General features: G+C 44.9%; 7 protein-coding genes across 14 annotated transcripts in view; 4 read left to right on the forward strand and 3 right to left on the reverse strand.

The window, feature by feature from the left end:
• Positions 1-19,153: 19,153 nt before the first annotated feature.
• Positions 19,154-74,029, forward strand: flna (filamin A, alpha (actin binding protein 280)). 3 transcript variants are annotated; one of them, XM_038290441.1, is made up of 49 exons: positions 19,155-19,344; positions 27,279-27,737; positions 39,429-39,680; positions 40,477-40,574; positions 41,295-41,442; positions 42,125-42,243; positions 42,322-42,399; positions 44,342-44,504; positions 44,582-44,782; positions 46,359-46,496; positions 47,207-47,333; positions 47,405-47,541; positions 47,620-47,816; positions 47,900-48,013; positions 48,086-48,229; positions 48,316-48,439; positions 54,856-55,016; positions 55,089-55,179; positions 55,783-55,952; positions 56,059-56,176; positions 56,635-56,747; positions 56,831-56,980; positions 57,059-57,377; positions 57,634-57,807; positions 57,882-58,044; positions 58,125-58,285; positions 58,603-58,770; positions 58,851-58,974; positions 60,115-60,271; positions 63,298-63,487; positions 63,939-63,962; positions 64,962-65,209; positions 65,499-65,570; positions 65,987-66,086; positions 66,160-66,300; positions 66,373-66,501; positions 66,674-66,847; positions 68,466-68,627; positions 68,727-68,930; positions 69,005-69,157; positions 69,243-69,365; positions 69,462-69,728; positions 69,800-69,937; positions 70,385-70,500; positions 71,109-71,241; positions 71,319-71,495; positions 72,101-72,319; positions 72,391-72,588; positions 72,974-74,029. In XM_038290441.1, the coding sequence occupies exons 2-49, from the start codon at positions 27,368-27,370 to the stop codon at positions 73,156-73,158; spliced, it is 7,632 nt and encodes a 2,543-aa protein (XP_038146369.1). In that variant the 5' UTR covers positions 19,155-19,344; positions 27,279-27,367; the 3' UTR covers positions 73,159-74,029. The 3 variants fall into 3 exon arrangements, with proteins under 3 accessions (XP_038146377.1, XP_038146369.1, XP_038146384.1); XM_038290449.1 differs by lacking the exon at positions 63,939-63,962 and having other exon boundaries at positions 19,154-19,344; XM_038290456.1 differs by lacking the exon at positions 65,499-65,570.
• haus7 (HAUS augmin-like complex, subunit 7) lies at positions 70,881-97,038 on the reverse strand. Of its 2 annotated transcripts, XM_038290476.1 has the most exons (10): positions 96,933-97,038; positions 93,960-94,075; positions 93,794-93,864; positions 93,646-93,707; positions 93,383-93,573; positions 92,911-93,010; positions 91,485-91,694; positions 91,242-91,353; positions 91,053-91,158; positions 70,881-70,887 (listed from the first exon to the last, which is right to left on the reverse strand). In XM_038290476.1, the coding sequence occupies exons 1-9, from the start codon at positions 96,996-96,998 to the stop codon at positions 91,094-91,096; spliced, it is 993 nt and encodes a 330-aa protein (XP_038146404.1). In that variant the 5' UTR covers positions 96,999-97,038; the 3' UTR covers positions 70,881-70,887; positions 91,053-91,093. The 2 variants fall into 2 exon arrangements, with proteins under 2 accessions (XP_038146404.1, XP_038146396.1); XM_038290468.1 differs by lacking the exon at positions 70,881-70,887 and having other exon boundaries at positions 90,701-91,158.
• On the reverse strand, positions 82,708-87,824 carry si:dkey-93l1.9 (uncharacterized protein LOC562339 homolog). Of its 4 annotated transcripts, none has more exons than XM_038290500.1 (5): positions 87,762-87,824; positions 87,612-87,679; positions 86,629-86,854; positions 82,987-83,125; positions 82,708-82,908 (listed from the first exon to the last, which is right to left on the reverse strand). In XM_038290500.1, exons 1-5 carry the CDS (start codon positions 87,772-87,774, stop codon positions 82,833-82,835), a joined length of 522 nt encoding a protein of 173 aa, XP_038146428.1. In that variant the 5' UTR covers positions 87,775-87,824; the 3' UTR covers positions 82,708-82,832. The 4 variants fall into 4 exon arrangements, with proteins under 4 accessions (XP_038146428.1, XP_038146438.1, XP_038146444.1 ...); XM_038290510.1 differs by having other exon boundaries at positions 82,987-83,122; positions 87,762-87,813; XM_038290516.1 differs by having other exon boundaries at positions 87,612-87,676; positions 87,762-87,810.
• Positions 89,629-90,411, forward strand: mrpl49 (mitochondrial ribosomal protein L49). The gene has a single exon (XM_038290488.1). It carries the CDS (start codon positions 89,664-89,666, stop codon positions 90,228-90,230), a length of 567 nt encoding a protein of 188 aa, XP_038146416.1. The 5' UTR covers positions 89,629-89,663; the 3' UTR covers positions 90,231-90,411.
• A 2,735-nt stretch (positions 97,039-99,773) lies between the features above and the next one.
• Positions 99,774-101,957, forward strand: las1l (LAS1 like ribosome biogenesis factor). The gene has a single exon (XM_038290537.1). It carries the CDS (start codon positions 99,930-99,932, stop codon positions 101,607-101,609), a length of 1,680 nt encoding a protein of 559 aa, XP_038146465.1. The 5' UTR covers positions 99,774-99,929; the 3' UTR covers positions 101,610-101,957.
• A 5,129-nt stretch (positions 101,958-107,086) lies between these two features.
• Positions 107,087-109,670, forward strand: crebzf (CREB/ATF bZIP transcription factor). 2 transcript variants are annotated; one of them, XM_038290550.1, is made up of 4 exons: positions 107,087-107,200; positions 108,027-108,843; positions 108,981-109,055; positions 109,361-109,670. In XM_038290550.1, exons 2-3 carry the CDS (start codon positions 108,086-108,088, stop codon positions 108,988-108,990), a joined length of 768 nt encoding a protein of 255 aa, XP_038146478.1. In that variant the 5' UTR covers positions 107,087-107,200; positions 108,027-108,085; the 3' UTR covers positions 108,991-109,055; positions 109,361-109,670. The 2 variants fall into 2 exon arrangements, with proteins under 2 accessions (XP_038146478.1, XP_038146488.1); XM_038290560.1 differs by lacking the exons at positions 108,981-109,055; positions 109,361-109,670 and having other exon boundaries at positions 108,027-108,582; positions 108,683-108,824.
• Positions 109,671-126,783: 17,113 nt separating this feature from the next.
• Positions 126,784-142,265, reverse strand: part of LOC119786869 (plasma membrane calcium-transporting ATPase 3-like) — a 20,448-nt gene continuing 4,966 nt past the window's right edge. Inside the window, exons 3-4 of the mRNA XM_038290430.1 lie at positions 128,592-129,127; positions 126,784-128,558 (exon numbers count right to left, since the gene is read on the reverse strand). Of these exons, the coding sequence (XP_038146358.1) occupies positions 128,666-129,127 (462 nt within the window). The 3' untranslated portion in view covers positions 126,784-128,558; positions 128,592-128,665. The remainder of the gene's footprint in view (positions 128,559-128,591; positions 129,128-142,265) is intronic.

A 142,265-nucleotide genomic window follows, 5' to 3' on the forward strand; every position in this document is an offset into this window, starting at 1 on the left:
TTATCACTCAAATTCATATCATTCTAATTGAATATATAACATACAAGGAATATCTGCTGTATATTTTTATATATATATTTATATTTTATTCTGACTGAAGGAAAAGAAGCAACTTTAATCTTATCATCTGTGATCAAATCCTAAGAAAACAATATTTTATGAAACATTTGGGATTTGAAGAAAAAGGAAATTTAGATGAAAATATGAGCCTTTGAATAAATTTTGAATCATTTCTGTTAAGGATTAAACCTTTGGGTTTATAGTTTACATATAAAGGGCTATGAGAACATTTCTACAGATATAAAATATATGTTTTTAAACCGGTCTAATTTACGTAGTTGGTGCTGCTTTTCTGGTAGTTTTTATGTCACATTAAACATTTCTTTCCAGTTTAGCTGTAAATTCCTTTAACCTCGACAAGAAAGCTGCTGTTTCAACATAAAAATGTTATACAGAAATGTATCAGGGATGAATATTAATAAATAAAACACAAAATGTGTTTGGATAAAACAGAGAGGTATGCTGTCGGATTGGGAAGGATGATTCAGAGGGAAATACATGGATACACATCCTATTATTTATTTACTGCAGTCTGTAGCAACAATACAGGAAATCACCCATCAGTTAAACTAGTGATAAAGATTAATCTGTTATGAAATGTTGGAAGTTTTCTGAAGCTATTTTTCTAACCAAGAAGAAAGACATTAGTTTTCTTTCGTGCCCATTTCATGCAGGATCGCTGTGATTAGGCTCCATCGAACAACATCCAATCCTCTGACAGCAAAAACAAACAATAAAACACCCAAAACAAAACATGTTTTCCTAACTTAGACATTACTCTAAAAATAAAACAGCTGTTGTCAGCGTGCACATTAGCTTCTAAAAGTGCCTCACATGACGGCTGGCTTATTGCAGGAAGTAGGATGTTATTTACTGAGCAGACGCAGCGCAGTCCGGCCAGGCGCTTCCTGGAGGCGACGCTGATGGCCAATGGCTTTCCAGCGCAGAATAGAACTCGTCTGGAATGCTAAGATGTGCATGAATCAGGTCAATCGATAGTGGAGAGGAAGAGGAAGAAACCTCCAGCAGAACCAGGCTCAGTGTGAGCGACCATCCTCTGACATGGGAGCTCGTCTGCCTGGCTGTGTGTTTCCTGGACGGGGCCGCCTGTGGAGCTGGTTGACAGTTGCCTTTTGTATCTATGCTTCTTTTTCTATGTCTGCTTCTGTCTCCTTGAACCCCAGTCGGCCTCAGCAGATGGCCGCTCACACTGAGCCTGGTTGTGGTTCCTCTCCACTATTGCTGCGGCATGCTCGGTGTGAGGGATTGCTGCTCAATGACACAATCTAAGTCAATATCTACTGTCTGTGCTTTGCTCATCTAGGAGGAACAGATCCTGAAGAGGCAATGGCTGGATCCACTCAGCTGGTTTTCCTTAGACAGGAAACTTTGAAGCTTTAATCTAACTGGATGAACTGATGTCAGTGTCTCTGTAAGGAGATGATGCGTGTTGTGAATTGGTGGCATATAGATAAACTGAATTAAATTAAATTAGTCTTAAAACATGTTTTTTTTTTTTTTTTGAACTTTTTATTTTCAATAACAATTTTTATATCAACACATACATATGTCCATCCATGTCACATCTCACAATTCACATCTTAATATCTTCTTAGATCATTTTAGACCTTTCATTTACATCAGACATACAGGCTGTCTATTCCAGCTCCGTTAACAGTTATCCAGGTGCTATTGAAGGAGAAAATAACAAAAAGAACCTCCAAGAACGACAAATAAAGGTGCATTTCTTTCAAATAAACACTAGCCCAATTAAGAGAAACCCATATTCATTAATAACATTCATGGATGTATAAGTCACTATGATTAAGGTGAAATGTACAACAGTAGGCACACTGGGAAAACAGATTAAAGTAATAAAAGCACACAATACAAGATAAAGTCAAAACACAATCACAAAAAAAAAAATAAAAAAATAAAAAAACCAAAGAGGTGTCAAGGTCCCAATATGAATTTAGCTATAGGTTTCCACTTAGTTTCAAAGGTCTCCAGCTTAAATTGTAGTCTTGATGTTGTTTTTTCCATGATGTAAACTTTTCTGATTCTATCTCTCCATTCTGTGATACTAGGAGGTTGTGGCCTTAACCATGCAGATGTTATACACTTCTTCGCAATCAGGAGCATGACCCCGATCAAGTATTTATTGTCTTTATTGGTCAAGTCCATGGGAATTATTCTTAAAATATATACAGATATATCCAGATCTAAATAAATGCCTAAAATATTTTTTATATCTGTTTGCACATTTTTCCAAAACTTAACCACCTTTGGACAGTCCCAAAATATATGAGTTAAAACATGTTTAAAACAGAACATTTCAGCGTTGCTTTGCAGTATCCTGAGGTCCTTTGTTATTTTCCACAAACCAAAGGTGAACAGGCTAACTTTAGCAGCAGGTATTCCTAATGACTAACTATCTCCCCAGGTGGTAAGTGATTTTCTTTCCCACAGCATGATTCTGCCACTTTCATGCTTCATAGTGAATGTTAATGGCAACCCCAGCTCTACAGCTTTGTTTTCCTTTTGGGGCAAAATGTTTACTTTTATTCATATCTCTTTATGTGGATCACTTGCAGATATTTTCAACACTGTCAGGTAAACTATGACTAATCACAATGCAGAACCTTCATTCCTACTATAATTAGGTTGTTTTTCTCAATTTCCAACTAGGATTCTGTTCATTGTTATTTTAAAATATATATTTTTACAAATTTTATATAAGTTCTGCATAAAAGAGGATCCCCTCGAATGTTTTCTTTTAAATCCAGCTACTCTCATCCTTCCTTTTCTTTTTTCATGTTTAGTACCTGTTTATTTGCAGCCTTATCATCGCCTCCTAACTCTGTTTAAGTTTTAAAACCAGGAGGATTTGTTCACATCTGTGGTCTGTGACAAAAACAAGGTCATATTCCTGCATTACCTCGGATCGGATGCATCCAGCCTCTGCTACAGGCTGGTTTACAGGAGATGGACATAGCTGCCTGTCTGGCTGACTTACCCAGATTGCAGGTTTTGAATCTTTGCACAAACATTAACAGTCATCCCCATATGGGTTTCAGGCCAGGCTGCTCTTGGTTGAACTGCATGACATCATATGATCTCATTACTGAAACATTTGAGTCTGACACACAGACCTGCAGAGACGAGCAGAGACAGAGCCATGCAGAGCAGCGCAGCTCTCTGACTAAATACATGAGAAAATAAAACAACACAGATCCTTTGGAATCGTTAAAGCAAACAGATGAAACCAACAAGATTTGAAAAAGAAGTTTGGATTTTAAATTAGATCATTTTTTTAATGGTTTTATTGGGTGAAAAGCTTTGTGGGACAGACAGAGCTGGTTGTCTGTAGTTCAAAGACAGAAATGGCTGATTTGCAGCACAGGCTCCACAGTTCACCTGGAAATATTGCTAAATATGCAAGAATAAAGCAAGACAGTCCTTTCCTATTGACTCTGGATGTTTTCTCCTCATGCTGTGCTGACTTGTGAGGTCGAAGCTCTGAAGCAATGAGCAGGAATGTCAACATAGCCAGGGATAAATGATAAGAGCGATGGCAAGAAGGGATGAGTCAGATTCTGCTGTTGTGTTTTTCTTTAGCTCGGTCTCCGTGGCAACTTTTCGATTTCCCTCCCAAGACAATTGTTTGGACACAGAAGACCTAAGTCAGCAAACCAATGTTACACAATCTGATGAAGCTACTAAAGAGAGAGTTTGATGCAATCATGCAGCTTCCAGGAAACGTGTTCCTTACCTGGACTAAATCCCACTACTCTTCTTCTGGATTCACATCAAACCGCGAATGTTTGGGCTTATTTCTCTCTGCCTCTGAAAGCTGAACATGGCCTCATTTCCTGTGGCAAAAATCCTGTAGTTTCTAATGTTTGTTGCTCAGGCTGAGGTAAAACCGACAGGCTGATGCACATTTAGTGTTTGAACATTTGAACAGTAAGCTTTTATCTGAGCTGCATAACATAAAGACCCCAAAATTAGGGGTATTAGGGGTAAATATCTGCGTACGTTATGATGAAAACGGCAACCTAACGGTACCTGTCCCTCTGGGGCCGGCACAAAGTTCCACGGGGCCCAAAGCAAAGTCTGGCTCAGGGGCCCTCTATATCTGCCAATCATTGATGCTGTAGTTAACAGTTGGAGGAACAGATGATTGTCACACCGACAATAAACTCCTCGCAGTTCTGACTGAGCTTTTCACCGTTTTTCTTTACCAATACATCATCCAATGTCCCTAAAGTAATAAAATCCAGTTCACTTTATTTCTATTATATATCATCAGAGTGTTAGCGGATTGGAACTATAGAAATAAACTGAATAGAATTCAAACAGATTATTCTGATGACATGATTCTGTTTATCTCAAACCTTTTAAATTAGCCTCCTTTGATCTCCAGACCTCCTTAAAGCCTGTGGGGCCGTTTCTGGAAATAAGGTGGATTTGAAAGATAAATGCAATGTTAGTTTGAACAACAACAGGGAAACCTTTGTTGGCGTTAGCCTCTTTCAAACTTCGCTATAATCAGTTCAAATGTTTGGGGATTTTGGTTAAACAGAACTTAAAGGGGATTTTTAAAACAAACTAATGAGTAACTTTAGCTTAGCTTTTATTTAGATTTTCCACAGTCCTGTGTGACAAAAAAAACTAACAAAGTAAGACAAAGCAGAATCCACAGCGTGCAGGAGGCTTAGCCCTCCCACACTTTGCTACTGGGTGAACTGTTCATGACAACGGATGGGTTATATTGGAAAGATGTCAGCTTGATTTGGGCCAGATTAACAAACATGACCAGTTTGTTCTTGTTGTTTATTCTCTAACTCTGGTATAAGCAAAGAGGCGTTTTAAGCTGAACTTATTGCTTAACATCATAGACCATGTATGTTTTTATGGGTTAGACAAAGCTTTAGCACATGCTAAAAGGTCAGATAACATCACTAAATGCAGCTTCATACAGCTTTCCTTCACCTTCTCCATCCCCATCTCTCCTGGAGGATCCCCTGCAGCATGAGCTGGAAGTTAAACTGGTCATTTATGAGCTGGCCATGATGCAAGCAGACAAATGTGCAAAGTAGATCTGGGCATTAAGTTTGCACATTAGACTCGGCATAAAAATAACGGACAGAAGGTTTCAATCCATCTGCCTTTAGAGGCTGCATCCTTTCAAGGATGCATTTGTAGGTCGTCTCCAGATTAGGTTCTTATCCAAAGATTTGAAGGATGTCCTTCATGGACTCTTTCACAATTTTCATTGCTATTTCAAGCAGACAAGTCAAATGTTTACAAAAGATAGTTGCAAAAATTGTTGTTAAAATATATATAAAAAAACAACTTCTAGTATTGGAATTGAGTATTGGGGATTTTAAACAATGCGTTTGGCTTACATCTAAAACCTGCTCCTTTAATGGCTATTTTTGGGGTTGACTCTGCAATTTCTAGAAAGTAAATTTTATTGCTTTTGCAACTCTGATTGCTCGAAGGAGAATACTTCTGGAACGGAAATCCCAATTTCCACCTAAGAGAGCAATGTGGCTCTCGGATATGATGATGTTACTAAAAATCGAGAAGTGAAATATTTTTCGAAAGGATAAACCAAAAAATTTTACAAAGTATGGGACCCTCTATTGGGTTATTTTGACAAACTGACAAACCTCCCTTCTCGCTAGTAAACAAGTCTCAATGTAAAGTTTTTATTTTTATTTTGGGATAACAATCTTCTTTTTTTTTTTTTTTTTTATATTTAGTTATTTTTATTTTCCTGCTGCACAGGGGTTTCTGGGGTTGAATGGGGTTTAATAAAATATAAAAATGTTGAAATGCTGTTTGATTCTTGTTATGCTGTACATGGTCAAAACAATTGTAACAACTGCAAAACACTACAATTTGAATTGCATTGTACATCTGTTTTAACAACAATAAAAATATGATTAAAAAAAAACTTAATTATTTAGGGAGTAAAATCATATAGAACAGAGAGGGAGATGCAGACGACACAGCTATCTTGGCTTATGGAAAATCCACAGAGGAAGTTTGCCGCAAAACTAACTGAGGCCATGTCACTGATCTCAACCTGGCTTGAGCAATCCTGTCTGCAACTGAACATATCTAAAACAGTTACCATGTTTTTTTTAAAAAAAACAACCTCATAAATATAGAACCGGAAATTTTAATATCTGGAGAAAGATTACAGGTTGTCACTGAATATAAATATTTAGGTTTACATATAGATTCGCATCTCAATTTCAAAACTCATTTCCAAAAAGTTCGTAATAGGATTAAATTTAGTTTAGCAAACTTCAGATTCATTAGAGATTTTCTTTCAACTGAAGCTGCTAAATCATATTTTTTTCCATGATTTTATCCCACATAACATATTGTCTAATAAGTTGGTCCAATACTCACTCTACTGCAATTAAACCATTAGAAACATTATATAAACAAGCATTAATAATACTGGATAAAAAACCATACCACTACCACCATTGTAGTATTCTGAGGAAATATCAGTTACTTACCTGGAACAATCTTATCAAGTTCAAAAACATCTGTTTAATTTATAAAATCAGACATGGTTTAGCACCACCTCCACTATGTGACTTTGTACAGTTCAGATCCAGTGAGGTCAGGGTAACCAGAGGGCAGTGAGGGAAGACGGCATCGTCCCCCGAAGAAAAACAGCCTTTGGTCAGGCTGCCTTCTCCGTAAGAGCATCTCAGCAATGGAACACAGTGCCAGAAACCATCAGAGACTCTTTGTCATTCTCTTCATTCAAAAAGAATGCAAAAAAAAATGGCTTGTAGAGATCCAAATTTGTGGGCATTAAGGTTTTTTGTGTGTATTTAAATAATTTTACAATTAATTTTTAATCATTTTGCATGAATTTTAGTTCTTAACCACAATGTTTTTTATGTAAATGGTATTGTAATTTTATCTTGTGATTTTATACTTGTATTTATTTTTAAGGTTGCCTTTTTAATATCTGGCTGGGGGACTTCCGATGAAAAGTGGCACTCCTTAGCTAACTCGGGTATATTTACATTGGTTTAATGTTGATTAATGTACACTGTCCCCTTTCAAATAAACAATAAATGAAAAATGAAAGATGGAAAGTGAGCTTAGAGAGAAAGAGGGGATGAGAACTAAAGGGAGAGAGACATAGACAGGAAAGAGTGCATGAAAAGATAGAAAATAAAACAAAACAGCAGAAATAGAAACAGAAGATCTAGAGTAACTCCTGGAAGTCTGCTTCCACTCCTGGATCAGAAAACAGAGAACAGCAAAAAGAAGACAACAGAGAACCAAAGTGAAGATCTAAAAAGCTTCCAGAGCAGCAGGCATCCCTCAGATATCCAGGATATCATTCAGACCTGTTCTCCATCCTCCACCAGGGGCAGACCCCCCCCATCCACCCTCACATCCCAACCCCATCTCCAACACCCAAAAGAAAGGGGAGCCGCTCCTCGGATGAAAGAGAGGCCGGGGACGGAGCGTAGAGACCATAGAGCAAAGCTGCCCAAACACTGGAACGGCCAGTTCATCGTCTCCTGCAGGAGTTCTCAGCATGGGAGCCACCAGCTGGAAGTTTAACACATATGATTCAGTCGACCCTATTAAACAGCTAATGTTTGGCTGATTTAAGTATCTTATTGTAACTGTGCTAAATTTAGATCTAATTAAACTTTAGCATTAAAAAGGATATTTTTATTCAACTTTGATTTCTTACTGGAGAGAATATTCAGAGCTGAATAATCTGCTAATCTTTAACACATGTCTGAGTTCATGATGCAAGAGCTCATTAAATGAAAAAAAAAATGGAACCAGACAACAATTTGTCCTGACTGGTTTGAGATCAGCCTCATCAATATTAAATGCAAATATAGTTCTTCCCCTAAATACAGTCAGAGTAGGAGGGGTGAGAAACAAGCAGAACACCCTGCTGCTCTCTGAAACCTGAAATGTTTCAAACGTAGCGGGAATGCGTGGTTTTTAAATTCTCCCAGCCGATGATGTCATTATTTGTTTCTTCAAACATCTGCTTTCACTGAATGAAGTCGAGACGGAGTAGAACAGGACGGCTGTCGTCATGAGACAGGCCCGAACAGCCAGAGGAAAAGCAGCACAGGTGTGACTGTATGAACTCACAGTCAGCCGGGTGAGAAACAGCCGTAAACCTCTGACTGAACGGTGACGAGGCTGTGAGTCAGTGCTGCCTTTCTCTGTCTCCCTGTGTGGGTCCAACTTATCAGAGCTTTGGCTTAATGAGATGAAGAGACACCAGCAGAAAAAAATCCAGAAAATTTGGCAGAAGGGGAAAAAAAGGCAGAAAGTTTGGAGGGAGAGATGAAGAGCAACAGATTCCTCCCTCCTTATATGGTCGTGGCTATCAGAGCACATCTTAACACAGAAACACAGTTCAGCAAACAGAGACGCTTACACCTCTTATCAGAATTTAGGGATTGCTTAAATTGTTCCATAAGACGTGATTGAAGTAATGATTATATCCCAGTCTGCACTAACCAGAGTCCATTTGAGGGTCTGTTTGCTCTCCTCGCTTTTATTGGCAGCTCATCACTCTGTTCTAAAATCCTCTCTGCTTAGATGAGGGGAAAACAGACGAGCTGTGGTCAGCTGAGGAGGGTACGGGAGGGTGAGGGGCTGGGGGTTCAGTCTGAAATATAGAAACAAAGTCAGAGAGAGAAAAGAAAGAGAAGGAAGGGAGGCAGAGGATGGGAGAGCTTACCTTAAAAGGCTGTGTTTGGAGATAGAGCAGGGCGTGAGAGGCTTTAAATGCTCCTGTGTGTGTGTGAGGGTGTGTGTGTGTGGGTGTGTGTGTGTGTGAGGGGGGGTGCGGGGCAGGATAAATTCTTGATCCCATACGAGGAAACTGCTGCATGGTTTTATGAAGAGTGTGAGTGGGGTGACATGTTTGTTTTCCTGAATCTCTGCCAAAACGGCCAGCAGGAAGTAAAGGATTCTCTAAATCATCAGGATCAGCCAGGTCTGGTTAACAAGGTGTGATGATGCAGCACGCCAATCTAAGATCTCTCTGGAGGATAGAAAACAAGCATTTAGCAGAGAAACTGGCAAAATGGACGTCTTATTGTAACTCAGCTGCAAAGATGAGCATAGAGACACACGGCCTCCTGTTGTCATTATCGGACGGGAAGTGAAGAACCGGGAAGAGGTCCAGGTTTCCCTAAATCTATCTGTGAGCTCTGCTCTGCTTCAGCCTGAGGGACTTTCTTAATATGGCCAGACTAAAGCATGAGGACACAGGCAGCTCTTCATGTTGGAGTAAAATGTCCCTGGCTTCTTCTGGCCTCTCTCCCCACCTCTCTGGCCAAAAAAATCAGACATTCGCTCTTTGTTTAAAATAAGAAGCTTATATAAGGAGGTTTTGGATGCAGATAAAAGTCTGAAAGGATCAGTCAATTAAAGGTTTATTTGAGCTTCTAAACCTGAAACCATTGCAGGTTTTATTCATGTGACAGAAGCTGCTTGAATCACGGCAGAATAGCAAGCTTTGAAGCTAAAAGTGGACCCTAGTCAACCATCCTGGGGCACCTTTAATAGCAATGGCCCCAGTGAACCATCCTGGGGCAGCTTCAATAGCAATGGCCCCAGTGAACCATCCTGGGGCAGCTTCAATAGCAATGGCCCCAGTGAACCATCCTGGGGCAGCTTCAATAGCAATGGCCCCAGTGAACTATTTTTGGGCACCTTGGATAGCAATAGCACTAGTAAACCATCCTGGGGCACCTTTGATAGCAATGGCCCCAGGGAACCATCCTGGGGCAGCTTCAATAGCAATGGCCCCAGTGAACCATCCTGGGGCACCTTTGATAGCAATGGCCCCAGTGAACCATCCTGGGGAACCTTTGATAGCAATGGCCCCAGTGAACCATCTTGGGGCAGCTTCAATAGCGATGGCCCCAGTGAACTATTTTTGGGGTCCTTGGATAGCAATAGCACTAGTGAACCATCCTGGGGCAGCTTCAATAGCAATGGCCCCAGTGAACCATCCTGGGGCAGCTTCAATAGCAATGGCCCCAGTGAACCATCCTGGGGCAACTTCAATAGCAATGGCCCCAGTGAACCATCCTGGGGCAACTTCAATAGCAATGGCCCCAGTGAACCATCCTCGGGCATCTTCAATAGCTATGGCCCCAGTGAACCATCCTGGGGCAGCTTCAATAGCAATGGCCCCAGTGAACCATCCTGGAGTAGCTTCAATAGCAATGGCCCCAGTGAACCATCCTGGGGCAACTTCAATAGCAATGCTCCCACTGAACCATCCTCGGGCACCTTCAATAGCAATGGCCCCAGTGAACCATCCTGGGGCAACTTCAATAGCAATGGCCCCAGTGAACCATCCTCGGGCACCTTCAATAGCAATGGCCCCAGTGAACCATCCTGGGGCACCTTCAATAGCAATGGCCCCAGTGAACCATCCTGGGGCACCTTCAATAGCAATGGCCCCAGTGAACCATCCTCGGGCACCTTCAATAGCAATGGCCCCAGTGAACCATCCTCGGGCACCTTCAATAGCAATGGCCCCAATGAACCATCCTGGGGCACCTTCAATAGCAATGGCCCCAGTGAACCATCCTGGGGCAACTTCAATAGCAATGGCCCCAGTGAACCATCCTCGGGCACCTTCAATAGCAATGGCCCCAGTGAACCATCCTCGGGCAACTTCAATAGCAATGGCCCCAATGAACCATCCTGGGGCACCTTCAATAGCAATGGCCCCAGTGAACCATCCTGGGGCACCTTCAATAGCAATGGCCCCAGTGAACCATCCTGGGGCACCTTCAATAGCAATGGCCCCAGTGAACCATCCTCGGGCAACTTCAATAGCAATGGCCCCAATGAACCATCCTGGGGCACCTTCAATAGCAATGGCCCCAATGAACCATCCTGGGGCACCTTCAATAGCAATGGCCCCAGTGAACCATCCTCGGGCACCTTCAATAGCAATGGCCCCAGTGAACCATCCTGGGGCAGCTTCAATAGCAATGGCCCCAGTGAACCATCCTGGGGCAGCTTCAATAGCAATGGCCCCAGTGAACCATCCTGGGGCAACTTCAATAGCAATGCTCCCACTGAACCATCCTCGGGCACCTTCAATAGCAATGGCCCCAGTGAACCATCCTCGGGCACCTTCAATAGCAATGGCCCCAGTGAACCATCCTCGGGCACCTTCAATAGCAATGGCCCCAGTGAACCATCCTCAGGCACCTTCAATAGCAATGGTCCCACTGAACCATCCTCAGGCACCTTCAATAGCAATGGCCCCAGTGAACCATCCTGGGGCACCTTCAATAGCAATGGCCCCAGTTAACCATCCTCGGGCACCTTCAATAGCAATGGCCCCAGTGAACCATCCTCAGGCACCTTCAATAGCAATGGCCCCAGTGAACCATCCTGGGGCAACTTCAATAGCAATGGTCCCACTGAACCATCCTGGGGCAACTTCAATAGCAATGATCCCAGTGAACCATCTTGGGGCACCTTCAATAGCAATAGCCCCAGTGAACCATCCTGGGGCAACTTCAATAGGAACGGTCCCACTGAACCATCCTGGGGCAACTTCAATAGCAATGGCCCCAATGAACCATCCTGGGGCAGCTTCAATAGCAATGGCCCCAGTGAACCATCCTGGGGCAGCTTCAATAGCAATGGCCCCAGTGAACCATCCTGGGGCAACTTCAATAGCAATGCTCCCACTGAACCATCCTCGGGCACCTTCAATAGCAATGGCCCCAGTGAACCATCCTCGGGCACCTTCAATAGCAATGGCCCCAGTGAACCATCCTCGGGCACCTTCAATAGCAATGGCCCCAGTGAACCATCCTCAGGCACCTTCAATAGCAATGGCCCCAGTGAACCATCCTGGGGCAGCTTCAATAGCAATGGCCCCAGTGAACCATCCTGGGGCAGCTTCAATAGCAATGGCCCCAGTGAACTATTTTTGGGCACCTTGGATAGCAATAGCACTAGTAAACTATCCTGGGGCACCTTTGATAGCAATGGCCCCAGTGAACCATCCTGGGGCAGCTTCAATAGCAATGGCCCCAGTGAACCATCCTGGGGCACCTTTGATAGCAATGGCCCCAGTGAACCATCCTGGGGCAGCTTCAATAGCGATGGCCCCAGTGAACTATTTTTGGGGTCCTTGGATAGCAATAGCACTAGTGAACCATCCTGGGGCAGCTTCAATAGCAATGGCCCCAGTGAACCATCCTGGGGCAGCTTCAATAGCAATGGCCCCAGTGAACCATCCTGGGGCACCTTCAATAGCAATGGCCCCAGTGAACCATCCTGGGGCACCTTCAATAGCAGTGGCCCCAGTGAACCATCCTCTGGCACCTTCAATAGCAATGGCCCCAGTGAACCATCCTGGGGCAGCTTCAATAGCAATGGCCCCAGTGAACCATCCTTGGGCACCTTCAATAGCAATGGCCCCAGTGAACCATCCTGGGGCAACTCCAATAGCAATGGTCCCACTGAACCATCCTGGGGCAACTTCAATAGCAATGGCCCCAGTGAACCATCCTGGGGCAGCTTCAATAGCAATGGCCCCAGTGAACCATCCTGGGGCAACTTCAATAGCAATGGCCCCAGTGAACCATCCTGGGGCAACTTCAATAGCAATGGCCCCAGTGAACCATCCTCGGGCACCTTCAATAGCAATGGCCCCAGTGAACCATCCTGGGGCAGCTTCAATAGCAATGGCCCCAGTGAACCATCCTGGAGCAGCTTCAATAGCAATGGCCCCAGTGAACCATCCTGGGGCAACTTCAATAGCAATGCTCCCACTGAACCATCCTCGGGCACCTTCAATAGCAATGGCCCCAGTGAACCATCCTGGGGCAACTTCAATAGCAATGGCCCCAGTGAACCATCCTCGGGCACCTTCAATAGCAATGGCCCCAGTGAACCATCCTGGGGCACCTTCAATAGCAATGGCCCCAGTGAACCATCCTGGGGCACCTTCAATAGCAATGGCCCCAGTGAACCATCCTGGGGCACCTTCAATAGCAATGGCCCCAGTGAACCATCCTCGGGCACCTTCAATAGCAATGGCCCCAATGAACCATCCTGGGGCACCTTCAATAGCAATGGCCCCAGTGAACCATCCTGGGGCAACTTCAATAGCAATGGCCCCAGTGAACCATCCTCGGGCACCTTCAATAGCAATGGCCCCAGTGAACCATCCTCGGGCAACTTCAATAGCAATGGCCCCAATGAACCATCCTGGGGCACCTTCAATAGCAATGGCCCCAGTGAACCATCCTGGGGCACCTTCAATAGCAATGGCCCCAGTGAACCATCCTGGGGCACCTTCAATAGCAATGGCCCCAGTGAACCATCCTCGGGCAACTTCAATAGCAATGGCCCCAATGAACCATCCTGGGGCACCTTCAATAGCAATGGCCCCAATGAACCATCCTGGGGCACCTTCAATAGCAATGGCCCCAGTGAACCATCCTCGGGCACCTTCAATAGCAATGGCCCCAGTGAACCATCCTGGGGCAGCTTCAATAGCAATGGCCCCAGTGAACCATCCTGGGGCAGCTTCAATAGCAATGGCCCCAGTGAACCATCCTGGGGCAACTTCAATAGCAATGCTCCCACTGAACCATCCTCGGGCACATTCAATAGCAATGGCCCCAGTGAACCATCCTCGGGCACCTTCAATAGCAATGGCCCCAGTGAACCATCCTCAGGCACCTTCAATAGCAATGGTCCCACTGAACCATCCTCAGGCACCTTCAATAGCAATGGCCCCAGTGAACCATCCTGGGGCACCTTCAATAGCAATGGCCCCAGTTAACCATCCTCGGGCACCTTCAATAGCAATGGCCCCAGTGAACCATCCTCAGGCACCTTCAATAGCAATGGCCCCAGTGAACCATCCTGGGGCAACTTCAATAGCAATGGTCCCACTGAACCATCCTGGGGCAACTTCAATAGCAATGATCCCAGTGAACCATCTTGGGGCACCTTCAATAGCAATAGCCCCAGTGAACCATCCTGGGGCAACTTCAATAGGAACGGTCCCACTGAACCATCCTGGGGCAACTTCAATAGCAATGGCCCCAATGAACCATCCTGGGGCAGCTTCAATAGCAATAGCCCCAGTGAACCATCCTGGGGCAACTTCAATAGCAATGGTCCCACTGAACCATCCTGGGGCAACTTCAATAGCAATGGTCCCACTGAACCATCCTGGGGCAACTTCAATAGCAATAGCCCCAGTGAACCATCCTCGGGCACCTTCAATAGCAATGGCCCCAGTGAACCATCCTGGGGCAGCTTCAATAGCAATGGCCCCAGTGAACCATCCTTGGGCACCTTCAATAGCAATGGCCCCAGTGAACCATCCTGGGGCAACTCCAATAGCAATGGTCCCACTGAACCATCCTGGGGCAACTTCAATAGCAATGGCCCCAGTGAACCATCCTGGGGCAGCTTCAATAGCAATGGCCCCAGTGAACCATCCTGGGGCAACTTCAATAGCAATGGCCCCAGTGAACCATCCTGGGGCAACTTCAATAGCAATGGCCCCAGTGAACCATCCTCGGGCACCTTCAATAGCAATGGCCCCAGTGAACCATCCTGGGGCAGCTTCAATAGCAATGGCCCCAGTGAACCATCCTGGAGCAGCTTCAATAGCAATGGCCCCAGTGAACCATCCTGGGGCAACTTCAATAGCAATGCTCCCACACAACCATCCTCGGGCACCTTCAATAGCAATGGCCCCAGTGAACCATCCTGGGGCAACTTCAATAGCAATGGCCCCAGTGAACCATCCTCGGGCACCTTCAATAGCAATGGCCCCAGTGAACCATCCTGGGGCACCTTCAATAGCAATGGCCCCAGTGAACCATCCTGGGGCACCTTCAATAGCAATGGCCCCAATGAACCATCCTGGGGCACCTTCAATAGCAATGGCCCCAGTGAACCATCCTGGGGCAACTTCAATAGCAATGGCCCCAGTGAACCATCCTCGGGCACCTTCAATAGCAATGGCCCCAGTGAACCATCCTCGGGCAACTTCAATAGCAATGGCCCCAATGAACCATCCTGGGGCACCTTCAATAGCAATGGCCCCAGTGAACCATCCTGGGGCACCTTCAATAGCAATGGCCCCAGTGAACCATCCTGGGGCACCTTCAATAGCAATGGCCCCAGTGAACCATCCTCGGGCAACTTCAATAGCAATGGCCCCAATGAACCATCCTGGGGCACCTTCAATAGCAATGGCCCCAATGAACCATCCTGGGGCACCTTCAATAGCAATGGCCCCAGTGAACCATCCTCGGGCACCTTCAATAGCAATGGCCCCAGTGAACCATCCTGGGGCAGCTTCAATAGCAATGGCCCCAGTGAACCATCCTGGGGCAGCTTCAATAGCAATGGCCCCAGTGAACCATCCTGGGGCACCTTCAATAGCAATGGTCCCACTGAACCATCCTCAGGCACCTTCAATAGCAATGGCCCCAGTGAACCATCCTGGGGCACCTTCAATAGCAATGGCCCCAGTTAACCATCCTCGGGCACCTTCAATAGCAATGGCCCCAGTGAACCATCCTCAGGCACCTTCAATAGCAATGGCCCCAGTGAACCATCCTGGGGCAACTTCAATAGCAATGGTCCCACTGAACCATCCTGGGGCAACTTCAATAGCAATAGCCCCAGTGAACCATCCTCGGGCACCTTCAATAGCAATGGCCCCAGTGAACCATCCTGGGGCAGCTTCAATAGCAATGGCCCCAGTGAACCATCCTTGGGCACCTTCAATAGCAATGGCCCCAGTGAACCATCCTGGGGCAACTCCAATAGCAATGGTCCCACTGAACCATCCTGGGGCAACTTCAATAGCAATGGCCCCAGTGAACCATCCTGGGGCAGCTTCAATAGCAATGGCCCCAGTGAACCATCCTGGGGCAACTTCAATAGCAATGGCCCCAGTGAACCATCCTGGGGCAACTTCAATAGCAATGGCCCCAGTGAACCATCCTCGGGCACCTTCAATAGCAATGGCCCCAGTGAACCATCCTGGGGCAGCTTCAATAGCAATGGCCCCAGTGAACCATCCTGGAGCAGCTTCAATACCAATGGCCCCAGTGAACCATCCTGGGGCAACTTCAATAGCAATGCTCCCACACAACCATCCTCGGGCACCTTCAATAGCAATGGCCCCAGTGAACCATCCTGGGGCAACTTCAATAGCAATGGCCCCAGTGAACCATCCTCGGGCACCTTCAATAGCAATGGCCCCAGTGAACCATCCTGGGGCACCTTCAATAGCAATGGCCCCAGTGAACCATCCTGGGGCACCTTCAATAGCAATGGCCCCAATGAACCATCCTGGGGCACCTTCAATAGCAATGGCCCCAGTGAACCATCCTGGGGCAACTTCAATAGCAATGGCCCCAGTGAACCATCCTCGGGCACCTTCAATAGCAATGGCCCCAGTGAACCATCCTCGGGCAACTTCAATAGCAATGGCCCCAATGAACCATCCTGGGGCACCTTCAATAGCAATGGCCCCAGTGAACCATCCTGGGGCACCTTCAATAGCAATGGCCCCAGTGAACCATCCTGGGGCACCTTCAATAGCAATGGCCCCAGTGAACCATCCTCGGGCAACTTCAATAGCAATGGCCCCAATGAACCATCCTGGGGCACCTTCAATAGCAATGGCCCCAATGAACCATCCTGGGGCACCTTCAATAGCAATGGCCCCAGTGAACCATCCTCGGGCACCTTCAATAGCAATGGCCCCAGTGAACCATCCTGGGGCAGCTTCAATAGCAATGGCCCCAGTGAACCATCCTGGGGCAGCTTCAATAGCAATGGCCCCAGTGAACCATCCTGGGGCACCTTCAATAGCAATGGTCCCACTGAACCATCCTCAGGCACCTTCAATAGCAATGGCCCCAGTGAACCATCCTGGGGCACCTTCAATAGCAATGGCCCCAGTTAACCATCCTCGGGCACCTTCAATAGCAATGGCCCCAGTGAACCATCCTCAGGCACCTTCAATAGCAATGGCCCCAGTGAACCATCCTGGGGCAACTTCAATAGCAATGGTCCCACTGAACCATCCTGGGGCAACTTCAATAGCAATGATCCCAGTGAACCATCTTGGGGCACCTTCAATAGCAATTGCCCCAGTGAACCATCCTGGGGCAACTTCAATAGGAACGGTCCCACTGAACCATCCTGGGGCAACTTCAATAGCAATGGCCCCAATGAACCATCCTTGGGCAGCTTCAATAGCAATAGCCCCAGTGAACCATCCTGGGGCAACTTCAATAGCAATGGTCCCACTGAACCATCCTGGGGCAACTTCAATAGCAATGGTCCCCCTGAACCATCCTGGGGCAACTTCAATAGCAATGGTCCCACTGAACCATCCTGGGGCAACTTCAATAGCAATGGTCCCACTGAACCATCCTGGGGCAACTTCAATAGCAATGGTCCCACTGAACCATCCTGGGGCAACTTCAATAGCAATGGCCCCAATGAACCATCCTGGGGCACCTTCAATAGCAATGGCCTCAATGAACCATACTGGGGCACCTTCAATAGCAATAGCCCCAATGAACCATCCTGGGGCACCTTCAATAGCAATAGCCCCAATGAACCATACTGGGGCAGCTTTATTATCAATGGCCCCAGTGAACCATCCTGGGGCAACTTCAATAGCAATGGTCTCACTGAACCATCCTGGGGCAACTTCAATAGCAATAGCCCCAATGAACCATCCTGGGGCACCTTGGATAGCAATGACCCCAGTAAACCACCCTGGTGCGCCTTCGATAGCAATGGCCCCAGTGAACCATCCTGGGACAGCTTTGATAGCAATGGCCCCAGTGAACCATCCTAGGGCACCTGAGGCTGACCAGGTGGTTGGAGGTGAAGATGAGTCTGGACGGCACAGAGCGTTCTGTCTGAGGTGGAGCACCAAGTGAATCGGTCAAAGGAGTAGAGATGCTAACAGGTTAAGATGTTGGAGCTAGGACACCGGAGGGGAACTAACTGAGGAGAAAGGAGGAGTAGTTTGCTAAGGGCCTCTGGCTTAGGAATGTCTGGCTTCCTTCTATGTTCAGCTCAGCTACGTCCATACTTTTGGCTGGTTCCTTCTTTCACGGTGGAGTGGAGGATTTTGAGGACCAAAATGCAGGAGGCAGGAGTGAGTCTTGAAGATTTAATAAGTAAACTGAAGCAAAAATCCTAAGTACAAAAATACAAGGAACCAAAAAAACAGAAAACTTCAGGGGAAAACTGACATGGGGAGCCAGAGATGATGAAACAGCAAAAGCAGCAACAAGGAACCAGCACTGAGGAGCTGCACAGGGCGGGTATACATGGGAGACAGATCAAAAGACTGGACTAATGAGCTGATTGGGAGCAGGTGTGGATGGAAGGGACTAGAAGGAAGCCAAGGGGGAAGGAAACAAACACAAGGGGGCAACAGAGAGTAACTCAAGAAATACAAAAGAACTAAAAAATATAACCAAAAACACTAGAATAACACAAAAAGAAAATGAACCCAATAAAATAGAAACACAGAAAGACAAGAATAAAAAATTTAACTGAAAACTCAAAAAGAAACCTAAAACAGAACCAACAGCAGCTCCCTACTCTCTGCCCTGAGTTCTCTCTGCAGACTGACCACCTGTGGAAGGAGGTCACCTCAGAGGCTGGAGATGCTGCTTCCCTGATCCAAGGCTGCCTTCTGCAGCATCCAGAGGAACTGACCAATCAGGGTGGGATTAGAGAACAAGGTGATGTTGCTGGGAAATGGGGGGGTCTGCTGTCTCACCCAGAGGGGGAAATCAAAGATGGAGTTCATGGAAGATGACATCACAGCTTTAAAATCCCGGAGGCGCGGCCATTACATCGCCTTTACAAAAAAAAAAAAAACAGAGAGAGAGGAGAGAAAAAGTTAGAGAAGGGGGAGTAACCCCCCCCCCTGATCTTTCACCCGTTTACCAATTAAGGACCTGACGGTGGAACAGAGAGAGAAAGAGAGAGAGGGGGGAGGCGGAGATAGGCAGGAGCGCAGAGGAGCGCTCTATCTCTTTCTTTTCCGTTACACCAGAAGCTCAAACCATTTCAACAACCGGGACTGCGCGTGGGTAGGAGGACCGGGACCCCACGCACCGAGGAGCACCTTCTGTGATCACAGTGACCGCAGCGCAGAGACTGAGCGGAACCCCGCAGGTCAGCAGGCAGGTGAGTCTGGATCTCCTCTGAGGAGGTGTGCGTGTTTGGGGAGGGGGGGTGAAGTCCTGCTCACCCCACTGAGCAGCTGCAGGAGGTCAGTGAGGAGCATCAGGAGACTAGAGTTAGAGCTCCTCTTCAGACAGGAGGGTTAGGAGGTCTGGTTAGGAGGAGCAGAAGCTGCATGGTAGCTGTGATCCTTCAACATCTTCTCTGTTTCCTAAGATCCTTTTTAATCCTCCAGTAGCCTAAAGTGTCTGATCTTATCCAGCAGCTTTTTATTATTATTTAATTTGTATTTAAGGTTTATTTTTGATCACTGCTCTGCTGTTTCAGAGGTTAGAGATGAAAGTTGTTCTGATCAGAGATGATGAGCAGACTCTCTAATCCTTCTCCTTTTTAGGGCTCTGCTTCACACTGGGAGCAGGAGGGCCCCCTGCTGTTTGATCAGACCCAATGAATCAACTATTCCTTCATCGGTGTTTTTACAGCGCAGGGTGGGGTCTGCTGTCACCTCACTGTAGAAAGATAGATCTAGAAATAACAGAAATCAGCAGTGGTGGACCAAGTACTCAATAGTAGTACTTGAGTAAAAGTATCATCTCACTGAACTAAAAGTAAAAGTTACTCAGTCAAACATCTACTCAAGTACTCACTTTTTAAAATTCCTTAAATTACAAATAAAATGTTCTATAATTTTCAGAGTCATTTTAAAGAAACTGTAACTTTCAGAATCCACCTGAATAATCGATATGTAGAACCACCTGCTATAGATTCTACACCACCTGGAAAGAACATAGAAATGCCACAGATAAGGAAAGCTGTTATTATTATTATTTCTCATTTAAAGACTAACCAAAGGGAAAACAGGAGAGTCTTGATTCTCCTCAGATCTTCACTATAGAATAGAGGTTTAAGATGGAATCTAAGAAACTACAGCTATGATACTGAACAACTTGACCACATGGCAACAACTAAGACCGTAATAAAATGATAAACTACTAATAATATCTGCTCTCAGTTTTTCTAATTAGTGGAACGTCATTAAATCTGTAGATCAGTGGCGTCTAGATTTAGTCCTAAGGGCTGCTATCCGCCATGATGGATGAAAAACAACAAAAAGCTACGCTGAAGGGAACAAGGAACAGCTTCCTGGAAATGGAGGGAAAGTTAGAAGAACCCCCCCCCCCCCAAAAAAAATGATTCAAGTAAAGATAGTCAGAAAATTTCACCGCCTGCTGCTCCTGCAGCATTACAGTCACAGATAGGAAAACCTGTTCCTCCTGGTGTCCCTCTAGCATCCTCAGAATACGTGAAGGTCTTCCCCCCTTCGAGCCCTAGGAGCTTGAGGGTTCTGCCAGTATCTTAGCTGTTCCTAGAGCTACACTCTTCTGGACCAAGGTGTCTGATGTATTTCCAGGGATCTGCTGTAACTCCTCTAGTTTGGGGGTCGCTGCCCCCCAATGACCACGGGTTCCACCGATGCCTTGACCTTCCGGGTTTTCTCCAGCTCGTCTCTGAGCGTCTGGTATTTCTGGGGTGGATGAGTTCTTGGTCCAAAGTTCAGGTCCTCTGTTTCGGAGAGGGAGTCTAAGGTTGTCTCTGATGTTGGAGCATCTTCTCCAGTGGGGGGTTCCTGCCCCCCAGTTGCCTTCACCTTCCAGCTCTCTCTAGTTATTTCCGGAGTCCCTGGTATCCTCCATGTTTGTTTTCAGGAAAACATCTGGACAGATGTTTCCGCCGTTGATCCAGCCTTATTGATCACTACGGCAGCGTCGTGATTCCAGCCCCTTGGTCACGGCGTTCCATGTATTCCCTTCCTGCCAGGATCTTCCTCCCTGCTGTGAGATGCTGGATCGATCTGGGCACCTGTTGCTCCAGGCCTCCATGATCGGAGCTTCTGTGGCGTCCTTTAGCACGGCCGTCTCTAACCATTAGCATCATTTGGTCATATCAGCCACGTCAGCAGTCTGCTGGTGGAACATCTCTTGATGTTCCATTTCTTCCTGATGTTTTCGGGGAGTCACAGGATGTTAGATGCTCAGCAGTGACTCTGCTGCTCAGTAGGACCTCTCCATCTCAGACGATCAGTCCTGCACCATGCAGGAGACCAGGCCCCATGGTGAAATATAAGGAGTCTATTGACACCTGAACCAGGAACCATCACTGGATGATGTCCTGCTAGGAGGCAGCATCAGGGGGTGTTTGGCTGTTGGAGGCTCCATAATCCGCGACCCCCTCTAACTTTATCACTTTATCACGGCTTGATTAAAGTTTTTCTTATTGTGGATTATTTATTTATTTTTTGCAGTTTTAAATGGCAGACACTAACTAACTTTATATTTGACCAAACTGATTAAATTGATCCATCAAACTGCTTGTAAAAGACAGACCAATGAAAAGGAGTGATTGAAGAACCCATGAAAAGAAAAGAGATGTATCACCAACATAAAGGAAGGGGTTAGTGGTGCAGGATGTGAAGCTGTAAACAGGGTGCATGCAGGCGATGCCGCCGCCTCGTCTGCAGAAAGCAAAGGAAGAGCAAACATCAGAAAGCTGTAATCTGTGCATCTGACTTATTGCCATGTGGTTAGCGGTGATGTCGCGTGCTGCTGGCTGCGCCGCTGCCTGGCACGGCACACTATCACTGTATAAAATTACTTTTTTAATATTTACATATTAAGATAGATTTTCTATGAGCAGTTAAAAGTTAAATGAATTCTAAAATGGGAAACACTCACTGTGATTAAACAACCCTTTCCTTTGTCTTTTCTAAAGGATAATAACCATGAATGAATCCCTTCTCTCTGCTTCTCCTCCTGCATCCCTGACCTGAACATCTGAGTCAAAATCAGTTTCATCTCTTCCCTTCTGTCTCCTAGTTTAACAGTATTACAGATAATAAGTCAACTTTCTTCTCAATGATTCAAGCCTTCAAAGATCTGTTCATATTTCCAACATACTAACATTAGCCCCTCTTATACTGAAGGGTCCAGGATATAATCAGCCGCCTTTACTCTGAAAGGACTCATTTAGATCAGCCTGATGATTTTCCTCCACAGGCAGCATGTTTATGATCATGCAGGCATGTCTGACATTAAAAACAAGGTGAATTATCCGTGCAACAGTCTGATAAATTAGCTGGCTGATCTAAAAACACATTTTTGTGGATTTCTGCTAATAAATCAGATTGTTTTTGTTCAGAGAGTCATTTTAACTTCTGATTATTTCTGTCTGACCTTGCAGAGGTCTCTGCTATCATTGCTGATCCTTTTAAAGTATCTGCTTGAAATGATTAGAGGTTTAACATCTCGCCTAAATGACTTGGTTTGCAGCAGACAGACGTGTCCAAGTTAATCAGATGGTCCTTCGTTCTGATGCTGACTCAGCAGACAGCTTTTCCTTCATGCCGTCATCAAGGCCTGAAAACAAACTCTTAACAAAAAGTTGTTCAACATAGAGCACATGGAATAATCAGGAAAATGATTTAGGTCATAGGTTAAAGTTCATGCACATGTGGGGAAACATCAAAATGAGACTTTTTGGAAAACTCTAAACTCTAGATGCAAAGTAAAAAAGGCTTCACCTAATTTAAACAGCTCACCTGTACTCAGGTAAATACTTCAGTTCTAATATTAACCCAATTATTTCATTAAAACTATATTTTTGCTTTATTTATGTTATTAAATCATTCATTTCAGAACATGTGCAGCGTTTAAACCCAGCGCTGTGTTTATCCGGGGACCACTGGCTGGTTTTCCCAATGCTTGTTTTTCCTTTATTCTGTTTTCTAAAGGGAAACTTCCATGTTTCACAGAAAAACTTGGAGATCTGCTCTCAAACAAAAACCTCTGCTTCAAAATGAGGTTTCTTGTTTTTTATCATAACCCGGTAAACTTTTAATCTATGTAGGATTTCTACATTTGGTTTATCTATAGAAATGTTCTTTCCTGGATTCCTGCTGGGGTCTGGAAGCAAACAGACCTCCTTTCGCTTCTGGCTGCTGTTGGTCGTGTAAAGAATCAAGATTTAATCTGAATAAACATCAGTTCACATATTTCCAGACATGTTCATTAAACATTTTACTACAGGAAGGTCATCATAGTGATAAATTAGATACAGAATAACGTTTAAAAGTCTTTTTTTTCCAATAATTATGTGGATGTTTGCTTACAGTGATGAAAACATGATTATTGAGATAATAAAAAGAATAATAACTAGTATTACAGTAGAGTGAGTGGGCTCCCACCAAAGATTTTCACTGAATCTATTATTTTAACTTCTGGGATCATTGGAGAACAATTAATACCTGCAGCACCAGGATTGACCACTAGATGGAGCCATACTCTAATTCATGAACTTGTATTGAACTTGTCCTGCTCAGATCTTCTAGTTTTCTGCTGTTGATCTTCTCAGACAGCAGAGCTGCTTCCTGACCTCTCATTTTCTGCCAAGGATAGAAAGCATGGAGTCCTCCCTGTTTCCCTGCAGTCTAATGAAGCGTCTGCCTGTTGCTTCACCACTCTGCATTTTAATAAGGCCTTGGCAGGGTGATTAGTGGTGAACATGAGGAAGGGGAGCAGATTACAGCCCAGCTGAAGCACTACTGGCTTGGTTCTATTGTTTTAAATGGAGCAGAATGCTGGTGCCAAGCTGAGGAACAATAACAGGACTATTTTATGGGCATTTAGTTTGGGCTGTGGGCTCCAGGGTTGTTATGGGCCTGAGGAGCATTCCTCAGATTCTCTTTCACCAAACAATCCCCCCCCCCCACCCACTGCTCACACATACGGACTAAACATTTTTCATAGCTTGGGGCCACGCTGTGGCTCCTGGCACAGATCTCCTTATTTAGTCAAAATGGCTGCGGTTACATTTCTCCTTCCTCTACAGTTCAGCTGAGGAAAGCGTCTTCCAGTCGGATGCATTCAGGATCTAATATTTCACCGTCGATCAATAGTTTCCTGTACTGCAGGATTTTCACTGTTTTTATCAGCGCAACATTATCTATACTCATAAGATATTTCACATCTCCACCCGCTCTCAGGATGTGGTGCACAATCATGTGACACACACACCCTAATCAAATGAATAATAGATTATAATAATCTACTTTCTAGATCTTATGTGAGGACGCAGGCAGCAGCATCTGGATCAGCAATCTGATCTACTTTCTATAGCTCTAGTGAGGATACAGGCAGCATCTGGATCAGCAGTCTGATCTACTTTCTATAGCTCTAGAGAGGACGCAGGCAGCATCTGGATCAGCAGTCTGATCTACTTTCTATAGCTCTAGTGAGGATACAGGCAGCATCTGGATCAGCAGTCTGATCTACATTCTTAGTTCTACTTAGTTCCACTTCGGAATTTTAAATCAAATTTTTTTTATTTAATTTTTCTGCTTTTTTCCTGCCCATTTCTGTCTGTTTCTGACTGTTATTTCAATGTTTCTGATTGTTTCTTCCATTTTTCCATCTGTTTCTTCCTTCTTTCTGACTTTTTCTGCTCTGTTGCTGATTGTTTCTTCCCTGTTTCTTCCCGTTTGTCTGTTTCTGACTGTTTCTTTCCGGTTTCTGACTGTTTCTTCCCTGTTTCTGATGGTTTTTGTCTGTTTCTGCCCGTCCTCCCCTGTTACTGACTGTTTCAGCCTGTTTCTGACTGTGTCTGAGCTTTATTGATCTCACAGCGGAGACATTCACCGGTCACATATTGGCATAGTAATTAAAGAAGAAGGTGCAAACAAGGAGGAAAAAGGTGCATTAAGAATAAACAATATTTATACAGTTTCTAACTGTTTCTTTCCTGTTTCTGACTTTTTCTTTAGGTTTCTGACAGTTTCTGTCTGTTTCTGCCCATTTCTTCCCTGTTTCTGTCTGTTTGTGACGGTTTCTGTCTGTTTCTTTCTCTTTCTGTCTGTTTTTCTCTGTTTTTCTCTGTTTCTGTTTTTTTCTCATTGTTTCTTACGGTTTCTGTCTGTTTCTACCCGTTTCTTCCCTGTTACTGACTGTTTCCGTCTGTTTCTTCCCTGTTTCTGTCTGTTTCCGCCTGTTTCTTCCCTGTTTCTGACAGTTTATGCATTTTTCTGCCCATTTCTTCCATTTCTGTCTGTTTCTGCCTGTGTCATTCCTGTTTCTCACTGTTTCTGAATATGTTTTCTTCTGACTGTTTCTGATGTTTTCTTCCCTGTTTCTGTCTGTTCAGTGGTGTTCTAGACCAAATGTACCAGGGGGCCAGTAGGGGACCAGCTTTGTTTTCATGGGGCACAAAAAACATGAAATAAAAAAACAGGGCAAGAGATTCCAATATATTAATATAGCTGCATGAAGTGAAATTTCTATTCAATTAGGTTTAATTAAAATTATATGTCTTATTAGGTCAATAAACATTCAGAAATTAGGAACTTTAAATATTTTTGACTTAATTTAAGTTCAGATGATCATTTTCTATTGAATCTGAATTAGAACTAAAAAAACTGTTAAATTAAGCTGTAAAAAAGTTTTTTTTTAATTTGTTTTGAGAAAAAAACATTTAACAGAAGAAAACTGGGATCCTATCTCAATACAATTATCACCTTATTGATTTTATTTAAGATTTTAAATAATTATTAAAACAGATTTTGTAAAGAAAAAGAATGAAATGGATCCAAAAGATCTATCAGTAACCATGTCTGTTCCAGTGCAGATCATCATCTTGAGTATTATGTCTTCAGTACAGGGGCCAGGACATGAGGGCGCTGGGCCCCATTGGCCCCTGCCTAGAACCGCCAATGTCTCTTTCTGTCCGTTTATTTACTGTTTCTTCCCGTTTTTGCCTCTTTCTGCCTGTTTCTTCAAATATTCTGCCTGTTTCTTCCCTTTTTAGCACTGTTTCTCCCCTGTTTCTTCCCGTTTCTGTCTCTTTCTGCCCTTTTATTCCCATTTTCTGCCTGTTTATTCAAACGTTGTGCCTGTTTCATCCCTGTTTCCGTCTGTTTCTGTCTCTTTCTACCTGTTTATTCCCATATTCTGCCTGTTTCTTCAAATGTTCTGCCTGTTTCTGTGTTCTTCCCTGTTTATGTCTGTTTCTCCCCATTCTCTACCAGTTTCTTCCCATTTTCTGGTTGTTTCTTCAAATGTTCTGCCTGTTTCTCCCCATTCTCTACCTGTTTCTTCCCATTTTCTGCCTGCTTCTTCAAATGTTCTGCCCGTTTCTGACTGTTTCTCCTCAGTCTCTGTCTGTTTCTTCCCGTTTTCTGCCCGTTTCTGACTGTTTCTTCACATGTTCTGCCTGTTTCTGTGTTCTTCCCTGTTTCTGTCTGTTTCTCCCCATTACCTGTTTCTTCCCATATTCTGGCTGTTTCTTCAAATGTTCTGCCTGTTTCTCCCCATTCTCTACCTGTTTCTTCCCATTTTCTGGCTGTTTCTTCAAATGTTCTGCCTGTTTCTCCCCATTCTCTACCTGTTTCTTCCCATTTTCTGCCTGCTTCTTCAAATGTTCTGCCCGTTTCTGACTGTTTCTCCTCAGTCTCTGTCTGTTTCTTCCCGTTTTCTGCCCGTTTCTGACTGTTTCTTCACATGTTCTGCCTGTTTCTGTGTTCTTCCCTGTTTCTGTCTGTTTCTCCCCATTACCTGTTTCTTCCCATATTCTGGCTGTTTCTTCAAATGTTCTGCCTGTTTCTCCCCATTCTCTACCTGTTTCTTCCCATTTTCTGGCTGTTTCTTCAAATGTTCTGCCTGTTTCTACCCATTCTCTACCTGTTTCTTCCCATTTTCTGGCTGTTTCTACCCATTCTCTACCTGTTTCTTCCCATTTTCTGGCTGTTTCTTCAAATGTTCTGCCCGTTTCTGACTGTTTCTCCTCAGTCTCTGTCTGTTTCTTCCCGTCTTCTGCCCGTTTCTGACTGTTTCTTCCCTCTTTCTGCCTGTTTCTGTCTGCGGTGCTCACGTCTCTCCTCTTGTCTCTCACAGAGGAGCAGCCAGAGAAAGTGAAGGAGGAGCAGCTGAGGAGTCTCCACCCACATCCAGCCAGCGAACCAAGGCGCAGCGCAGAGCTTAAAATGAGCAGCTCCAACCCCCGCCTCCACCAGAGCGCCGCGCCCGCTCCCAGCCCTGCATCGTCGGATAAGGACGCAGAAATGCCCGCAACAGAGAAGGACCTGGCCGAGGATGCCCCCTGGAAGAAGATCCAGCAGAACACCTTCACCCGCTGGTGTAACGAGCACCTGAAATGCGTCAACAAACGGATCGGCAACCTGCAGACCGACCTGAGCGACGGGCTGCGGCTCATCGGACTCCTGGAGGTTCTGTCCCAGAAGAAAATGTTCCGAAAGTACAACCAGAGGCCCACCTTCCGCCAGATGCAGCTGGAGAACGTCTCTGTGGCGCTGGAGTTCCTGGACAAGGAGAACATCAAGCTGGTGTCCATAGGTGGGTGTGATCAGATTTAGGAGGCTAGAAAGTTTTCATCCTACAAAACTTTAGAAAGACTGGCTCCTAGAAGACTTTAGAAAGACTGGCTCCTAGAAGACTTTAGAAAGACTGGCTCCTAGAAGACTTTAGAAAGACTGGCTCCTAGAAGACTTTAGAAAGACTGGCTCCTAGAAGACTTTAGAAGGACTGGCTCCTAGAAGACTTTAGAAGGACTGGCTCCTAGAAGACTTTAGAAAGACTGGCTCCTAGAAGACTTTAGAAGGACTGGCTCCTAGAAGACTTTAGAAGGACTGGCTCCTAGAAGACTTTAGAAAGACTGGCTCCTAGAAGACTTTAGAAGGACTGGCTCCTAGAAGACTTTAGAAAGACTGGCTCCTAGAAGACTTTAGAAGGACTGGCTCCTAGAAGACTTTAGAAAGACTGGCTCCTAGAAGACTTTAGAAGGACTGGCTCCTAGAAGACTTTAGAAAGACTGGCTCCTAGAAGACTTTAGAAGGACTGGCTCCTAGAAGACTTTAGAAAGACTGGCTCCTAGAAGACTTTAGAAGGACTGGCTCCTAGAAGACTTTAGAAGGACTGGCTCCTAGAAGACTTTAGAAGGACTGGCTCCTAGAAGACTTTAGAAAGACTGGCTCCTAGAAGACTTTAGAAGGACTGGCTCCTAGAAGACTTTAGAAAGACTGGCTCCTAGAAGACTTTAGAAAGACTGGCTCCTAGAAGACTTTAGAAGGACTGGCTCCTAGAAGACTTTAGAAGGACTGGCTCCTAGAAGAATTTAGAAAGACTGGCTCAGAGAAGACTTTAGAAGGACTGGCTCCTAGAAGACTTTAGAAAGACTGGCTCCTAGAAGACTTTAGAAGGACTGGCTCAGAGAAGACTTTAGAAGGACTGGCTCCTAGAAGACTTTAGAAAGACTGGCTCAGAGAAGACTTTAGAAAGACTGGCTCCTAGAAGACTTTAGAAAGACTGGCTCCTAGAAGACTTTAGAAGGACTGGCTCAGAGAAGACTTTAGAAGGACTGGCTCCTAGAAGACTTTAGAAAGACTGGCTCAGAGAAGACTTTAGAAGGACTGGCTCCTAGAAGACTTTAGAAAGACTGGCTCCTAGAAGACTTTAGAAGGACTGGCTCCTAGAAGACTTTAGAAGGACTGGCTCCTAGAAGACTTTAGAAAGACTGGCTCCTAGAAGACTTTAGAAGGACTGGCTCATAGAAGACTTTAGAAAGACTGGCTCCTAGAAGACTTTAGAAAGACTGGCTCCTACGAGACTTTAGAAAGACTGGCTCCTACGAGACTTTAGAAAGACTGGCTCCTACGAGACTTTAGAAAGACTGGCTCCTAGACTTCAGCTCCAGAATGAGAGGAAACTGATGAGGAGCAGAAGAATGGGAGCAGGAGGCGGTGAAGCAGCTCTACCTTCAGGCAGCTCAGCTGTTTCATCCTCTCTCTGCCCACTTTTCCAGCTTTTGTGGTTTTTGTCCAGTAAGATGTGCAGAGCTGTGAGGTCAGCGCTGTAAACCTCTTTGGTTTGGAGGCTGATGCCACTGGGAGCACTGGTTGATCTGGTGCTGTAGGCCACCAGGCTCCAGTGATCCTCCCCTGCTGCTGACTCACCCTGCTGTCCAGCTGCCTTCTTTGACTCCTTCATCTGAAGATGAGCAAGCGGCCCCCTCCCTACTTTACTTCCTCTTTTGGTAGCGGAGAGATGACCACACCCAGGCAGCAACACTCACCACAGATTACTTAAGCTGCCATCTCTGCCTGCTGCTTTTATTTCCTAATGTTTCTGCCACTGCTGCTGAATCCTTCAGTCGGTTCACTTCTTCACATTCCTCAATGTTTGAAATGTTGCTGCAAACTGAGAGGATTGGAAAAGTAACAAGGGTTACTGAGGAGCAACCGGTAATCTGCTCCACCCAGAGGAAAACCGTTATCAATCTGTGCAGCTGTGAAAGATGGTGTCAAACTGAGGTTTGCATCGTCATGCATGTCCGGCTACACCTGGATGCTCATGTTGCCCCACCCTGACAGAGATACTGTGGAGAGGAGGAGGTCTGCAGCCTGCAGGCTTTAGCCTTCAGTGCTGCTTTTACCGAAGATTTCCAAAAGTTAAACAAGAAATTATTAAGATGCATGAAATGAATATAATTTCAAATCATGAATATTAAGACGTGTTAAAGGAAACATTCTGTGCACATAAATGATGTTGGAAGCAGTGAGAATAATGAGCTTCAGAGTCGCGTTGGCTCAGCCTGCAGCTGCTCATCATAGTTTTGCATTAAGGCTGATCAGATTCAACAGAAAACTGCAATTTTTTTCCTCTTTTCCACAAAAAATGCAATTCTAACACGATTTCCCTTTAATCACAGGAAGCTAATCTGCTCTTTAGATCTCCATGTTTGCAGAGATGCTCTGATTAAACCAAAAATCCTAACATTTTCTTTTTAAATCCAGTCCTTGTTGAACATAAAGTGCAGAGTTTGGTGAACAAACAGGGCTTCATTGTTCTCATGGCTTTAGATGCTCTCCTGAATCTTTAAAAGCGCCGCCTGCATGGATTAACGCACGGCTCGGACTCTTTTACGCCTTTGCTTTGGCTGCAGCCTCATGGGCTGGAGGGAGAAATGATGCGTCGTCATCCAAAGGACCAAACATTCTCTGCCTTTGTGATTTGGAAATGGCCAATTTTTTTTTAAATGCAATTCTCTTCAAGTCTGTTTTGCATCCAATAAAGAAGAGAAGTTCTGCCACCATCTTGCTGCCAGTTTGAAGCGTGAATTTTAGCTTCCTGGGACGTTCTTGCACTTCCACCCATAAAACAGTTTCATGTACTCAAAGAATCAGACACATTCTGACCAGTTTGGTCCACAACTGGTCTGTAAATTGACCATTGGTAGAATCTGGATCTAGAAGGATTGGATCTTCGTTCTTGGCCATAAATGCATCATTTCTGTGGCTCCATGGCTTCTTGGGGCCCAACACATTCAGGGCCGTTCCCTAACCAACAGATTTAAACATGCATCCTGCTGTTGGCTGCACTCTTTGAGTGACACTCAATCTTTTCTGGATGTTTCCAAGGTTGCTCCACTGTCTTTTGGGGGGGGGGGGGGGGGGGGGGGTTGCTATGGAAACCTGCTGGGCGGCGTACCTTTCTGTACAGCATGGAGCTCCGTTCCTTTCCTCCAGCGTAGTCCTTTCAAAGGTTGGAGCTGTTTGAGCCCAGGTCCCATTCTTGTGTTTAGCGTGGTTGCCATAGCAGCAGAGTCCTGATTTGGAAGCCCTTGGGGAACCCATTTCAACCTGTGCTTGCCTGTCTGCACTTCATAGAAACTTCAGCAGGTTAAGACTTCCATGAATGCTGCATACGCAGAGATCCCATCGATGGAGTAACTCCGTTCCTGGAGGAGCAGGTTGGAACACGATCCCATGTTCTCCTCTAACCCCATTACTGAACATGAGCAGAAAGTAACGGAGAACAGAATGCACTGATCTGTGGCCCATTTCAGGACAAACAGGATTAAAGCTCCTGTGGTTTGAACTCCTGCCGGTGGACGAGGAGCAGCGGGAGGAGGAGCTGTGGCTCCTCTGAGCCTCCTCTTAAAGCTTGGTACCTGCAGGAGCTGCTGCTCTGAGGAACCCAGGAGGAGCTCAGAGATATTTAATCTCTGAAAATCAGCTGCAGATGATGCTCTAAACTATTTATTTCTGTTTGAGCTCCACCTAAACTGAGGTTTTATTGCTCCAGTTTTTCAATAAAGCAAAATATAAATAATGGAAGATCTGCTTGAACTGCAGGCCGGCAGAATCAACCCCTTTTCATTGTTAAACCTTTGGAATATTGATCCTATCTTACTGGTTTTGATCCTAGTTTGGCTGCAGGGATCATTTCAGAGACGGAGGCTGATGATAGTCAGTGATCAGTCGGACTAAACCAGCCGCACTGAAACCCTCAACAATCATCAGGATCCTGTTCTCTGCTTTTTAGCGTCCAAATCAAAAACATCAAATTCAGTTTTCCTGAACATGGAGCTGTCAAACATTCCTAAACGTTGAGAATGTTGAAGCATCTCGTCTCTACGGCGTTTCATTTAAATGCTTTACAGAAAAAGGAAAAATGATGAGTCTGCTCTGCGTGAAATATCTGCAGATTGTGAAAATGCATCTGCAGGTCATTCTGCTCCAGATGAAAGGCTTTAACAGTTTGGTTTCCAAACTCCGTTTTCCTCAGAAGGTGAGACAGAGGCAGCCTTTCGGTGGCTAAACATGGCCGCCCCGTCTCTGCATCTGTCTGCATCAAGGCACGGAGCTGGAGGGGATCTCTGGGACATTTGATCCGGACTGGGAAACCTGGCCTCTCCTCTGATCTCTGACCAAGAACACACTGATCATGGAGCAGCAAAGATTTGTACCTCGGCTGCAAAAGTAGTGACACTATAGAATCCATAACCAAGATGAAGAATAATTAATTGAATTTAATTTGAATGCTGATAACTTTTATTGTCGGTTTTTTTCCTCTCACATGATGTAGAAACAAATGATTGCCTTAGATCCACGCCTTAGATCCAGCTGATGGTGTTGATGCAGTGGTCCTACAGCAGAGGCAACATTAGAGGCCAGAGCTTCAGCAGAACAAAGCTGGTCCACTTTTCCACACGGATCCGTCTGGTTGCTCATTCTGGAACAGCTTTTCTGCACGTCTTGCTGTAGAATTACTACTTGCTGGTTGAGCTTCAACTCAAGCTGTCTTTAATATTTAATTTAGCAAAGGATAGTGAAAGCGGTGCATGGTAGGCTTGGAAGGCCAACAAGGTTCCTCTACGTTGATCAGATGAACTTCTTCAGTGGTCCTTTGGTTCTTACTCGGCTTTCTGGAGGAAGAAATCTGATTGAACCTAATAACTGACGGTTGTCCTTCCATATATCCTGTAGAACGGATCTTCTGTTGCAGTCTACCAGGTTCAACAGTCTGAGGAAGAGGATGCTCACTGTTGTCTATCATCATCTTTATCTCTAGGGGTTCTAGAGGAGTTTCTAGAACAGAGCTGGCCGCCTTTATCAGATTATTGAGCTTCTTTCAGTCCTTAGCTCTGATGATGATGATGCTTGAGGCAGAGATCAGACTCTCCACAGCAGACTGACAGAAGATCTGCAGCATCTGAAGGACCTAAGCTTCCTCTAGAAGTCCAGTCTGCTTTGTCCCTTCTTGGAGACGATTCCCAGTTGTGTCTCCAGTTTGTTGTCCAGGTGAACACCAAGTGATTTCTGCTCCTCCACCTCCACTTCTTCTCCCAGGATGTTAACAGGATTCGACCTGTTCCTGTTTCTTCTGAAACCTCCAATCATCTCCTTGTTTTGTTGACCTTCAGGATCAGATGATTGTTTCCACACCATGCCACAAAGCGCCTTACCAGCTCTGTCCTCAGCTTCTGCTCCATCTTTCATGCTCCCAATGACTGCAGAGTCGTCCCAGTTTTTCTGCAGATGGCAGGACTTTGGTCCTGGAAGTTAGAGGTGAACAGAGGAAAAGGAATGGAGAGAGTACCGTCCCCTGTGGCGCTCCTGCGCTGCTGGATCACACAGCTGAGCTTTCAGTCTAACAACCTGTTTGTCAGCCGTCTGTTGAAAGAGGAATTGTTCTTCTGCGTTTATATTCTATATTCTGGGATCTGTATGTTAATTAGCAGTTGGATTTGGTGTGCGTACGCCATCTAATGGCTGCCATCTTTCATGCTCCTCAGTAATGTCTTATTGGGATGTTTGGTGTTACCTTCAGTGTGAGCTTTGAAACTGGGCCTATAGTTCAGCAGCAGTTCCTTTCTGCACAGGCAGGACTGCTCCAGTGAACGCTGCAGATTAGCGGTTTGTGCATTCCTGTCGAGCTCGCTAGTCTTCCAGCTATGATGTTACATCATTTCTGGAAAGCTGCCCGACACACGATGGCGAATGTTCAGACTGGACCGTGGAGAATGGGCTCTTTATCATCGGAAGGGCAGAATGGGATTGTGTGGAAAAGTTCTACAAAGCAGAAGGCGGCTTTTTAAAGTTCGCCTGTGCAAAGCTACTGCTGCTGAATGACATTTCCTCCTGTAGATTCAGCTGGAAGACGGTTCTCAGTTGGTAAAGCTCATGCCGTCTTCCTCTTTTCACCAGCTGATGGACAAATCACCATTTTCAGTTGGAGATATTGTGAGGCGTAGTTAGAATCCGCATCTAGCAGCACTTCCCTTTTTGCCTTCAGCCCCCACCCCTCTGCCTCTTTCCCTCCTCCATGTCCTCCCCGCCCTCCTCCCTTCCAGTCTGAAACCAGAGCCCGAGGAATGGGAGGGCTGCCAGGATCCAGTTTGCTTTTGCCCTTTTATGGCAAAAAACAGGGGGAACTTTTTTTCAAGCAGAGGCAGTGAAGAAAAAGGAGGGAGGGAAAAGGAGGGATGTAAGGAAGGAGCAGGAAGTGAGCGGAGTTCTCACTTCATGTCACCTAAAGGAGTCGAGAACATTAAATAAACTCATTAAATAAACAGTTTATTGTTTTGATTACATCACAGGCTAATCTGACAGGTCATCATCCTGATGTCTGTTTGAGGTCAGAGAGGAATCCAAACTATCCCCCCCACCCCCCTGAAAGCTGTGGGAGGCTGATGCATCAATTTCAGTCCATTTAAGCTGAAATTTGAAGTCGATCGATGTGCCAAATGTCAGGATCTGTTATATTAAACATGTTTATTCCACATTTATTTAATCCACGGATTCCTTCTGGAAAAGCAGATCCTGATATCAGGACCATGTTCTGATCCAGGTCTCTTCATCCTGGGGAGTTTCTAAACTTATCGACCAACTGATGGGGAAGAGAAGCTAAACTAGCTTTCTGGAACTGAAAGCAGCCATGTTCAAATTCCTCTGCTTGGAAAACACCAGAAATCTGCTGATGGAGTCGCAGACAATCCGTCTGACAAGCAGCGAGTTCCTGTCGGAGCTGAAATCTCTCCCAGTCAGACTCGCTGAGGGTACGATGCCTCCCAGAGAGGCGTCCGGTAGGCATAAACCAGCATCCTGACCGTGAGGATGAGGATGGTTTAAATGGAGGTCTGTCTTTAAAGACATTTAACATTTCTAAATATCGTCTGAAAGAGGAGGAGAGCTGGAGGTTAAAGGACGGATGATTGTAGCTGCTCTCATTTCATCCAAAGGCTTAGGAGAAACGACCAGCTTGTTGGTCTGACTTCAGGATGCAAACTGTCTCTGTAACCATGGTAACTGCATAGTCCTTTATTAATAGTAGACCATAAAAGCAAAGGAGTTTGTTTCTTGGATTTTCCTCCATCGTTTCTCAGACCAAAGCTTTTCTCCTGCCTGATGTTTGGCTCCCTGTGGAGAAGCCAGCGTTGCAGAGCAGAGACGGTGATGATGCTTCTGCCATGTCATGCATTTGTTGGCTAGAGCTCCTCTAGCAGAAAAGCGTGCCTAATGGATGAGTCATGGGAATTTTGGGGACAAGGGGAAGATGGGATGCATGAAAGAGGACTGGGGGTGGCTGTGAGTCAGCAGAGCTGGAATCTGTGGCAGTCTTTGTCTATATATGGACTCCAGCAGGATAGCGGGAATGTTCACTGCTTCTTTGCATGTTTGTTGCCTTTCCAGGAGAATCAGAGTGGATGTATGCTAACAGGAAGTGTTAGCTGGTGTATCGACACATCTGAAACGGACTGCTAGGCTTCAGACTCTACAGAGACGCCCTAAAGGGAGTCAATCACCTTTTTTAGGTCATGTTTTGGACTTGTTTAAGCTGGAGGTCTGACAGCAGCTGTGCAACACGCCCTGCTGTAGCTGATCCACATTCCTCCTGCAAGCATCAACCTGTGATGCACACCTAACTCCAACCCAGCCATTGGACTCTCTGGTGATTTTATCTCTGTCCTTAGGCCACCTTTTCCGTCTCTCCTTTGTCTGGGCTGGTTCCTCCGTCCCTGAGTGGACCACCTTCTCCTTTCCTACCCATGGAATTGCTCACAGTCGCCTGACCAGCAGCATCCCTGGGTGTGACTCCAGGGATGGTCATTTTCCTCCTGGGTGTCATGGAAATGTTTTACAGCACTGGGAAGATTGATATATTAGACTTGCTGGAACGCAACGCAGTCAAACTAGACAGTTAACTGGAATAGTACAAATATCCCAGTAGATCTGAGCCTTTTTCTATTTTCTGCATTTACTTCCATCGCCCTCATGTGGTTTTCCAGTTCTCCGTCCAGTCAGACTCCATCTCCAAACTTACTGTAACACCAGGCCCCACATAATCTAATGCTCCTAAATTAAGCCTCATTTCTCTAAAGATCACTTCAGACCAAATGGTTGTGACTTTAACAGTGAAGGTTTGAAACAGGGGAGACATATTGCTTAAATTCTCAGGCTTGGTTTTCATCTTCTTACCAACCATTAAAGCTCTGAGCAGCTTTTTTAGACGCTGTTCCTGTCAGTGAGAGGACGCGTTGCTCCACCGTTTCCTTCAGGCTGGATCTCTGCAATCATCCTCTTAATAACGACGTCTTATGCAACATCGCTGCTGGATTTCATGGTTCTGGGGGCATCGTGCGAGTCGTGCCTAGACAAGCTTCAAGCTGAATCTCTTCCTCTTCTATCAGCTGCTTAAGTTGTTCAAACCTGAAAGAAAACAAGCACCTATTTACCTGTACAGGTGCTGGTCATAAAATTAGAATATCATGAAAAAGTAGATTGATTTCAGTAATTCCATTTAAAAAGTGAAACTTGTATATTATATTCATACATTACATACAAACTCATATATTTCAGATGTTTATTTTGTTTAATTTTGATGATTACAAATGACAACAAATGAAAATCTCAAATTCATCATATCAGAAAATTAGAATATTACTGAAGACCAATAAAAACAAAGGATTTATAGAAATGTTGGCCAACTGAAAAGTATGAACATGAAAAGTATGAGCATGTACAGCACTCAGTATTTAGTTGGGCCTCCTTTGGCCTGTATTACTGCAGCAATGCGGCGTGGCATGGAGTCGATCAGTCTGTGGCACTGCTCAGGTGTTATGATAGCCCAGGTTGCTCTAATAGTGGCTTTTAGCTCTTCTGAATTGTTGGGTCTGGTGTATTGCATCTTCTTCTTCACAATACCCCATAGATTTTCTATGGGGTTAAGGTCAGGAGAGTTTGCTGGCCAATTAAGAACAGGGATACCATGGTCCTTCAACCAGGTACTGGTAGCTTTGGCACTGTGTGCAGGTGCCAAGTCCTGTTGGAAAATGAAATCTGCATCTCCAAAAAGTTGGTCAGCTGCAGGAAGCATGAAGTGCTCTAAAACTTCCTGGTATGTGGCTGCGTTGACCCTGGACCTCAGAAAACACAATGGACCAACACCAGCAGATGACATGGCACCCCAAACCATCACTGACTGTGGAAACTTTACACTGGACTTCAAGCAACGTGGATGAAGTGCCTCTCTTCTTTTCCTCCAGACTCTGGGACCTTGATTTCCAAAGGAAATGCAAAATTTACTTTCATCAGAGAACATGACTTTGGACCACTCACCAGCAGTCCAGTCCTGTTTCTCTTTAGACGCTTCTGACGCTGTCTGTGGTTCAAGAGTGGCTTGACACAAGGAATGCGACAGCAGAAACCCATGTCTTTCATACGTCTGTGTGTGGTGGTTCTTGAAGCACTCACTCCAGCTGCAGTCCACTCTTTGTGAATCTCCCCCACATTTTTGAATGGGTTTTGTTTCACAATCCTCTCCAGGGTGCGGTTATCTCTCTTGCTTGTACACTTTTTTCGACCACATCTTTTCCTTCCCTTCGCCTCTCTATTAATGTGCTTGGACACTGAGCTCTGTGAACAGCCAGCCTCTTTAGCGATGACCTTTTGTGTCTTGCCCTCCTTGTGCAAGGTGTCGATGGTCGTCTTTTGGACAACTGTCAAGTCAGCAGTCTTCCCCATGATTGTGTAGCCTATAGAACTAGACTGAAAGACAATTTAAAGGCTTTTGCAGGTGGTTTGAGTTAATTAGCTGATTAGAGTGTGGCACCAGGGGCCATCAATTTTGAACCTTTTCACAATATTCTAATTTTCTGATATGATGAATTTGAGATTTTCATTTGTTGTCATTTGTAATCATCAAAATTAAACAAAATAAACATCTGAAATATATGAGTTTGTATGTAATGTATGAATATAATATACAAGTTTCACTTTTTAAATGGAATTACTGAAATCAATCTACTTTTTCATGATATTCTAATTTTATGACCAGCACCTGTATGTGCTGTTTTATGTGGTTGGACGTGAAATGATCAGATTCGATACTAAAATACGGTGAAATGAACCAAAAGTCTTAGTCTTCCAGTTTGACCTGTTTGATAAACTCTCCAGGGTCTTAGCATTGTGTAGCAGAGCTACGTTGCTCATGGTCAGGGGTTAGCCACTGATGCTAAACGCTCAGGTTTGCTCTTTGACCTCCAACAGTGTGCACTGCTCTGTTCCAGGCTACCATCCATTAAAGGCCTGAAGCCATAAACCAAACAGACGAGTTTCTATATCAGTCTGGGCTGAAGGCTGTCTGGACTTCAATCTTCTGATGCCAGATACAAATACTGAAGGCTGCAGACACAACAGACTTTGACAGGAAGTTTACTGGCCGGTCCACTAGTGCTGCAGTCCTGCCCAGACTGTGGCCCTCAAGGCCCGCCGGCCTGCAGGGAGGGTGGCCGGCCTGCAGGGAGGGCGGCCGGCCTGCAGGGAGGGCGACCGGCCTGCAGGGAGGGCGACCGGCCTGCAGGGAGGGCCGCCGTCCTGCAGGTTTCAGAGGTTTTAAAGCTTCAGTTCAGCAAAAGCCTGGAAATGCGGTGTTTAGGACCGACTCTGGCAAGGCCTGGTCAGGAGCCACCTCGAGTTTAAACCCTGGAAGACTATGGTCATGAGGTTGCACTTAGAAAAAGGCTCTAAAGTCTGTTTGGAGTTAGAAATAGTCGCAGAATATTATGGGCTAGGTGGTTGCATCAGAGTTATACAGGGGCTGATATTAGAACTCATGAGGGAGAGTTGTGATGTGAGCAGGAAATGACTTTTACTTTTATAAGTTAAAATGAAGACAATTCCAAACATCCCATCCCGTTCTGGAGAATCCATGAGTAGTCTCTGTGGGAGTGAGGTCTGGATGATTGTATTCACTGTAGAACTGCTAATTTTGTGACTCCGTTATTTTAATTTCATGGAGAGATTTAGCAGCTTAGACTCCAGGAGGCTGAAGCTCTGTGAGAATTAGGGCTGCAGCTAACGAGTAATCGGATTACTTTATCAATAAATGAAAAATGGCGCCTCCTTGTTTCTTGGCCCATCTGAAGAAGTGAAACGAGACGGATGTGAAGGAATTCCTCTCTGTTCCTGGTTTCATTCAGCTGGAGATGTTCAGCTTCACTGGTCCGTTTTGATCGGATGAACATCTAAACTCCTCAGATGGAGGAGCAAAGCATGGTGGCTGCTGTGATGATGTCTGTTCTTGTTTGTTTTTAAAGATCCCATCTCTCTATAGCATCAGGTTGGATTTAGTCTGAGAAAGGTTTAATTATCCTTTTATTTATTTTAAGATTTCTTCTGTGTTTTTCTGTCATGTCTTCCATATTTGGGACACTTGGCCTCATACTTTGTGGTCTCTGCTCCTCAGACTCCAAAGCTATCGTGGATGGGAACCTGAAGCTGATCTTGGGTCTGATCTGGACTCTGATCCTGCACTACTCCATCTCTATGCCCATGTGGGATGAAGAGGAAGAGGCTGACGACGGCAAGACCAAGACTCCCAAGCAGAGACTGCTGGGATGGATCCAGAACAAACTTCCTGAGCTTCCCATTACCAACTTCAACAGGGACTGGCAGACTGGCCGGGCCCTTGGAGCGCTGGTGGACAGCTGCGCTCCAGGTGAGAGGAAATGGGGAGGTTCTGGACCCAACTGGGGAGCAGACTGGGGCTGGGTATTTTCACCAAAGTCCGGAATCGATTCAATTTGGATTCATAAAGTTCTAAATCGATTAATTTAGATTCGATCTGTTTTTACAATAATGAAAGTGGTTCAACTGTGTTTTAAAATACTCATGTATTTTATTTTTCCTGTCACATTAAACACAAAGTGCAAACTTGTAAATCAGACGGTTTAAACATGAGATGTGACCAAAATTGTCTCATTAGTGCAAACTTGTTTGTGAAAAGTGAAAAAGCGAAGCTTTACACGATCAAGCAGACGTGACACAGCAGACATTTATGAGCTGCATTATCTTCACTACACAAACCAAATACAGGGTGTTTTCTGGTCAACCCCCATTTGTTAATGTCTTCAGTCAACCTATTGGCTATATTTGCAGCTGTCTGGCTTGAAGTCATCTTGAGAGCATCTTTGCTGCTCATTTGAATGTTAACATCATGTGCATCACTATAAAACTAATCGATCTCATTTCCTTGACATCAATTTTGCAAAAATGTAAAGGAATTGATTCAAAATCGATTTTTTTACCCAGCCCTAGAGCAGACATGTTTGTTTTGGATGTTCCGGGCTTCAATGTTTTATTAACATAGAGCTAGGAGAGACAGAGATTAACTTTGCACTAAAATAAAATAGATTTAATTCTTTTAATGGAAAGCTAAACTGCATGAAGAGAGCAAAGTTCAAGTCTCCCTGAAAGCAGCAGAGATGTTCCTGAGCTGGTTTTCTGTCCTGCAGGTCTGTGTCCTGACTGGGACCAGTGGGATCAGACTAAACCAGTGGATAACGCCCGTGAGGCCATGCAGCAGGCGGACGACTGGTTGGGTATTCCTCAGGTAGGATCACACACACGTTTCAGCCTCAAAGCCTCTGTAGATTCAACACGTCTAGAAGCTTTAAATCAGCTTCTCCCTCTGCTGTGAGGAAGGAGCCTGAACATCAAGCGAAGCTTCGCTGCCTTCAGACGTATTTTTATCGGTTCGTCCCTAAAATGTTTCCGTCGCTCAAATGATCGTTTATTCATCACCAGGTTTGTAGGAGGCTCATATTGAGCTGTTGATCAGGAGATACAATCATCCATCATTAAAACATTGCAGCCTATTTGAAGCGGTGTGGTCGTATTGGAGGAGGGACTTCCTGCTGTCTGGTTCGTGCCGCGGCAGCGCGTCTGGCGTAGCTTAGCGTGCCAACAGTTGGCTCTGTGGTCACTGCTGTTTCCGCCTGGGTTTCTGTTTCTGCTAAGAAGCTGGCTTCATGTCTTCCCCCTGCCATCTCTGTGGGTGGCAGAACCAGACAGTGAGAGTCGTTATGAGTAGCGGCTGCAGGTTTGCATGCGAGTCTGGATCAGGTAGTTTCTCAGCTGAAGCACGTGGCTTTCATCACTGAATCCAACCTGATTTAACCTCTGAGGGCAACATGGCGCCAAATCAAGACCTGCAGCTGCAGAGCACCTGCAGGTCTTGATTGGGCACACACAAACACACACACCACATTTGGTGAAGTCACATAAACATCCGAGGCCTTATCATAGAATGTTTTCTTCCGTCTGTTTCCAGGTGATTACCCCTGAAGAGATCGTGGATCCCAACGTGGACGAACACTCAGTCATGACCTACCTGTCCCAGTTCCCCAAAGCAAAGCTGAAGCCTGGGGCTCCTCTCAGGCCTAAGCTCAACCCCAAGAAGGCCCGCGCCTACGGCCCAGGTACGCGCTGAGCTGATGCTGACGCCTTTCTGCAAACTGCTGCAGATTCGCTTCTTCCTAAAACATCAGAAGTTAAACGTCAGCAACTGGAAGAAAGATCATAAAAAAAATAAAAGTCAAATACAGAAGCGGTGTGAGGAGGAATAAATGCAGACATACAAACAGACATTTTTATCCCGTTCAAACTGATTCTCTGTGACCTCAGAGACCAGGGCGGCACCATCCGTCCATCTCAGAGGAGTTATGGCTCCTTTTCGGTCTTTTTAAGGTTTTACTAAACCTGCCTCTGAATTAAAAACGATCAAATGGAGACAGATCCTAGATATCATTACATAGAATGCACAGCAATGCGTTTGCTGTAAGGCTGAGGAGGTGGACATGACTAACAAACACCTTGCAGCCATTGACCTTTGCCTCCTCTGAGCAAAACCATCTGTCCAGCAGATTAAGCTTTGCCCATAATTAACCCAAACAGAACCGCTCCTCTGCCAGAGAACGGAGACGAGTCGCTGGTCTCCAGCTTCTTAGCACTGTTCCCAGATTCGGATCATTTAGTTGAGGTAATATTCGGTACGGCGTCTGTAGCCGATTATCCTCTGAAGCATCCGGCTGTAAACAGAGCGAGCATCTTGTTTTCACCATGTCTGCATCTGCAGCAGATCAACATGTCTTTCTTCTGAAGGGATCGAGCCCGTGGGAAACGTTGTGATGAAGAAGGCCACGTTTACTGTGGAGACCATCAGCGCCGGGATGGGAGAGGTGTTGGTTTACGTGGAGGATCCTGCAGGACACAGAGAGGAGGTTCGTCATCGTTCAGGAATGATAAATGTTTAAAATAATCCCACTCTGGATGTTTCTCTAAACCTTTTTTTCCTCCAGGCCAAAGTGACGGCAAACAACGACAAGAACCGCACCTACTCTGTGGTCTACACCCCGAAAGTTATGGGCATGCACAAGGTAGGCGGAGCTCTGGGTTTCTAAGCTAAAATCTGATTTACTATATTTTATTATGATTTCATTATTATCTTATTTTCTAAGAGTTGATGGGGGGGGGCTTTAAGGGGACGTCAGCTCCTGAATCCTGTCTGCGCCTCGAGGACTCAATGATTGCATTTAGTTCTAGTTAGCCTTAAAGATGGCCGACGCTGAGGTCAGCAATTATCTCTGAGGTCCAATCAGTGATCAGCAGATCGTTTCCCGATTTATTCCAAAAGGAAAAATCTGCCACCATTTAAATGCAGCGAGTATCAGAAGGATGTTTTTGTTGCTTTTTAGGGAAATAAATTTTACAGCATCAGCACTGAAAACCTGATCAAACCTTCATTCCTGTTTGGCTCAGAGCTGCTTCCTCTATCTCACCTCTGCAGAAAGACCAGAGGTTTCTCTTCAAATCACCGCCTTGTTGCTCTGGATGTTCAAGAGCATCGAGGCTCTAACCCTGAACCCTAGGGTTACGGGTCAGTGGTCAGTGTCAGGGGTCAGTGTCAGGATTACGGGTCAGGTGAAGGTGCTTCTTATTTAGATGCACAAAGGAGTTTAGTTTGACTGTAGAAGTGGCTGGTTAAACTGGTTAATTTGGTTATTAGTTAGAAAAAAACATCTGCAATTTTATGGCCCATTTCTATCAGACCATCATTAACAAATGTTAAGAAACTGTTAGAAAATCCAGCAGAAGGGTTGGAGGTCAGAGGTCAGGGTTGGAGGTCAGAGGTCAGGGTTGGAGGTCAGGGTTTAGGGTTAATTCAATTTCAATTCCTTTTTTCTATGTAGCGCCAATTCACATCATTTCATCTTAGGTCACTGTTCACCAGATCATCCAGTCTGATTGATTCAAAGTTTTCTATCTAAAGAAAACCAGTTGATTTTATCGACTCAATGACTCTTCAGCAATCCCTCACACTAAGCATGCTTGTAGCGACAGTGGAGAGGAAAAACTCCCTTTGAACAGGAAGAAACCTCCAGCAGAACCAGGCTCAGTGTGAGCGGCCATCTGCTGAGGCCGACTGGGGTTCAAGGAGACAGAAGCAGACATAGAAAAAGAAGCATAGATACAAAAGGCAACTGTCAACCAGCTCCACAGGCGGCCCCATCCAGGAAACACACAGCCAGGCAGACGAGCTCCGAGCCAGCTCCCATGTCAGAGGATGAAGAGAGCACATCCAGTTAGTCACAGTCAGAGAAACAGGACTACACTGGAAAACAGGCCAAGCTCCAACATCTAGAAACAAAGGTGTTGATGGCAGCAGCACAGCTGATATTTCTCTCCAGGATGGAGTCACAGCCAAACAGGAACAGACCAGATGAAGCTACTATGAGAAAAAGCAGAGAGAGCAGAACGTTAGAGATTGAACTAACAGATTCTGCAGAGTGGGAGAATAGAGATAGAATGAAGCAGAATGATGAAAAAGGGGTCCCTATGTCCTCCAGCAGTCTAAGCCTATAGCAGCAGAACTATAGAGATAGCTCAGGATAACCTGAGCCACTCTAACTAGAAGCTTTATCAAAAAGGAAAGTTTTAAGCCTAGCCTTTAAAGTAGGGTATGGGTTAGGGGTAAGGAGTTGGGGTTTAGACTTAGGCATCCAACATCAGATTAGGACAGAAGTTCTTAAATACATGATCAGCTTCCCTGTGAACAACAGATGGTCGTTTGCACCAATAGAAATTCTGAATAACAGAATTCAGTAGAAACACATCATTTTTTTTTTCAGAAATGAACTTAAAACTGCAACAATCTTCAACAATCTTTCAGCAAAACGTCAAACAAAAACAACCTGAATTCCAGCCTAGATTAATCTTTTTCCAAAGGTTTGGCTGCATGTCTGTAGAACCTGAGAGTGATGGACGGTAAAAAGGATTGAAAGAAAAATCCTAAAATGTCCTTTTTTGGTTGTTGTTTAGGTGACAGTTTTGTTTGCTGGACTGCATATTTCCAAGAGTCCCTTTGAGGTGGACATCGGCATGGCTCAGGGAGACTCCAGCAAGGCTACGGCTCAGGGTCCCGGCCTGGAGCCAGCAGGCAACATCGCCAACAAATCCACCTACTTTGAAGTCTACACAGCAGGTATCGCTAAGGCAACTGATCTGTTTGCTGTGAATCTGCTAAAAGAGTGGAGCTGAAATGCTTTTTATCCCTGAAAGGCGCTGGTGTTGGAGAAGTGGAGGTTGTGATCATGGATCCTGCAGGGAAGAAGAACACTGTGCCCTGCACCATTGAGGACAAGGGCAACAGCAGCTACCGCTGCACCTACAAACCCACGCAGGAGGGCCAGCACACCATCTTCATCACCTATGCTGGCGGTCAGATCAGCAAGAGTCCCTTCACCGTCGACGTGGGAGAAGGTGAGGCTCCCTTAGGAGGCGTCACTAGATATTATTCATTATTTAAAGTGTTTGTTTCCTTCCAAGCTGGTTTCTAATTGCTTCCTGTCTCCTTCTGCTGTGCTGGATGTCAGACCTTCTGTCCGTTTCTCCTCCCAGTCTCTTTGATTGAGGCCCGCTGGCATCTGTCCCCTCCTGAGAACGGCCTCTTCCTTCTGCTGTCATTTCCTGTTTCCTGGCGTCTCTCTCGGGTACCCGCTGTGTGTCAGACTGAGTGCTTATGGCTTCATCTACTGAACATTTCTGACCCACTTATCTCATCCTGGGTGTTTATTCCTTTATTTTGGGAATGACTTCCTTCCTTCCACTCATTTTCTTCAGATTAGATTCAGGTCATTTTTCAAAGTAAAACCATTTTCTCTACGTTTCTGTTCAGGTTATCAAATAAATCTATAATTCCAACTTTATTAATGACTGATGCGTATCAAAAGTTTTTTTTAGTAAAACTACGTGAATATAGCAGATAGACCGGTTTGATCTGACGGCTAAATAAAACCTGATTTCCATTATAAAAATATCATCTCTGATGTAAAGAGGATTAGTCACATGATATATGCCTCTAACAAAAAAAGCCCATTTGATCCTCATGAAATATAATTTATTCACCATTTTTTTCATTTTGAGACTAAATAGGATTTTAGCACCGGGTGCCATAGACGGATATAAGAGACGTCTGCGCCCTCTGCTGGCAGAACTGCAGAACTGTCAGAGTAAATCTTCCCCAGAACATGAAGGAAAAAGGAAATTCTCATTTCTACCAAAGTAAAACAAACGTTTCAGAGGAAAAAACGTCACAGGCTAAAACTTTTCTATTGGAATAAATTTAAATTAAAAGCTTATTTCCCCTGTGAGTTTTCACCAGCAGCTTTAGCTCCCCTCCAGTCAACACCAGAGTTCCCCGTCCTCCCAGCTCTATTCCAGTCCTGGGATCATTTTATTTTTTAGGGTTTTTCCCCTCTGGGGGGGCTAATTAGCTAGCTCCATTACTTCCATGTGCGGTAACCATGAAGGAAAAAAAAACAAAAGGGAAAAAAAAAACACGCTGCATTAGATTTTCTGAAAATGTTGTTTTTAGGAATAAATTGGTTTAATAAATGCAGAATCTGATCGACTGTTTTTGTGATATAAGAGGTGCGTAGCTCTAAGCGTACCTCTGTGTTTCGTTTCTAATATGAAACTCTGACATCTGTCGTATTGAATTATGTCCCACATGTGACATAAAATATTTCTCCTTCACTTTTCTGCAGAAAGATCGGCTGCTCTTCTATCTCTTTAAGTTCCATTCCTTGTTTCCTGGTCTTCAGCTGCTTCCTGTGGCTTTCCACTGAGGCTTGTTCTTCCAGATAAGACGCCAAATTAAAAAAACTCGCTCACTTCCTGCATGGCGTTTGGCAGGAAAGTTCCTCTGAGAGATGAGATAACTGAGGCAGGAGTTTTAGTCCCATCTAGTGTGAAGCTTTCTCCATCATCATGGTCAGGGTGACATTACCTGCGGTTTGAAGGTCCTTAAGGTGTGTCTTCCTCTTAACTCTCACAGCATGCAACCCCAGCCTCTGCAGAGCAAAGGGGCGTGGCCTGCAGCCGAAGGGCCTGAGGGTGAAAGAGACGGCAGACTTTAAGGTCTACACTAAAGGAGCCGGAACCGGAGAACTTAAAGTCACCATCAAGGGTCCCAGTAAGTTTACACACCCACCAGCTGAGGCTGGCTGTGAGGATCTCAGGTCTGCTGATAAACTGATCAGGCCTCAGGAAAAAGATGGACTCGTTTTTATTTTAAAAGCTACGTTGTTGCCTAAAAACATCCTTAAAGTTGACGATCGGAGGAAGGACTCAGTCACAGAGGCCATAAAGGCTGTCCCAGTTCCTGCCTCTGCTAAATGTCCTCCTCCTGGATTCATAGGAGCAGAGTATCTTTAGTTGCCCATCATTTCCCAGCATTTATTGCGGGTCAATTTAGGACATCCTAAAGCGTACGACGCCTGGAGTCTCGCTTTAAGGTCCGCATCAGTGCTAGAGAACTGATCGTATCTCATGACATTTATACGAAAAACATTGATTGGGTCTTAACTTAATTCATTTATCCAAAAAAAAAGCAACCTTCATTTAGAAACATCCAGATCCTGGATGCCTGACTGGCGTTAAAGCCTCAGGGAAGAGAAATTAGCATCTAGAATGTGCGGGATGGCGAGCAATGATTATCATCACATTGAATTTAGTCCAAGAACAACCATACTGGCTGAGCAGAACAGGAGAAATCCAGTCTGCTTCCTGCCCTAAGAGACGGCATGGGGCCTGAACCTCGCCAGCATCTCATCCTCATTATAAAAGCATCTGAAACACTGTAGAAGTTAAACCTCCTGAACTGAAGCCGTCCTACGTTTGCAGAGGGGATCGAGGAGCCGTGCAAGAGGAAGGACCTGGGAGACGGGGTATATGGATTCGAGTACTACCCCACCACCCCAGGAACCTACTCCATAACCATCACCTGGGGAGGACAGCACATTCCCCGCAGGTAATGCCGCCTACCAGCTGCTCCTCCACCTTTACCAGCTACAGTGATTGAGCCCTCATTGTCTCCTGCAGCCCGATCGAAGTCAAGGTCGGTTCTGAGGCCGGACAGCAGAAGGTGAGGGCCTGGGGCCCCGGCTTGGAGGGAGGCGTTGTTGGCAAGTCTGCTGACTTTGTGGTGGAGGCTGTTGGAGAGGACGTTGGAACGCTGGGTGAGTGAGATGGAGGTGAGGGAGCAGGAAATGTCGCCTGTTTCTCCTGTCTGAGCCGTCTGCGCTGCTCTCGCTCAGGTTTCTCTGTGGAAGGTCCGTCTCAGGCCAAGATCGAATGCGACGATAAGGGCGACGGCTCGTGTGACGTGCGCTACTGGCCCACGGAGCCCGGGGAGTACGCTGTCCACGTGCTGAACAACAACGAGGACATCCAGCACTCTCCCTTCATGGCCGAGATAGTCAGCCCTCCTGGGAAAGACTTCTACCCCGACAAGGTGAGGCCGTTCACGGCGAGGACGGGCTGCAGAGACGCGGCGTGTCCCTCAGCGCCTTCATCCTGGATGGTGCTCTGTTTCAGGTGAAGGCGTTTGGTCCCGGCCTGCAGAGCAGCGGTCTGGCTGTGGGTAAGCCCACCGAGTTCACGGTGGACGCCAAACAAGGAGGGAAAGCTCCCCTGAAGATCTCTGCTCAGGTTGGTGTTCTTCCTGAAAATGAGCCGCAGCATATTTTCCACAGCATCCAGTAAAAACACTGATCCTCACAGGATGGAGAAGGAAACCCTGTGGAGGTCCAGGTGAAAGATAATGGTAACGGCACATTCACCTGCACGTACACCCCACGCAAACCACTGAAACACACCGTCATGGTGTCCTGGGGGGGAGTCAACATCCCGGACAGTCCGTTCAGGGTGAGGAAGCCCCTCCCACTCCGTTTTTAGTCCCGCCCTCTGTCTCTGCACCTCCTGAGCTCCTCTGTCTGCTTCTTGAACCACAGATGAACGTGGGAGCCGGCTGCCATCCCAACAAGGTGAAAGTGTCGGGCCCTGGCATCGCGAGGACCGGCCTGAAGGCCTTCGATCCAACCTACTTCACTGTGGACTGTTCAGAGGCGGGTCAAGGTAAACCCAACAGCAGAGATCTGGGTCTGCAGAGACCAATCGCTCTCCACAGAACATCGACATTTTTCATCTCAGATTCTCATGGCCACTTTGCTGTAAGGTCATCTTCCATCTTTAAATATATATATAAAATAAATCTGTCAGTCAGAATCAGAAAAGAAGGTCAGAATTTTTAAAGATGGATGATCAGCTAGAAATCTGGAATCTCTACAGTCAGAGCAGATCTAATCTCCTTCCTGTTCCTTCCCGTTCTGCCGGGTCAACGGTTGGAACGTTATCATCAGATGAAAGAATTTTGCTATGATTGGGACTACAACCCTCTGCTAAAAGAACTACAAAAACCAGAAGCACTGTCCTAAAACGAAAATTACGTATGTAACTACGGTTCTATGAATCCCGGATGACCGCCAGAGGGCGGTGCTGAAAGCACTGAATGTTCCCTTCGGGCATGCGCAGTTCGAGTAATTATACCAACAGAGTCACACCTGTGACACCGGATGACCACTCAGAAGCTATATAGCCTGGTGTCATCCTTTGCTCTGCTCCTACAGAATCTTCTCGCAAAAGCAAGGATTCTGAGTGACAGAGAAGCTCTGGCGGTCATCCGGGATTCATAGAACCGTAGTTACATATGTAACTTTCGTTCTATTTCATCCCTACTGACCGCCAGAGGGCGGTGCTGAAAGCACTGAATGACTAATGCCAACGATGTCACAAGGAATCCTGAGCACATACCTCACAGAGGAGGCCCAGCAGAACCTTGTAAAAGGACCTGACCCAGGGGATGAGGGGCAGCCACATTGACACTGTAGAACCTGGTGAAGGTGGTTGGGGAAGCCCATGAAGCAGCAGCACATATAGCTTCCAGCGGAACCCCTCTCAAAGCAGCCCAGGAAGCGGTGACGCTCCTGGTGGAATGTGCTCTCACACCGACTGGCAGGGAGCAGTGACCTGCAGCGTAGGCGTGGCAGATGACACTCACAATCCAATGGGACAGACGCTGTTTAGAAAGGGGACAGCCTAACCTTGGACCCCCATAGCATAGGAAAAGCTGGTCCGAGCGTCTCAGATTGGCGGTGGCTGCAATGTATGCCTCCAACGCTCTTACTGGGCACAACAACTCAGACTCATTCTCAGTTGTACCAGATTGAGGCTGAAACCGAGCCAGCCGCAATGGCTGGTTACGGTGAAAAGGAGACAACACCTTAGGCACAAACGCAGTATTAGGCCACAGGGTAACACCAGAGCCATCTGGATTCCACCTGATACACCTAGGGCTGACAGAAAGAGCATGTAGCTCGCTGACCCTCTTAGCTGAGACGATAGCCATCAGGAAAGCAGTCTTGCAGGAAAGCCACTTGAGTTCTGCTTGTGCCAAAGGCTCGAATGGAGGGTGGCACAGAGCTGTGAGAACCAACGGCAGATCCCAATCTGGGGCTCGTGGAGCGGGCCGCTGGCACAACCTACGAGCACCACGCAGAAAAAGTGAAACCAGTTCATGGCGCCCCACTGTACGGTTGTCAACAGATTGGTGAAGACATGAAATTGCTGCAACATACACTTTAAGGGTCGAAGGAGAGCGGCCCTTATCAAGGAGAGACTGGAGGAACTCCAAGATAGTGGGCACCAAGCAGGAAACCGGGTTCTCATTGTGGGCAGAGCACCACTGAGAAAAGAGGCGCCATCTGTTAGCATACTGCAGCCGAGTGGAGGAAGCCCTAGCACTCAATATGGTGTGTCTCACAGTGTCTGAACACCCAGTCAGCCTCCCAGGGGCCATGCCCACAGCTGGAGACGTTGAGGGTTGGGGTGCCATATCTGTCCCCCCAACTGAGACAGCAGATCCCTCCTTGCTGAAGACCCCATGGAGTACCGTGACACAGACTCCAAAGCAGCGGGAACCACGGCCGCGCTGGCCAGAACGGAGCTACCAGCAACACTCTGTGGCCCTGCTCGAGAACCCTCCGTAGAGTCGGCCAAATCAGTGAGAGGGGTGGAAAGGCATACAGGAGAACCTGCGGCCATGGATGAGCCAGTGCGTCCTGGCCCAGTGCGCCCGCCACCCCGGTTAGGGAATACCATAGGGGGCAATGGGTCGACTCCTCTGTGGCGAACAGATCTACCTCTGCCTGCCCAAAGAGGTTCCAGACTATGCGCACTACGTCGCTGTGAAGAGACCACTCTCCCGGAGCAGGTGCCTGGCGGGATAGAGAGTCCGCAACCTGGTTCTGCCGTCCTGGCAGATATGCTGCACGCAGGGTACACAGACGGGGAAACGCCCATTCCAGGAGATCCCTTGACACCTTCAAGAGACGCGCTGACCTGGTGCCCCCTTGGTGGTTTATATGATATACAACAGAGGTGTTGTCTGTCCAAATCAGCACATGCCTTCCCTCTAGGTGGGGCAAAAGGCACCGGAGGGCCATGTGCATAGCCCGCAGCTCCAGCACATTTATGTGTTCGGTGCGCTCCCTTGGGTCCCAGAGACCCCGAACAGCTCTGTGTTGCCACACGGCACCCCAGCCCATGAGGCTGGCATCCGTGGTGACCACCTCCCTTCGACACACTACTAGCCCCATTGGAACACCACTGGACAAAAGGGTCCCGTCTCGCCAAGGAGCTAGGGCATGGAGGCAGCTCCTGGTCACCATTAGCCTGCGATGCCTGTGCAGCCTGGCGTCTAGGCGAAAGCTGTTGAGCCATCGCTGTAAAGGACGCAGAAGGAGCAGCCCTAAGGGCACGACACGAGTGACTGATGTCAGTTTGCCCAGCATTCGCAGGAAGATGATGTAGGGAAACTCCCTGCCCAGTCTGAATCGACGGACAAGCTGGAGTATGTCATCCACCCTTTGAACAGATGGACGGGCCATCATGGTAGCAGAGTCCAGATGCATCCCAAGAAAGGTGGTTGTCTGAGATGGAACAAGACAACTCTTTGCCAAGTTGACTTTGAGGCCTAACAGTGACACATGAAGTAGAAGCTGGGATGTATCCCGAGAGGCAGCTACCTGAGAGGGAGCACAAAGAAGCCAATCGTCCAGGTATGGCAGAATCCTGACTCCGGAGGCCTGTAGAGGAGAGAGGGCTGCTTTCACGCATCGAGTAAACACCCTCGGGGAAAGGGAGAGCCCGAATGGGAGCACCCGGAATTGCCAATGGCGCCCCCGATAGGCAAACCTGAGAAAACGGCGATGTTCTGCCGCAATAGGCACGTGAAAGTAGGCGTCTGTCAGATCTAATGATGTAAACCAATCTCCCGCCACAATGGTCTGAAGGACCTCTGTTATGGTGAGCATGTGGAAGGGAAGGACCTTCAGGTACCGATTCAGTCCCCTTAGATCTAAAATGGGGCGAAAACCGCCGGTCTTCTTGGCCACAAGGAAGTATGTGGAGTAGTAGCCTCTGGGTTGCCGCAGAGGATCTACAGACTCGATTGCCCCCTTGCCCAGGAGGGCGGAAAGCTCCTGGTCTAGTGTCTGAGATTTCACCGGGTCTGTGATGACAGTCATCTTGACCCGGTGTGAGAGGGGGGGCCGCCGTCGGAACTGGAGCCTGTAGCCATTGGTTAAGATGGCAACCACCCATGGATCTACGGCATGAGCAGCCCAGAAATTCAGCTGCTGATGGGAAAAATGTCCGACGGCTGGCCCGGTGGCATCATCTTCTATCCCCACAGCCCCTGGGGGCTCTGGGGGGAGGGCGTCCAGGATTTGAGGCCCGGGTCTGTCTAACAGGGCGGCAGACTGGCTCACGAAAGTCCCTCCTCGGTCTCTGCCGCACATCATGGGGATAGGAACCAACAGGTCTGCCACCAGTCTGAGGTCGTGGCTGAACGCTGGGGGTAGTGGCAGGGCGGCCCGAACGCTGGGGAAAGGCAGGTATGCTCCTGCGAAGGCCGGAAAGCTGCTGGCTAGTCTGACGTGCCTGAGCAGTCCGTTCCAGCGCCTCCAAGGCAGCTGATCCAAACAGCTCCCCTGGTACAACCGGGACACCCCTGAGGGTCCTACGGCATGCTGCAGTCAGAGGAGATTGTGCCAACCAGACCTGTCTACGAGCTTGGACAAGGAAAGACATGACCCGTCCAAGCTCTCTGGTCATCAGCGCGAAGGCCTGCAGTGCTGCGTCACTATAACCAACCGCCGCACTTGCACCACCAGTGTCCTGAACAGATGAAGACAGGGCAAACATGAGGTGCGCCAGAGAATTGCCAAGGCGGCCAGCACGCGCTCCTGCATTGTACGCCTTACAGAGGAGGTCATCTGTAACCCGACATTGAGTCCGCGGGCACCGGACATCAGGACGCAGGGCTTCATCTGGTGACACAATCAGTGAAGCAACAGCTGGTTCAATTGCTGGCATACGGTCCAGGCCGGCCTTCACCGACTCATGCATGGCAGCTAATACACGACCATCCGATGAGAGACGCGACAGCGCTCTCGGTTCCCGCCAACAGGCGTGTAACTCCTTCAAGTACTCCTCTAATGGAGGTACAGAAAAAGGAGTAGGAGCCCTTCCACGTCTGAAAAAGGCACTGCCGGAGCTGGATGCCTCTCCTTGTGGGAGTTCCAGCTGCAGCTGCTTCAGGGCCATAGACATGACCTCCCGCATGGAACCGTCACCGGCCTCTCCAACCGCACTCTGAGATGAAAATGAACCAGCCTCAGAGGCTTGAGAGGACCCTGCCTCCTCCTCATCTCTAAAATGAGAAGCGGAAGCAGCCAGAGAGATAACGTCATCCTCTACAACCAGCTCGGGCATTGGTGGGGAAGAGAGCCCAACCACTGGGAGCGAGGGATCAGATTGCCGTGTCTGCAACAAGGACTTCATCTCTGCCAGCTCTGCTGACAACTGCTCCACCCTTGTGGACAGGCCCTGGTCAGGTTTGGCCCGCTTCCTCCGGGGGAGGGGCACAGATGCTGTGGTCCCACCACGGCGCTTAGAACGCTTGGGGGGAACCACCTGCCCAGAGGGCGGAAGGTCCGAGCCCTCCTGGGGGCACAACTGGGCCAACCGGGCCACCCTCACTGCATGGGGCATAAAGGTGCAGTTCATACAGGGGTTCTCAGACAGCGCCTCCAAAAGGTGCTCATGTCCAAGGCAGGTAGGGCACAGGTCGTGGCCATCCTCTGCCTGCAGGGCAGCCTCACAATCCATGCAGCTGTGAGAGCCATCCATGTCGAAGGCCGACAAGGCTTAAAGAACAGAAAGTTATCGAAAATCGGGAGAGGGGGCGCAAACGCAGCCGTCACCAATTACAGCAGAGAAACGAAAGAGGCTGCGAGCACAAGGCAGCCGATACTGGGAGAGGGGGCGAGAACCGCTACCGTCACCAGGTATAAAACCAATAAACCAAAAAAGCTAACAACGTTAGCTGTATGGAAACTTAAGTTGGGAGTAGGAGCGAACAACGCTGCCGTCACCAATTAAGTGAGCAGACCAACGAAAAGGCTGCAAAAAAGGTTGATTTTGGGAGAGGGGGCGAAAACAATGCCGTCACCATTCATAACTAAGCAGACCGATGAAGAAGGCTGCAAACAAACCAAAAAAGGCTAACAACGTTAGCCGTCTATAACTTCGGCAAACGAAGTAGACCACACTTGGTTGGGAGAGGGGGCGAAAACCGCGGCCGTCAGTAATTATAGCAGCGCAGACCGGTGAAAAAAAGGATGCAAAAGTAGGGAATATACTGGGAGAGGGGGCGAAAACCGCTGCCGTCACCAGGTATAACACCAACAAACTAAAGAAGCTAACTACGTTAGCCGTATATAACTTCGGCAGTGAAGTTATTCACACTGGGAGTAGGGGCGAAAACGCTGCCGTCACCAGTTCGAAACAAAACAGCACGAAGCTGTAGGTAAAAAGCTAAAGTCGTGAGCCGGGAGAGGGGGCGCGGACGCTACCATCACCAGCAAACAACTCACTTACCTTCCGTAATCCTCAGAATCGACCCGTTGCAGCCCTGGGAGGGCGGAGAATAACCGCAACTCCGGTCAAGATACAGGGGCTTCAGACAACGGGGAAGTTAGCGAACAGCTTGCGAGAAGAAAAAAGGAGCAGAGCAAAGGATGACACCAGGCTATATAGCTTCTGAGTGGTCATCCGGTGTCACAGGTGTGACTCTGTTGGTATAATTACTCGAGCTGCGCATGCCCGAAGGGAACATTCAGTGCTTTCAGCACCGCCCTCTGGCAGTCAGTAGGGATGAAATAGAACCTGTTTATGAAATGGAATCTTCAGGAGGTGGCCCACACGTCCTGTAACACAAAGGATTGTGGGAAACCAAATTGCTCTTTGCTGGCATGTAGGGAGCTTCCTATGCTAACTGAGCTAAGCTAGGAAGCATCCTGCTTCCTTTTCCTCCCTCCCTCCCTTCTTTCAGCCCCCATCACTCTACGTTTCTGCCTTTTGGTCCTCAGGTGACATCAGCATAGGGATCAAATGTTCTCCTGGCGTGGTGGGACCGGCAGAGGCAGACATCGACTTTGACATCATCAGAAACGACAACGACACCTTCACGGTGAAATACACGCCTCCCGGAGCGGGCAGCTACACCATCATGGTGCTGTTCGCCGAACACGTGAGTGAAACTGAAGCATGAGGAGTGGGAATGTGGCTCCGTCGAAACTGAATCGCTTCGCTGTCTGGTTAGGCCATCCCCATGACGCCGTTCAGGGTGAAGGTGGATCCCACTCACGACGCCAGCAAAGTGAAGGCTGAAGGACCGGGACTCAGTCGCAGCGGTAAGAAACAAACCATGATGCTTCCCAGGAGAACGTCTCTGCATCCTACTGATCGCCTCCTGGGAAATAAACTCCTAAATATACGGAAAAGATTTCCATTGATACTGATAGTCAGACATATTCCATCAAAGAAATTTAATATTGAAAGACTGATCTCATTGATGGCTTTATTTATTTCTAGATCAAATTCATAGTCGATGTTTCTATTTTTCTGACATTGAATAAAGTAGTTTTATTAAATATAAATTAGTTCCAAAATAGCTCATTAATCTCAAAGGGAATTTAAATGGTGCATGTTAATGACTTTAATCCCATTTTTATTATGAGATAATTAATCAGAAAACAGATAATAAATCATGAAATAAATGAATTAATAATGTTTTGTTTTTATTTCTTAGTAATCTCTCAATAACAGTATTTATTGATTTAGAATACAGAGAAGGTCCATAGGAAGGTTGGTTACAGTCTCCTTCTTTCTTTACAATCCAGCTCCAACTGCTGATAATCCAATTTATGAACCAATCCAATGGATTATAGATTTAATGGGAGTTCAGGCTTTCAAGGAAACTCCTCTTTCCACTCATGGTTTCCTGTTTCCTGCAGGCGTGGAGTTGAACAAACCCACTCACTTCACGGTGACCACCAAAGGAGCCGGAAAGGCCAACCTGGACTGCAGCTTCAGCGGAGCCACCAAAGGAGAGGCTGTCAAGGACTTTGAGATCATAAACAACCACGACAACACGCACACGGTCAAATATACGCCTGTGCAGCAGGTCGGCCATTTAATCCGTCTGATGTTGCTCACTGCGCCCCCTCTCCTCTGGGAGGGGAGGCACGGTCTTTGGCGGGGAGGTAAATCTGCTCGCCTCTCCCCTTCAGGGTCCTCTCGGGGTCGCTGTGACCTACGGTGGAGATCACATTCCTAAGAGCCCCTTCAACGTCGCTGTGGCTCCAACGCTGGACCTCAGCAAGGTCACGGTCAGCGGGCTAGGAGACAGTACGTACAACGCCGCCGCCTCAACTCCTCCGTCTGTCACGACGTCTCATTCTTTACTTTGTCATTTTCTGCAGGAATATTTCTGCCTGTTTGTCGTTATCTGATGGTATTTTTGGATGCTTGATTTATTGTTTAGCTCAGGAAGTTTTTTTGTCTCTGGGCATAGACCGATGCGTCTGCTGGACCACATTTTTCTCTGTCAGAAGCCGATGCAGACGAACATTTGCTGATTTATTATTGAGACATTTTTAGTTTATGGAGGCAGAAAAAAATTGTCCCAACAAACGGATCATCAGCTTATAGCGGATCCTTTAGATTGAAGTTAAAATAATGGGCCTAAAGAGAAATCGGTATGGGCCGATGACCAGTCGCTTCATCTTCTCTTCCATTTAGGGCCAATCATTTCCAGCAGAAGTTTTGGTTTTAAGTGATTCTGGATTCTTTCTGTTTTTCTGCAGAGATGACTGTCGGCAAAGACAAGGAAGTGACGGTGAAATCGAAGGGAGCTGGAGGTCAGGGAAAAGTTGCTGCCAAGGTCACCGGACCATCAGGGAAACCTGTGGCCTGCAAGGTCAGAGTCATTAACACGCATCTCTTATTTCTCTTAAAGTTTAAAGTAGTGAACTTTCTAATCTGGATGTTTGGTGCCTCCAGGTGGAGCCGGGGCTTAGCCCAGAGACCAGTCAGCTGAAGTTCATCCCCCGAGAGGCGGGACCCTACCAGGTGGAGCTGACCTACGACGGCGTGCCCATCCCAGGCTCCCCCTTCACTCCTACAGCCTATCCCTCCTCAGACCCGTCCAAGGTGAGCAGCAGGCGGCCCCGCCCTCTCAGACCTCCGTCTGGCGGCCGTTAAACCCCCACTCCTGCCTCCCATCTGCAGGTGCGCTGCTCCGGCCCAGGACTGGAGCGTGCCAAGGTCGGAGAGACAGGGGAGTTTGTGGTGGACTGTACCAACGCCGGTCCGGCCGAGCTCACCATCGAGATTATCTCGGACAGCGGCACAGAGGCAGAGGTCCACATCCAGGACAACGGCGATGGAACCTACACCATCACCTACATCCCCCTCTACCCCGGCTCCTACACGCTCACCATCCGCTACGGGGGCCAGGATGTGCCAAACTTCCCCGCCCGCCTCAATGTGGAGCCGGCGGTCGATGCCAGTGGAGTGCGCGTGTTCGGACCGGGAGTGGAAGGCAAAGGTAACGGTGGCCATGGCAACCAGCATGTTGTTTGAGGCTTAACACGTCTTTCTCTCGCTCGCTTTTCTGCAGTTCTTTATTCTTTTTCCTGTTTAGGTCGAAAAGTTAACAGATTAACTTATTTCATCCTCCGTAGCTGAAATCGTTGGTAGCTTTTTGTTTGCTGTTTTTTTTTTTTTTTTGTCTGTGAAGTTCTAATAAAGCCGTAAATTACATCTGCTCACGCCTCGACATTTGCTGCACCCGTGTTTTTCAGGAGTCTTCCGAGAGGCGACCACGGATTTCACCGTGGATGCTCGAGCTCTCACACAGAGCGGAGGAGACCACATTAAAACCCTCATCAGCAACCCGTCGGGCAGCCGCACCGACGCCCTCATCACAGACCTGGGAGATGGGACTTACGCCGTGGAGTACACCCCCTACGAGGAAGGTGAGTCTGAAGGCTGGAGAGGAACGGCGAGAGCTTTCAGTCTGCTCCGGACGGTAACTGTGTGTTTGCTTCAGGCCCTCACAGCGTGGAGGTTTCCTACGACGGCTCCCCGGTGCCCAAAAGCCCGTTCCATGTGGCCGTCACCGAAGGCTGTGACCCAGCTCGTGTTCGCGTGCACGGTCCTGGACTGAAAAGCGGCATCACCAACAAGACCAACAAGTTCACGGTGGAAACCCGGTAGGAAGCTCTGAACGGGGGGAGGCGCTAGTTAGTGTCCTGCTTTTTGATTTGACGGTCATGTTGTCTTGCTGCTGCAGAGGAGCAGGAACAGGAGGCCTCGGTCTGGCAATGGAAGGTCCGTCAGAGGCCAAGATGTCCTGCACGGACAACAAGGACGGCAGCTGCACCGTGGAGTACGTTCCCTCTGAGCCGGGCACCTATAGCCTCAACATTACCTATGGAGGACAACCGATCAAAGGTGACCGCTGGGAAGAACTTTCTGGAATATTTGCATCCACCATGTTTATCTGATGTGGCTTCAGTTCTGTGTGAATATAAGGCGGCTCAGTCCAACCCAAACACATGTAAAGAGCTGCCCTAGCATGGGCATCCACCGTCTGTTGCTATAGCAACGGGGGGCGCACAGCACATAGTCTCGCCTCATAGATTGGCCTCCTTGTTCTTAATGATTGTTGCTGCTGCAGCAGAAATGCAGGGCGGCCATGATGGTTTCCGCTGTCTTCCTCTCTGTCTTTCCTGTTCCCGTATTATTGATGATCTGTTGTGTCGGAGCAGGAAGCCCGTTCTCGGTGCCGGTCAGCGACACGGTGGACAGCACCAAGGTGAAGTGTCAGGGTCCCGGTCTGGGCAACAACGTCAGGGCCAACATCCCCCAGTCATTCACTCTGGACGCATCCAAAGCTGGCGTGGCGCCGATACAGGTCCGCGTACAAGGACCCAAAGGTGCTGTGGCTCTTGGACCTCCTCCAATTTTAAAAGTGTTTCTATAGGGAAAGCTGATCTGTGTCCTGTGTCCTCTGCAGGTGTGGTGGAGCCGGTGGAGGTGGTGGATAACGGAGACCAGACTCACACGGTCAACTACGTTCCCACCAGAGAGGGGCCCTATTCTATCAACGTGTTGTACGCCGATGAGGAGATCCCTCGCAGGTAAAACTGCTCAGAGATTAAGAGTCGTTTTTCTGCAGAGAATACCTTCACTACAGGTCCTCAAAATGTATATGAAGCCCAAAAAAAAAAAAACTGCATCCTGGAAAGGGAGGTCCTTATTGCTAGTGTAGCACTGCCATCATAGCATTGCTAGTGTCGCATTGCTAGCATAGCATTGCTAGTGTCACAGTTCTAGTGTAGCATTGCTAGCATAGCATTGCTAGTGTCACAGTTCTAGCGTAGCATTGCTAGCGTAGCATTGCTAGCGTAGCATTGCTAGCGTAGCATTGCTAGCGTAGTATTGCTAGCATCGCATTGCTAGTGTCGCATTGCTAGCGTAGTATTGCTAGCATAGCATTGCTTGCGTAGTATTGCTAGCGTAGTATTGCTAGCGTAGTATTGCTAGCGTCGCATTGCTAGTGTCGCATTGCTAGCGTAGCATTGCTAGCGTCGCATTGCTAGTGTCGGATTGCTAGCGTAGTATTGCTAGCGTAGCATTGCTAGCGTCGCATTGCTAGCATAGTATTGCTAGTGTAAAACCTTTCCCCAGTTTTGCGTTACTTCTGTGCAGAGGAAAGCCCACTCTGAGTGTTGGCGCCACCTTAAGGGCAGGAGGGAGAAAAATCGGTGTCTTCCCAATTTGTAAAAGGGTTTTAAGTTTTAGTTATATTCAGTTATTCTAACTGAATAAATTTTCCAAAGATCCCTGCATGCAAAAAGAAGTAGACTTTTCTAAACGGTGGCAGTGAACCGATGATGGGCGGCGGTCATGAAAACATTCAGATCCTGCAGGGAAACGTCTGCAATTTAGTGCAGAGAGGATCTCAGGAAGACTGCAGGGTTTTACTAAAGGAATCTCAATGACTGCCTGCTGATCCTGATCCTGCAGATTTTTCCATCACAGTTTTCCTCAGCGCGTAGAAAACAGATTGATTAGCAGAAACATGGAGGAACAGCTCCTCCTGGCAGGGAATTAAACACATAAAGATCAGCAGATTCTGGAAAATCTGCTGATTTCTGAAAGAATTTTGCTTTAATTTTATTTTAGTCTGATAAAATGACTAAATATTTATTAGTTTTCTGTTTAAAAGTTGAAAGAAGTTGAAGGCTGACGCTGTTTATCCTGTTTGCTCCTATCAGCCCCTACAAGGTGAAGGTGCTCCCTACCCACGATGCCAGCAAGGTGCGCGCCAGCGGGCCCGGCCTCAACACCACCGGCGTTCCCGCATCGCTGCCTGTTGAGTTCACCATCGACGCCAAAGATGCTGGCGAGGGACTGCTGGCGGTGCAGATCACTGTGAGGACTCGCACCGACACTTTCACCCACAAATTTCTGCCTGATTTAGCGTCACTGAGACTTTTTATGAATCTCACAGGATCTGAATTTAGCTTCTAAAACAATTAAAGCTGGACAACGTCTGCAGCCGCCTGACCTCCTATATCACACCAGGATTTCCATTCTATTCAGTTTATTTCTATAGCTCCAATTCATGTCATCTCGGATCACTTTATAGAAACGATTCGACCAGATCATGGAATAGACATAGAAGTTAACATTTTAGCAGATGAGAATCATTAAAAACATTAATTTTATTATTTCATTAGAATTTACCTGTACAATAAACCTGTTATTTTGGTTTTATGACTTATTTTCAGTCAGGAACAGTAGAAACAAGACTTAAGGTTTTTAGATGGAGAATATTTCTGCCCCCCTTGCCTGCCCAGAGAGGCTATTAGACTGGAGCACAGGCGCCGTTCTCTGGCTACAAGCAAATCTATAACCTAGAAAAAGATCTGTAACCTAGAAGCAGACCTATAACCTAGAAACCAGATCTATAACATAGAAGCAGATCTATAACATACAAGCAGATCTATAACATACAAGCAGATCTATAACATACAAGCAGATCTATAACCTAGAAACATATGTATAACCTAGAAACCAGATCTATAACCTAGAAGCAGATCTATAACCTAGAAGTAGATCTATAACATACAATCAGATCTATAACATACAAGCAGATCTATAACCTAGAAGCAGACCTATAACCTAGAAGCAGATTTATCACCTAGAATTAGATCTATAACCTAGAAGTAGATCTATAACATACAAGCAGATCTATAACCTAGAAACATATGTATAACCTAGAAACCAGATCTATGACATAGAAGCAGATCTATAACCTAGAAGCAGATCTATAACCTAGAAGCAGACCTATAACCTAGAAGTAGATCTATAACCTAGAAACATATGTATAACCTAGAAGCAGATCTATAACCTAGAAGCAGATCTATAACCTAGAAGCAGATCTATAACCTAGAAGTAGATCTATAACATACAATCAGATCTATAACATACAAGCAGATCTATAACCTAGAAGCAGACCTATAACCTAGAAGCAGATCTATCACCTAGAATTAGATCTATAACCTAGAAGTAGATCTATAACATACAAGCAGATCTATAACCTAGAAACATATGTATAACCTAGAAACCAGATCTATGACATAGAAGCAGATCTATAACCTAGAAGCAGATCTATAACCTAGAAGCAGACCTATAACCTAGAAGTAGATCTATAACCTAGAAACATATGTATAACCTAGAAGCAGATCTATAACCTAGAAGCAGATCTATAACCTAGAAGCAGATCTATAACCTAGAAGCAGATCTATAACCTAGAGACATATGTATAACCTAGAAGCAGATCTATAACCTAGAAGCAGATCTATAACATAGAAGCAGATCTATAACATAGAAGCAGATCTATAACTTAGAAACCAGATCTATAACTTAGAAACCAGATCTATAACATAGAAGCAGATCTATAACCTAGAAACCAGATCTATAACCTAGAAGCAGATCTATAACATAGAAGCAGATCTATAACTTAGAAACCAGATCTATAACATAGAAGCAGATCTATAACCTAGAAGCAGATCTATAACCTAGAAGCAGATCTATAACCTAGAAGCAAATCTATAACCTAGAAGCAAATCTATAACATAGAAGCAGATCTATAACATAGAAGCAGATCTATAACATAGAAGCAGACCTATAACCTAGAAACATATGTATAACCTAGAAGCAGATCTATAACCTAGAAGCAGATCTATAACCTAGAAACAGATCTATAACCTAGAAGCAGATCTATAACCTAGAAGCAGATCTATAACCTAGGAAGCAGATCTATAACCTAGGAAGCAGATCTATAACCTAGGAAGCAGACCTGTAACCTAGAAGCAGACCTGTAACCTAGAAGCAGATCTTTAACCTAGAAACCAGATCTATAACCTAGGAAGCAGATCTATAACATAGAAGCAGACCTATAACCTAGAAACATATGTATAACCTAGAAGCAGATCTATAACCTAGAAACATATGTATAACCTAGAAGCAGATCTATAACCTAGAAGCAGATCTATAACCTAGAAACCAGATCTATAACCTAGAAGCAGATCTATAACCTAGAAACCAGATCTATAACCTAGGAAGCAGATCTATAACCTAGGAAGCAGACCTGTAACCTAGAAGCAGACCTGTAACCTAGAAGCAGACCTGTAACCTAGAAGCAGACCTGTAACCTAGAAGCAGACCTGTAACCTAGAAGCAGATCTTTAACCTAGAAACCAGATCTATAACCTAGAAGCAGACCTGTAACCTAGAAGCAGATCTTTAACCTAGAAACCAGATCTATAACCTAGGAAGCAGATCTATAACCTAGAAGCAGACCTAATCGAGCTTTAAAGGTCCCTGATGTCCATCCACTGTTGGACCAACCAGGATCACTCATTAGTAAAATATCTTCTAGATGCTTTTTCCTTCCCTGGAAGTCTTTTAGGTTTTTATGTGTCTGAAAATATTTAATAGAGATTTGTTGTTATTGTTGTTATTGATTCTTCCTCACTGTGGTTGTTTTTCCATATATTCTGATTATTTCTGGATCCTTTAGAAGTGAATCATTCATTCTCCACTCTTAGGTTGTTCATTCTTCTATAAATTTATTGCTATGACTGGATCTTGGTCTGATATCGTTACTGCTTCAATATGGATATTTGTAACTTTATGTTTATCCCTCCTTAAAAGAAAAAAAGAGATTATTCTGGACCTTCTTCTTCCATGGACCTTTGAAAGAAGCTGTATTCAGGCGCCTTTGGGTGGATTTAACGCCAATCATCTGCTAACTCGCCCAGTTTCTTCCCTGGAAGTTATTCCAGGGAAGAAACTCCAGGCTGGGAAGTTTAGGGCTGCAGAGTTCACTGAGCGTTTGTTCTCGCTGCGCGTTTAAAGAAATCCTCCTCCTCCTGTTTCTTCTTGTTCAGGACCCAGAGGGGAAGCCCAAGAAGGCCAACATCCGTGACAACCATGACGGGACCTACCTGGTGTCCTACGTACCCGACATGACGGGCAGATACACCATCCTGATCAAATATGGAGGCGATGAGATCCCGTATTCGCCGTACCGCATCCGAGCTCTGCCCACCGGAGACGCCAGCAAATGCACCGTCACAGGTGGGACCAGATGGTTTTCTTCTTCTGTGCTCTGAATCAGAAATCATTTCTATTTTAGATTTATTACACATTTTACTGAGAGAAATTCTAACCAAAATGAAAGGACACGCCCCCCCAGTGATTGATCTCCTAATGCAGAAACATACTCGCTAAAAAACGATATGTTTTAATTCCTCCATTAAAAAGCAAATGATGAAAAGTTGAATTTAAATCAAAGAGGAGTTAAAGATGGCGGCCCCAGAAAGGGTCCTTTATTTTGGATTAGCTGCTGGTCGTGTTTCTCCTTCGCTGCGTTTCTCATGTTGCTCAGGTTTGTTGTGTGATGTTCCTCACGCAGTGCTCCTCAGTCGTACACCACCCCCCCCGATGACCCCCCCCACCACCCAGCACCCCCACAGCCCTGTCTGACTCTCTTTTGTTTTTCTTGCTCCCTGCTTCTCACCTTTATCAGTCTCAATCGGCGGTCACGGTTTAGGTAAGCCATCTGAAAACATTTATAAAAGGACAACTGCTCTATTTTTATTAATATCTTCCCTCTTGGCATGGAAAATTAACGGTACCGACCTTTTTAAAAGAATGTCCCATCCTTTGCTTTGTTGTTTTTTTTTTTTAATCTTCCAGCTCATTTTCCTTTTTCATAACTCTTCCTGTCTTTTATGTATTTATTTGGACGGACTAAAGGACTAACAGCGTGGAAAGGACGGCATGGTGGAATGGTTCTTGGGCTAATCTGGTTCTAGTTGGAGACTGAATAGAAACGACTAGCTGGTTCCATCAGACTGGAATAACATGACTTTAACCTCATGGTTGTGGAATGTGCATGCAGCCTGTTTTTAAAGGCAAACCTGCGAAGATATGGAGACCTGAACTTGCCAAAACCAAACATGCTAACAAAAAAAATCACATGTCTTCTGATTGTTAGAAAATCTGATTATATTATTAAATACATTTTTTATTAATTGTTTTTTTTTTCACAACATTTCTTAAAAGCACAATTTTTTTTGTTATGCTAGCTTTTAAAAAAATATATAAATACCTGAGGCTTTGTTTTATTTGATAAAACAAACATATATTTTAATTTAATTGAACTATAGAAATGTATCTGGAAATGTGGAAATGTATGTTGTAATTGCTGAGTTGGATACTTATCTTTTTTACTTCTTATTTATATATATATATATATATATATTTTTTTAAATCTTTTATTTGTTAAGTTAACTAGAGGAAAATTCTTAGGATGCTTAAGTAGATTTTGAGAAAAAAATCCTCCTGAATAGAGGAAATGGGTTCATAGAACTAAAAGGAAATAATTTAAACATAACAATAAAATATAGTTTAGACATTTTTTTTTTGTTGCATTGAAAGACATTCAAAAAAAATGACTTGATCTTGATTTTTGGCATCTTCAGTCTTCCATACTTTCCTCAACGTAAAGCCGTCACAACAAATGACAGTCTGTGTTTTTCTCCCGAAGGCGCCGGCGTTGGTCCAACTATTCAGATCGGTGAACAGACGGTCATTACAGTTGATGCAAAGGCTGCTGGAAAGGGCAAGGTGACGTGCAGCGTGTGCACGCCCGAAGGGGCGGAGCTGGACGTGGACGTGGTGGAAAACGAGGACGGCACGTTTGACATCTTCTACACGGCGCCGCAGCCCGGGGAGTATGTGATATGTGTCCGTTTTGGAGGCGAGCACATTCCCAACAGTCCGTTCCAAGTCACGGTGAGTCCGTCGCTGCAGCCAGACAGCCGCTGCTTGTCTTCATGTCTTTTTTTCCTCTTTGAAGCCGCCTTTAAAGGCCGATAAAGCAGATAAAACCCAAAGTTACCAGAAAATATTATAAAACTTCTCAAACATCTGCATGAATTTAGCATATTTTGACCTTTTCAGCGTGATGCTTCTTTCTGATTTTGCGTGATGATTTTTAAACTCTGGTGTTTAGGGAACCTAAATGATTATAACTGTGTTAAATCCTCCGTCTTCTCTCCTCGCCACCTCCTGACCGTTCCAGGCTCTGGAAGGACCGTCAGACCAGCTCATTCAGCAGGGACAAATGCCCCAGTACTACGCAGCGCAGCCCTGGGTACCTAACCAACCTCCAGCCTTCATGTGTCTCTGGTTCCTTTGTGTTCAGCTTTCCTTTCCCGTCCCGTTGTTGTTCTTCCATATCATTTTCATCATCCCACCATCAGCGCCTTCTGTCTCTCTGGGCGGGTGTTTCCTTCATTTCATATGGCCGCCCACACATGAGCAGTGCGGCTGAGCTGTACGGTGACGTAGAGGAGGTGTACGTTTCCTTCCGTGCAGCTTTAGTGCAGCTCGGTTGTTTTCTGCTTCATGTGGAAATCGCTTGAGCACCCGAAGCGATTTTATGTTTTCTGCTTTTTTTGTTCACATGGTTGTCCTCATCGTCATTTCATTCAGTGTCGTCTCAGCTTTGACTGTTGTGCAGTCGCTTGAAGCACATCCTAAACCCTTTGTTTCTGCTCTGTCTCCTAGGCAACGGACAGACCAGCTGGGATGAACGGCCTGGATGTGGCCGGACTTCGACCTTTTGACCTGGTCATCCCATTCACCATTCAGAAGGGAGAGATCACAGGTAAGGGGTCGGGTTTTAACGCCGTCCTTCCTTCTCACCCTTTCATCACGTCTTTCTGGGGGTTTTTTTAAAGGCGAGGTCCGAATGCCATCAGGCAAAGTGGCAAAGCCCGACATCACCGACAACAAGGACGGCACCGTGACGGTGAAGTACGCCCCAACAGAGGCCGGTCTGCATGAGATGGACATTAAATACGATGGCATCCATATCCCGGGTACATCGAAGCTCTAAACGCCGTTCGGAGAAGGAAGTCCGTTTTCTCACCCATCTGTGTCTCCCTCAACAGGAAGTCCCCTTCAGTTCTTTGTGGACTACATGAACAGCGGGAACGTCAGCGCCTACGGCCCCGGTCTCATCCACGGAACCGTTAACAAGCCGGCCGTCTTTACTGTTGACACTAAAGATGCTGTAGAGGGTGCGCAGAAATCTCTTCCACTGATGAATCCACTTAAATCCAAATTAATGAATGAAATAACTGACTGAGCAAAAGTTGGACCACAGCTTCTCTGCATACAAACTCGGCCAAAAAAATCAGCTTTTGATTGGATTTTTGCAGAGAATAAAACTCTTGGTTTGTGTCGTTGCAGGCGGTCTTTCTCTGGCCATTGAGGGTCCTTCCAAAGCAGACATCAGCTGCGTGGACAACCAGGACGGGACCTGCACCGTGTCCTACCTGCCTGTTCTGCCAGGAGACTACAGCATCCTGGTCAAATATAATGACAAGCACATCCCAGGAAGCCCCTTCTCTGCCAGAATCACCGGTAAGTCTTTAGTTTTCATCTTCAAGCAGCTACCAAGCTAACTACGGCAGTAAAGCTAACTGCCCTGCTGCTGTCATTTAATGAGATCTTTGGCTTCTTTTAGACTTATGACACTAATGTCAAGGAATTCAGGGATTTCCTCTTTATTTTTATCCTAATTCTGTTTTCTTCTTAAGATTTGTAGGTTTTACTAAAACCCTGTAAACCATTTGTGACTGTTTGCATTAATTCAGAAGAGTTTAAAATGTTTACCTTAAAGGGGCTCCCCATCAACATCCATTAGTTCAGACATATAAGGGGGTGAAACGCTGGACTGAATAATAATCATTATCAGGAAAAAAGATAAGCTGTTAACCTATAAAATTAGACCATTTTAGATCCATTTTTGTTTATATATCTGTGGTTCATGGGGGGGCGGGTCTGGAACCCTTCACACCTTCTGTTAGTCTGATGGATAAACCTTATTTACTCCAAATCTATATAGATGTAAAGTGTGTAGATCTGGTGTCCGTTAGCGCTGGGTTGCTGTCTTTGACGTCATCATGTAAGCTTCTGTTACGGTCAGTCTGTAGGATTCTATTCAATTCAATTTTCAATTCAGTTTATTTATGAAGGTAGATTTGTTTCTTTATAGTTCAATAAAAAAAAAACTTTGCTTCAATCAAAAAAAAAGTATTTGAATGCAAAAATATATTTGAGACTCAAAAAAATACATTTGAACACTGCTTTTCTTTAATTGAAAATGTTTTATTTGATAGAAGTCCAGTCTTTTTTGTTTAAAGCAACTTTTTTAATTGAAGTAACATTTTTTTTTATTGGACCATATAATGGGTAGGACATTTGTGTCTTTATTATTTAATCAAAAAAGAAGGAAGAAACCTCCAGCAGAACCAGGCTCAGTGTGAGCAGCCATCTGGTGAGGACGACTGGGGTTCAAGGAGACAGAAGCAGACATAGAAATAGAAGCATAGATACAAAAAGCAACTCTAAAAGGCGGCCCCATCCAGGAAACACACAGCCATGCAGACGAGCTCCGAGCCAGCTCCCATGTCAGAGGATGAAGAGAGCACATCCAGTTAGTCACAGTCAGAGAAACAGGTCTACACTGAAAAACAGGCCAAGCTCCAACATCTAGAAACAAAGGTGTTGATGGCAGCAGCACAGCTGATATTTCTCTCCAGGATGGAGTCACAGCCAAACAGGAACAGACCAGATGAAGCTACTATGAGAAAAAGCAGAGAGAGCAGAACGTTAGAGATTGAACTAACAGATTCTGCAGAGTGGGAGAATAGAGATAGAATGAAGCAGAATGATGGAAAAGGGGTCCCTATGTCCTCCAGCAGTCTAAGCCTATAGCAGCAGAACTATAGAGATAGCTCAGGATAACCTGAGCCACTCTAACTATAAGCTTTGGCTGGATTCCCTCCTTGGACCTTGGGTCCCGTAGAAAAAGGCCCTAATAAGCCCATCAGAGGCAAACTGCTTCTTTATATAAACCAGGACTGTGTGAAGGACTGGAGTCTGATGGGTTTGGCTGGATTGGTTATTTTGCTCCAATGGCCACCAGTTGATCTCAGGACATGAGGACGTTAAGCCAGTCTGTCTTTGCCGTCCCCAGGAGACGACTCCATGAGGATGTCTCATCTGAAGGTGGGTTCAGCGGCCGACATCCCTCTGGATATCGGAGAGCTGGACCTCAGTCAGCTGACTGCCTCCCTCACCACCCCGTCAGGGCGTGAGGAGCCCTGCCTGCTGAAGATCCTGAGGAACGGCCATGTTGGTGAGTCTACGGCGGGTGGGAGCTCAGCCGTTTGGTCGCCTCATCCCTGTTTTTAACCTTTCGCTTCTTGTTTTGGCACACCCTTTCACTCCACCACAGGCGTCTCGTTTGTGCCTAAAGAAATCGGCGAGCACCTGGTGAACATAAAGAAGAACGGGCGCCATATTGCCAGCAGCCCCATCTCGGTGATGATCAGCCAGTCGGAGATCGGAGATGCAAGCCGCGTGCGTGTGAGCGGGCCGGGCCTGAGCGAGGCCAGGACCTTTGAGCCTGCAGAGTTCATCATCGACACTCGTGATGCAGGTAGTGGTTGGGGGGCGTCTCAAATTATCTTTGCTGAGGGAACGGGCTAAACGCTGAGCTCTGGTTGTGCTCAGGATACGGCGGCCTCAGCCTCTCCATCGAAGGACCCAGCAAGGTGGACATAAACACGGAGGACCAGGAGGACGGCACCTGCAAGGTCACCTACTGCCCCACTGAACCAGGAAACTACATCATCAACATCAAATTTGCTGACCAACATGTGCCAGGTGCTCACCATGGAAACGCTGAGGGTTAAAGGTCAGACATGAGCTGCTTTTGGTTCATTCAGACAATCAAACCGTGTCTGTGCAGGGAGCGCCTTCACCGTGAAGGTGACTGGGGAGGGCAGGATGAAGGAGAGCATCACCAGGAAGAAGAGGGCAGCGTCCGTCGCCAACGTCGGTAGCCAGTGTGACCTCAGCCTGAAGATCCCAGGTGACCCAGACAGGAAGTAGCAAAGCGTGTTAGCCCAGAAAGCAGAATGCATCGGAAACGTGACCCCCTCCCCGCTCTGGGTTCCTGTGCTTTCAGAGATCAGCATCGCAGACATGACGGCTCAGGTGACGAGTCCCTCAGGTCAGGTCCACAAAGCCGAGATCATGGAGGGAGAGAACAACACCTACTGCATTCGCTTCGTCCCCACCGAGACCGGCGTGCACACCGTCTGCGTCAAGTACAACGGCGCCCACGTTCCTGGCAGCCCCTTCCAGTTCACCGTCGGGCCCCTGGGCGAGGGCGGGGCCCATAAGGTCCGCGCCGGAGGGCCGGGCTTGGAGAGGGCGGAGGCCGGAGTCCCAGGTTGGTGTGGGGGTGTGTGTGAGCGGGATGTGGATGGTGACGTGACGCTGACTCCTCTCTGCCGCTCGCAGCCGAGTTCAGCATCTGGACCAGAGAGGCTGGAGCTGGGGGCCTCAGCATCGCCGTGGAGGGGCCCAGCAAAGCCGAGATCACCTTCGAGGACCGCAAGGACGGCTCCAGCGGAGTGTCCTACGTTGTGCAGGAGCCTGGTGAGAGGAAGCTAAAGCCGCCATGTTTACCGTGGAGACGGAGCGGTAGGGTTAGCGCTTAGCAGGAGCCGCGGGTGACACCGCACCGACCTTACCCGTTCCTTTGATTTATTATTGGTTTGGTTAATTTAACATTTTGGTAACATTTGAAGTTTTGATTTTTTTTTTTTTTAAACGAAGGAAGAAAAACTGTTTCCTTCCCTAAAGTCTGCAGCACAAATTGGGGATCAGTTGGACTGAAAAAGCCTGATGGGCTGGTCTCCATGGAAACCCAGACTTACTGAAACCAGTTTGATCAGGTTCTGGTTCAAAGCTGAGCAGCTTGTTTCTAGTCAAAGTTGATCTGGAAGAGAAAATGGAAAACAAGGAAAAATCTGAAAGAAATGGAAACTGCAAAGAGTTGAAGCTCTGAACGAATTTAGCGACTTTCTGTTTCTGTCATTCCAGGCGACTACGAGGTGTCCATCCGGTTTAACGACGAGCACATCCCAGACAGCCCCTTCATCGTCCCCGTGGCCTCGCCATCAGATGACGCCCGCCGCCTCACTGTTGCCAGTCTTCAGGTGAGGCTCTGAGACACGCACACATCCCTGTGCATGCGCACCAGGCTGCGGTGCGCCGCCCGCCGTGCAGCAGCAGCCGCCATCAGCTCGGTTCTTCTAAAACCGGAGCGTAAAGCTGCAGACGATGAGGAAACTTTAGCCATTTGGCTCACGGGGCCAATCAGAGGTTCTTCTAGATGCTTTTAGATCAGGGTTAATACGAGAAGCTGCTGCTGTATGGGGGGGGGCGGCGCCGTGGATTCTGGGAACTGGAGGACTGTGTGTGTTTCTCGTGCCTCATTCTAAAGGCTCCCAACAGCCTTTCAGCTGCAGGTCACATCAGGGCGCTAAAGGGTTAAAGAGGTTGGAAAGGGGTCGTTCCTGTCTTCTCTGCCCCCCCCTCATCATCTCCATTCACTTGGTTGCTAATGGCTCATCTTTCCGTTACGGCTTTTAATCCAGGAAACAAACTTCCTTCCTCTCTTTCCACGGCTCGGCCCCCCCCTCTTTAGCCCGTTTAGTGACCCCCCCTCCAGGTAACACCAGGTGTATGTAAGCAGGAGAGCCCCTGCAGGTTGGTCTGAGCAGGTCATCGCTGGGATGGGGACTCAGTGTTAGTGTGTGTGCAGGAGTCGGGTCTGAAGGTCAACCAGCCGGCGTCCTTCGCCGTCAGCCTGAACGGAGCCAAAGGGGTGATCGACGCCAAGGTCCACAGTCCCTCTGGAGCGTTAGAGGAGTGCTGCGTCACCGAGATCGACCAAGGTAGCTGGAGACGGATCCCTGAGGGTAGCGGGATGTGTTCTCGGCGGCTGAGCTCCGTTTTTCCTTCTTCCTTCCAGATAAATACGCAGTGCGGTTCATCCCCAGAGAGAACGGCCTCTACTTGATCGATGTCAAATTCAACGGAAGTCACATTCCAGGAAGTCCGTTTAAAATCCGCGTGGGAGAGACGGGCCAGGCTGGCGACCCGGGGATGGTATCCGCCTACGGACCGGGCCTGGAAGGAGGAACTACAGGTAGAACCGCTCATAAAGGCTGCATAGATAAACTGCTTTGCTTTTAGCTCCCTTTTCAGCAGGAAACCTTCAAAGGTCAGATTTAACTCAGCGGTTTGTCTCTTGGAAGGATTTTTACTCATTTTCCAGAAGCTGCAGTTGGTGTTAAACCTTTGAAGCCACTGAGGTGATAAAGTACTCTGACAAAGAGGCTTTAAAACATTGAAGATAATTTCCCCATTTGCAGCTCAGGGTCTAAGCTCAGGACCTCACTAATGTGGTAAACCACATTATTCTCCCTCCATCTTCCCAATTCCACCTTTTCCCAGTGCAGATTTGGCTGGCTAGTTTCTGCCCCCTGTTGGTCAGTTTATGATCTGCATTTTTTCTTTTTTAATATTCATATATATATATATATGTATATATGTATACATGTATGTGTGTGTGTGTTTTCTGTGTCCATAAAAGCGAGCGTGCATCAGGAAGCAGGGCGGTGTGTGATGCAGCAGCATGGCGGTGATTTTGGTTCCTGAACCAGAGCAGCTAAAACCTGCCAGAGTTTAGAAAGAAACGGCAGCAAAGCTTTCTGCCATTTTCTCCCTAATTGACTCCCTGACTGTTTCCAGGAACTGCATGTGAATTTGTGGTGAACACGAGCACCGCGGGCCCCGGGGCCTTAGCTGTGACCATTGATGGGCCCTCCAAGGTCAAAATGGACTGTGTGGAGTGTCCAGAGGGTTATAGAGTGACATACACTCCTATGGCCCCCGGAAACTATCTCATCTCCATCAAATATGGCGGCCCTTACCACATCGTCGGAAGTCCCTTCAAGGCCAAGATTACAGGTGATGCCGTGTTTTTGTTGCTGATCTGGAATGTTCCAGTTGGACGCGTCCAACCCTGACGTGTTTTCCAGGTTCCAAGCTCGTGGCCAGCCACAGCATGCATGAAACCTCCTCGGTCATGGTGGATCCTGTGACTCGTGCCATCAGCAGCTCCATGCAGGCTGCTCCCGCTCACTCAGACGCCAGCAAGGTGGCGGCTAAAGGCCCGGGGCTAACCAAGGCATTTGTTGGACAGAAGAACAGCTTCTGTGTCGACTGCAGCAAAGCAGGTGTGTCTCTCCGTCCACCATGGACACCCGGTTACAGTTTATCACACATTTATTTATACTTTACATCTGCGCAAAAAAAAATCCTTTCAAAAAGAGTTAAAAAAAAGAGATGCCACACAAAAACCTGGAGGAATGAAAGAAAAGGTAAAATCTCTCTGAACTCATATTTATCGTCTTTTTCTGGCCGATTGATCTTTTAAAAGCCAGAACTAATCATTCCAAGGTCGACTACTTTAATTTCTCTTTAATACTGAGGCTTACTGTAAACCTTAAGAGTTAGGGGGCTGATGTGGGGGTGAGTCATCCTTTAAGGTGATAATGATGATGATCAACCCTCCAAACACTGAAGCTCCAGGCTGATGTTTGCCATCCTCTCACTCTGCAGGGCGTAACATGCTTCTGGTGGGGGTGGACGGTCCCAAAGTGCCCTGTGAGGAGATCCTGGTAAAGCATCAGGGTAACCGGGTGTACAACGTCAGCTACCAGCTGAAGGAGAAGGGAGAGTACATCCTGGTGGTAAAATGGGGCGACGAGCACATCCCGGGTAGCCCCTACCACCTGACCGTCTGAAGACACCAGGAGGGTTCACCACTGTCCGTTTACAGCTCCAAAATCTGCCCAAATTTAGGTCACCATTGAAGCCACGTGAATCCGATTGGTTGTTGTTGTTTACTGGTCAGAACAACGCAGTGAAGGCTTCTTCTTCTGGGGACGCCCCTTTCATTACTGTAAACCGCCAGTCCGCCGTGCCTTAGAGTGTTTATCATTTTCAGCCTTATTTGACATGAAATGCCAGGATGTGGTAGATTTTGGCTCCCAGCTTTAGCTCACTGTTTACACTGGAGGAGTTCTTGCAAACGTAGGAGAAATCGTGGATTTTGGAGCTTCCAGATGATCGATCACAGGATAAAGCTTCATTACTTCTGTCTTTCTTGAATTATGTGTCTTAATAAAAACCCAGCTTGTCCTTTATGCTGTGTTGGAGTTGCTCAGAAAGTTAACTCTCCTTTCAGCTTCTGTTTGATGATGTTTAACCTTTTCAATCTGCTGCTAGTGTGATCCAGTTTTAGCCAGAAACATCCTTACTAATCAAAGGTTGTGCGTATTTCGCTTCCTCTGAACGCTGCTGGAGGATGTGGCTTCTGCTCAGCTCCAGCGTTGGCTCTGCATGTCCTGCAGGAACGCTGACCATCAGCACCTGCTGCGGTTTTCAGCCTGTTGGAGGAAAAATCAACAGGTTCAAAAGGGAAGTTTTCCAACGTGTGCTGAAAGGTTTCCCACGTCACCAATGAGCAGCGGCCTCCCTTCTGCTTCTCACCTCCATTAGACCCTCATTCTTGCTCTGTGCTTCATCTGTGTTTCAAAGCAGAATAAAAAGGCATTTAAAATGATTGTAAGACAGTATTTTGATACACAATAAAGTATTTTTCTCGGTCAAACACATCTGACTTTGATTCCATTTTTTCACTCCGTGGCCAACAGTTTATGGAAAGTTGTTGTTTTCTGCCAACAGGGGGAGCCAGAGATGATGGTTTTCTTTTTTCCAGCTTTTATTGTTATTATTCCACTGTAACAAGTTAAGAGTAACGAAATTAATTTAACTCATCCCCTCGGGGAGCAGTGTGGAGTTAAGGGTCTTGCTCAGGGACCCAGAGTGGCAGGCTCTGGGAGTGGGGCTTCAATGATGTCACCATCCACAGATTCCTGCAGAAAAAGGAGGAATTCTGCCAGAAAGCATAAAATCAGTCTGTTACGGATGCAGCAGAGGATCAGCGTTTCTCAGAGGGGTGTGGAAATAAGGCTAACATGTTAATAACGGATCTTCAGCCTTTATTCTGCTTTCCAGTCCTGATGGGAGAGTTTTTATTTATCACTGATGTCAAGAACAGCTGAATGTTTTTGGTCTGGAGGAGGTCTGTCCCTCATTCTCTAATCAGCCTGCTGTAATAAAACCAGAGCAGAAACACGTAAAATCTAATAACTTTTATTAACAAAGAAAATAGAATTTCTCATATAGAAAAGTAAAGGATTAGTTTTTGCTGTTCAAAGTGTAGGAAATAAATGCTACTTAGATTAAAATAATAAACATTCCTTCCTTAGAAATAATATTTCCTATATTAGCTGTGTCTCAAAGACCGAGCAGTAATTTATTGATTGACTTGAATGAGACGGTGATTGTTGATGAAAACATGGATTAAACATGGCTGATTGTAGCCAAAGGCTTATTTCCATCCCACAGTTAGAAAACATTAAAACATTTATATATTCAGAAAGGGGTAACTTATAAAGGCAGGTTTTCATTGAACCCCAGAGATATGAAAGATGAATTACTCTAAATTTAGATGTGACCAATCAAAAAGCTCGGCTCAATAAACTGGACAGAAGACCAAACATTATAGGAGATTCTGGTTTAACTAACAGACGAGGGAAGAATGGCTGCAATAAAAGAATGGCTGCAATAAAACACTGAAGCCTTCAGTTGTGGTCTACCGTCAGTCTGTAGACTCACTACTAGCCAGGAAGGAAGACTTACGCGACCAATAAAACACTGAAGCCTTCAGCTGTGGTCTACCGTCAGTCTGTAGACTCACCATTAGCCAGGAAGGAAGACTTACGCCACCAATAAAACACTGAAGCCTTCAGCTGTGGTCTACCGTCAGTCTGTAGACTCACTACTAGCCAGGAAGGAAGACTTACGCCACCAATAAAACACTGAAGCCTTCAGCTGTGGTCTACCGTCAGTCTGTAGACTCACTACTAGCCAGGAAGGAAGACTTACGCCACCAATAAAACAATGACGCCTTCAGCTGTGGTCTACCATCAGTCTGTAGACTCACTACCAGCCAGGAAGGAAGACTTACGCCACCAATAAAACACTGAAGCCTTCAGCTGTGGTCTACCGTCAGTCTGTAGACTCACCATTAGCCAGGAAGGAAGACTTACGCCACCAATAAAACACTGAAGCCTTCAGCTGTGGTCTACCGTCAGTCTGTAGACTCACTACTAGCCAGGAAGGAAGACTTACGCCACCAATAAAACACTGAAGCCTTCAGCTGTGGTCTACCGTCAGTCTGTAGACTCACTACTAGCCAGGAAGGAAGACTTACGCCACCAATAAAACAATGACGCCTTCAGCTGTGGTCTACCATCAGTCTGTAGACTCACTACCAGCCAGGAAGGAAGACTAGCGCCACCAATAAATCAATGAAGCCTTCAGCTGTTGTCTACCATCAGTCTGTAGACTCACTACTAGCCAGGAAGGAAGACTAACGCCACCAATAAAACACTGAAGCCTTCAGCTGTGGTCTACCGTCAGTCTGTAGACTCACCATTAGCCAGGAAGGAAGACTAATGGCACCAATAAAACAATGACGCCTTCAGCTGTGGTCTACCGTCAGTCTGTAGACTCACTACTAGCCAGGAAGGAAGACTAACGCCACCTATAAAACACTGAAGCCTTCAGCTGTGGTCTACCGTCAGTCTGTAGACTCACTAACAGCCAGGAAGGAAGACTAACGCCACCAATAAAACAATGACGCTTTCAGCTGTGGTCTACCGTCAGTCTGTAGACTCACTACCAGCCAGGAAGGAAGACTAACGCCCCCAATAAAACACTGAAGCCTTCAGCTGTGGTCTACCGTCAGTCTGTAGACTCACTACCAGCCAGGAAGGAAGACTAGCGCCACCAATAAAACAATGACGCTTTCAGCTGTTGTCTACCGTCAGTCTGTAGACTCACTACTAGCCAGGAAGGAAGACTAACGCCACCAATAAAACAATGACGCCTTCAGCTGTGGTCTACCGTCAGTCTGTAGACTCACTACCAGCCAGGAAGGAAGACTAGCGCCACCAATAAAACAATGAAGCCTTCAGCTGTTGTCTACCGTCAGTCTGTAGACTCACTACCAGCCAGGAAGGAAGACTAACGCCCCCAATAAAACACTGAAGCCTTCAGCTGTGGTTTACCATCAGTCTGTAGACTCACTACCAGCCAGGAAGGAAGAGTAATGCCACCAATAAAACACTGAAGCCTTCAGCTGTGGTCTATTGTCAGTCTGTAGAGCCACTTCCAGCCACTACCAGATGAACAGAGCATCAGAAACGGCCTTTCTACCTTCAAAGAGAAAGAGTTTAAGCTCTGGTCCACCCAGGACAGATGCGGGACGTCCAAATCTGCCTGTTTGTAGCAGCGATAAAGGAGTCAGTGAGCTGCACAGCAACACAACAACAGAATCTTTAAACCTCTGCAGACGTAAACAGTCTGGCAGAGTCATTAGACCAGCCCTAATGCCATATTTACACATTAATATGCAGCTCTGTTTAGTTTTTTCTCTGAAAAGGCTTTGATCTCCCTGGTCGTGTCCCAGCGTTACAGCTGATGACAGATGGATGGACAGAAGCCCCATCGCTTGTCGCTCTGAGGAGAAAAACAGTTGGTAAGTCCGGATCGTCAGCTCTCTGTCAAAGGTCTTTGGAAAGCAGCAGCAAACTGAAAGCAGAATGTATTTTCATTTTGAAGACAGATCATTTTTGGGCTGTGAGCCAACGGATCACTCCTTTCATCTTCCTCCATGACTCACAGAAAAAAAAAACTAAGAACCAGAAAATGAACCTGAGCTGCTTACAGGTAGACATGAAAGTAGGCCTGATGACACCTTCTGCCAGTGCTGCCCTCCAGACCTCCTGGGTTGGTGTGGTCTTCATTACAGGCCTACATGCTGCCTGTAGCTCAGGTTGGCATTGTCAATAAGAACCAGATGTTCACAGCGGCTCTAAAGGATGAATAAAACTGGTATAAAAGCTGCTTTCTGTTGGTTTGGTTGCAGGATCTGCTGAATCCCACTAATACAAGCTTCTTTGCTGTTAGTTTCAGTGGAAAGTCTCCTCTTTAAACGTTCTTCATACCTTTGCTCAGGTAAAGGCTGATTGAATGAGCTGAGGTGATGAAGAGTGCTCTGACCGTTTGATAAAGCAGAGATTCTTCTGTCTCCATCAATAAAACTTCATTCATAAACACGTTTCTGATGCTGTAGGTAGGAAGGGTCTCCTGTAGAGGTCTGTGTTACAGCTGCTCTAAAGACACCCCTGATGGTGTCTAACAGTCTGATGAAGATGATGCTCACTGTCGTCCATCATCTTCTTCATCTCCTGAGGTTCTGGAGGAGTTCCTAGAACAGAGCCAGCCTTCTTTATCTGCTGGTGGGTCATTAGTTCTGATGATGATGATGATGATGATAATGATGGTATGAAGGTGACGATGATGACGATGCAATGATGACAATGATGATCATGACGATGAAGGTGAAGATGATAATGAAGGTGACGATGATGATGATGATGACGTTAAAGGTGAAGATGATGATGAAGGTGACGATGATGATGATGATGACAGTGAAGGTGAAGATGATGATGAAGGTGACAATGAGGATGATGATGATGATGCAATGATGACGACAATGATGATGATGATGATGATGAAGGTGATGATGATGATGATGATGATGATGATGATGATGATGATGATGAATGTGAAGATTATGATAGTGATGATGATGACTATGATAATGACGATGATAATAAAGGTCACAATGATGCTGAAGATGATGATGACGATGATGATGAAGATGATGACGATGATGAAGGTGACGATGATGATGATGATGACGATGATAATAAAGGTCACAATGATGCTGAAGATGATGATGACGATGATGATGAAGATGATGACGATGATGAAGGTGACGATGATGATGATAATGACGATGATAATAAAGGTCACAATGATGCTGAAGATGATGATGACGATGATGATGATGATGACAGTGAAGGTGAAGATGATGATGAAGGTGACAATGATGATGATGATGACAGTGAAGGTGAAGATGATGATGAAGGTGACAATGAGGATGATGATGATGATGCAATGATGACGACAATGATGATGATGATGATGATGAAGGTGATGATGATGATGATGATGATGATGATGATGAATGTGAAGATTATGATAGTGATGATGATGACTATGATAATGACGATGATAATAAAGGTCACAATGATGCTGAAGATGATGATGACGATGATGATGAAGATGATGACGATGATGAAGGTGACGATGATGATGATGATGACGATGAAGGTGAAGATGATGATGAAGGTGACGATGATGATGATGATGATGCAATGATGACGACAATGATGATGATAATGATGATGATGATGATGAAGGTGATGATGATGATGATGATGAATGTGAAGATTGTGATAGTGATGATGACGACTATGATGATGACGATGATGACGATGATGATGGTGATGATGATGATGATCATGATGATGATGATGATGATGATAACGATGATGATGGTGATGATGATGATGATGATGATAACGATGATGATGAAGATGATGATGATGGTGATGAAGATGATGACGATAATAAAGGTTATAATTATGCTGAAGATGATGATGAAGATGATGATGATGATGATGACGATGATGACGATGATGATGATGGTGATAATGATGATGATGATGAAGATGATGACGATGATGATGGTGATTATGATGATGAAGATGATGATGATAATAAAGGTTAAAATGATGCTGAAGATGATGATGATGATGATGATGATCACGATGATGATGACGATGATGATAACGATGATGATGAAGATGATAATAAAGGTTACAATGACGCTGAAGATGATGATGAAGATGATGATGGTGATAATGACGATGATGATAACGATGATGATGCAGATGATGATGATGATGATAATAAAGGTTACAATGACGCTGAAGATGATGATGAAGATGATGATGGTGATAATGACGATGATGATAACGATGATGATGAAGATGATGATGATAATAAAGGTTACAATGATGCTGAAGATGGTGATGATGATGATGGTGATAATGACGATGATGATAATGATGACAATGATGATGACGATGATGATGAAGGTGATAATGACAATGATGGTGATCATGGCGATGATGATGATGGTGATGATGATGACGGCACATTAAACATGCAGAGAGCTAACAATCTATTTTATCCAGGTGTTTATAATCTAATTATGACCACAGACGGCTGCTTTCATCACTACTGTTTAGTGAACCTGGGCTCCATGGCAACACATAATTACAGCTTTGCCATCAAGCTTGAACAAAGGTTAAAAAACAGCCGCGCTCCTGATCATCTAAACCTAAATAGCATTTTATGTTAGCCTCTATAATGAAGATAAAAATAAATAAATGAGGAGAGAAGAAATAATGATGTGAACCTTCTTTCTCAGACACTCGCCTTTTATTCTGCTGAATAAACACATTATTAACAGAAGTGGAAGGTTTTCCAGAATCCGTCCTAATTGTATTTAAAACATTAATTTGATTTCATAAGGAGACCCCTTTACTGTGATGTTTATTTTATTTTATTTTTTTTTATTACAACTCACCTGATATTATAAGCATTGGGATTTAATTATGCATTCCTCTATATTTGTTGATAATAAAACAATGAAAAAAAAAAAGAAAAGTTTAAGAGGATAAGCGAGGAGCTGCTCTCAGATAAGACCTGCTGGTCTCTGAAGCTGCACATTTGATGGATGTGTGACTGAGTCCTGCCAGCAGATGGCGACAGAGTAAAAAACAAAAAACAAAGCCTGTGTGTAAAAATACAAACCAGGTTAAAGAAAACCAAGTAAACAAAACCAGGATGAATGCTTGGCAGGTTTTTCTTTGCTTTAACACAAATATTTGTTTGTTTGTTTATTTTAGTGCATAACTTTAGAGGGAGACATTTTTAGACTCTATATAAATTTATTTTTCTAAATTATAAACATAAACTGATCTGTTTATGCTGCTGAGTGGCCAGGATGTGGCTGGTAGGTGTGAAAACTTTCTCATATTGTTTGCATTTGTTTGCTGCTGTTCAGATATCAACACAAAGTAAATGTTGTTCTGTTGATGAAAATATGTTTAAAGGATCTTTTCCTTTAGGGTCAGTCCTGGAAGCAGCGCCCAGCTGCCTGAAGATCAGCAATCAGTTGAAGCTGCGCTGTGAGTGTTGCTTTGTAGACAGTGCATTAAAAAGCTGCCAGCTGTTTCATTATTTCTAACACTCCAACTTTTTTATTTTTTTTTTTATTAGCAGTAGGTGAAGCAGTAGATTTCCTGGTAAATCAAATTGCTGATATGTAGAAAAATCAATTTAAACATGACCATTAATCTATTAGTGGATCAAATCTTTACACTGAATTAATCTTCAATATGTTGAATAGGAAATTACTTAAAGACATGTTAAAACCAGAAGGAACATCTTTAAGTTTAGACACTAAGATAATATTCTGTGGAGGAAAATGTGTTTATTTTTTTATCACCCAATATCTGCTGTACTGAGTGAAACCTAATGGTCTGCCTGTTGAGCACCTGGGAAGGCAGACAGTGTTAAAGCAGATGTGCAGTCGATAAAAGAAGCCGTCCTTTATGGTGTTGATGAAAATGAATCCCCAGCAGCTGCTGTCTGTGTTGTTTTCAGCGTTCCTCCTGCTGTCCTGAGGAGCAGAGTTCTGCTGCATGAAGTGGAGCAACATGAGCGAGTTGATCTGTGAGGGCCTGCTGTTTCATAACCTCCCTCCCTTTAAAGGAGAAAACCTTTCAACTCTAATCTGTCCTCCTCCCACAGAGTCCACCTTGGAAAGGAGGCGTCAGGCAGAAGGAGGAGCAGAGGGAGAGCAGAAGGGAGGCGGTGGGCGGCCGTCCCTGCTTTGCTGCTGCTGCTGCTGCTGACGGCTGGAGGCTACTACACCCTCAGCACCGCCATGTGACGTCTAGTCTGCTGTTTTATTGATTTCAATGATATTCTACATCATCCGTTGAATGAAGATTACAAACCTCATGGTGTAGGGGGTGTACTTTTAAAATGTATTAAAAAGTATTTTGTACAATTTCTTAAGAATATTTTTGGAAATGATTTTGCCCTTGTATTTGGATTTTTATTTAATTATTTTGAGGCCTACCAACACAAGTTCATGGAAGTTAGGTTGTCATGGCAACGTCAAGCAAGCTAGAGGCTGCCGAGTAAAGATGCATCCCGCTGGCGGCAGCAGATAGTCTAATGACAGAAAGGAGGAAATGTGTCACAGAAACGCATTTTGTATTCATGAGAGACTTTATCTCCAGTGAACATCTGTAAAAATCTGTCTGTGGTTCCGTTGAACAAGCTTTATTTAACACCGTTTCTGTGAAAAGTCATGAAGCTGCTATGAAAGCTGCTGAACCTCTGCTGCTGTGTTTATGTTCCTGATCTGTGGTCTGCAGTCAGACATGGCTGCTTATTCTCCTGCTTCCTCCGGAAATAACCGATCAAGGCTCATCTTCTTATTCTAGGCGTGTAACTGCACGCTTTGATTTTTGTTGACAACAACTATGCGTCGCTTAACATACGTCACGCACTCCGTTGCTCTTATTGGTTGTAGATCTATCCAATTGAGTGCAGAGGCATTTTTTTTCCTGATTCATTCGAAACACGCCCCATAATCACAGCTCTATGGAGCAGCATCAGACTCATTCTGACTAGAATTGAGTAGGACTACGTCAGGCTAGCCTGAGGCTTCTTTGGGACTGGAATAATGGAGGCAGACTTGAAGCAGGCTGGCACTATGGATTGGTCCAGCCATTTGTTAAAGATGTCTGTGAGGACACCAGCCAGCTGATCTGCACACTCCTTATACACCTGCCCAGGTATGTTATCAGGCCCTGGGGCCTTCCTTGGATTGACTCTCCTCCGAGTTTTCCTCACGTCAGCTAAGTCCAGGTTTAGTGGCTCCTCCCCCTGGTGTGGAAAGGCTTTCACTGCAGGAAGTCTGCATCAGCTGCATCTACGGGGGTGGGGGTGGGGGGGTTGATTTATCCAATAGAAAATGAGCTGAAAAGACTGATGGGGAATAAAATTTTGGTTTCTATTGTTTGTTAATTTTTTCATACAGAGTCCCTAAATCTAGATTAGTTTGTTTGATTTAAATCAGAACGAGTCCTTCCTTTGATTTTTTGTGACAACGAACGACTAAAAGTTGTTTTTTATTTTAAGATAAAGATAAAATGACTGTAAAACATGTTTAAAAGGAAAGTTTATTTAAGATTACAAAGTATGTTTAGAATGAAAATGACTATATACAGAAATATTTCTATTTAAAATAAAGAACTTGTAAATAATGATGTGAAAAGTCTGCAGGGTCCTAAAGCATCCCGGTTTTGTTGAGATCGATGGGCAGCGGAGGCAACTGTGGCTCTATGGGTAAGACAGGTGCTGCACTGCAGAGGGAAGCAAGGAAACACAGACTGGTTTAGCATGCCAGCATGGGGGGGGTGGGGGTTTGGGGTGAGGCCTACCTGACTGTGTGACCCTGGAAACCCAGCGCTGTGATGAAGATGTTGATAAGAACTGTGAAGAAGACAAACACGGTGGCGGCGTTGTTCATCCGCTCCAGTTTGGCGTGTTTCCGTCTGTCGTTCAGATCATACTTCACTGCTAGGACAAATCAGAAAAAAAATAAATAAACTCAGTAAAACTGGAACAATTAACCAGAATCCTGCATCAGATTCAACTAAACAGACATAAAATCCAGAGCAGCTCAGAAATTATTCACTTTTATTACCATGAGGAACTTTTTGTAGAAAATAAATCACCTTTTTCAGTTTTTCTGTGATGAATTTCTACTTTAACATGATTATTATGAGAAACAGTTTTCATGTTTTTGCTCTAAAACACTAAACAAAGATCATGAATAAAACACATGATACTGATGTAGTTTCTCTTCATCCGGTTATAAACAGCAGCTCCTTAATTCAGATTAACAGATCAGCACCACCTGCTGCAAACACTGGAGGTTTAAGCTGAAAATTCAATTCAATTCAATTCAGTTTATTTATATAGCGCCAAATTCACAACACATGTCATCTCAAGGCACTTTACAGTTCAACCAGATCATACAGTCAAATTGATACAAAGTTTTCTATCTAAGGAAAACCAGTTGATTGCATTGACTCATTGACTCAAATACAATCCCTCACACTAAGCATGCTTGTAGCGACAGTGGAGAGGAAAAACTCCCTTTTAACAGGAAGAAACCTGTTAAAAGGGAGAAAAGGGCTTTGTTCTGCCTGAAACCAATGAGAGCTTAGAAAAGTCAAACACTGAAATTAGTGGAATAAAGGTTCCAACCACCGGGAGCAGGAACAAATCAAATCAAATGTAATGATAGAAACCTTAGTCAGTTAAATAACCTGCTGCTGTCATTCTGCACATCTCTGATGTTGCTGCTATTTTCAAATATCCATTACTGTAAAAATGTCCATAGCTGCATATTGGTTATTTATTCTCCAGTTTTATATTGTTAAAACACTTTACAGAATTGTATTGTTTATATTTCAACTCTTCCCTATTATGTTATTCTTATACATTTTTCTAAGGTCCACGTTTGTGTGACCATTTTCAATAATCTTTCTGCTGCTGTAAATTTGCCCATTGCGGGACAATAAAGGGATTTTCTATTCTATAAAAGGGGTAGAAATATATAAGTGTTATGGTTCTTATTTGTTGTGACTCTGAGTTTTCAGTTTTCTGTTATCAGTTGTTTTGTTTTTATTTTCCATGATCTTCAAGCATTCTTTAGTTACTCTCTGTTGCCCCCTTGTGATTGTTTTCTTTCCCCTTGGATTCCCTCTTGCCAGTTCCACCTACACCTGCTCCCCATTCAGCTCGTTAGTCCATCCTTTTGTTTGGTTCTCCTTAAATACTCCACCTCTGCAGTCACTCAGTGCTGGTTCCTTCTTGTTGCTGTATAATCTACTCTGCTCGTCTCTCCTCGGTTCCTCAGATTCGTTTCTCCCCTGATGTCTCCATGATTTTGGTTTGTTTTATATTTTAAGTTGGATTTCTGCCTCTGCTGCTATTTGGTCTGCTATTAAACCTCTCAGAACTCATCTCTGCTTCACTTGTCTCTGCATCTGGGTCCTCAAGCAACCTCACCACCCATTGTTGACAATAAGTAAATCTAAACAATGTATGTATAAAAATATATCTGCAAAATCTCTAATATTCAACAACAAAAAATACTTAGTTAAGCATATTGTGCAAAACAGCAATAAAAAAATTAAACTCCTATCAAATTTATAGTCCTCAGCCTGCAGATCTATTAGAATCTGTCCTTAAATTACAGCCAAACCCATTTACACAGTAACAGATAAAAACCTTTAGATAAATCAAACATTACCGCCACATATCTGAGTCAATAACCATTAAAACAACTATTTTCATTAATTTCAAACGGAACTATTCACTGACTTGTATTATATTAAACTGAACTTCCAATTTTCACCACTGTTCGGCGCCAAGTAACCTTTCCTCTGATCACGGCTTGCTTGGCCTAGCAATGAATCCTGGGTAAACCAAGGATACGTCGGACCCGTCCTTCAAATCGGGCAAAAAGAAGGACGCATTTTAAGGCCGCATAACAAGGAGTCTTGGAATCCGGCCAGACGTAATCGTCCTTCGAATCTGGCCTTCTAAGGACGCGTCCTAGGTTTTCGAACAGAGCATAAATCTACTGAAAAAGAAAAAAAAAACATGCTTCTATTTTATCCTACAGCTTTTTTTCAATAAGAAAGGTATTTCAGAGTAAATGTTATCCTTTAAATTTCGAATGAAGTTTGTGAAAAAGTCCCTCTTCTCTGCTACCAGCCTCTAGGTGTTCACTTAGTTCTGGAATCTGAAGGGTTAATGCCTGAACGCCAACAGGAAGTCCTCCTCTGACCTTTCTGAGTCCAGCAGCTGGAGTTCATGGTGCAGAAAACCAAGATAGTTTAAGAAAACAGTCACATGATCTGCAGGTTTATTATCGGTTAAACGTGACGTTAATGAAAGAACGATTCAAAAAGGCTGATTACTCGTTTAAAACCTAAAATAATCTCCTCCATCCATTAATCCAGCGACTGAACACTGACTGCAGCCTTTCTCTGTTTCTGTCCTGGACAGAGAAGTTGCTGCTGCTTCACCTGCTCACCATCTCATCGATCGTTTTACTGATGCAGAGCTCAATTGTTCCTGCCTTCATTCATCTTGACTTTATGGTCAGCGTAGATCTAGATTGTCAGATTTTGTTTCAGTCCAAGCTGATCGATGTTCACATTTCACCATTTGCTCGTTGAGGAGGAGGAATTTCTGTAATTTTCACCAGCAAAGTGACTTCCAGCCATCAGCATTTCCTATACGGTTTGATTGAACTAAATTTGTACATAATTTATGGAAATAAACAGAATCTATTTCTGCTGAATATAAGCAAATGATCTGAATCTTTGTTTTTTATAATGGAACCGCCAAGATTTTTACACATTAGTTAACATGTTTTTTATCCGTGTATTGTGTTTGTTCTGATTTCCAGATGATTGGTGAACGATTTCCTTCCATAAAGTGAGTCGTTTTAAAGAACCGTCCCATTTTATCCTTCGCATTTTAAAGCCTAAAAACAGAGAAACACCCAGACTGTGGATTCCAGGTAATAGGAAAGACGTTGGATGTTGGAGGAGCTTCTTTCTCCTTCTAACAGTTAAGTCTTGGTTTGGGAGACTTCTGATTTTTATCCGTCATTGGGTCGTTCTGTGATCCACACTTTCTTCTTTGGTGCAACGAGTAATGTTAGAATAATTGTATATAAGTGTATCTGTGTAGTGTTATCATGCATAAAGCTGTGTGCTATGTGCATGTGTTTATAGCCATCTTTTCTGAAGTATACAGTGTAGTCTCAGCTGTTGTAACAAGGGACCCCTGATTTCAATAAATAGCGAGGAGAACACTGGGACTGCAGAGTGGGTTGGAGATTTGTAAACTCCGCAGTCTCTTCCTACTCTCCTCGCGAGTAAACTAAATTAATTGTCTCTGTACCTTCTTTCCTTTCCTGTATGTCTGTATGATGTTTTAGGTGCTTAGACCTGACTAGTAATGATGGTGAAAAGTGAAAACATGGAGTGACTTGCCAATAAAGACGAGCAGCAGTCCAACGATGACCTGCAGCGTGATGGAGAGAGCGAGCAGGACAATGAGAGGGATGTAGAAGCGGTACCCTGGGCCCACATACAGGATGGTCTTCAGCTGCGAGGAGTTGGCCATCAGCAGAGCCACGTCCAGCATACTCTGAGCTGCACTTTTCTTAGTGGCGTAGTGATTCATGTCTATTTGGCCAAACTTTTTAGCAGGATTAACCTGGGGAGCAAAGTTAATAATATCACTTACAGGAGGAGATGTTGACTACAGGTCTGTCTGTGGGTGTGGGTGTCCGTGGGAAGAATTGTGGGAGTGGCGCTGCGACATGTGATGACTCACCTGAGCTATGAAGCACATTAAACAACAAGACTCAACAGGTGCCATGTTCCCGTTCACACTCAGACCTCGTCTATTTTCATGAGCAGGAACATGCCTGAGCTGTAAGACGCTGATCTGATCTGACCTACAAACCAGGAGCAGCTGGAACCTGAGCAGAAGCTTCACAGCCGTCCAATCCAGAGCGTTCAACCTGTCCGGCTGCTTCATCTGCCTTCAGTGGAAAGTTACGCAGAAGAAAGGATGAAGGCATTTCCAAAGCTTAGCCCAGTCATGTCACAGCTGGCTGAAACGTCACACCTTTGGGTGCCGCTCTCACTCATCTTAAACCTTTGATTCACCTCAAAACAACCACTTTCATAAAGATCTACTGTTATTCTGGTAGAAACAGGGAGATGGATCAATTTAGAAAAATATGGGGAGCAGTTAAAAAAACAGCCAACAAGCTTCCCTGATTTTACAGTTTTTGGTCAAAGGAAAAAGTTTGATCCTTTAAAAAGAAAAGATCCAAACATTTATGATTTAAAGCTTCATCTTCCAGGTTTATGGGGAATATTTACTGGAAATGACTCAGTAATCAACTGCAGCGTCTTCTTCTGATGGAGGTAAAATGACAAAGTTATATTAAAGGTGAGCTTACCTCTTCCTCCATTTTCCTGAGGGATAACTCCTCTCCATTCATCCTTTGCTCCACGGCGTTCTGAGCTGCTGGAACACAGAAACCTCCAGATTAAAACCAACAGGTCTGGCGACTCTCCTTGTTTCAGCAACATTTACTGGCTCCGCCCACCTCCTTCAGTCATGAAGGAAAAGGAAGGGTCCCAGTAGAAGGCTGCTGCTGCTGCTTCATTCAGCTATAATGGCCTCTACAGTTCTATTCAGTTTATTTCTATAGCGTCAATTCACATCATGTCATCTCGGGTCACTTTATAGATCCAGATCAACCAGATCATCCAGTCAGATTGGTTCAAAGTTTTCTATCTAAGGAAAACCAGTTGATTGCATCGACTCATTGACTCTTCAGCAATCCCTCACACTAAGCATGCTTGTAGCGACAGTGGAGAGGAAAAACTCCCTTTGAACAGGAAGAAACCTCCATTAGAACCAGGCTCAGTGTGAGCGGCCATCTGCTGAGGCCCACTGGGGTTCAAGGAGACAGAAGCAGACATAGAAAAAGAAGCAGAGACACAAAAAGCAGCTGTAAAAGGCGGCCCTGTCCAGGAAACACAGCCAGGCAGACGAGCTCCGAGCCAGCTCCCATGTCAGAGGATGAGGAGAGCACATCCAGTTAGTCACAGTCAGAGAAACAGGACTACACTGGAAAACAGGCCAAGCTCCAACATCTAGAAACAAAGGTGTTGATGGCAGCAGCACAGCTGATATTTCTCTCCAGGATGGAGTCACAGCCAAACAGGAACAGACCAGATGAAGCTACTATGAGAAAAAGCAGAGAGAGCAGAACGTTAGAGATTGAACTAATAGATTCTGCAGAGTGGGAGAATAGAGATAGAATGAAGCAGAATGATGAAAAAGGGGTCCCTATGTCCTCCAGCAGTCTAAGCCTATAGCAGCAGAACTATAGAGATAGCTCAGGATAACCTGAGCCACTCTAACTAGAAGCTTTATCAAAAAGGAAAGTTTTAAGCCTAGCCTTAAAAGTCCCACTCATCCCATCATCCCCTCTGCCCATCAGCCATTCCAGGTGGATACTGAGGGATTTAATCTGGAATATGCCAGCTTATAAAAACTGTTCTCCTTTAAAATGGATCTTCAAAGAGGAAATCAACTGATTGATTGGATTTAACGACCATCACATCAGTCCCTCTGCAAAGTATTGGTGAGCAGTTGGCGCCTTCACTACTGGCCTAAAATCAGTCAGACACACTAACCTGTAATTCACAACCTAAATGTTAAGTTACTTCTTTCCAAATGTATTAATTTATTCCAAACAATCCATTCTTGTAATTTTATAGTGTTTCTATTGGCTGCACTGCTTCCATCACATTTATGCGGTTGCTATTTCTTTTGACCAATCAGATTTCAGCCTCCGTGTGTTGCTATGTCAAGTCAAATCTGCAAAGGGCCTTCGGAGTCAGCAGTGCAGCTGATGTTACCTTAAAGAGGAGGATCATTTATTTCGGGGTGGATCATCTCAATCAGTGGTCCTCCTAACTGTCAATCATTCTAGTGAGACGTTTACATATGGCCTTAAGAGCTCATTCCATTAGCTATAATCTATCTATCTATCTATCTATCTATCTAGTAGGGCTGCAACTAATTTTTATTTTGCAAATCGAATAATCTGTCGATTACTTTTTTTGATTAATAATCAGATAGCCAAAGTTTCCTTAAACAATCATTTATCTTAAATGCAAAATGTTTACATATTATTTTCCATTTTAGGTGTAATTCCTGCTCTAAGTGGATCATTTTGTCAGCTAAAGGCAGGTTTAGAGTTTATTTCGTTGCTCTTTATTGTAACATTAGAAGGACAATAAAATCTCTATAGCTGAGATCAGTCAGTGCGGGATGGTTTATTGATAAATAATAAAATTATCCAATTTATTGTCCTAAGAACAGAAGAAATAACAGCAGTTGCTTCCCTCCAGGCCAGCAGGTGGCGGTAATCAGTTTATTGGTTCGCTGCCAGCAGCCAATAACTTCCGCTGTTCTTGATCTCAGCCTGTCCAAGATGGCGCTCCGCTGCGTCCTCCGGGGCTTCGCCTCCTCCTCCAGGCCGTTCGGCTCCGTCCTCCGGGACTTGGCCTCCTCCTCCAGGCAGCTCACAGGAGCTCCTCTACTCTCCAGCCGGACTCCGGCCGCCGGCCTCCGGCCAGCATCCACCGCCGCTCCCCGAGGCGAACAGGGGGCCGTCGTGGAGTCCACGGAGGAATACCGGTTCGTGGAGCGGCTCATACCTCCGACACGGATACCCGATCCGCCTAAACACGTCGGAGCCGCGCCGTCCGGCTGGATCCCCCCGGCTGAATCGCCGCCTCCTCTCCCCTACATGGTCCGCCGCTCCCGGATGCATAACATCCCGGTTTACAGCGAGCTGACCCACGGGAACCGCAAGATGACGCTGCTACGGAAGGTGGAGGGGGACATCTGGGCCCTGGAGAAGGACGTGAGGGAACACCTGAAAGGCGTGACGGGGAAGGAGCTGCCCACTCAGGTCAACGAGGTGACCATGACACTGAAGGTCAAAGGTCACTATGAGCAGGAGCTGAAGGACTGGCTGCTCAGCAGAGGCTTCTGATTGGACAGGAGGCAGACACCTGCTCACCACTGTTCACTATTGGTCACCATTTAAAGCTCCACAAACTGCTGAGGAACATTTTCTATCCTAGATTTAAAGGATTGTTGCTTCACTTTGAACATATTTTTTGTTAAACTCTGAGCATCAAACATGTTTGAATAAAGTGGTTAAAGTCCCACAATGTTCAGGACTTTACTTTTTCGATCGATTAAAAACATTTAGATTCCTCATTCCATACAAATATGAGGCGATATGAACACCAATCATAGATCCTTTAATGGCAGCACTGAGTCCGATCAATAACGGGAGCCATTGATGATTAACCTGCAGATGAAAAGACAGGATCTTCATCAGCGTGATGATGTCACAGCTTAGATATTTGATCAGGAAATCCTCATTTCTAATGTTTCTGGCAGCAGCTTATCTGAAATCCTGCAGTTCATTCATCCGTCAATCTAAATGCATCCAAACACGTTTATACTCTTTATTTCAAACACAAAAATAATAGAAATTACAGTTCAGAGTGTAATACATAGTTTAGTTAAACTTTGTTTTAATCTTTAGGATCTAAGGTTTAGTGAAAGTCTTGATGTTTTTCTTATTGTTCAGTAATTAATGCTTCCAGAAATGAGCTGATGAAGGAATGTTGGATCATTTCCATCCCGTTGGAGCAGAAAAGACTTTCTGTATGTAGAAAAGCTGTTTGATGAGTCAGCAGTTTATGGTGACGACCTGATTGGTCGAGTGATCAGCTGCTGGACGAGGGCTTCTTTAGCTTAATGAGTTCAACCACTGTTCTGGAAGCTTCTGCAGCAGCGCCGCCATCATCCCCTCAGCGGTTTCATCGGTGAACGGCGATGACGTCACCGCGTGTCCAGCTGGGAGGCGATGTTCCCGATTCGCCGGGTTATTTCCTCCAACTGATTGGCTGAGGAAGAGGAGGAAAAAGGGGAGGAGATTTGAACCACAGACAGACGGAGATGGAAGCAGATGGTTTAGTTGTTGACGTACGCAGCGTGTGCTTCTGTCCTCTGCTCCAGTAGCGAGCTTCAGTCTGTAGACGTTTCACCTCTTCGCTCACAGACTCAGAGGCTGCTGATGTTTCCTTCTGCATCTCCAGCTCCTAACCGATCACACGCAGGTTTAAAAGTCAGGCTTTCTGTGCTTTTGGGTCAGAACTAACAAATGCTGAAAGCAGTTTGGAATAATTTCTGGGTTTAATAATTTTAAGCAGATTTAAAAAGCAGGGAGTACCGTGTTGCAGACCATCAGCTTCTGGTGAACCCTCTGGAAGATGTCCGACTCTGAGCTGAAACTGGGCAGATCTCGGCCGCAGTAGACCCCGAGATCCGCCTCGTAAAGATGACCGAAGGTCATCATCTGCTGGTGCAGGTCGCCTGCTGCTAGCCGCAGCGAGCTCGGGGAGAAAGTCGGGTTTTTCTCCTCGGCGTTCAGGAAGTCACACTGAGGATGACATACGGATCTACGATCAGCTCGGCTCCTCGATTGTCTTTGCATAAAAAAAAAAAAATCAATCTTTAACAGGTTTATACAGGAATGACTAACTCTAATTTAATGCTTTTATTGCTCTTAGAAATAATTTGAATGTCATCAATAAGTGAATTTTTACCACTTGCCCTACGGACAAGTGACTTTTAAATTTCATTTGCCCAGAAACAGTTTTTACTTGCCCAGTATAATGTTTGATAAATATAGTCCCTAATATTAATTTTTGTATATATATCAATGAAACATGTTTGTTTTTTTTTAAGTTTTTTGTAATTCAGTATTTATTAAGTTTCCAGGTTCCTGGTGTGTATCTGCATGCGTCAGATAATGAACTCCAGCCTACATTACCGTGTTAACATGCTTTTCAATCCTTCCTGCACATTCTTTTCAAACTAAACTTTGCTTTAAACTGTTGTGTGCTTGGAAAAATATAAATTGTAACGTTAAAAATCTAAAAACTGCACTTGCCCGGCGGGCAAATGAAATGAAATTTGTACTCTCCCAACAATAAAAACGACTTGCCCCGGGAGATCGGGCGATGGTTAACATCGAGCCCTGATATATATAAAACACAGCAAAGTCCTTGGTCATCTTTAGCGTCGACAGGCTGCATCCATGTCCAGAATTTCTCGTTTTTCAGCCACTTTTTTCGGAATTCGCATTTTCCCATTCTCTACATTTTTTTCCCGCCTTGTGCTTCTTTCCGAACATACGGCTTTAGGATAAACCGGAAGCAGTTCCACTCAGATCCATTGAAACTGCTTCAGGAACCAGTTACATCTGATTTATCTGATGAAATTGTTTTTAGAAACGTTTGTTTTTTAATAAAACATTTTAAATGCCATGATAATCACATTTTATGAATTTTAATGTCAATTAAGGCTTAATTAAAAAAATAATAATTTAATGATTTTTAATGACCTGCGGATATCCTTTTCAACCTGAGGAAGAGATTCACAGTTCAGGACTCAAAGCAGAACCTGGTTTTAAAAAGGAGCTAAAAACCAAACTGCTGCCTGATCTGGATTTAAATATGAAGAAATCTTTAATCTGTTAAACTCTTTAATCTTTTAAACGCTTTAATCTGTTAAACGGTTTAATCTGTTGAACGTTTCAGTATTTTGATTGTTAAATGTTACATCCAAGCGGACTGACTGCAGGAAGGACCCACCTTAGACTGCAGCAGCTCCAGTTCTGCCTGAGTGGACTGCAGCAGCTCAGAGACGCCTGGAAGCTCTCCTCTCGGCGATTCAGGAACTTCCTGCAAAGTTCTGCGATACGAGGAACCAGAAGCAGGAGGAGAAAGTTTTAGACAGCCTCATTTAACGGTGGGATAAACATTGCCTTCACACCAACTAATAGAACCAGGTTGAGTTTTTGAATGAGGAGCTGTGCAGCAATGAGGGCAGTGATTGAGAAAGGTTCTGGTTCAGAATGAAGCAGATTGAGTAAAACAATGAGCTGCCTGGTGATTCAGTATTATGTGGAAGCATATTTAAACTGCCATTTTAAAGCCATCTGTGCCGTTTGGCTTCGTTGTCTCTTCTGGTGTCTTTGCTGCATAAACAGCAGCAGCAGCTCTGAGGTTTTCCTTTTATTTTGGTCGTTAAATCCACATCAGCTGATGAGGAGAGCAAACGTACTCGATGTGTGCCGGCCAGGGGTCCAACGACGGCTGCAGCATCTGTCTGAGGCGCAGGGCGTTCTCAGCAGAAAAGAGCTCACTGAGAAGCGGCTCCACGTCGCCGCCGGGAGCCGCAGACGTCTTCCGACCGGGAATAAAAGACAGCAGCTGCTCCAGGAAGTGAAGCTGTCGCTGAGGGCTGGTCTGACCCTGGAAGAAACGCAGCCGTTCAGTTGAGACCCTCAGCATGAAGTCAGAGCAGGCCGAGCGCTAGAATCTCACCCTGATCAGATCCAGCTCGTCTGCTCTGCACAGCAGCAGCTCCTGGCCCATCGCAGCCATTCCTGCTCGCAGCAAAGCAAAAACAAAAAGCAGCGCCGATAAAAAGCCTGAAAGCTCAGAATCCATTTCCTCTTATGGACAAACTTACTTTTCTCTAAACTGTGGGGATCTTTTGACTCCGCTGACGATGCTTTGGTCGCTGCAAACTTTGGGCTGACTCTGAAAAGTGACGGTTTATAATAAGGCAGAGGAATTTCCATGTTTTATTTAAAGCAGCAATGAGTGGTACTGGAGCTGAGGGAGGAGGAACGCACCTGCAGCAGATCCATGCCAGGATGTCGGTGCGCAGGATGGACGGGCTGCACAGCATCTCCAGCTTGCTCTCCTCCTCCTGCAGGTACAGATCTTCCACCAACGGACACGACACAGCCTGAAAAACAAAGATGGCCGCTTTCATTCCCCATAGCAGCGACGTGGGAACGATTGCACTGAAATAATAGGGATTTATCCGTCCTGGTTTTTATTAAGCAGGATTTAAAAGGTTTCTTATTTCATGTGATGATTTAGGGCTGAAACTATTAAAAGTATTTTTTATCCAAATGAAAGTTAAATATTTTAATCAACCTGAACTATAATGAAAAAACATCAAAGGGAAACGCCGTTTTTTTTTTTTTTTACATCAGCCCCTTGATTTTACATTACATCATGTTCTACTCACTTAAAACAAAGCGGAGCGTGTATGACGTCTTCCCCGTGCCCGAATAAAGTTGTGACAGGCAGCAGGGGGGGATTTACCATTAGGCAATACTAGGCAGCTGCTTAGGGCCCCAAGTTCCTGGGGGCCCCATAAAACTCTGTTTACATGTATGATTAATACAACTATTCCTTATTCGTGCACATTAATTATGTTTTTGATAAAAATCCTTTGGCTAAAATGCCATCAGAACGCTGATAATATTAAGTGTGTCTCAGCCCCCCCCCTTCAGTGTCCACCATATTGGATCAGTCCATTTGCTGCACATGTTCAGAAAGGTCCAAACAGACAGCAGCAAACCATTTGAAAACAAACCATGCAAAGAGCAGTGTTGCCAACTTAGCGCTTTAGTCGCTATATTTAGCCACTTTTCAGACCCCTCTAGCACTTTGATTTCTAAAAAGCTCCTAGCGCCAAATCTAGAGACTTTTTTTCTGCTACTGGAGACTTTGGAGACAACATCTAAAAGCAGCGAACTCTGCTCTCCAGAGCGAGTAGATTGGTAACCCCGCCTCCTGCTCTCCTCTATCTTGTCTGCTGTCATGATTCATGCAGCTATTATTTCATCCAAATGAAAAATGGAGAACAGATAAGCAGATCATGGCTTGTCTACAGTGAAAAGAAGGACTGGGTTATTTACTTTGGCCTTTTTGGAAACGCAGGAAGGAGCAATCAGCTAAGTGAGCTTAGTGCTTGGAAAAAATCTTTCATTCCTTTAGAGACAGCATGAAAAGTCAGCTGAGTAGAAAACATAGAGAGGAAAACAAGAAGAAAAGGGACAAGAAGAGAGGGACACAACCTAGAACAGATAATGGATGTCTATTCTATTAACATTTCTACATCTGGAGAATGGGGCTGTTTTATGTGTTGTCTTCTCCATTCAGAGGGCCCCCCTGCCTGTCTTTGCCTAGGGCCCCACATTTCCTAAAACTGCCCCTGGTTCCTAAATATCTGCCTTTTTAGGGTAAATTTTGTACTAGGGTTGAATATGATGTTTGAGCAAACATTTAGAGTTTGAAAGAAAAATATTTGGAAAAGGAGGAAATTAGCTTGACTCTACTGTCAGTCAGATACTGACGAGTTTTTCCACCCAAAGGGCCCCACATTTCCTAAATCCGCCCCTGACAGGCAGCCCGGGCCACAGGCGGCTACGCTCTACCCCTTCTATTCATTCTAGCAAATCGGAATCGTTCAATTCCATTTGGAGAGCGAGATCATCTGTGGTAGCAGCACTAGACATCTTCGTCATACACGCTCCGCTTTGTTTAAAAAAAATATAAATGTAAAAAATATAACCGCGGATGTCTGGGGGACAGTGATTGGTCTACATGTTCTGAATGCTGGCGTACCATAAAGAATAAATGATGAACAGTTTAGTTTGTGCCTTCAAGTCGTTGCCCATAGGAAGACGTTACTGGATATAACCTAACGGAATATCTTCAGAATAGGGCTGGGCGATAATTCAATAATGATATATATTGATCGATAGACGTGTGGCGCAATAGAAAAAACAGGGTTGATAAAAGTTCAATAAAGAAATGCTAGGCTAAAGGGTGAGTTGATTTTTTGGGGGGGTTTTGTTCTTGTTGAGTGGAGTTTACATGGTAGCCTAGTCCTACAATCTTTTAATTACCACAAGCTGGTGGTGTACTATTCCCACCCAAATAGGGTATTCTATTTATTTATTTGTTATATTTATTTTGGTCACTTTTCTGGTCACTTTAGTTTATTCTTTGTCAGTATTTAATAACATAACTCGGGTCTCTTAAGTTATTTTTCCTTAAAACAATTCTGTTATGGTTAAAAATGTTAGTTAAATAAAGATTTAATTGGAAGTCTGTGTTTGTGTTCTTTATTAAAATTAAATCATTTAGCAATATCATAAATAGTCCAGGCAGAGCTGCACATAAAATATGGTTTCAAATCTTTTCAATAATTATCGATATCGATCAATATGCATTTTTTTTTTATCGATAAGCTTTTTTTCTATATCGTCCAGCCCTACTTCAGAACGGCTCCACATGACATTAAACTCATGTGGGTGAGTAGAACATGATGGAATAACGTGAAATCAAGGAGCCAATGTAAAAGAAGGGTGCTCCCCTTTAAAAGATCCAATTAATCCACTTAAAGCAGCACATCCATCATTGCCTAAACATCCCAGTTTATCTAAATCTTCTTTATGTCTTTTCTGCAGATTTAAATGTTTTCTTTCACTAACTGTTCATTTAACAGGTTCTGTGTTTGTTGTCCAGTGAAGGAAACAGACTTTTATAGCTCTCTATTTATATATCTATATTGATCTAGATTTCTCAGCTCATAACCACAATAAACGCAGCTGTTAATATTTCCAGTTTTTAAACATTATTTTTGACACTTTCAACAAATATCTTTTATTTTTAACATGAATCCAAACATGTAGTTTAAACTGATTCATAAACGGATATCAGCTCTTTTAATTTGCTGAATCTCACATCAACATCTCATCCAAACGATGCTGACCAACAGATAGTTTAATAAAACTTTATTTTACCTGTAATGAATCGTAAACCCGCTGAGCAAAGCGCTGCTCTGTTAAACCACCCGCCATTTCCGCCATTTTTCTTCTTCTTCTTCCTCGTTAGATTCTTTATGGGATTTTATTGGCGGTTGGATCGCAACGAAATGGTGCATTACCGCCACCAACTGGTATGGAGTGTGGATCTGAACGGCTACTACAGAACAAAACAAAACCAAAATAAGATTCAGATCCTCATGACATTTATTAATCTATGATTATGAAAAACAATTATATAACACGTATCTCTTTAGTTCTTTCTAAAGATTTATATTAAATTCTCTCTTTTTTAAGATTTTGAACCAATTCCCTCCTTTTTCTTTCATACTTCTCACAGTGTACCATAACATGTTCAATAGTTTCTTGTTGCTCACAGTATTCACACATACCGGTGTTTTAAATAAAGTACTGTTTAATCCTGTTTGCCCAAATCTAATTTTTTATATAACAGTTTCTTCTCTTCTGTTCCTTCCTGCACATCTAATTTCTCTCCTCTGTTTTTGTTAGATTAGCGGATTGCAACCAGTTTATAGGTGCATACCGCCATGAGTGTGTAGCTCTATAGTTCCACCTACTATACTCTATTTTTTTTTTTGTGTTATGTAAAAATAAAAGCAATGCTTTATTAATAACAAAATGCCCCCCCATCTCCATCTGTCCCTAAAATCCCATTAATACTCCATTCTTTCCCTTTTTTCGAATTACTTTCCTCATCTTCTCGCTTTCAGTTGCATATTTAATGCAATCCATCAAAACATGATCCATGTTTTTTTTTTCACAACCCTCACATAAATCATTTTTTCTCTTCCCTAGTACAAACTAAAACTCATTCAAGCAGGTATGTCCAGTTCTTAATCTAGTATAAATTATCTCTTCCTTTCTGCTTCTTTCATCATCATTTTTAACAATTACAGATTTTTGAACCCCATATAATCTTCTCCCTTTCTTATCTTCATCCCAATTATTGATTTTCCTTCCCCTTTCCTAAACGGGATCTGATCTCTATTCTGCTTTCCTAAAGCCTTTAGCTAACTTGTCTGCTATTTCATTTCCTCTCACCCTTTCATGTGCTGGAAACCAACAGAACTGAACATATATTCCATACCTAAATAACCTAAACAAACTCTGATTAATTTCTAGTACAAGGTCTTTCCTATTATTTCCTCCTGAATGAATGCTTTCTATTGCAGCTTTAGAATCTGTGCAAATCACCACCCTGTCCGGTCTGACCTCCTCCACCCACTGGAAACTAATAATAATTACTACCATTTCTGCTGTGTATATAGATAAAAGGTCTGTTAATCTTTTGCATATATCAAACTCTGGAATGAATATCTCTATTCCCACATTTCCCTTTCAATTTGTTGAACCATCTGTGTACATTTTTAAAAACTATAATACAATTGTCTAGTTTTAACCCCAACTTCATTATGTTTCCATTCTCTTTTCATTTCATGTATTTTCTTGTCAACTTTTGTTTCTGGAAACAACCATGGTGGTACAGCAATGACTGGGTTATTTTTAGAGAATATCTCATATATTTTTGCCCATTCATTCACAGTCCAGTCATTGCCAGCAGCTCACTGCTTGGGGTCCTGTCCACCAGACTGACGTGGCGCTTTCTGAACGTCTGATAAAATTGATGACAGCTGGGGAAAGACGACTCCTACATCTGCACGTCACCTGCCTGACCAGAATGACCCATTCCTGGACGTTTTCATGGATCTGGACTTTGTGGAGGACAGCGGTTCCCTGCTGCAAAATGTGATCCCAAGAATGGAATTCTTGCAAGACAGACCCAAAAACACTGTACTATGTATAATCTATTTCAGTTTCTCATCAAACCATAGTCCTAAAAATGTTATACATTTTACTTGCTCTAATTCTTGATTATAAATTTTAATTTTTAAGTCCTTGTTTTTTTTCGGAATAAATATCATTACTTTGTTTTTCCACAGAAAACTTCCATTCCCAGTGCAACGCCCATTTCAATTCCCGCCTTTCTTCTTCTCTGGGTTTTACTTTAAAATTAAGCAGCCATATTGACTCATTACCGCCGCCAGCTGGACTGGAGGGTGAACCGGAGTCTAAAGTCTTTTTGTGTTAAACAATGATCCTTCTTTGTTTTCACTCACATTAGCTCCAGATATTTTCAGCTGTTTAAATCATCAACCAGCGCAGCTTTCAGCTTCTTTTTTCTTTATGAAAACAGTTATTCATTCAAACACTGAATTATTTAGCTTCACAATTATTCGTCTACTTCATTTTAACTAAACCCCAAATCATATTTTATGTGGAAATATATATTTTTTAATCTTACTAAACAGCATGCAAACAAGTAAGTATATTTTGTATTGATTGTAGTGAATATTTTATAAAATGTATAAAAACCAAACTTCATGTAATTATGCTGCTTTAGGCTTGGAAAGCAGAACAGACAAGAGTAAAATTGTTTAAAGTATTATTATTTCATTATAATATGATATCTACTTGATGGGGGGGGCGCTGTAAAACAAGTAAACCTCTTAAAAGTATTTTTGTAAAAAGAAAATAGTAAAGTATATTAGTACGTAGTATGTATTTAGTTTGAAAACATTTTGGTTCATTTGAAGTCAAAGTAATCTGTTTAAAGCACCATAAAAATTTAATTCATTTAATTCTTAAATATTTGATTTATTTGATTTTTGACTGAAATCAGCTCCGAGTTTCCTGATTAAAACCTGCTGCTGGCTCTGGGACCACGTTACCATGGCAACAGAAACAGGGGTTCCGCTCCGGCCACCAGGGGGCAGCAGCGCAGGAGCGGTTCACGGTGTGGAACGCAATGATAATAGCTTAATGACGTCACTTCCGTAAGAAAACCAGCCTGACCGAGCAATATTCATGTGTTTGATGCCGCGGGGCTGAAATCCTCGCGGTTTATCTTCACGCGTGTCCGGGATCCGTGGGAAGGGAAGTTCCTCCGCCGCTGAGATGAAGAAGAGCAGCTCGGAGAAAAGGCGCCATGTTGTGGCGTGGATCACCAAGGCGGAGTGGGACCAGGTGCTGGACTACCTCTACTCCAAGGATCCCGCCCTGCAGAGGTTCGCGCTGAACAGGGTCTCTGCGTGGAAGGCCCGCTACGCCCACAGCACGCCCGTGGCCGTGGACTGCACGGCCGAACTGGTCCGGTGTCAGGTTCTGGAGCGGTCCGGTCAGCTGGGCGGGGATGAGCTGGTCCTCCTGTACGGGACGGCCCTGGTCCGGTTCGTTAACCTGATCACCGAGCGGAAGCAGGGGATGAAGGCCCAGCCTCTGAGGCGGCTGGCCGGGAGGCTGAACATCCCTGAGTGGGTGGTGGACCTGAGGCACGCGTTCACCCACAGGAAGCTGCCCACGCTCAGGTGGTGCAGGAAGGGCTGCAGGGTGGCCCTGGACTGGCTCCAGCAGGAGTACTGGTCCAGGCAGCTGGGAGGGGGGGCTGAGGAGGACTGGGAGGCCCAGTCTGATGGGGAGGAGGAGGAGGATGCTGAGAGGAGGCGGCAGGAGGAGCTGATGAGCAGGCAGAAGGAGATGGAGGCGTACAAGGCTGCCCGGGACCTGCTGGTGTCCTACGAGGAGGAGCGCTTCAAGACTCTGGACGGAGCCCAGGAGGAGCCGCCGCCATTCGCTGACCTCAGCTGGTTACTGGAGGAGATCAAGCAGGCGTCGCTGGAGTCCAGCCAGCTGCTGGTGGAGGTGCTGCTGGAGGACGGCTTCCTGGTTCCCACGGCCCAGCAGCTGGAAACCTTAGGCTGCGAGCCGCCCGAGAGCTCCGGCTCCTCGGAGCCCAGGATCCCCCCCGTCTTCCTCCGGTTCTGGCTCCCCCTGCTGAGGATGCTGCACTCCCCCTCCTTCATCCACCTGCTCCTGGAGAAGCTCCTCCTGGAGCTGAAGCTGCTGAGCAGCGGCCAGAACGAGCGGCGGCTGTTCTTCGTCTGCGCCTGGACCTCAGAGGTCATCCTCTGCAACAGCAACAAGTTCCAGTTCCGCTTCGAAAAGAAGATGCAGAAGAAGGCCCGGATGAAGGAGCGGATCTATGTGAACCGCATCCAGCTGCGGTGGCAGCAGCTGCTCTCTGCGTGTCTGGAGGCGCCCTGCGTCTACACGCCTCACCTGCTGCAGGTCATCCTGGATGACATGGAGCATCCGCTGCCTCAGGAAACCCAGCAGAAGCTGCTCCAGCTCTGCTCCATCTACACGCAGACGTCCAGCACGGAGCTCCGCCCCCCCAAGGAGCAGCAGCAGCAGCCCGTTTACACCCTGGAGAGTCTGCAGCAGCGCGGCCCTCTAAGGAGCAGCAGTGAGAGGAGCGAGGCCCCCGGCGACCCGAGAGGGGCCGAGGCCCTGGCTGAGAAGGCCAAGCTGCTCAGGGGTTCCCCCTGGCAGGTGTGCTTTGACAAGGTGCAGTGGAAGAACTTTCCTCTGGGGAAGGTTCCTGGGCAGCAAGACGATCCATCCTGCCTCATGGCGGAAACCTATTCAGCGATGGCGGTCTCTGAGCAGCCAATGGAGCTGGAGGGCAGCAGGAAGCAGGCGGCCCCGGGGGCCTCTGGGCTCACTAGAACCGCAGAAGGTCTCCTCTGGACCCAGAGTGACGTCAGCAGACTGAAATCTGGACTCAAGCTGTTTTGATCAGAGATGTGAAGCAAATAAAGTCGCTGTGGACCCCACAGACGACGAGTCAACAGACGCAGGCCCCGTGGGGGCCACAGGCGCCGTGGACCCCACAGACGGCCATCACAATCAGACTTAGAGGAGGAGCCGCTGGTTAAAGCTGACGTCAGAAAAACGTGGCGCTCTGCGGAGCTTCAGGAGGCGACGTTAAACAGCCTCTGATTGGCTCCTTTTAGAGGAAACATTTGTTTTCCATCCTTTCACTGCAACTAGATTTAGATTAAAAACCAAATAAAAACTGGTCCTTTGTTGTTTGTAATTTACTTTTGTTCTTTTATGTGGAATAAACTCTTTTTTTTACATGAACTCTTTCATGGTGACTGAAGGTTCATCAGACCGCTGCGTGAATAAAGCTGAATATCACAGAAAAGGAGCTTTAATTTGTTTTTATAAAAACAAACTAAAGGAAAGTTTTAAAATATTAAGAGGATTAAATGTATTATTGTATAAAAATGGTTTGTTTACTTTTATGATCCATGATTTTACTAAAATAAATGAATCTATCTGAAGGTTCAGAAATGATAATCTTACTTGGCAGATTAAGATTAAAACATTACAGAATATAGATATTTGTTTTCCAGAGGAAATCCACTCGGGACATGAAACATGTTTTAGTGTCAAACTCTGTTCCTTTGAAACTAATCTAAACAGCCGGTATCTTGTTAAGGAACCATCAGCTCAGATTATTCAATAAATCCACGGAAATATGAAACTGTTGGACGAACATTATGCCTGGATGGAGAAGATGTGACTAAATATAAAAAAATACATCAATATGTTTTCAGATCCTCTGGATTAGATCAGGGTTTGTTTTTCAGTTCTTATTCCAGATTAAAACAAAGAGATTGATTTATAAAGGGGAACTAATACAATCCAAAAATCTAAATAAATTTAATAAATTTTCCTTTAAATGTATTTTAAGTAAGACCGTTTTCCAAAAGAATAAGATTGTTGAAACAGGAAAAGAACTTATTTTATTTCAAGTTTAAAGAATATAATTATTTGGAGATGTATTCTACTGGCAGATAATCTCAGATTAAGGACAAACATTAAAGAAAGCTTTACTTGTTTTAGATCCGATCCTGCAGAGCAGCCGTGCTGCCAGCATTAGATCAGCTGCAGGACGTCACGATGCTGCTAACCATTATTTTACTAATCCTTTAATCTTATCGATAATTTTTTTGATTAATCGAGTAATAATCCAATAGCCAATGGTTCCTCAAAGAAGGCTTTTTACGAAATCAAACCAGATGAAGCTAAAACCTTTTCCACTTGAGGAGTTCTGGATTATAGACCAGATTGACTGAAGGAATTTTTTTTTATATTAAATGCAAAATGTTTATATAATTTTTTACAATCTTGGTATAATTGCAGGCCGTCCTGATGTTCTGTTCAAGTTAGAGGAAAGGCTGGATGGAGCAGAATAGAGGTTAGAGATAATAACCAGGTTTCAGTTTGGAAATAGTGGATTTAATTCAATTATCAGTTAATTCAACACAGCGTAGAACAGAAGACCAGTGAACAGCAGGATGGGATTTTTCCTTTTGAACAACAAGCATCATTTCTAATACTGCAAAGTAGATGCAATTAGCTGAGTTTAAATAGAAAACTTTTAACAATTATGTCTGGATTATTTGATTCAACTAACGATGGAAAGCGTGTTGCGAGCAGGTTCCTGGGGGCCCTATAAACTCTATTTACTTGTATGGTTAATACAACTATTCCTTATTTGTGCACATTAATTATGTTTTTGATAAAAATCCTTTGGCTAAAATGCCATCAGAATGCTGATAATATGAAGTCATCGTATAGAGACCCAAACCAACAGTGGAGGAAATGACAAGTTTAAAACCTCTGGAGGAGAGACTCAGCACTGCAGAAGATTCATTCATTTATTGTTAAAAAGAAAGATTTTGTTCTTTTCATGGTAGAAGTGATCAACTGTGGTGCTCAGACGACAAGAAAAACTGCAGAAAAAATCAAAATAATAGTGAAAGCTGCAGAAAAGTATCTTGAAGTTAGAAATTTAAACTTGGAAACAGTTGAAAGCATGATGGGAAAACCAGTAGGACCATCAGAGACTGCAGAGTGACGATAACTTAAAGATAAATTAGAAATCATGAGGGCGAATGTGACGTCAATTTACTTTGTTGGGTAAATTAAACGTTTTGTTTTTTCTGGGGGTGAGTCTTTTCCTTTTTCCTTGTTTTATTCCTTATCAGTTGGTGGCGGTAATGTAGCCTCGTGAGACCATCCTGATCTCGCGAGCTTTCAAGGTTTCACTCGCAGATCAGTCTGGAGACTCTCCGTTAAAGAAAATTTGGAGCCGTTCACCAAACGAACGTCCAATCAGCGTTGGCTTTGAGGCGGGTTGAGGTGTGACGCAACGAGAAGCGCGACAGTTCAGTCTAAAGAACATGGCGGCTTCAGCCGATGAAACTAGCGTTAGCGTGGCTATCGAGCAAGTTTTATCGGAATTACAGAGTATTTCTTCACTGAAAGAAGAGCAAAACACTGCTCTGGAGGCTTTTTTCAGAGGAAAAGATGTTTTTGCTCTTCTCCCGACTGGTTTCAGCAAGAGTTTGATCTATCAATTGGCTCTTCTTCGTCGTCGCTCTGTTAGTACGTCATATGCTTCGTTGATCTGATTGGTTTATTTGGCCCGTCTATCACCAACATAGGCCAATCAGCTAACCAGTATTTTTGCCCCTTCCCAAAATTACTTCAACGGAAGGTTTCCAGATGGATATGCGGAGCAAATCCATCTGGCGGAGTCAGGTTAGCGGTAATGCACTTTTCACTAGTTTGCCAACCGCCATAAAACCTCACAAGAAGAAGAAGAGGAAAGAGGGATTATTGATCAAGTTGAGGAAAATTGGCTTTTTTGGAAGAATTTATCATTGGATAGAGAACTTTTTAACAGAACGGAAAATACAGGTAAGAGTCTTTCAAGGAGAAATGAAATAGAAAACGGAACTCCACAAGGCAGTATTATAAGTCCTTTATTATTTTCAGTCATGATAAACGATGCATTTAAAGAAATAGAAAATGAATTGGGTTGTTCATTGTTTGTTATCTGGAAACGTGGAAAGAATATTACATTTATTGTAGGGAAAGTCCAAAAAGCCATTCATAAGATTGAGCAATGGTCTTACAAATGGAGTTTTAAATTTTCAGTAGATAAAACAAAAGTATTGCTTTTTACTCAGAAAAGAAACCAAGAAGTACAACTGAAGTTATATAATCAAGATCTAGAGAGAGTTAAGAAATTTAAATTCTTAGGAGTATAGTTTGATGAAAAAATATCCTGGAAAGTGCACATAGATAAGGTTATTGAAAAATTTAAAAAGATACTTAATATAATGAGATGTTTAGCTGGGTTTGAATGGGAGGAGATAGGAAAGCTATAAGATTAGTTTCTATAAATCTAATTAGGTCAACAGTTGATTATGGAAGTATAGTGTTTGGATCAGCATCGGAGACAGCACTGCGTTTGATAACTGGAGCAATTAGGACAACTTCAACATCAGCTTACAGGTGCAGGTTGGTGAAATGCCACTAGAACTGAGAAGAATGCAACCGTCATTAAAATACTGGCTTAATTTGCAAGGACACAATCCAAGCTGTCCTACACAGGTAACTTTACATCCCTGCAGTGAGAAAGAAAAAGCTGATAATAAATTATTTGGTCGGACAATTATTCAGAAAGCAACAGACTTAGGATTAAATCATTTAAACATTAGTCCAACTGTTCCTTTATCAATAACACCACCCTGGATTTTTACCTGAAATAATAGTAGATTTATCAATACTGGAAAGGAAAAATAGAAGCAAAATAAATATATTTAATTCTATAATAGTGGAGGAATATATAGAACAGTTTTATATTTATGTAAAAGTTTATTTGGATGCATCAAAGAGCCAATTAGGACAAACGGAAGTAGGTGTAATTATTCCAGAGTTTAAACTGCATATAGGGAGGAAATTAAACGAAGGGTTATCTGTTTATACGGCAGAAATGATTGCATTATTAGTTGCTAGAATGGATTGAGGGAGTAAAACCACTAAGAGCTGTTATATGTTCAGATTCAAGTTCTTCATTGATCAGTTTAAAAAGAAATCATTCAGAAAGCCGTCCAGATATTTTATTAGAAATTCAGCAAACACTGTATCATATTCAAATGATAGGGCTAACGGTAGTTTTTCTTTGGGTTCCTGCACATATAGGAGTGAAAGGAAATAATAAGAAAGCTAGAGAGTCGATAAACAAAAGTAACAGTGATATAAGAATGAATTGATATCAGTAAATCACAGTTTTATTAAAAGAAAGATTCAAGAAAAATGGCAAAAACAGAGCATATAAAAGGAATATGGCTTCACAGAATACAAAGGAAGGTTGGAGACGTTCACGGGAAAATCGGGAGGAACAGAATACAAGAAAGGATAATAACAAGACCGTGGTTTGGACATACAGGGCTTAATTCAACATTACAGTTGATGGGAAAACATGAAACAGGAAGTTGTGATGTGGGGAATTTGAAACGATAGAACATGTTATGCATAACTGTAGGAAATACCAAAGAACACAGCTGATAAGGAGTCTTGAAAAGGAAAAAGAGCAGAATTGTCTAATAAATATTTTAAGGAAAAGGACTTAAGGTTATAGAATTATGTTTCATTATTTATTAGTAACAGGTTTAGCGAGAAGAATATAGTTTGAGCATGTTGTCCTGATCCACACTCCTGACTGGTTGGTGGCGGTAATGCACCATATAGTTGTTTGCCAACCGGCAATAAATTCTACAAGAAGAAGAAGAAGAAGAAGAAGAAGAAGAAAGGAAAGCTACCGCTGCTAGCACATGAAGGGGTAAAAGGAAATGAAAAGGCAGACAAATTAGCAAAAAGGGCTTTAGAGGAGGCAATAAAAACAATTCCTTTAGGGAAAGGGGAAGGAAAATAATTTATTAAGAGGAAAGAAATTGAAAAATGGTGGAATGAAGATTAAAAAAGGAAGAAGATTGTATAAAGTACAAAAGTCAGTATTAAATAGAAATATTAATGACAGAAACCGAAGGGAAGAAATAATAATGATCAGATTAAGAGTAGGTCATACTTATTTAAAGGACAATTTATATTTAATAGGGAGGAAAAATAATGATAAATGTGAAGGATGTGGAGAGATAGAAACTGTAGAACACGTATTGATGAACTTTAAAACATCTGGACCTGAAAGGGAGAAATTGAGAAGAGTTGAAAGGACAGGCCAAGAATGGAGTCTTAAATGATTATTGGGAAATAAAAGAAATATAAAGGATATTTATAGATTAAGGAAAGCATTATTTATTTATCTTCAGAATACAAAATAAAAAAATAGAATTTAATAGATGTAAAACAGTGTTGCTACACACTCATGAACAGTAGGTGGCGGTATGCACCTTAAAGTCGCTTGCGATCCGCCATGATAGAAAAGAAGAAGAAGAAGAAAGGAAAGCTACCGCTGATCTTCGCTCAGGAACTCGCTGCCTCCTTCTCTCCTTTATCGGTTTGATGTAAATTAAAAATATTCATTTATATTTTATAGCTTTTGGTTCCTCCATTGCTTTCTATCGATAGAGTTTGATAGCAAGGGGCGCTACGTGTTTGTAGAGGGAACTGCTGCGTCATTAAGTCCTTGGTTTTTTTAGCTTCTTTTTCCGGCCTGAAGCTAAAGTTAGCATTAGCCACTCCGAGACAAGTCTATTTATAAAAACAGGCATTCATTTGCAGACTGTTGATCGTTTGCACCACTGCTATCATTTGCTGCCCGTATTGGCTGGAATATAACCGATTTATAGGTTTAAAAACGGGCTCCGTGCTAAAGGAAGCTAAGGCCTTCTGATGCTAATATGGGACCGGAAGTTAATAATGGAGGGAGAATTTATATAATGTTGGTTTTTATATTTATAATAACCGAGTTTTTACTCCGCCTTCTTCTAATAAACGCTGGATTAGCCTTTTCTGGATCAGAGGAAGCTAACAGCAGTTAGCAACGTTGGTTAAACGTCTTTCAGGTCACGTGATCAGTCAGACAGGAAGTGTCGTTGACTGGAGGAAGTTAAGCAGGTTCAGCTGCTAGTTGACTAGTTAAATCCTATTTATCAAAAATTACAGATTACATTAAAGCTTACAAGTTAGATTAAGATTAGGATTAAATGAACACAAAGGGATGTTTAACCTGCTGCAGATCATTTTCGGGATTAAATCAGAAATCAGACTGAATCAAACATTTCAGTGGCCATGATTATGTCACCAAGAGGAAGAATATATTTCAATCATATTTTTAGCTGTAAGGTTTACCCTTTAAGATTAATAATTTATTCTATGATGTTTCCACAGACTTGGATTGATAAGATCCTCTCTGGTGAAAAGGTCTGCGATCTATTCCTCAAATCACAATGATCACCAGGAGAAGGAGCCGTGCCACGGAGACGCCGTCTGAGGTGGAAGTGATGGAAGAGGTGGAAATGGGGCCAGATGTGCTCTGCCCATCCGAAGCGGCTGCTGCTGACCATCCAGATCCTGCAGGGATCCAGCTGGAAGACCTGTTTGAAGATCTGAGATGGTCTCTAGAAAAGGACGCTTCCTCCCCCCTGTTTGGCATTGACCTTACGGATCTAGAAGCATATGATGTCACCAACTCTGGGTTCGACAGCTCGTCCTGCACGTCTCCAGAGAGAAGGTCATCCGGTTCCAGGATGAAACACCGACAGAACCAGGCCAGCCACGTCATCAACAAGAACGCCATCGCTGCCAGGATGAATCGCCTGAAAAAGAAGGAATATGTCAGCAGCCTGGAGAAGCAAGTTGGCCTCCTTTCGACGGAGAACACGGCGCTCAAACAGGAGAACTGTGAGCTAACTAAGCGAGTGGAAGAGTTGGAAGATGAAAGCAGGTATCTGAGGGCTGTGCTGGCCAATGAGAGCATGTTAGCCCAACTCTTGTCCAGACTGAGCGGTGTGAATGGGATGAAATTATCTTCCTCACTTTTCCAGGGGCCTCTCTCTAACGACCATGATTATGCGTTGCCCAGGAAACGGGTGAAAGTGGAGGAGAAGGAGGCGTCTGCTGGCGTGTGCCTGCATGTGGACAAGAACCACGTGTCAGTGGAGTTCTGCACTAAGTGTGCAGCGAGCGCAAGCGCCTCGCTCCAAATGTAGGGTCAAGTACTTGTTTTCTCATATTGAGACTGTGCAGAACCTAATGGAGGAAGATTAGAGCCGCCTCACAGCTGCAGAATGTGCATGTCTGATGATATGATGATGGCACCTTACTGCTAAACCTTGTTGACAGTTTCTTCTAGGTTGTGGTTGCTCCACCATGGGGGATGAGTGGCTTTCTGATCACCTTCTCCTGCTTGGCGCCATGGTAAGGACCAGACTCTCACAGGCCTCAGCAGCAGCAGCTCTACTTTTCTATAGCAGTTAAAACTTCCTGTTTTATGGATCTTTGATCAGTTTTGCTTAATAGAACAGAATCAGATTGTTTAGTTATTTGTTTTTTTTTTGGTGTTTATTAAAATGATGGTAGGGGTCCACAAAGAGCGACCTTTGGAAAGCAGCTGAAAACTTCTGCTGCCAGTTTGGCTTTTCTAGAAGGATCTCTTTGTTAACCCGCACCTGGTTACAGAAGAACTCATTGATTTAGCGCCACCTTTTTTCTTTATGCTGAAGTTCTGACGATGGGAGATGAAGAAGCTGGACACGCAGCTGCAACGTGGCCCTGTATTTTTTTAAAGGTAGTATCGGTAACAAATGGTATCAGTAATCCAACCATCACCTCATTCTACTTGTGTAGCTCTGGATGGTATCTGCAGAGCTTCAGCTCTCTGAGCACCTCCCTTCATTCTGTTATATTGTACTTAAAAAAATGAAACTGACATAACAGCTAAGTTTAATTTCATTATAAATATTTTTTCTTTTGGTGAAAATGCTCTGAGAAATGTTGGACAAATAAATCTCATCTTCTTTGTAAAATACCAAATATCTAGTGAGTCTGGTTGTTTGCTGTTGATATTAATGCATCTCTTTTCTCTTTCTGAACAGCAAGCTCTGCCGCTAAAGGTCTTAACTTTCCCTGAACTTTGGGTCCAGTCTGGTAAAGGTTGTCAGAACAAATAAAGGATGAAAGGTTGATTTCTATGGCGAGGGAACGGTTAACAGGAATCTATTTCTGCCACCAACTCCTCGGCAAAGAGAGGTGCTGAAATGCATCTTAGTTCAAACTTTGATCCAGATGCAGGAAAATCCAGCTGTTAAAGTTAAAGACTCGAATGTTAGAGGAAAATGCTCTGGGTCAAATGCTCTGACTAAAGATGGTGGCAGCAGCCAGCCATCTGCTGCTGGTTCTCCTTCAATCTGGTGGTGTTAATTAGGGCTGCAACAACGAATCGATAAAATCGATAAAAATCGACTTTTAAAAGCGTTGGCAAAGAATTTCATCATCGATTAGTTGTGTCGCGCGATTATTGCGTCATCCGCCGCGCCGTCATCACTGCCTCTTGACTGAAAGAGGAAGGAAAAAAAATACGGCAGAGCGAGTCAGCGCCGCAGGAGCAGTGTTGCCAACTCCGCGACTTTTCAGACCCCTCCAGCGACTATTTTTCAAAAAAGCCACTAGCGACAAATCTGGCGACTTTTTTCGGTGTCACTGGTGGCTTTTGGAGACTCTTACGTGAAAGCATGTATCATTCCTACTCTGCCGTGGGGCGCCTCCCCCACCCCAACCGCGTTTTCCCGCAGGAGTCCCTCTCAGTCAGAGCCTCAGCGTCCAGACTGCAAATGAAGCGCGCATGCACCGGGATTGACGGCGCAAATTGATCACAATAATTAAAATAGCCTGCGCTTTGTAAAGTGAAAAAAGTGATAACATGCAACTTTTTTCAAAAGAAATTAACATGGCACGGAACCACCATGTTTGTTTGGTTTTAAAGTGGGGAAACGTTACGTTAGTTTCTCAGGTAGCTCATCTGATGCTTTCCTTATCTTGTTAGTAGGTTACAGACAGTGATAAGGTTGGCTACTTATTTTACTTTAAATTTCATTTGAACTACCTTAAGCAGCGTTTACATTTACTTTATAAATAAATTAACTTGCAAATTATGAGGGCAAGACTTTTAAAGTTTAAATCTGGCAAAGATAAAGTAAAGATGATCCTGCAATTTATAGAAGTAAAGCAGAATAAAATCCAGCAAGATCAGTAATATGTCAATTAATTATCTGCCACATTCCCATGTAAATATCTGTCTTTGGAGGATGTGTTTTTTAGCACCCCTAGTTCTCTCATTTTTATTCCAAATACAATTTATAATTTGAATCACAGGCTATTTTTATCTCTATGGTTCAGTATTTCTCAAGTAGCAACTTTAACTGCTGTACTTTCCTGTCTTAAAAGGCAGCCCTCTTCTAGTCTAAAAAAACTCATTTGTTGAAATGGGGGGGCCTATTGTTTGAACCCCTTAGAGGCTTTTAAAAACAAAAATGTCTTTTTTTGCGCTTTATGAAACAAAGTAGCCTATATTTTGTGGATGTACAGCTACATTTCTCATGTAAGTTTGCGTAGTTTTAACACAAACATTTATTTTTCATATTGCACCAGGACAGTTAATGAGCAACCTGTACTTGTGTGCTTGTTTGTTCCGTCTAAGATGTTTATTTTGGAATAAAGAGGTTAGTATAAAAAATATTTTTTGTCCGATTCATCGATTAATCGAAAAAATAATCGGCTGATTCATCGATTTTTAAAATAATCGTTAGTTGCAGCCCTAGTTTGCATTATTGCAGAATAATATTTAGCAGCAAACACTTTGATGAAATAATTTTGCTCTTTAGAAGTGGGGTCAGTCTTCAGGCTGCTGAGGAAGAAACAGCTGATTGGCTGATCCACCACCAGCGGTCAACAGGAATATGGAAAGACCTCTTAAACAATCATATGATTATATTGATTAGAGATGAGATGAACATCATCGCCTCTCGGGCTGAGAGCGTCACCTCTGGTGATTTGGTTTAATGGATGAGCAGAAAAATATTCATGAAGAAAAAAACAAATTATATGAGGGAATTTATAGTATTACAGAATATGGAGAAATCTGTTCAGAAGTCAACCCATAGTACAATAATATACAGCATTTATTAGTGATGGTTCATGAGGCGTCATTCCACTGAATACTGACACCTTCTGGCCATTTAACATCACTACAGGCAGCCTCTGCCTGAACTGACTGATTAGATGACCTGGAAGGATTTAATCCACTGTTTGCTGGAATGGATTATTTCTTATCTTTGTTTAAATTAAATATCTTTGATATTTTTAGATGCAATCCATAGATGTGAGGTAGTGATGGTTAATGAGGCGTCTAGAGGCCAAACTATTGATCCTACGTTGATTCTGTCCTTCAGAATACTGACACCTGCTGGACATTTAAAGACACTACAGACAGCTGATTGGACAGACTCAACTGAATTGATTTGATGACCTAGTACCTAGCACAATGATATTTAAGTTATTGAAGTTTATATTGTATTATTTTTTAATATCTGTATTTAAATTAAAAATATATTTTTAGATGCAGCCAATAAATAATGTAAAATTTATCATAACGTGAAAATTTTGGGGAAAATGAATGAGGATGCTTGTGCACTAGGATTTTAAATCATAATTTTAAAACAAGTACAATAAAAATAGTAAATAAACTAAGAGTCAGTTTGAAATGAACTTTAACTCATAAGTTGAGTGATAAATGAGAGGAAAAGGATGAGACAACCAGAAAATTAAAATAAAAACTGACTGAATCGTTCCTTTTCCTTTTAGGCTCCAACATTCTTGATCATTTAAATGATATGAGATTGAATATATATTTTTAGCAGATGTATCATGTTGGTAGAAATGTTTTTAAACCCAGTTTAGTGAGTCCGTTAGTCAGAAAAACCTCCTGGATCGGACACATGACTTTCTGGAGACGACACGCACCGATGCAGCTCTATGGGCTCCATGCAGCACCCACGCATCGCTCTCAATGGAGCCATTACTAGTGTGAAGATATAACAGGAAAATTTAGGTGAACATGTGTGTTTGTGGACAAGGATTTATTATTTGAAATAACCAGAGTAAGAAGAGCAAACTAAGAACTGAGGAAGATGATGAAACAAGAACATTAAATATGAGATCAGATGGTCCCACTCAGCTGAAACCTTTGAGCTGCTCCACATTTCCTCATTCATTTGGTGAAAAACTGCAAAACATCAGAGATTGTTTTGGCAGAAGTGCTTATAAACAGCTTAGTGTGTCTGGACCCATCACTGGTCTGGATCCATCAGTAGTCTGGATCCATCACTAGTCTGGATCCATCACTGGTCTGGATCCATCAGTAGTCTGTACCCATCACTGGCCTGGACCCATCACTGGTCTGGATCCATCACTAGCCTGGACCCATCACTGGCCTGGACCCATCACTGGCCTGGACCCATCACTGGTCTGGATCCATCAGTAGTCTGGATCCATCACTAGTCTGGATCCATCACTGGTCTGGATCCATCAGTAGTCTGTACCCATCACTGGCGTGGACCCATCACTGGTCTGGATCCATCACTAGCCTGGACCCATCACTGGCCTGGACCCATCACTGGTCTGGATCCATCAGTAGTCTGGATCCATCACTAGTCTGGACCCATCACTGGTCTGGATCCATCAGTAGTCTGTACCCATCACTGGCCTGGACCCATCACTGGTCTGGATCCATCACTGGCCTGGACCCATCACTGGTCTGGATCCATCAGTAGTCTGGATCCATCAGTAGTCTGGATCCATCACTAGTCTGGACCCATCACTGGTCTGGATCCATCAGTAGTCTGTACCCATCACTGGCCTGGACCCATCACTGGTCTGGATCCATCACTAGCCTGGACCCATCACTGGCCTGGACCCATCACTGGTCTGGATCCATCAGTAGTCTGGACCCATCACTAGTCTGGATCCATCACTAGCCTGGACCCATCACTGGCCTGGACCCATCACTGGTCTGGATCCATCAGTAGTCTGGATCCATCACTGGTCTGGATCCATCACTAGCCTGGACCCATCACTGGTCTGGATCCATCACTAGTCTGGATCCATCACTAGCCTGGATCCATCACTAGCCTGGACCCATCACTGGCCTGGATCCATCACTGGCCTGGACCCATCACTGGTCTGGATCCATCACTAGTCTGGATCCATCACTAGCCTGGATCCATCACTAGCCTGGATCCATCACTAGCCTGGACCCATCACTGGCCTGGACCCATCACTAGTCTGGATCCATCACTAGCCTGGATCCATCACTAGCCTGGATCCATCACTAGCCTGGACCCATCACTGGCCTGGATCCATCACTGGCCTGGACCCATCACTGGTCTGGATCCATCACTAGTCTGGATCCATCACTAGCCTGGATCCATCACTAGCCTGGATCCATCACTAGCCTGGACCCATCACTGGCCTGGACCCATCACTGGTCTGGATCCATCAGTAGTCTGGATCCATCACTGGTCTGGATCCATCACTCTGACTGGCTGGTAGTTTCTCTCCTTCCAGGCTGTAAAAACAGGAGAAGACGCATCAATCTGCGTCTTCCTTCTTCATCCTTTGTTGGTTTGAACAGATGGAGGCGCCTTAAACAAGCAGAAAGAGGTGATGATACAGATCTATTTCAAATAGACGAAGCAGTGAAGTCATTTATGCTCTAAACCAGTGGTCCCCAACCTTTTTCGCCCCACGGACCGATTATATGTCAGACAATATTTTCACCGACCGGCGGCGGGGGGGGGGGGTTAAATATGATCAAATAAAATGATACAACTGGCATAAAATAAAATACAAATAGCATAAAAACATAACTCATCATTATGCTGAATTAGTGGGAGCCCTGAGCTTGTTTCTCCGAAACAAGCCGGTCCCATCTGGGTGTAATCGGAGACAATGAAACACATAGTGTGCTCCTGATGTCCAGTCTGCTCCGTTGCTTACCGTATTTTCACGACCATAAGGCGCACCGTACTAAAAGGCGCAGTCTCAGTTATGTGTCCCATTTCTGTATTTAACACACACATAAGGCGCACCGGACTATAGGGCGCATTTTTTATATACAGGTACATGTCCTCTACTACCTTTAAATACCTCTACTGCGTATTTAAAAATACAGCGGGGGCAAAACTGCGTATGACTGTGCTTTATTCATGTATTTATTACAAAGTATTAATCAAACCTGGCAGCTGGCCGTGAGACAGACACATCGCAGATGACAGAGCGCTGTGATCACTCCTAAATTAACTTAAAATCCTGAAACCTGCCGACGGAATATGTTCGCTTTTATTACCGGTATCCTGGTGCCTGCAGTTTAAATTATTTAGTTGAAAAACACCTGCCAGCCACCGCGGTGAACCCGGAGGCTGCCCAGCCTAGAGGCTGCTGATGAAAGGATTTCTCCTGTCGGCGCACCGCTGGTATGTGGGGGTCTGAGCGCCTCCGACAGAAATACAGGTGCTGGTCATATAATTAGAATATCATGAAAAAATAGATTGATTTCAGTAATTCCATTTAAAAAGTGAAACTTGTATATTATATTCATACATTACATACAAACTCATATATTTCAGATGTTTATTTTGTTTAATTTTGATGATTACAAATGACAACAAATGAAAATCTCAAATTCATCATATCAGAAAATTAGAATATTACTGAAGACCAATAAAAACAAAGGATTTATAGAAATGTTGGCCAACTGAAAAGTATGAACATGAAAAGTATGAGCATGTACAGCACTCAGTATTTAGTTGGGCCTCCTTTGGCCTGTATTACTGCAGCAATGCGGCGTGGCATGGAGTCGATCAGTCTGTGGCACTGCTCAGGTGTTATGATAGCCCAGGTTGCTCTAATAGTGGCTTTTAGCTCTTCTGAATTGTTGGGTCTGGTGTATTGCATCTTCTTCTTCACAATACCCCATAGATTTTCTATGGGGTTAAGGTCAGGAGAGTTTGCTGGCCAATTAAGAACAGGGATACCATGGTCCTTCAACCAGGTACTGGTAGCTTTGGCACTGTGTGCAGGTGCCAAGTCCTGTTGGAAAATGAAATCTGCATCTCCAAAAAGTTGGTCAGCTGCAGGAAGCATGAAGTGCTCTAAAACTTCCTGGTATGTGGCTGCGTTGACCCTGGACCTCAGAAAACACAATGGACCAACACCAGCAGATGACATGGCACCCCAAACCATCACTGACTGTGGAAACTTTACACTGGACTTCAAGCAACGTGGATGAAGTGCCTCTCTTCTTTTCCTCCAGACTCTGGGACCTTGATTTCCAAAGGAAATGCAAAATTTACTTTCATCAGAGAACATGACTTTGGACCACTCACCAGCAGTCCAGTCCTGTTTCTCTTTAGCCCAGGCAAGACGCTTCTGACGCTGTCTGTGGTTCAAGAGTGGCTTGACACAAGGAATGCGACAGCAGAAACCCATGTCTTTCATACGTCTGTGTGTGGTGGTTCTTGAAGCACTCACTCCAGCTGCAGTCCACTCTTTGTGAATCTCCCCCACATTTTTGAAGGGGTTTTGTTTCACAATCCTCTCCAGGGTGCGGTTATCTCTCTTGCTTGTACACTTTTTTCGACCACATCTTTTCCTTCCCTTCGCCTCTCTATTAATGTGCTTGGACACTGAGCTCTGTGAACAGCCAGCCTCTTTAGCGATGACCTTTTGTGTCTTGCCCTCCTTGTGCAAGGTGTCGATGGTCGTCTTTTGGACAACTGTCAAGTCAGCAGTCTTCCCCATGATTGTGTAGCCTATAGAACTAGACTGAAAGACCATTTAAAGGCTTTTGCAGGTGGTTTGAGTTAATTAGCTGATTAGAGTGTGGCACCAGGGGCCATCAATTTTGAACCTTTTCACAATATTCTAATTTTCTGATATGATGAATTTGAGATTTTCATTTTTTGTCATTTGTAATCATCAAAATTAAACCAAATAAACATCTGAAATATATGAGTTTGTATGTAATGTATGAATATAATATACAAGTTTCACTTTTTAAATGGAATTACTGAAATCAATCTACTTTTTCATGATATTCTAATTTTATGACCAGCACCTGTAGATAATCTGGATGAACTGACTGCAATTATGAAGTTTTCAGGTGGACTTTCTCACTTAAAAACATATTAAAACTACTTTATTCCCACTGATCACAGCAAATATAGCTGCAGGATTTAGATTATTTAGATGAAAAAACACCTGCCAGCCGCCGCGGTGAAGAGGAGGAGACCCGCCCAGAGGCTGCTGTTGAATTAAGTTTTCAGGTAGAAAAATAGAGCGGGGGCAAAACTGAGTATGATTGTGCTTTATTCATGTATTTATTACAAAGTATTAATCAAACCCATCAAAGTCATCCTCCTCTGTTTCTGAATTAAACAGCTGCGCTAAATCAGACATGCCAGTTTCCCCTTCTTCGCTGTCAGAGTCACTTTCCGTGCAGCGCGGCTCCTCAGAAATAATGCCGGCTTTTGCAAAAGCTTGAACAACAGAGCCAGCAGACACTTTAGTCCAAGCATCAACAATCCATCCGCTAACGGTGGTGTAACTTGCCCGGCGCTGCCTTCCACTTTTCCTGAAACTGTGGTCTCCGTCTGTCATCCATCGCTCCCACGCCGCTCGCAGCCTTACTTTGAACGGCCGCTTCACACCGATGTCGAGCGGTTGAAGTTCCTTTGTCAGACCCCCCGGGATAACGGCGAGCACAGCGTTCATTTGATTCACCTTTTTTTCACATCAGCTGTGAGATGGGCACGCAGTCACAGATTAACAGAGATGGTGATGCGTGGAAAAAACCACCTGGTCTCCTCACATACACCTACCTCAGCTACGCTTTCATCATCTCCTCATCCATCCAGCCTTTTTCATTTGCGTTAATATCATATGTCATCAGAGCGCTGTGTCTGTCTCGCTGTCAGCTCCCAGATCAGCTTCTCTGATTGGTTGATGCGGCGCGTCCAGCAGCAAAACTTAAATTTTTCCATCTCGAGCAGCAGCAGCGCGTTGGCAGATGCTTAAACGCTCCCGACGCGCTGCGCCTGCTGCTCAAAACGCGCTGCGGGACCTTTTGCTGCACCTATACGCGCGTCAACCATTGACTTTGCATGTAAACACGCTGCTTCTGCTGCACCTGCTGGGTCCGGTTCACACCAATGTCGAGCGGTTGAATAACAGCGAGCACAGCGTTAATTTGTTTCCCCATGTTTTTCACATCAGCTGTGAGATGGGCACACATGGAGTTACATATTAACAGCGATGGTGATGAGTGGGAAAAAAACACCTGGTCTCCTTACATTCAGCCACTCTTTCATCATCTCCTCAATGAGGTGGTCTCAAAAGTCGCAGTTACAACACACATAGGGCGCACCGCACCAAAGGGCGCACCGCACATTTTAAGGGAAAAAAAAGACGTTTAAGTGCGCCTTATAGTCGTGAAAATACGGTAGTTTTGGTCGCTGTAACCGCAGAAAATCCCGCTTCACAAACATAGGATGTTGGAAAGGGAAGCAGGGTTTTCAGTGCTTTTGTGGCGATCTCGGGATATTCTGCCTTGATTTTAATCCAGAACGCGGGCAGAGTTGTTGTCTGAAACAAAGTTTTAAGGCCTCCGTCATTTTCAATCTCCAGCAGTTGATCCTCTTTTGCCGTGGACAGACTCGATTCACATGGTTTGTTCACAAATGGATCGCGGATCCATTCTTTTGCAGTTCGGGGATCTTTTGTGGTTGGGAAGTACCACTCGAACTCTTTTAAAAGCACAGACAGGTGATTGTGCACCAGCTGTGAGAATGGTGGTTCAGGCTCAGTCTCTTCTAAAATCCCTGCTAATGTTTGAAACATGTCAAATATCCCGCTGTTCACTCGCCGTCCCCACAATTCCAGTTTGGCTTTAAATGCAGCTACTTTATCTGCTGCATTGAATACAGTTGTCATTTTCCTTTGAAGTGACAGCTTGAGTTCATTGAGCAGGTTGAATATATCACATAAGTAAGCGAGTTTTGCGACCCAGTCCTTGTCACTGAAATGTGCTGGCAGTGGTGACTTTTTTTCTGAAAGAAATCTCTGCTGCGGCACCCGCAAGTCAAACACTCTGTCCAACGACCTCCCTTTAGTTAGCCACCTTACTTCTGTGTGTAAGAGAAGGCATCGGTACTCTGCGCCCATCTCCTCTCAAAGCTGCTCGAACAGACGCGAGTTAAGGGCGTGTGCTTTGACGTGGTTAATAACTTTAACAACATCATTCAGTACGCTGTTTAGTTCAGGTGACATTTTTCGGCTAGCGAGCATTTCCCTGTGAAGGACACAGTGCGTGGCTTCACATTCAGGCGCAACCTCCTTAACCAGCGCCGTTAATCCAGAAAGCCGCCCAGTCATAGCAGCAGCTCTGTCTGTGCATATGCCGACACAAAAGGACCAATTCAGTTTACCTGAGATGTAATCATTCACGGACCTAAATAGTGCTTCGGCTGTGGTGTTGGTTGGCAACCATTGTGCACATAACATATCCTCATGTACATCCTCCTGATATATATATTGCACATAAACAAGTAGTATTGCCTTGTTGTTAATATCAGTAGACTCGTCAACCTGGATTGCATACCACGGCGATGTATTAATCCTCTCCAACAGTTGTGTCTCAATGTCCTCTGCTATTTCATTTATTTGCCTAGTGACGGTTGAAGCCGAAAGAGGAACCTGTGCTATCTTCTTAACTGCGGCCTCTCCTAGAAGTTCACGGTAAATGTCTTTTGCAGCGGGCAGGATCAATTCTTCACCAATAGTAAAAGGTTTCTTGGCCTTAGCAGTACGGTTAGCCACTAAGAACGATGCTCTCAGAGCACTCACATTTGTTGATGTGGTGGCCATCAGTACTTGCTTCTGTCTTTCTTGTTCATTTTTTTTTTCTTTCAAAAAAGTCCAAAGGTTTGTCTTTTAAGGCACGAAGCAGCTTTGAAGGCTTCATTGCCTCGTTTGCTAGCCTGTCGCCACATATTATGCAGAGTGGGTTCGGCGTGTGAGAATCACCTTGGGCGATAAATCCATATTTTATGTAGGACTCGTGATATTGTCTTTTAAATGCAGCTTTCATTTTCTTGGAAGTTGTAGCCTCTTCTTCTTTCTCCTCATTGGGCCTTTTCCCCTTTCCAAAGGAGCTGTCCTAACAGGTCTGTTTCTTACTCATTTTAGCTAGCTTTAGGTGTTTTGACTGGATTAACATATCACGTGACCTGAATTGACCTGTGTCAAGGGGCACAGATTAACCGACTCATGTAATACCCTAATTTTTAAAATTTTTCAAAATAAAACATCACTCAGACAAATTATATATATATATATATATTTTATTTTTTTCTGTGCGGCCCGGTGGTTGGGGACCTCTGCTCTAAACAATCAAAGTGAGCAGGTAGTTTCAAATGTTTTAAAGCTGTTTTAAAACTTTATTTGACAAGTCTCATCATCAAACGTGTTTAATAATCTGAATCATAGGTTTATTTTCTACGGATTACCCCTGTGTGTGTTTGTGTTTCTTGTATCAACCAGAGAGGAAGGGCATCTCTACTGGGATCAGATCAAACTCCTCTGTCTGGCTCAGAGTCGCTCTAAGCTTTAAAATGGATTCTGCCAAAAGTTCACATGCAATAAATACCAATAATAACGTAATATGAAGACGCAATAAACACCAGGAGAGCTGTACTTCATACAGACGCCCATGAACTCATCATGAGGACGTTTAACGTGGGCAAACAGAGACCCGCTGGGCCCCAATACACGAGCGCTCCTGATTTCCCGCTGCCTCCCTCCTCCTCATGTGGACACAGCCACTGATTGGCTACTTTACAGGAAATCAGAATCTTTAGCTGTGAAGCGTTGCCAAGGTAACCCCAATAAACTGTCTTTCCCTTTCCAGCTTACAGTTGTTTTTTTTAAACTTTCTACACTAGAATCAGGTACCGTCACAGAACTGAATAACAGCGTTGACCAAAAGTTTATAAAACATCTTAATATGGAAGAATAAAGAAAGGATGAATGATATCAATACGGGGGGATCATCAGCTGAGAGGCGTGCCAACAGAGCGGCCATCTTGGGTCAGACCAAGCTGCTGTCAGAAACAACACACATCAATGGATGCTAATCATACTTTACGACTTCAGACACTCTGAATGCGATCAACTCTCAGCTGATTTCCAGATAATCTGGCTGACTGGAAACCAGGACGTTTCCCGGGTTACCAACTGACTGGTCCCAGTTATCCCTTTACTGGTCCCGGTTATCCTTTTACTGTTCCCGGTTATCCCTTTACTGGTCCCGGTTATCCCTTTACTGGTCCCGGTTATCATTTTATTGGTCCCGGTTATCCCTTTACTGGTCCTGGTTATCCCTTTATTGGTCCCGGTTATCACTTTACTGGTCCTGGTTATCCCTTTACTGGTCCTGGTTATCCCTTTACTGGTCCTGGTTATCCCTTTAGTGGTCCCGGTTATCCCTTTACTGGTCCCGGTTATCATTTTACTGGTCCCGGTTATCCCTTTACTGGTCCCGGTTATCCCTTTACTGGTCCCGGTTATCATTTTACTGGTCCCGGTTATCCCTTTACTGGTCCCGGTTATCCCTTTACTGGTCCCGGTTATCATTTTACTGGTCCCGGTTATCCCTTTACTGGTCCCGGTTATCCTTTTACTGTTCCCGGTTATCCCTTTACTGGTCCTGGTTATCATTTTATTGGTCCCGGTTATCCCTTTACTGGTCCTGGTTATCATTTTATTGGTCCCGGTTATCCCTTTACTGGTCCCGGTTATCCCTTTAGTGGTCCCGGTTATCATTTTACTGGTCCCGGTTATCCCTTTACTGGTCCCGGTTATCCCTTTACTGGTCCCGGTTATCATTTTACTGGTCCCGGTTATCCCTTTACTGGTCCCGGTTATCCTTTTACTGTTCCCGGTTATCCCTTTACTGGTCCCGGTTATCCCTTTACTGGTCCCGGTTATCATTTTATTGGTCCCGGTTATCCCTTTACTGGTCCTGGTTATCCCTTTAGTGGTCCCGGTTATCATTTTATTGGTCCCGGTTATCACTTTACTGGTCCCGGTTATCCCTTTACTGGTTCTACTTAACTGGTGTAACTGTCTGAAGGACTGGTGTGGACATGTCCCCACCAACTTTGGAATGGGTGGGGTCAGTCTCCACCAATAATTTGTACATTTGTGTTCGGATCATTTACTTTAGCCATCAACAGTAACCTCAGGACACGCCCCCCTGTGTGTGTTCAGAGAGTTAGTGCTTTTGTCTCGCTATCCGGCTGCTCTTGAGTCCCGCCTACTGATATAACATCATTGGATCCTATGTCCATGGCTCCAGGTCTGTCACTTTATGATAGAATATGATTGGCGGTCGCTATTCACCACATACACAGCGGCTACATGATTGGAGGAGAGATGAAGCACAGCAGCACTCATTAATATTAATCTCAGAATTCTGACTTTCATCTCACATTTCTTTTTTCTCACAATTCTTTATGCTCAATGCTTTTCACTCCAAGTTTACATACAACTCCAGTGAAGTGGTCAAATTACTCAGAGGAATGACAACAGAGGTGAGAAGTTTGTTTAATCAAGTTGAAACACTTTTCTCTTCCTTTTGCTAAACCCTGTGTCTTCTGCTGAGGCAGAGAGGACTTTCAGAGCTCTCAGGAGGCTAAAAACATGGCTCAGATCAACACTGACCCTTAATACTGTTGCAGTGCGCCATGTCCACCAGACAATCCTTCACAGTGTAGACATCAGTCAGATATGTGAGCAGATAGTGTCAATAAATGAGTGGAGCAGGCAGGTGTTTGGCACATTTTAATGATTGTTTTTCTGAGATATAGGGAGGGTTTTCTAACCTGCCAAGTATCAGTAGTAAAATAGTTTGGTTGTTATGATTTTTTAATGTTATAATATAATTGGTTGTTACACATGTGACAAATACTTTCAAATTTTAAAGTTCTAAAATATACATTGGCACTTACAACTATTCGTATTACTTGCACCAAAGTCTTGCCTGGTCAAAGGCTGGGAACCAGTTCCACAGTGAGAAATACCTGCTTCCCAGCAGCCTTTCAATTCATTTCAGTTTTTTACTAAAGCTCCAATTCACATCATGTCATCTTAGGTCTCTGTATAGATCCAGATCAACCAGATAACATTTTTAATAAAAATAAATTGAACTTTATTGTTTCACAATGGAGAAATTCACTCTCTGCATTTAACCAATCCCCTTAGGGAGCAGCGGGCTGCCATTGTGCGGCGCCCGGGGAGCAGTGTGGGGTTAAGGGTCTTGCTCGGGGACCCAGAGTGGCAGTCTGTTGGAGTGGGACTTAAACTCAGAACCTCAGGATTCCAGGCTCTATGCCCTAGGCCACCTGTCCCCCTACGTTAGGTGAAATCATCTGTCAGCAGGTGAGGATGAAGAATAAAAATGTTGTTCTAATATATAGAACCTGTTTATTATCTAATTCAGTTTGATTCAGTCTCTTTTACACAGTAAATACTAAGTGTCTGCAGCTGCTTCAGATGTTATCATCCCAATAAATGGTTGTTATTAGCGGCTATCAGTCCCATAGAATGGCTTCAGTGCCAGTAGGCTCAGTGGGTTATCACCAGTGAATCCTAATCCTAACCCTAAAGTAATTAATTTTCCCGTGGAATTAATTAATCTATTTATGTGTAATCTGAAAATAATCTCAGCAGTTCTTCATGTGCTGCGATTATAACTAAATAAAAATAAAATGACCCGCATCTCGCTCGTATTAAACAAACCAAAAACCAGTAATCTCATATCCTGTCACTGAGATGTAGAATCCTCTCCCTATAAATATTTAATTCTCTGTGAATTAATGCCGATCATTCTTTAATAAATTCCTCATCTAACGGACATGCAGCGTTTGTTTTAAAACCTTAATGTTTTTAAACCTAAAACATTAGGTTTAAAAACCTTATGGACCTAGGGAATGATTTTAGAAAACATAATTAAACCTGCTTCGTGAAACGGAGCCCTGCTTAAAAGGAAGAATTTATTTTTCTATATGTCATTTCTGGACAAACCACATTGTTTTCATTAAGAACATTTTAAAATGTGGAGATTCAATTCTAATCTTATAGTAATTATACGCCTACAAGTTAAACTGTCATAAATTAGTTGCGTTGAATTAACCTAATTCCGTTACTTCCATTCACTCATGTTGGAGCTGCAGTCTATAGGGCATGGATTAGAGCAAACGACACATTTCAAAAGCAGGATCTCCTCCAATTAATGCCGGGGAAATGTAAGACAAACCATTTATACCGTTTATTAGCAAAAAGAGGCAATAAGGGGGTGAGTCGCCCTTTAGTTTGCAATTTGGTTATGCAGAAGTAAAAAGATAAAGCAAAACCCTCATAAGTGCAGAAATTGAAACAATTCCGCAAAGAAAAATTATCCAAATCCTCCAAAACAGAAGGAAATCAGCGGGATTTTTTTTATTGTCAAAGGTGGTTATTTGTTTTTCCCCAATGAATGAGCTGTTTTTTAATATTTACTCAAGTTATCTTTGATTTTAAGACACATCAAGGTGTGACAAGAAAGTTTGAACAGAAGTGATCATATTTCACAGCTCTGTATCTGGAGGAAAAAAAACTAAAAGTGGCAGAAAGTTCTGGAAAGCATGAATGTAGGAACATATTCCTGTAGGAAAATTCTGAACAAACAACACAAGACCAAACAGAGTTTGTCAAAGTTATTATTGTAGAATACTTTGATGGGTTTTTTTTCTTTCATACAGACAAAAGGTGTTGGATTTATTTCCCATTAAATTCTCTTAGATTTCAATACAGATTTAGTCTACAGTATACAGGTGTGTTCTTTCTCATATATAGATATTTATTCGCTTAAATAACAGGCAGGTAACTCTTTAATATATTCAATAGTCTTTAGATATTTTTGTTTTGCTTTTGTTTTTTAACTTTTTTTGGTCTTTTTTCAGTTGTTTTAGCACAGTTAAGGCTGTATTTTCTGTCTGCGGAACAGCGCCGCGTTGTGCCAGAAGAGAGCCGATCGATGGCTGATATTTACAGCAGCGTGTGCGATGGATTAACGATGGATTAGCTTCGCTCTGACCCCGCCTACCATGGCAGTAAACACTGGCGGCAGATCTAAGAGCGCAGCCTAAACAATGCGAGGGCGCAGTGCACTTCTGCAGACTCTAGCTCTACGTTCCTCTGCAGGGTCAGGTCCCTCAGGCTGACGTCCTCTACTCACAGAGGTGGTGTCTCTGAAGACATGAGGTTTCTCGGGGGGGGTTGTTCGGTGGACAGAAAACACAGCCCTCAGGTTATGCTCAGGGGGGTGTGCAACCGTCTTCCATCAGCGGGAGCACCAGTGGAGAGAAATGAATCAGAATATACAAGCGCTTCCATGTTGTTGTTCCTCTCTTTCAGAAAAGCAAAAGGAATTAAATAAATAAAAATAAAAAAGTGTAACAGGAACATAGTACCTGTAAATCATAGATGCACATTTGGGCGATCTGTACAGTCGTGGTGCAGTTCTACACTTTATAATTTCATCAAATATATTCTTTTTCACATTGTGTTTTTTTCCGGATGTGAAACTGTGGCTGGATGGTCGCGTGGATCGATGGCTGAGCAACGGAGGCCGGAGCTGCAGTCAAATATACGCCGCTGCACATTGTCAGGGTCAGCCGGCGTCGCTCAGAGGCGCTGCAACAGATCCAACTGGAAGGGAGGTAAATATAAGTGTGTCTCTGCGTGAGAGCAAAGAGGAAGAAAGCAGGCGTGGAGAGATCAAAGCACACAGAGTGACAGTAGCCTAAATGATTTACCAACACAGAGTGACATTAATGATACCAAATGCATGCTTCAAAAACAGACGGACCAATACAGAGTCACCGCCCGCTCCGGCGGGTCAGCCATGATGATGATGAAGAAGATGATGAGTTCTCTACAGCTAAGGGTGTTTCCAGAGATCTGCAAACAGCCTGGAAATCAACAGGCAGGACAGACGTGTGACTGGCTGTGTCTGAGTGCGGACAGGGCAGTCTGTTGCATATTGTCTGACTTGCTCTGGGTGGGGGGGGGGTTAAAAGGTTTGCATTGTTCACCAAAGTCCCGCTCCAAGGAAACATGGAGGACGCTGGTGAGTGTGGGATGCTGAGGGACGCTTCATGGGGAGGAGAGCTCTGCACCGCAGGGGTCGGTCTGATGGTCTCAGTCTGATGGACTGATGGTCAGATGGTCTGATGGTTGGAGGGTCTGATGGTCTGATGGACTGATGGTCTGATGGTTGGAGGGTCTGATGGTTGGAGGGTCTGATGGTTGGAGGGTCTGATGGTTGGAGGGTCTGATGGTCTGATGGTTGGAGGGTCTGATGGTCTGATGGTTGGAGGGTCTGATGGTTGGAGGGTCTGATGGTTGGAGGGTCTTATGGTTGGAGGGTCTGATGGTCGGAGGGTCTGATGGTCGGAGGGTCTGATGGTCGGAGGATATGATGGTTGGAGGGTCTGATGGTCTGATGGTTGGAGGGTCTGATGGTTGAAGGGTCTGATGGTCGGAGGGTCTGATGGTCGTAGGGTCTGATGGTCTCAGTCTGATGGACTGATGGTTGGAGGGTCTGAAGGTCTGATGGTCGGAGGGTCTGATGGTCGGAGGATATGATGGTTGGAGGGTCTGATGGTCTGATGGTTGGAGGGTCTGATGGTCGGAGGGTCTGATGGTCGGAGGGTCTGATGGTCGGAGGATATGATGGTTGGAGGGTCTGATGGTCTGATGGTTGGAGGGTCTGATGGTCTGATGGTTGGAGGGTCTGATGGTCTGATGGTTGGAGGGTCTGATGGTCGGAGGGTCTGATGGTCGGAGGATATGATGGTTGGAGGGTCTGATGGTCTGATGGTTGGAGGGTCTGATGGTTGAAGGGTCTGATGGTCGTAGGGTCTGATGGTCTCAGTCTGATGGACTGATGGTTGGAGGGTCTGAAGGTCTGATGGTCGGAGGGTCTGATCGTTGGAGGATATGATGGTTGGAGGGTCTGATGGTCTGAAGGTCTGATGGTCGGAGGGTCTGATGGTCGGAGGATATGATGGTTGGAGGGTCTGATGGTCGGAGGGTCTGATGGTTGGAGGGTCTGATGGTTGGAGGGTCTGATGGTCGGAGGGTCTGATGGTTGGAGGGTCTGATGGTTGGAGGATCTGATGGTTGGAGGGTCTGATGGTTGGAGGGTCTGATGGTCTGATGGTCGGAGGGTCTGATGGTCGGAGGGTCTGATGGTTGGAGGGTCTGATGGTCTGATGGTCGGAGTGTCTGATGGTTGGAGGGTCTGATGGTCGGAGGGTCTGATGGTTGGAGGGTCTGATGGTTGGAGGGTGTGATGGTTGGAGGATCTTATGGGTGCTCAGATGTCGCCGTTTGGCTGCTGAGCTCTTTCCCACCTGGAGACTAGAATTTGGGAAATATTTGAGAGGCGCTGAGAGGCAAAGGACCACCTTGAGATTCACCTGAATACTGGAACCAGGGGGGAGGGTTAAAGCCTGGGGGGCGGAGTCTAACTGGCTCTATTAAAGTAATGCTAGCATTTATAAATGAAACACGTTTTAAGTTTCATTAATGCTTCTTCATATAAATGAAGCATAAAGTATGTCCTAAATCGGAGGGACTCATTTTGCTATGAACAGACTCCAAATGAAGCCTTTCTAATGGTCGAACAGGAGCTCTCACTGGTTGTACTGGGAGACTTTCATAACCTGGCAGCAGCAGGATGGATGTGATTGAATTCAATCTATCAATCATGGCTGCTGCTCAGTCTGTCTGTGAAACGGAGGGACGTTTAGTACAATGCTTCCAGCTGATTGGGTGACGTGCCAGCTAGTGCCCGCCTTCCATAAAATGCTCTCAGCCAATCGTAGCCGCAAAACGAAACGCAAGCTGATAAATCACACCTTTTCCAAATGCTGTCGGAAGAAAAGCACAGACTTTCCCATCTAGAAATGCACAAAGTGCTTCTCTGCTCCTTTTTTCACGAGAAATTGTCGCTATTTTAGCTAAAATCGCAGAAACGAGGGGTGAGTCCTCCAGCGTAGCTATTTTAGTCCCCAGCCTAGGCCCTTCTGACTGTTGTCATTCCTAAATGCCCCGCCCCCAAAAACACTGCTGGCATGTCATTGGTCCAACTCGCCGGTGGTTAGGAGACGGACATGTTAGCGGCAGTCTTTCAAGATGGATTTGTTGTGAGACTGAAAACTCAGATTTCACAACAATCCAGGTTAAGAGCGTCGCACCTTTGGATAAAAGGAGCCGGATGTTCTTTCCTTCCGCAGAACAGAACCGGATCCAGAATCCATGAAACAAGGAATCAGGGGGAGCAGTGAGAACAGGGCAGTCTTAAAGGGACACGGCCTGAGCATCTTAAAGGGTTAATGCTGCACCGATCCGGAGGGGGTGGGGGGGGCACAGTAGGTCAAGATCATTGAACCAAACAGACAAAAAGGAGAGGGGGGTGGGGGACTTTCAGTTCAGTTTCTCGGATTTTTCTCATTTCTGTTCATGTATGTTTTATGAGAAAAGACGAAACACAAAGCAGAGAAATGGAACGAGACAGAAACCTGTAGAGCAGGACATTAATGGGGGGGCAGCAGAGAGGGGCGGGGGTGAAGTCATCAGGGCGGGTGGAGCAGTGCGCTTGGCAGGGTGGGGGGGTCAGAATGAACACTGAGTCTGAAGCTGTTCTGGGTTTGCTGGGGGTCCCAGCCCCACCCTGACTGTTCAGGGATCAGATGGGGGGGGAGGCTTGGTGGGGTTGAGGGGAGCCCCCCCCCGTTCCTTTTTTCAGAGCTAGTTTGGAGGGAGACTGGATGGAAATGTCCTCAGCCCTTCCCTCCCTCCCAGACCCGTTATAAGGACGTCTCCACGCAGAAGAGGTGTGCAGGGTGGGGGACGGGGGGCTCCGCAGGCCGGGGCCTCCCAGGGAGGTTGTGGTGATGTTTGTGGGTCGTTTTGTTGCTGCTGTTTCTGTAGCTGCGGGGGCCCGGTGAGCTGCTGCTGCTGTTGTTGTTGTTGTTCCGGTTACACGGGGTCACTGGAAGGCTGTGCTGGCGGTAGGGCCGGGTCGGCCTGGTGCGGGCCGGGGGCTGGGCCGGAGGAGGCGGCGGTTTGCGGAGGGCCGGGTGCAGGTGCTGGTATCTGCTGAGCTCTGATTCGTCGTCCACGTCAGTGTCGTCGATCAGCGGGATGTTATGGATGAGGTCGTTGATGAGGAACTCTGGGTGGGCCATGAAGTTATGGATAGAGTTGCGGGATTCCGGCTTCTCCCGGCTCTCGTACAGCGAGCTACGGAAGGCTTTCACCACTCGCATCTGCCGGGGGTGAACAAACATGAGGGAAAGAGGGAGAAACAAGGAGAGAGTCAGATATAAGGGCCCAGAAAAGGAGGCGAGGGAAACCCAGAAACAGACCGACTCGTTTCCTCCAGGAGACAGACGGAAAGACGGACAGGTGGACACGGAGGACCAGTTGGACACAGGTCAGCAAAGGTCACAAGGTCTTCCAATGAGGTTTCATCTGGTTTACAACAGCGTCAAACAGGAAATCTGATAATAATGGAACTAATTTCTAATTTTCTAAATTGTTATTGAAGCTTTTGCAAACATAGAGTTACATCTGATAGAAATGCAGAGGGATTAAATATAGAACAATAAGTATAAAAGGTGTTTCTAGTTTTTCATTTTAAATAACTCAGGAAAATGACATTTCCTCCGCAACATCCAATTGATAAATAAAAAGAAACATTAAATTACAACATTCTTCAATTGAACTGAGAAGTTCTTCACCATCTATGTTGTAAATATCTATAGTTAAATCTTTAAATAAAGATTGAAGCTTCCAGTTGTTTTATTTGATGCACTTTATTATACTATAAAAACAGGATTATGATTATTCTTTAGTTTTCTTGCTTTTTATGAGGTGAAAGTGTCGATATAAAGCTAATAAAAGTGATTCTGAAATCACTGTCATTATATTTAAAGGTATAGTGGAGGAATTTTGTAAATTTTTTAAAAGCCGCATCTCCACTGTAAAAGAAAAATGTACATGCACAACCCTGCAGCCGCTCCCAGAGCCAACGCCTATTAAACACGTTCCAGAGCGTGCAGGAGTCCATTTCTCCTTGTGCTCGCTCTGTTTAAGTGGCTGTTTGCATCGATGGACTGGTGGCCTGTCCAGGGCGGACCCCACCTCTCGCCCATGGACAGCTGCCGATCGGCACCAGCACCCCCCTGATGGAAAATAGATGGATGTCTGCAATTTTTCAAACATACCTTGATCCGCCAAAGACCCGGTCTAACTGGACTGGATCGTCCAAGGACCCGTTCTACCTGGACTGGATCCTCCCAGGACCCGGTCTATCTGGACTGGATCCTCCCAGGACCCGGTCTACCTGGACTGGATCCTCCAAGGACCCGGTCTATCTGGACTGGATCCTCCCAGGACCCGGTCTACCTGGACTGGATCCTCCCAGGACCCGGTCTATCTGGACTGGATCCTCCCAGGACCCGGTCTATCTGGACTGGATCCTCCAAGGACCCGGTCTACCTGGACTGGATCCTCCCAGGACCCGGTCTACCTGGACTGGATCCTCCAAGGACCCGGTCTACCTGGACTGGATCCTCCCAGGACCCGGTCTACCTGGACTGGATCCTCCCAGGACCCGGTCTATCTGGACTGGATCCTCCCAGGACCCGGTCTACCTGGACTGGATCCTCCCAGGACCCGGTCTACCTGGACTGGATCCTCCCAGGACCCAGTCTATCTGGACTGGATCCATGGAGGTTCTTGAATATAAGGAGGCTGGAAGAGTTTGACTATGGATTTAATCAGGTCCAGCCTTCTATGGATTTCACCGCCTGTACGCTTTGTCACCTAGCAACCATGACAGTTGACACACAAAGCAGGCAAAGAACGGATGTTGAACTTCTCACTACCGTCTCACGATCGTGCTCTGGTACGGATTGGGTCCTGACCTCATGTTCATGTTAAAATAAAGTGATTTAGGCCATTTAGGAATAAGGGGAGTGGTGGCGTAGTGCTCAGGGCAAAGGGATTGGAATCCCGAGGTTGTGAGTTTAAACCCACTCCCACAGCCTGCCACTCTGGCTCTCTGCGCAAGACCCCTAACCCCCGATTGCTCCCCAGGCGCCGCACAATGGCAGCCCACTGCTCCCCAAGAGGATGGGGAGGGAAATTTCTCCAAGTTGGATCAATAAAGTTCAATTATTGTTATGAATGCAGATATATGAAAAATGACCTGTAGACCTAAAGGCTGCTGTTCGCCATCGCCATCTGCTGGCGATAGTCGCTCACACATCCAACAACCTGCAGCTTCAGTGAACGTCACAGTTCACCTTCTATTCTGAGCTCTTCTGCCATGTCTGCTAGATATCATTTCACACTTGATCTTCTAGTTTTCCTCCTTCTTTCACGCCTGTGCTGGGTGTTGCTCTCATAGTGTATTCTCCTGTTTAAACTTAAAACTTAAAAATGTTATTAACCAATAAATGGAATAAGAACAAAATGAAACACAGGAATAATATAGATAAGCCAGAAGAGTGCCATCATTTAATCTTTGTTTGCAACCAGCGGGAGCTGCTGACATAGAAATGTGTAATGATAGAATGTGACTAGGCTAAGTACCGCTAGCATGCTAATCCATGCATGCAGCACCTGCAACAATGAACGGTGGACTAAAGAGCTCGAGTTCAACAACGACTGATGTCCAATAATAAAATAATATTTAGATTCATAAAGAAAATGGAAATTTTCAGTTTGTTCTGTCTATAAATGTATATCTATGGGGCATATTTGTTGCTCACAAAAATATTCTTAAAACATTTAGCTTCAGTTTGACATATTTCATATTTTATAAGGAAGCTTTTAGTTTGGATTTTTAAATAATTTGAACCTTGATGGTAAAGACTTGTTGACCACCTGATCCCGTATCTCAAAAGAGCGAAAATGTGGAAAAAAGAAAGAAAAACTGAGCTGAATGATGACAGGTCTGTCAGTTCTCACACATCAATCAGGCAGCAGGAGACAGAGGGACTGAGCTGCCACCATCACAGAAGCTTCATCCAGGCGCGCTGAGCGTGAGCATCAGGGTGGGGAGACAGTCGCACCACATGCATGCAGGGAGCAAGATGCTAGGCACCAACGAAGAAGAAGCAGGATGGTCCCAGTTAGTTCATGTGGAATCAGATAAATAAAGCAAACTGTCGGAGCAGAAAAGCATGCAGCAGTGAGTAAGCTGTCTTTTTTCCAGGCGTAGCTGGGTGGCTGATGTCTGCATGCATCATCCAGCTGTCTGTCATTATGTTAAAGAGCCGTCTCTAGCAGCATCAGCATCTTCTTTTGCACGCATTCACGCATGCACATGACGCTCTGCAGCCATGCAAGGAGTACGAAGCAGAGGGGCTACTCTGAGGATGATGATGGTGAGGTAGCTGCAGGATAATAAAACTAATGACATAAACTGCAAAACAGAAGAGTGACATCACAGAGAGCTCAGAGGAGAGTTACTGATCAGATTATTAGAAGAAGAAGGTGATTGGTTGAAAGGTGCAGCCAGGGCGCCACGCCCATCACATTGAGGCAGCCAGGTCATGCTGAATCAGAGCAGCTCTGCTCCCTCCACACACACACACACACCCAGTAGAGCAGCTTTCATCAATACATGTTAAGGTGGATTATGGTGGGAACATTCCTGTGCTGTGGTGGTTTGCTCCATGCATCCATCCCTCAAACCAAAACGAGAAGCAAAACAAAGAAGCAGCATGAGCTAAAAACAAAGACAGACCATTCAGTGCAGACAGGCAGAGCCCTACATAGAGACCAGGCTCCATGCCGACTGCAGCACCAACAGCAGTCCTTCAGGAGAGGTGGAGCGACCCTCAGCTGGATGGAGGCCGGTGCTGCAGTAGGCGGAGCTACAAGTCTCTATATATGACTCTGACTCCTGTTCACAGATAGACAGACAGACAGATACACAGACAGACAGACAGATACACAGACAGACAGACAGATAAACAGACAGACACACAGACAGACAGATGGACGGACGGACGGTCAAGCAGTAGGTTCAGTGCTTATCTGTTTTTCCAAAGAGCCTTGCAGACTGTAGAAAAACACCTCATGCAGACTAACAATGGTTCAGAATGAAACGTTCTCCTTTCTGCCATGTTTCCATTTAGTTTTAATGGACTAAGTAAACTTTCGAGTATATGACACCCAGCGTGGGACCAGGGAGCTCTGCTGGCTTACGGACAGTTTCTCTCTCTGAGCTTTTTCAGCAGTGGATGGTCAAAGTTTGAGCAGAAACTCTGGCTGCTCAGTGCAAATCAACTGCAGACGAGAAGAAGATAAAGACAGAGAGAAGCTTTGAGGAAGATGTCTGGGTGATGGGGAACTGGAATCCACTCCTTCCTTCCTCCTTTAGAGCTAAATTTGGATTCAAGTTTACAGCTAAAATGAAAGAACTGGATCCTTTACAGAAACCAAAAGGGATCAGGCAGCATGGAGTCACTATGATCAAACGCTGCTGACCATCCTAAGCACCCCCCCACCCCACCCCACCCCCGCTTTAATCTGCTGCTGATCTTCTGAACCTTTAGAGATTCTCTGATGTTTCACCTGTTTTATTCAACGTCTGGATTTGGTTCTTCATTGTTTCCAACGAGGTGCTTCTATCTGATCGCTGATATCAGAGCTGAACATCGATCTTATTATGTATTCAGGGTTTTTTAACAGTCTGGAATTCTGCTGCCAGATTTACCCTGAACCTCCATGGAGACATTGTGTGAAATCATCAGATAACTGGTGACAGGTGAGCAGGTCAGAGTAAACCTGACTCCGCCAGATGGATTTGCTCCGCATATCCATCTGGAAACCTTCCGTTGAAGTAATTTTGGGAAGGGGCGAAAATACTGGTTAGCTGATTGGCCTATGTTGGTGATAGACGGGCCAAATAAACCAATCAGATCAACGAAGCATATGACGTACTAAAAGGCCGACGACGAATACACAACCACAAGCCAGGCTACTCTTGCTGAAAAAAGTCGGGAGAAGAGCAAAAACATCTTTTCCCCTGAGAAAAGCCTCCAGAGCAGTGTTTTGCTCTTCTTTCAGTGAAGAAATACTCTGTAATTCCGATAAAACTTGCTCGATAGCCATGCTAACGCTAGTTTCATGGGCTGAAGCCGCCATGTTCTTTAGACTGAACTGTCGCGCTTCTTGTTGCGTCACACCTCAACCCGCCTCAAAGCCAACGCTGATTGGACGTTCGTTTTGTGAACGGCTCCAAATTTTCTTCAACGGAGAGTCTCCAGACTGATTAGCGAGTGAAATCTTGAAAGCTCGCGAGGTCAGGATGGTCTCACGTGGCTAGGTCAGGGTGCCACATGAGACAATCTACTCCTTCAAGAAAGAGTTGGGTTTGGTTGCTAAAAACCAGGCTCTCGGGGGATGTGCTGCCAACCAGTGGCTGGAGGTTTAAATGTTATATAAAATTACAATTAAATGGATGTTTGCCTATAAATATTTTACTTTTAAGATCCATGCAACAGTATTTAAAATCTATCAGAATATTGTCTAATGAAATAAATGACAGAAAATGTGACATATTCAGCTTTTTCTTACAGCCACCTGTTTGTCACACTTTGGAGAAAACGTTCTGTGGTCTGAGTGGAAAGCGTGTCCCCCACCACCTGCGGCGGTCTGATGCTGTGTTGGGGCCTGGAGATTTGCTGTGATAATGGATCCATGAATTCTATGTTCTACCATAACCCCCTGAAGAAGTGCTTCAGCAACAGGACACTAATCCAAAACCCACAAAGAATTTGCCCTTTGGATGGCTGAAGAAAAACCAGATGGATACTTTAGACAGCCTAGTCAAAGTTTGGATCTGAATCCTAAAGAGATGATGTTTCCTAAAAAGGCTGTTCCTGGTAAAAACCCTTCCAATACGGTTCAATTACAACAATTCTGCAAAGATGGGAGGGCCAAAAGCTGGAAAAGACCCCTGATAGGAGCTTTGGCTGCAAAGGGTGGAACAACCGATCAACCAACTGATCAACTGACCAACCAACCGACCAACCAACCGACCAACCAACTGACCGGCCAACCGACCAACAGACCAACCAACTGACCGACCAACCGACCGACCAACCATCAACCAAACAACCAACCGACCGACCAACAGACCAACCAACTGACCGACCAACCGACTGACCAACCAACCAACCAACCAAGCGACCAACAGACCAACCAACTGACCAATCAACCGACTGACCAACCAACCAAGCGACCAACAGACCAACCAACCGACCAACCAACCGACTGACCAATCAACCGACCGACTAACCGAAAGACAAACCGACCGACCAACCAACCGACCAACCAACAGACCAACTGACCGACCAACCGACCGACCAACAGACCGACCAACCAACCGACCAACAGACCAAGCAACCGACAGACCAACCAACCGAAAGACCAACCGACCGACCAACCAACATACCAACCAACCAACCGACCGACCGACCTACCAACCAACCGACCGACCTACCAACCAACTGACCGACCAACCTACTGACCAACCAACCGACCGACCAACCAGGTGAGGTTTTTTGTTTTTAGGGGACCATCCTGTTTTTATACGGAATTATCCAGAACCGAATTTCTATTCTCCCTGAATAACAATAATGTGTTAATTTAAAAACTACACATCGTTTCTCCTTGGATTGTATTTCATTGTTTTCATTTGTTGATGTTCTGAAGCTTTAAAGTATCACAAACAAAAACAACCTGACTCTATTAGAGGAGCGGAAGAAAGTCAACAACCTTATATTTATTTGGCTACAGATTTATTAGCAACAACTATAATGGTTCCTGCTTTGATTATCATAGAACTGATAGAAGAAAACTTTCTAAGCTGCTGTTTAATGGTTTTTAATTGGAGCGCCTTTAATTCTTCTCTTCTATAAATAACTGTATGGCTTAGATATTCCAGATTTGCTGTTAGTGGATCAACCAATCAGACCTCAGGTCTACTGGATCAAGTCTAATCTGCAGAGCCAAAACCAAACATGGAGAAGCAGCTTTTACATCCGCTGCTATTCTGGAATAAACTCCACATTAAAAACACCATCTTATCTTTCATTTTATTATTAATATTTTCATTTTTTTCTATCATACTTTTCTCTGTGTTGTTTTTTTTCTATCACAGCACCTTTAACTGCTTAAATTCCCAAATTGTGCTAAACTTCTTAGTCTCTGGGCTGTTTTTCTGATGTGAGTGAGCTTCCGGATCTTTGCTGCACGCCTGAGAACATTTCTCCATCACAATGAACAGCATGTCTATAAGAAGGCGAAGGATCATTTCTCCTCACCGGATGGTTTTCCAGCCAAAGACCTAAACCAGGAAGATCCCACCAGTTGAAATCTGTCTTCTTGTAAATATCTTTAATGTGGAATCTCTTATTGTTCCAGACAACCAGTGAACCTCAGTTCATCATCAGTTATCATCCACCAACTCCTTCCTGATCAGTCTGCAGTTCCCCGATTCTTAAAGCTCTCTGGTTCTCCATGTGATTCTGAATGTGGGTAAAAACACACATGGCGGAATCATCCAGCCAGTCTGACCCAGCAGGATCTCCCTCAGGTTCTCGCTCTGAATGTGAATCACCATGATCACTTAATCCACGTTATGGCAGCACAGACCAACAGATGGGGCAGTATACAGAAATGTTCCAGGAACTGAACCACTCCAGTGGGTCTACTCCCTCAACAGCCGACGTAACCACCGTTCCTGAACTAACTCCTCCCTCCAAACTCTTGCTTTTGGCTTATCCTTCATAATCTTCCCCTGCAGTGACAATAGATTTGAGCCATGCAGTCACCGCCGTCTGTCAAACTGTCTGCAGTCTTGAACAGTCAAGACCGGAAAACTGCTGTAGACCTCTCCCTGGTTCCTCCTGAGTTTCCTGACCTTCATCTGGTTTTCAGTCTGTCTCCAAATGACTGTCCTATTGAGCTGCTTCCTGGAGCTCCTTATCTGTACACTAGGTTTTATAATCTAAGGAGACAAATGAAAGACTGCATTCTAGGTCACTGTGAATACCTGGTAACACCTTTCAAACTCTAAACACACCTGCAGTTTTTCAGCTCCTGTTGAACTTAGAGATTTTTAAAATAATTTTGTACTTGAATACCTTGATGACATTCTGATTTGTTACCAGGACCTTATCCAAGCATAAGATCCATTTGAATCAAGTTCTTCCAGAGAATCAACTCTTTGTAAGCTGAGAAGAGGAAGTTTCATGCCACATCAGTCACCTTTTTGGGACACGTTCTGGAGAAGGGCCGGTGAAGACAGATCCAGAGAAGGTTTAAGTCATCCTCAATTGGCCTACTCAACTCGCTAGCAGCTACCACGTTTTTACAGGATTCGCCAACTTCTAGCCCAGATTCTGTTGTGTCCACAGAGCTTTTTTGGTTTTTGGAGTTTTTGTTCTCTCACCTTCATTTTCAGGGTGTACCATGTGGGTGAAGCTTCTAGCTGGCACTCATCAGCCGGAATCAAGGAAGCAGTATTTAGAGGAGTTGATTCCCTGAGGCAGACGATAGATGGTTACCTATACCAGTGGTAACTGGGTTCCTCGTCAAAAGACTTCCAAGTCAGTTTAACTTGTTTTCATCCTCTTACTTACCAGTCGTGTCTCTGATTCCCTTTTAGTTTACCTCTTGCTGAAGGCTGGTTCCTGGTTACTCCTTCCTGGCTGTCCTCCTGGTCCTTCCTCAACGGCGCTTTCCACTCCTCCTAAAAAGTCTTCCTTTCAAGATCCTCTAAAGTCGAGCTCACCTGCCTGTCCACCTTCCATCGCAAATTAAAGAACCGGATCACTCCAAGGAGTTCAATCCCTCTCTGTGGATACTGTTGTCCCACCTTTTTAGCCTGTTTCCAAGCCCTGTAAAGTAAGTCTGCCCTCACTGTTCATCTCTTCATCAGTTGGAACTCGTTCTCATCACCTGACCTGTTTTGCAGTGAGACACCGCATTGAATTCCCTGCTTACACTTCTGCCAGTCTTGATCCTCAATAAAATGTCAGATTCACTAAAAATTACAATCAAACTGCTCAACCCCTCACTAACCTTTCCTCCTCAAAAATATGTTTCAAAGGACTCTTTAAGAGCTCAAGAAAAGGTTTGCCAATGCCCCTAAAATGGTTCAGCTAGATCCAGAGAAACAGTCTGGCCTTGTAGGTGATTCCTTTGATTTAGGGGGGGTGCAGTCTTTTCTCAAATTTTCTCTGACAATAAATTCATCCATGTGCTTTTTTCCCCCACCGTTTGTCTCAACCAGAATAAAACCATGATGTGGGCCATAGAGAGCACTTAGCCATAAAAATGGCTCCTGACTTTCTGGGTCTGGAAGGAGTTTTATACTCCTTTAGGGCTGAAGACCGCTCTCAGTTCAGGTTTTTATCCCCAAACGGTCAATCCAAACGCATGAACTAGGAGCTGGAGGCATCCCTCCATCCATCATCATGGATTACTCAGCTAGCCTCGTGAGACCATCCTGATCTCGCGAGCTTTCAAGGTTTCACTCGCAAATCAGTCTGGAGACTCTCTGTTAAAGAAAATTTGGAGCCGTTCACCAAACGAACGTTCAATCAGCGTTGGCTTTGAGGCGGGTTGAGGTGTGACGCAACGAGAAGCGCGACAGTTCAGTCTAAAGAACATGGCGGCTTCAGCCGATGAAACTAGCGTTAGCGTGGCTGTCGAGCAAGTTTTATCGGAATTACAGAGTATTTCTTCACTGAAAGAAGAGCAAAACAAGATGTTTTTGCTCTTCTCCCGACTGGTTTCGGTAAGAGTTTGATCTATCAATTGGCTCCTCTTGTGGCTCTGTTAGTACGTCATATGCTTCGTTGATCTGATTGGTTTATTTGGCCCGTCTATCACCAACATCGGCCAATCAGCTAACCAGTATTTTCGCCCCTTCCCAAAATTACTTCAACGGAAGGTTTCCAGATGGATATGCAGAGCAAATCCATCTGGCGGAGTCAGGTTAGTACTCAGCTGCCTTGGGTCAAATATGCGCATAATTGTCCAATTTCTTCTGCCACTGGTCTGACTCTATTTGAGTCCTCTGTAGGATACCAACCTCCCCCGTTTCCATCTAAAGGACATTTCTGTTAACTCTGTCAAACATTCGGCGCTGCAGACGGGTCTGGAACCGGTCAGTGGAAACAAATCAACGTCTGGCCGATGGGAGAAGGATTCCTGCTCCCCAGTACTCACCTGGTTTGGCTATGAACCTGAGACATTAACCTAAAGGCTTCTGATACCAGATTCATCAGTTCATTTGAAATCCAGGCAGCACTCAGCCTCAAGCTGACGGATCATATAAAGATTCACCCTGTTTTTCACATGTCTCTGATCAAGCCTTTCCTCTTTGCCTTCCTTCCAGTCCCCCTCCAACTGCCCAGGTCATTGACGGAGCTTCCCGCCTTTACTGTGCAGAGGATTTTGGATGCGGATGGAGTTTTCAGTATCTGGTTGATTGGGGGGTTATGGACCTGAGGAATGGACTTGGATCCCTTGTTCTTTCATTCTGGACTCTGTCCTTGTTGGAAATATTTGGGCTTGTTGCCCTTCCTCTTCTGGACCATCAGGGGGCAGTCCTCCCGCCATGTTCTCACTTCCTGTCACAGTGAGTTTTTAATAAATCTTTAAAACTCGCTGGTTATCCGTGTGATTCTGCAGGTGGGTCAAAAAAACTATAAAACCAACAAAACTGTCCTGCTTTAATGAATTTTTACAATAATGTAAAAATAATAATGCACCTGAGAACCAGGACTGGAGAAGCTCTCTCTCCCTGCAGCCCTCCTTACTGTGGACGGTCAGACACTGACGGCGTGACAATAGTAAACGCTTTAGTTTAACGCATGTGGACTTTAAATGCTGCAGATTCTCCAAATAAGCTGAGTAAAGTAATGGCGAGCGCTAACAGCAAAAACCCAGGTTTTCAAATGTAAAGGGAAAAGTTCATTTCCAGATGGTCGGGTCTGATAATCTGTCCTCCTCGTTTCAGAGTTCAAACCAAAGAGAATGATGGGGATTTTAATTTTCCCTCAGGCTGCTCAGCAACATGATTCACAGAAACAAACCTGCAGTTGCCGCTTCGCAGTCCCTCCCTGTTTGTTTGTCTGAAGACAGCGGCTGGAACTGTTGCTGTCCTGAATATAACGGCCTTTGGAAATATAACGGGGGAGCTAAATAAAGGCTGCAATAAGAAGCAGAGGCAAGGGCTGCAGCTCAGCTGCATGCTGACCAATTTATTTCTGATCTGGCAGCCAGTTTGGTACATCTGAAGATGTTTTTTTTTTGTTTTTTTTGCATGACATCACATTATAAAGAGATGAAGAGCTGATGTTTGATCCATCATGAACCCCAGGTGTTTCCTCATGACTGTTCAGGATGCGAACTCCCAGCCCAGGCCTTTCTAAGCCATTCCTACAGGCGACGGGAGGGGGGGGGGTGGGTGGGGGGGGTGGGGGGGGGGGGTGAAGGTCAGCGTGGGGTGGAATGAGGCGGAGTGGGAGGGGGGGGGGGGTTGATGGAAGGTTAGGATAAGCAACTGAGAAGGCAAATAAAGGCAACCAAATGAAGACACAGCACGCATGCATGCACACTTCTCCACAGGCATCCAGGCACTAAGTGCACTACAGGTCAAACTCCGGCCGATACATCTGCAGACCCACGTTCAGCGCATCCAAGCTCACTTTCAGACAGGCAGACGCAGAACTGACATTCATACAAATAAATGAGAGATGAAGGGTGCAGCTTTTTTTAATCAGACCATGGATAGATGATAAAAAACAACATGAGGTGAAAAAAAAGGGAGAAAAACGGGATGGAAAAGAAAGACGTTCTAAATAAATCTTATCAGTGCTAAACAAGAGCCTGCATTTAGATCTGTTCAGATCTAAATAGCTCTACGTATGAAGAAGAAGAAAAACGTTTAACGGTCCCAAACAGGGAACCTGCATCGTCTCATCAATAAGCTGTGAGAGGAGAGAGGAAAAAACAAAGAGGTTTGGACAGAGAGAAAGAAATCAGGACTTTCTGAAGACATGGGGGCAAACGTGTGACGTCAGAGCTGTTACATCATCAACTAGTGGACAACAGTGCAGCAAACAAACTAAGAGCAGCAGAGGAAGGAAAGGAAGAGGAGGAGAGAAATGCTCCTTGGGTTTATGCTCAGAAACAGCAGTGATGGGTTCTTATACTCGAAGGTTTACAGGTTAACAGCAGCAGCATGGAGAGAATGGATCTGATGGCAGAGAATCGACCATTTTCACAGCGCTAGTCTATCACCTTATCATCATAAAGAGAAAATCCAAATGACACCATTTTATTAAGGACGTTAAACCAAAACAACTACGCTTGACCTCATATGCAAACAGGAAAAGGAGGCGCAGGAGGAGCTGCCTTTACTCCCCTGAACTTAGGAGGGTTTTCATCTTCTTCTCCTTTAGGTTCTGAATCTGCCCCAAGCTGAGATTCAGGCTTCAGGGTTAGCGATGTGACACCGCGTTCAGAGGGAGAGCAGCCAGGCGCCTCCTGCACCAACCCACACTCAACAGGGGAACAGTCTCTGGCCTGAGACGGATACTGGGACTGGACCAGTCCAGATCAGACCACAGCCACACAACTGCTCAGGACCGGGTGCTGGTCAGGACTGGGTACTGGTCAGGACTGGGTACTGGTCAGGACCGGGTGCTGGTCAGGACCGGGTACTGGTCAGGACAGGGTTCTGGTCAGGACCTGGTTCTGGTCAGGACCGGGTGCTGGTCAGGACCTGGTTCTGGTCAGGACCGGGTGCTGGTCAGGACCGGGTGCTGGTCAGGACAGGGTTCTGGTCAGGACCGGGTTCTGGTCAGGACCAGGTGCTGGTCAGGACCTGGTTCTGGTCAGGACCGGGTGCTGGTCAGGACAGGGTGCTGGTCAGGACCGGGTGCTGGTCAGGACCAGGTGCTGGTCAGGACCGGGTGCTGGTCAGGACCAGGTGCTGGTCAGGACCGGGTGCTGGTCAGGACCGGGTGCTGGTCAGGACCTGGTTCTGGTCAGGACCGGGTGCTGGTCAGGACAGGGTGCTGGTCAGGACCGGTTGCTGGTCAGGACTCGTACTGGTCAGGACCGGGTTCTGGTCAGGACCGGGTGCTGGTCAGGACAGGGTGCTGGTCAGGACAGGGTGCTGGTCAGGACCGGGTGCTGGTCAGGACTCGTACTGGTCAGGGCCGGGTACTGGTCAGGACAGGGTTCTGGTCAGGACCGGGTTCTGGTCAGGACCAGGTGCTGGTCAGGACCGGGTACTGGTCAGGACAGGGTACTGGTCAGGACAGGGTGCTGGTCAGGACCGGGTGCTGGTCAGGACTCGTA

Source organism: Cyprinodon tularosa, unplaced genomic scaffold (genome assembly GCF_016077235.1).
Source record: "Cyprinodon tularosa strain WSP-4 unplaced genomic scaffold, ASM1607723v1 ctg1075, whole genome shotgun sequence".
NCBI classification, from domain to species: domain Eukaryota; kingdom Metazoa; phylum Chordata; class Actinopteri; order Cyprinodontiformes; family Cyprinodontidae; genus Cyprinodon; species Cyprinodon tularosa.

Excerpts from the sequence above, each read along its gene's own strand:
- crebzf (XM_038290550.1), top strand. The coding sequence starts at position 108,086 with ATGATCACCAGGAGAAGGAGCCGTGCCACGGAGACGCCGTCTGAGGTG.
- las1l (XM_038290537.1), top strand. The coding sequence starts at position 99,930 with ATGAAGAAGAGCAGCTCGGAGAAAAGGCGCCATGTTGTGGCGTGGATC.
- haus7 (XM_038290476.1), bottom strand. The coding sequence starts at position 96,998 with ATGGCGGAAATGGCGGGTGGTTTAACAGAGCAGCGCTTTGCTCAGCGG. Across the intron at positions 93,011-93,382 it reads CCCTGGCCGGCACACATCGA|AACTTTGCAGGAAGTTCCTG; the intron begins GTACGTTTGCTC and ends CTCGTATCGCAG. Across the intron at positions 91,695-92,910 it reads TGGAGCTGCTGCAGTCTAAG|TGTGACTTCCTGAACGCCGA; the intron begins GTGGGTCCTTCC and ends TGTCATCCTCAG.
- si:dkey-93l1.9 (XM_038290500.1), bottom strand. Across the intron at positions 86,855-87,611 it reads TCAGGAAAATGGAGGAAGAG|GTTAATCCTGCTAAAAAGTT; the intron begins GTAAGCTCACCT and ends TTTGCTCCCCAG. Across the intron at positions 82,909-82,986 it reads TTCCAGGGTCACACAGTCAG|TGCAGCACCTGTCTTACCCA; the intron begins GTAGGCCTCACC and ends TTCCCTCTGCAG.
- mrpl49 (XM_038290488.1), top strand. The coding sequence starts at position 89,664 with ATGGCGCTCCGCTGCGTCCTCCGGGGCTTCGCCTCCTCCTCCAGGCCG.
- flna (XM_038290441.1), top strand. The coding sequence starts at position 27,368 with ATGAGCAGCTCCAACCCCCGCCTCCACCAGAGCGCCGCGCCCGCTCCC. Across the intron at positions 56,748-56,830 it reads GGAAACCTGTGGCCTGCAAG|GTGGAGCCGGGGCTTAGCCC; the intron begins GTCAGAGTCATT and ends TGGTGCCTCCAG. Across the intron at positions 69,366-69,461 it reads CCTCAGCCTGAAGATCCCAG|AGATCAGCATCGCAGACATG; the intron begins GTGACCCAGACA and ends CTGTGCTTTCAG.